General features: G+C 45.2%; 1 protein-coding gene across 3 annotated transcripts; it reads left to right on the forward strand.

Moving 5' to 3' along the window:
- Nucleotides 1-1,616: 1,616 nt before the first annotated feature.
- TNNT2 (troponin T2, cardiac type) lies at nucleotides 1,617-121,354 on the forward strand. Of its 3 annotated transcripts, XM_086923156.1 has the most exons (13): nucleotides 1,617-1,630; nucleotides 7,010-7,105; nucleotides 36,776-36,808; nucleotides 40,090-40,119; nucleotides 45,990-46,011; nucleotides 48,760-48,820; nucleotides 60,560-60,676; nucleotides 95,069-95,146; nucleotides 95,633-95,746; nucleotides 97,771-97,883; nucleotides 105,864-105,954; nucleotides 109,573-109,613; nucleotides 120,869-121,354. In XM_086923156.1, the coding sequence occupies exons 6-13, from the start codon at nucleotides 48,767-48,769 to the stop codon at nucleotides 120,918-120,920; spliced, it is 660 nt and encodes a 219-aa protein (XP_086779282.1). In that variant the 5' UTR covers nucleotides 1,617-1,630; nucleotides 7,010-7,105; nucleotides 36,776-36,808; nucleotides 40,090-40,119; nucleotides 45,990-46,011; nucleotides 48,760-48,766; the 3' UTR covers nucleotides 120,921-121,354. The 3 variants fall into 3 exon arrangements, with proteins under 3 accessions (XP_086779282.1, XP_086779283.1, XP_086779284.1); XM_086923157.1 differs by lacking the exons at nucleotides 1,617-1,630; nucleotides 40,090-40,119; XM_086923158.1 differs by lacking the exons at nucleotides 1,617-1,630; nucleotides 40,090-40,119 and having other exon boundaries at nucleotides 45,993-46,011.
- Nucleotides 121,355-144,179: the final 22,825 nt, after the last annotated feature.

Genomic DNA, 144,179 nt, shown 5'->3' on the forward strand with positions numbered 1-144,179 from the left:
GAGAAAGCATTCAGGGATCCTGCTAGGTTATTCTTTTAGACCTTCATCCACTCAGTTAGTGCCATGCTTCATCATCCGGTCTCACCCTGGTCCCTATAAACCAGGGTTGGCTTAACCATATTCCAGGGAGCCCTTATGATGTTTCCTACCAGGATCGTTAGGGATAAAAAGACCTTTCGGCCACTCAGGTATCCATTTATCTGTGATTGTCTGTGGTATATTAAAAACAAGGTAAAATTGGGGAGAGGATGTAGTCTTACGGCTAGAGCGCTCAACCTTGGTGCTCGGGTACTGGGTTCGAGTCTCGGCAATGACGCTCAACATCCTGTGATTCTGGGCAAATCACTTAATCTCCCTGTGCCTAACAAAAATGAACGTGTCCTTCTGTAAATAAACTGGTGCTATGTAAAGTGCTCTGATACCCCATGTCTCGGGTCTAGTTTGCGCCATATAAAACTAAAAAAAATAATAAAGTGGGGTGTTTCTGTAAAATGATGTCCTTATAAGTTGTTAGGACATAACTTTCCAGAAACTCCATTTCTACCACAAAATGGGGTCTAGGACTTATGTTGTAGGACACCGTTGGTGTTACTGTTTCCTTGCTGTTCTATACCTATGATTTTAAGGCCATGTCCCTTCTTAAATGACCAAATTAATATTTCTATGTGTTCTGTGTGCACCCAATACTTTGTCTCTCTCTGTCCTGTCATTCATTCCCACCTTCAATCTTTCGCTTTGTGTGCTTCCAAAGCAAACCACTCTCTACCACTGCCCCCCTCAGAGTCCGTTCTCTGTTTCCCGATTTCCTGGACAAATTCCTGCTGGTATTATTTCTGTCCACTTTTTCCTTTCTTCCTGTTTTCATGGATGCAAATTTTGATTACCTCAAAAATGTGCTCTGTTTTTTAATTAAGTACCCGCTCTAATGTCTTTATTTATCATTGATGTTGTCATCTATAAAGTGTTTTCAATAAACAAACGTACTAGAATGACATGCAGCCGTTTATTGAAAACAGTTTGTAAATGGCCTAACATTTATAATTAAAGAAACAGATTAGAATGGCAGCTTCATTTGCTTGAAAGGTGGGGAAGAGCTGACCAGATTTGGTTTACCCAATCAAGGAAAGGTGCCAAAAAGAGGGGGCTTCATGACCATACCTCTGGAATCATCTGGTGTTTGCCCAGGTTGAAAGTGACAGTGTCCTTGAACTGCTCTGGATAGTTGGGAGTCTGAGAAGCCCAGCCCTTGCCTGTGACTGCTCCACCTTGGGTGGGGGCTGTATCCTTCGGTACTCTAGTCTCCAGATCCAGGGTAAACCCCATTGAAGCTGTGAAGTACTGCATCAGCTTTAACCCTGCCATCTGTTGGTTAATGAGCCTGGGTGGTTGTTTGTCTGAGGGACATCAATGTTAAATTCGATTATATTGGCTAATCCTTACCTCCTGTCACCTTTGATCATTGATCTTGTTCTCAGGTCTGCCACATTAAGGCTTCCAGGGTACAATCAAAGAGAAATTAAAGAACTACTGTTCCATAACACGACAGCGGATCCTTCTATGTTGCCTCTGTCGCTAGTAACCTCTGTGTTGTTTCTCTCTTTTCATTGCAGGGAGGAGGAGGAGGAAGAAGGTAAGCAACAAATATTTGCTTCATGGATATGAAGTCTCGAATGCAAAGATTTCAGTGTTGCCGCCACTAACGTGGAGTTCAATGAGCAGAGGTGGGATGCGCCATCTTTTTCTTCAGAACCACCCGCCACATATAGCAAGGACACCCCGAATAATCCCACCCGGATTAACCTGAAATGATCAAGCTTTGGCTGAATATGTTTTGGTCAGCGGGAGCATCCTCCCACTGTAGCATCTTCTTATTAGGTTCTACAAAATCTTAAAATAAAATACTTGCGCCTGTCTTCAACAAAAGAAGCATATACAAGCCCAGCGTTCCTTCATATAGGACTGTATGCCCCTTTTTAAATTTTGCACTTTCTGTCTACAGCATTTTTAGGGCAGTTGCATATTTGCAATAAGAGATTAGGACCACCGACACATATAGCATTCAGAAAACTTTAATTTGTAGATCCTGGCCTTCTTACCCATGTCTTGGTCAAATCAATACCTGTTGAATTCACTGCCTCTCAGAAACAGTACTTTGCTCCTGTGCATCTAAATGAAAATGCCAAATCGGATTAGCATTTAAATTGTGGAGAGCTCAAGGTCGACAGGTCTAAACAACGCAAAACGACATAAAGTCTCGCAAAAATATTTACTCTCCTGTCAAAAGGTGTTCTACGCTGGCAAGGCGCACTTTCCTTAGCGCAAAAACACCTTTGAGGTGCTTTGCAATGGTTGGATCTTGAAAAAAAAACATCGTTTTTCAGGCAAAGCCCAATCTCTTAAAATAGCGAGAGCGCGATTTGTGTCAAAAACGAACTCCTCATTGCACAGGTGTTAATAATGGGAATTAATTTACTCTAAAAGCCCACACATTTCTTGTGAACTGCTCTGCACAGCACACATCCAGTGGACGATATCCAGGTGAGTTTATCTAGGCTTAGGACATTCTACCAGTAGGGTATGCTTCCTGCACAGATCCTATGCTAAACAGCACACACACATCTCTGCACCAAGGTTCGAGGCTGAACTTCTTGTACAGCAGCCTTTTTATACACCAGCACGGGGAATAACACCAGCAGCAGGGCACTCGTAGAGGATATGACCCTGCTCTGTCTCCCCCATGTGCAACATAACGCAGCAATTTGGTTGCTCCTCTGCACTGCGTGAACATATAGTAACCCTGGTCCCCTGTATATTGTAGCTGGTATAGCATGATTGCATTGGCTGCTGTTGCATCACCCACCCCTTGTGGATGGCACAGACACCTGCTGTACACTTGTCTCCAACATGGAAACAGCTGAAACACTACCATTGTTTCCACAAAAAACTTTTCCAATGTCTTCTACAACATGTCCAAAGTCTTGTAAGGGATGCGCCACTTAGGTTGGACTATTAGCATTGTGTGGAACCTTGTTTGATGACTTTAGCTGAAGTCCAGTTTATTCTTTCTGTCTTTGCTATGGTTTGGTGAGGGAAGGCAAGGCACGACAGAGGTTGCTCTGTAACCCAGTGACCGTAGCAGCAAAACACCCAGCGAGGTGTAGACCTAGCAGCGGGGAGGACCCGAGAAGGGGAAGCACCAGGAAGCTGCTATTGAGGGAGGTCCATTGGAGGCAGGAAGGCCATGTAAGCCCTCCTGGTTAGGTGGCCTCAGTACAGCCTCATGTGGGAGGCAGTCCCATGAAGTCGAAAAGAAGAGCTCGCAGCTGTATTTGGGGAAGTATCACTGATACCACATCCGCAGGCCCAGTGCTGACTTTCTTGCAGCATAGCCCAATGAGCTCATATTTGTCAATTAGCTCATTGAGCCCACATCAGCAGGAAGGTCCAAGCGCTGATGATTACTGGGTGCTTTGTGTGAGGAATGCACAGTGAATGAGGCCCTGTGAGGCCGCAGTAGAAGACAGAGTGTGGTGCAGCCATGGTAGTCCAGGCAGTGAGGGCTGTCAGTGGGATGGGTCATTAAGGAAGGATCAGAGGAAGTCAGACTGAGGATCCAGGACAGCGACAGCAGGATGGCGTGATGCACTAGTAAAATCATATAAGGAAGAGGCCTCAAAGAATGCGAAAGGGTGAGACCCCATGTCTGCGTCTACAGGATGGTTGAGCAAGAGTGGATCAGTAGGCGGTCTAGTTGGACTCTGAGTGCAAAGGTTCAGTGAGGCCACCTTAGCAGGAAGACACTTTTTGGCTAATTCCCCAGGAAGCTGAAATGAGGCCTTATCAGCCGGAATGCTTATTTAGGGCCTATGTACTGGAAGGCCCGTTGACAGAGTAGCAAGAGCCGCAGTTCAATAGAAAGGATCTCTGGGAAGGCCAAGTGATACTCTATCAACATACCTGAGGCTGAATCATATGAACACTCAGGGAGGTTGAATGAGGTAAAAAGCCGGGTGAAACAGTATCCAGTACAGATCTCAGTGTGGTTAAATGAGGGAAGGTACAGCCTGGTTGCATTAGCATTCAAGCTCCGAGAGGCTACAAGTGGTTGGAGACCAGAGAGGCTACATAAGCAGGCATGCACAGTGAGCTGGAGAAGCACCTGGACAGCAAGGTGAAATTGCACGACTGTGAAGACCAAATGAGGTTATTGCAGAAAGGTCGGGGGAACCCACATCAGAGGGATGGCCCCGTGTTGGTGCACTTGAAGAAGAGCCTAGTGACGTTGTATCAGCATGATGGACAGATGAGGCTAGGGTGACCAACCGTCCGTAAATTTCAAGGCCTGCCCATTATTTGGGCCCCTTGTCCTTTGTCCGTGAGCATTTCTTTCACGGAGGCCTTTTGTCGTAATTTTTGGGATGGCAGCAAGCTGTGCTGTTCCCCTCCCCTGTGACAATCGGAGCCAGCTCGCACTTCTCTGAGGCTGAGGAAGCCCCTCCCCGACCTCGCTCAGTCTTTGTACAGGCCCATTGTCATTCTGATGTGGCTGATTATCACCTGGTGAATTACAATGGGCCAAAGGTGTAGGGAAGCACCCAGGGTTAGATATGTGTCTCATGGCCCTTCCTAACTTTGATCTGTGACTCGCAGATCAGCACAGGACAGAATAACAACCAAATGAAATAAAGCAAGAATAATCACTCTGATGCAGCTGTGTGTGTGAGTGAGGGGGGTGCAGAAGTAGCGAAACGAGGGACAGAAAGAGAAATTATGATAATGGCAAATCAAAAGGAAGCAACATTCAAATGGAATGAGAAAGTGAAGGAAGAATAGAATGCAAATAATGAAAGAAAGCTGGAAAGAAAGAGAAAGATGTAGATTTAACAATGGAAGGAAGGATAAGATGATGATGAATTGTAAAATAAAGAACACAAAATGAATGTTAATTTGGAATATGGAAATATGAAAAGAAAATGAAATATGAATTTAAAGAATAGAGAGAGAATGAGAGACGAAATGAAAGGATGCACAGACAGAAAGATGGAAAAAAATGGAAGATGTAAAGAAGAAAGAAAACAAAGGTGGATAGAAAGGACATAAGGAAAGAAAGAAAATGAAAAGACGGAACCAATAAAAGACAAACTTCAATATAGGTAAATGCAGTTTTTGATCACGTTTCTTTCCTGCTGTAAAAAGCATAGCGTTGCATTCATTTTCAGATTTTCATCATGTGGAACAATTTTCACAGACTTCAAAAAAGGAAAGACCAGGATTGCTCACTTTGCTCCTTTATTTAGTGCCATAAAAAGCAGGGGTATTTTATTTTTCTGGCTACTCCCTTGCCATGGACCCTTGTGTAGTTCCGGCATGTGGCGTGACTGCCTCTGCATAGGCCTAGGGCACAGCATGCTGCCAACAGGATGAAAGGCAAAGACTTCTGAGGGCTTTGCTCGCCTGCAATTTTCAGGCCATAACAAAAATGTCTATTTTAACTCTGGTGATTAATGAATCTCTTGGAGAGATCTGAGTTTTCACTACTCCCGGTTTTGACTCATCACAAAGAAGCATGGAGGCATAATGCGCTTCTTGTAAAGCACAAAGTGTAACATGCAAAGCAAAGTATTAATTTGTATAATAATTGTAAAGACAACCCCTACCACTATGTTATGTGTTACATCCTCAGTTTGTATTTCGGGGTCACTGGAATGATGTGATTGTACGGCTTCAACAATTTTCGCATGACTATGAATTTTCTGCATGCGCCACATAATCCATCTTTAGCTGAATATATCTGAAGATTTTATTTTAAAAACTGTTTCTATCTCAAATGGTTAAAAAATAACTAAAAAGGCAGTGACGTGTTGCAAAGGCCCTTTGTAAAGGTTGACTGGTCACCTTCCTTTGCATATTACTATATTTGGGTGTTATACGGGTACTTAATAAGATGCAAACTATGACCAGAAAGTGGTAAAATGTGCATAAATTAGAAAATAATATGGTAATACTATGACAAAATTGCAGCATTACCCTGCATACATTCCCTTTTCTTGCCAAATAATTTAATCAACCCTGTAGCATAATTTGGCCCTCCCTGCTGCATAATTCCAGTGGCCCTATATATAGTACCTAACAGTATGGATGCCATGTGACTCCTACACCTTGTAGCCCTCCTTACCTTAAGTAACATTTCCTATACATTGACTTACATACTTATATTAGTCATTCTCTCTAAACAATAAGTGTGTGAGCTAAAGCGCTCAACACCCCACATTGGGCTGAGCAGCACTGTAAAATAAATGACACACACATGACCGAAGGTCTATATAGAAATGAGGGGCACGATTGGAGGTTGATAGTGCGGGAATCTGTGCAGAGGGAGGTTTTTGACAACACTACAAAGAAACCCCAAACTGTAAACAAACTATCATATGAAATACCACAAAAAGACCTGCACAGTTGCTCAAAGCTCTGCACATACCAAAACGTTGAGGTGCGCGATTGTCTCAACTTAATATAAACTTATTTTGACATGTACTTATGTTGGTTGTCTATTTACTTACTTATACATTATCGTACAACCTCCTCTGATGTGTCTGAAAACGTACCTTTTTTCCCAAATTTCTGTCCTGAACTTTGACCTTCTGTCCTGAATTTTGATCCTTTGTCCTGAATTTTTACACTCACTGTCCTGAGTTTGCACCTATGCCAGTTGGTCACCCTCGATGAGGCTGTTTCAAGCAGGCCATATGAAAACAGCAAAGACACGGAGGCTGCACCAGCCTTGAGACCCAAGCACACTGTATCAGCAGAAAGTCACAGGGGGAGGGGTACATCAACAGGTAGGACGAGAGAAGGTGGGTGAAGTGGAATGAGAGAGCAGGGCCAGTGCAGCTGTATCACTAGGGGCGAGGGTTGTGAAGTCTTATACATGAAAGGCCGGAGGGAGTCCGCTGTTTATGCACTCATACTAATAAAACACCTGTTTAATATATCATTGTTTCACCCCGAGGAGGAGAACAAGAAGAAGAAAAGACCCTAGAAGAAGAAGAAAAACTAGAAGAAACAGCAGCAGAGGAAGGAGAGACAGGGGAAGCTCACACACAAGGTATTTTATTCCTCGAATAATCCCTTTACTCAGATTTTGCACAGGGACAGTTGATGTCATATATCGAGTACCGAATCAGATTAGAAATCAAAAATGTAGTTATATATTTGGATGAAGTCTAGCTGCTGAGCGATCTTATTCATGTATTTACACGTTTTAAATCTAGCAATCCTTGCCTTCAAAGGTGTGGAGGTGTGCCTGCAATGAAACGGTTTTCAAAAATATGTTTAGACTTTAATTGAAAAAAAATAGGACAATTTGCAAAAATTAATGTAGATAATGAAAATGTACGGACTAATGGCCCGATGTAGGTGGCCATTTACCGACCGGTAAATGGTAATTTGCGATGTAGGGGCCCTATTTTACCGATTCGGTAAATTTACCAAATCAGTAAAATTACCGAATCGGTGAAATACCGAATCGGTAAAATACCGAATCAGTATTTTTACCAAATCAGTAACTTGGAGATGTAGGTGGGACTCTTCTGAGTCCCACAGGCCTTACAGTATCGGTATTTTACCACCCAAACCAATTGGCTGGTTAAATACCGAATCCAGGTGTGCATGCACATGTGTGCATGCACACCTGTGCCATGTGACAGACATGCCCTTAGGGCATGTCTGTGTGCCACATGTCACACGTGCCTGAATTCGGGGTGCTAGAGGGTGTCAAAGTGACACCCCCTGCACCCTTGCAGCATTCGGTATTTACCAAATCGGTAAATACCGATTTGGTAATGCCTATTGATTCCTATGGGCTTCAATGCCCATAGGAATCAATGGGCATTACCGATTCGGTATTTACAGAATCGGTAAATACCGAATCAGAACGATTCTGTATTTACCGAATCTGAAATACCTACATCACCCCCCCCCCCCTCCATTTTACCACTTATTAAATACCGAATCGGTATGATTCGGTATTTATGTATTTATGAAGTGGTAAAATGAATTTACCTACATCGGGCCCTTTATCACCTATTAAATACTTGAATGAGTTTCAATAGGTAACATCACTGTTTATATAGGGATATAATGATGCAAAAACATTGATATAAACAACTAAGGGCTAGATGTAGGTGGCCCAATACCGGTCTGTAACGGTGAAATGTGTTAAATTTCACCGTTACCAACCGGTATTTAGGCATTTGAGATGTAGGGAGGATTCGGTATTAAGGAATCGGTAAATTCCGATTCCGATTCCTTAATACCGATTCCTTATGACCTTGAATTTAAGGAATCGGTAATACCGATTCCTTAAATGCAATGTAGAAAGCACTCAAAACAGTGCACCTCAGCCTTAAGGAATCGCTATTTACCACCAACTCCAAGTTGGTGGTAAATAGCGATTTCCTTTCAAAAAGCACTTTTTTGCTTTTTGAATTGTGCCATGTGGCACACATCCATGTCCTTAGAGCATGCATGTGTGCCACATGTGCACACATGCACATTTCAGGGGTGTAACAGGGTGTCCTTTGGACACCCTGGCACCCTTGAAATACCTCCCGGTATTACTGATTCAGTAATACTGAATCGGTAATACAGAATGTCTTCACATTCATTTTATGGGCCTCCAAGCCAATAGGAATGAATGGGTAGGTATTCGTTATTACCGAATCTCAATTACCGATTTGGTAATAACGAATATTAAGAATTCGGTATTTTTACCGAATTCTTACCTACATCTGAAATACCGATTCCTAAATACCGAATCGGTAAAATTCGGTATTTAGGAATCGGTATTTCTAAGTTACCTAGATCTAGCCCTATATACTTTATACTGATACAACAGCAAACTTGAAACAGACAATATATATAGATAAATGATTTATAAGATGAGGGGTTGCGTGAATGAGGTAAAAGAAAAAGTGAACATAGAGATTCACATTAAGAAAAAAAAGATGAACAGTTTATACAATGGGATACACACATCTACATCATAGGAATTTATTGGCTTTGAAGATCTCCAGGTCTGGTGGTTTTGTGGAGTAATGCTAATCCACTAAACGGCCCTGTGCAAAACCTCATGGTCGCAGTTTCAAATCCAGGCAGGTCCACTCAGCCTTTCATCCGTTTGAGTCCGATACAATGAGCACAATTGAGTTGGGTAAAAATATACATCTGTTATTCAGGGCCAAGATGCCCACGGATGAACGTGCGCTGAAAACACGTGATGAACATGAGTTAAATGCACGTGACGTTATGTTATAAACAGTAAATTTTGAGTTGTCTTTTTAAAAAAAAATGAGAAGGGACGAGGCTGGTGTATGTCGAGTGGGCACAGGCGTTCCAGATTACGGATTGTTTACAGAGAAAGATGACTTGGGGCTAGGAGCGTTTTTGTTCTGAATTGAGAGGTTTCTATGCATAAAGGGGATTTACACCTCGGGTCCCACGTGCTACCAGAGAATTTTATGAGCTAATATGTCAGATAGCTTGGATGTTTCATGTGGGAAGTCATCTTTACATGGGATGCATGCTATTTTAAACGTGTGTCTAGATTTCAAAAGGAACCATTTCAGAGAAGCAAAACAGGAATGATGTGGTCATATTACTTGGAACTGGGAACACTCTGCTGTCTAGGGTCACTTTCTCTGCCTTTCCCTTGTAAGGACCACTAGCCTGTGACTGGTTCAGAAAGAACTCTGTCGGTGCACCAAGCCCTCTGATTGTCTCAGAATATAATACACGTGGTCACCCTTGATTTATAGACAAAATCTGGATTTTCGTTTCAAGTACATTATTGTCAACATTCATCTTTTACTCTGCAAATGCTAAACTGATAACTTATAAAATCACAGCGAAAGGCAAAATCCATACAGTTCTCCGACTTTTCACAGGTCACTGGGTGCTCATGGCCAGTTGGTACTTAAAAGGGAATATTAATCAAATATTTACTCATCTCGCATCAGAATCTACTGGTCCCAAATATCTGTGGAGAATAAAAAACCTGAGCTCCTGTGCGCGATGCTATGGTATGCCACACTATGTAATCATCACTTGTATAAAGACTACTTATGTTAAAATAGATACTTATTTTATTAAAAAGTATTAATGACGGTAATAACTTTCATTTTTCAAAGCACTTGTTAGTGCACATTGTAGTATTTTGTCGCGTTGTAAATACAACTGTTGCTAATGTCCTGTCTTTCTGTTTTTCTCTGACCGGGCCAGGATTAGTGTAAGGTTGGATTAGAATTTAGCCTAAAGGTCATACATGGTCTCTGCAAAAGCTACTTCTCCCAAATGATAATGGTGTGTAACATGATGTTCAACTGCAGAGTTTTGTGAAGCTGATGATGCTCATGCTTTGAGTCATTTCCTGCTTTAGTTTGGCCCAAGCTAAGTTTTATAGCCTGCGTTGGCTGTGCACATGCGCAGTCTGGCTGGCGAGATTTAATTTTTTTGAGAGCTTCAGTATCAGGCTTTAAGCCCCGCCCCTCTTTCACATTGGCTTGCGTCACCGTTTGTGCTTAACAGTGGCCAGCCATTGGAAAAGAGCTCACTGTGACGTGTTCTTGTCTCTTTTTGAGCCGTCCCACTTGGACAGGCTAGTCTGCCTTACTTCTGGCATAAAAGCGTACTTATCTTTATGGGGTCATGTGTTTCAGACACATGCCCCCATAAAGACAAGCTCCACCGCTTGTTTTTTTTTTTGCATCTCACTTTCACTTTTGAAAGTGGGATGCAAAAATAAACCGTGGCTGCCTGGCGAGCGCTTGTCTGTAAACGGTGCTCAGTCACTCCGGCGGCAGTCAGTGCCGTCAGAAGAGTACGAGAGAGCGGAGTTTCGGTGTCTGCGAATCTTGGAGCACGGCCAGCAATGACCCGTGAGTACATAGAATGGGGGTCTTGCTGAGAATGGAGTTCAATGTCTGGTATACGTGCACGGCTGCAACTGGGTTGCGAGATAAATGTGTGTGGGGTCGTAACGGGCTTCCGTTGTGTGCATCTTCTTCCTCCTTGCCTTCGCCACGTCACAGGTCTAGTGGGTTCCCAGGGAGCGGCTGTTGGGCCTAGCACTGATCATTTCCCACTAAGCCATGTGACATTTTAGCGTGCATGACACGATATTGCCCCCTTGCACTACCACCTATCTTCCACACTATCTTCATCCACTTCCCATCCTGTTTACTGTGCCCGGTGTCTAAGGCTTCATTGCAGAGTCCAAAAAGATCATCCGCCCAAGGGTATAGTTAGTGGCCCGTTCTCGTTACAGCCCCTCTAGACCAACTCATACCTGTTAATAAAAAATAAGGGTAAAACATTGTCCCTGAAAGCCCCTACATTCCTCAGTACGTCCCCAACACAATAGAGGCAGACCTGCTCTCCCCCTCACAGCACAGAACTCCAGAGTCTCGGTCTCACTCCCCCACGCCCCTCTGGACAAAACTGGCAACACGGCCGAGCGAGTTTAGTGTCTGAATCCGACATGTTTGTGACCTGGTGCGAACAGTTCCAATTATGGCGCATGTAACCAAAATTTTCACAATTCAAGGGTCGACATATTGAACGTATTCAATTGTCTGTGTGCAATGCATGTTTTGTGCAACTCTTAACTACGGTATACATTTGGTATCAAATCCCTTTGTTGATTCTTAGCTCTTCAACTACTTTAGAGGTAGCTTCTCGTCCTCGATGACAACCTGGATACCAGTCTTGTGCTCAGTCCCCTTCTAACACAACAGTAAATAAACGAAGGTCTTAGAAGCCATTAAATAGCAGCAGACAAGGAACAAAAGGGCTTGTGATTCGCATTTGGCATCGAGTCGATTTGTAGCAGGTGTAGGAGGCCAGCCCTTGGGGTTACTTGAAAAGCCAGGTCTCCAGTTCTTGTGAAAGTGAAGACGAGAGGAGGAGGCTCTGATGTGTTGTGGTGGGTCGTTCCATGCTTTAGAAAACATGCCAGGTGTAGTAGGCGTTTTGTGCCTCACCGGGGAGGGTGGGCGGGGGGTAGCTCTATCATCTGCACCCCGGGGGTTAAGACTTCTGGTCTGGCGGCACACTCTGCTGCTAAGGTATGCCACCCTCCCCCTTTCTTTAGTTATTTTGTACTCATTTTTGGTCATTACCAGGATTTCTGCTACTCCCACTTCCCGATGGCGGCAGATTGGCGGGTAAATACCCAACCATCACCCTGGGGGGAAGTGGCTGGGGTGGGGGAGGTACAGAAAGACTGCTGGGCTTGTTCTAGGTCAGATTTGTGGCCTCTCTGCTACCTCAATTTTTTATGCCTTTCCCCTGGTGTCTTATTAATTTTATTTATTTAATGCCATTTATAGAGCGCGTACAATTACCCTTAGGCGTCTCGGTGCTGAAATTGCATTGAAGTCTCACCCTAGACAGGAAGTGCGGAAATGTGGGTTACTGATTGAAAAGCCATGTCTTCAGTTTTTTTCTGAACTGAAGAAGAGTGGGACTGGTTCTTATGTGATTAGGTAGGGTGTTCCAGAGTCTAGGGGCCGCGATTGAGAAGCGGCGATCGCCCCAGGAAGCTGTTCGGCTGCGTAGAACCACTAGTTGGTTAAGAGAGGTGGATCTGAGCATTCTCGGGGGGGTGTAAGGAATCAGTTGCTTTTTGAGGAATCGGGGTCCTAGATCCTGAAGTGATTTAAAGACAGTGCACAGAGATTTAAATTTGACCCTGTTATGAATGGACAGCCAGTGGTATTTTTTAAGCGTGTCCGAGATGGGTGCAAATCTAGGTTTTTTTTAAAGTACGCGGGCGGCGGCATTCTGCACGGTCTGTAATTTTTTGATGACTCTGTTCTGGGCATTGAGCAACAGACCGTTGCAGTAGTCTAATGAGGACAGCACTAGCGAAGAGACTAGTGTTTTTGCTGCTGATTCTGGTAGGTAAGGTATGATTTTCCTAACCATTCGTAGCTTAAAGTGAGCATTGGCAGCCACCTTGTTCGCATGGGCCATGAAGTTGAGCTGGTCGCCAAAGGTGACACCTAAGTTTCTAACTTTGACCGTGGGGCAGGGAGGAGAGCCCATGGCCGCTGGCCACCAAGTTGCCGACCAGGCTGGGGAGAGATTGCCGAAGATAACCACCTCCGTTTTATCGGAGTTGAGTTTCAGGCAATTTCTTGCCATCCACCCACTGATAGCAGTCATCCCATCTTGGAATCTCTCTGCCATCTTCTGTCCATCGCCCTTTATGGCCAGAACCAACTGGGTGTCGTCAGCGTATGAGGTCAGGCCCATCCCGTAAGCTTTGATGACACTAGCAAGGTCCGACACGTATATATTAAATAGTGTCGGACTTAGGGATGAGCCTTGGGGGACCCCACACGGTAACGACAGGTCAGCCGACTGGAAGGGGCCCAGTGTAACCGCCTGGGTTCTGTTGGCCAGGAAGGAGGCCAGAAGATCTCTAGCAGTGAACTGAATGCCCATCCTCTCGACACGGTCGACCAAGATCTTGTGGTCGACCGTGTCGAAAGCAGCTGACAAGTCTAGGAGGACTAATAAGGCAGTACCTCCTTGGTCACGGATGACTCTTATGTCGTCGGCTGCTTTGATGAGAGCGGTTTCCGTGCCATGGTGTTTGCGGAAACCGAACTGCGTATCATCCAGCAGATGATTGTTCTCTATATAGGCTGATAACTGCTGGTTCATAGCCTTTTCTATGACCTTCGCTAGAAAAGGGAGACTTGCAATGGGACGGTAGTTTTTTAGTTCACTTTTATCTAGCCCAGGTTTTTTAAGCAAAGGTTTGATCAGAGTATTTTTCAGAGAGTCGGGGTAGGATCCGGATGCCAGAATAGTGTTACAGAGGGTAGTTATGATGGGGATGACTGTGTCTGGTACTGTAGCAAGTACAGAGGTAGGGCAAGGATCCAAAGCTGATCCAGCTTTAATCGTGTTAAAAATGCTCTTAACTTGATCAGTGGTGAGGGGACTGAAGGAGGTCATAGTGGTGCTAGTCGGCGTAGTCAAAGGAGTGATCAAAGGGGTAGTAGCACTGCTGTGGACCTGGTCAAGATTGAAAGCTTGATAAATATCGTTGACTTTAGTAAAGAAGAAGTCAGACAGGGCATCACATAATGTTTGCGATGGAGGTGGATTGAGATCCGGGGCATTTTCCGCGAGGGTTTTTGCAACGTGATAAAGCTTTTTGCTAGAATTTTTTGCAGATTCTATATTGCGAGTAAAATAATCTTTTTTTGCTGTTATTATCATCGCTTTGTATGTAGCCAGAGCTTTCTTATAATTGTCCTTGTTTTCAGTGTCATAGGTTCTTCGCCATTGTCGTTCCCTGTTCCTGGTAAATTGTTTTTGGTCTTTTAGTTCTTTCGTGTACCACTGAGCTTTGGGCGTATTTCTGTTTTTAGAGATTGATTTGGTGGGTGCCAACTGAGTTGAAGCTGCACCCAACCATTTTTGGAATTGATTAGTGGCAATCGTTGGGTCAGTGGATAGTTCCGGAGTTGTAGTGTTGAGAAGCATCATTAAATCATTGGGATTAATGTCCTTCCAAGCTTTAAACGTGCCCTTTATCGCAGGGGTAACTTTTTTCCTCTGCGGACCTTTGATGGTAAGTTTACTAAAGATGACTGAATGGTCTGTCCAGGTCATAGGGAGAACAGAAGTAATGGACAATCCTTCCACATTTGTAAAGATTCCATCCAACGTATGGCCTGCCTGGTGGGTAGGGGTCCTGACCAATTGTCTGAGGCCCATCGTGTCTAGATCTGATACGAGGGTTGTAGTGTCCCTGTCACTGTGAAGCTCTAGATGAAAATTGAAATCACCCAATATCATGGTGGATTCTTCTGCCGCTATGGATTCGGTGATATTGGGAAGATTTGCGAGGAAAGCAGATCTAGTACCAGGGGGTCTATATATCAATGTTCCCTTAAAATTATAAGTGGGGGACAGATTAATATCAAAGTGCATGGCTTCGCATGCATTGATAGGGATTGGCGAGCAGCGGGTATTGTATTGGTCTCTTGCTATGATGGCTATCCCACCTCCTTTCCCTATGGGCCTGTCCTGCCGATAGGCGCTGTATCCTGGGGGAACTGCCGTAACATAGTTGGGGGCAGATGCTTCTTCGAGGTTTTCTGTGCTCCTGAAGGGGCAGATTGGGGGTAAACCCTCCAATGGGCCCCCAGGGGGTCAGAAAGACTTATCATTTTAATGTGGGGGCGAATGCACAGGCTCCTGCATAGGTGGGGTGAGGGAATGGAGTACCTCCCTCAAGACCTATTACGTGGTGTCTAGTGTGGATTGTGGTCCAAGCAGAGATCCACTAGTAAAGTAAAATCAGTTGGTACCTAAAGGCGCAGAATGATTTCACGTTCATTATGTGAAATCAGCATGCTAGGTGCACTGCACGTCACAATGACAAAAACAAAAAAAAAATACATCGGAACATGAGGTAAGCTCTTTCCTGAGGCCTCAAGTTTGTGTTTTTGAACAACAAATCCTCCTGGTGCTTAAACAAAAAAGTATGCTGAATGCAGTGAACAGACTGTTCACATCCACTGTACTACAAAGATAATGCAATGGGTAGGAATGGTTAAGCACATTATAGGTCATATAGTATTAAACCCAAGGAGGGTATCCTTCAGAATTCAGAAAAGGTCTGCTATGCTTTGAATTTCTTTTAAAGAGATACAAATGATCACGTTACTTACCTTTAGAAACACTGTTTTTGTGGCTAATCTATATAACCACAGATTACTATCCTCTAGAATATCCATCCGCAGGGCCAGACAGCATTCTCAGAATTCTTCCAGCAAAGCTCCTGCACACCAGTAGGTGGTACAATATGGCTCATCGGTGACTCCATTCTGCTCCAGAAGCCACATTTAAGACCATTCCTGAGTACTGACATCCATTTCTTGTGTCTTTCTCATTCTGCGCTTGCAGATGGGGAGCTTAAAACAAATTGTCAAAAAGAATGTGCTGATTCCGAATTTCGGTCCTTTGCAAATGGTAAACTTGTCACAGCACATAATGGGGAGGTGGGAGGGCTGTAAGGAATCTGCAGTTAGAGTAATCCCCAGAAAAAGTTTTACCAAAGTTAAGTACTTGTCCTCCTGATGAATACGTCTAACCGAAGATTCCTCACCTTTACAATGGTTACAATAGGTACCCTTGCACTACATCACAAAGGTGGTGGGCCTGGGTTATGGACTTACACCCCAAGGTCCAGCAGAATGGAGCAGGCGGAGTGACCTTCCCAATGGACTGGACTGTTATGGCAGTAGTGTTTCATTAAATGACAAAAGAGAAAAGGGGACTGGGAGCGTAAAAAAGGTCCAGTGTCCGAGCTCCAACACAAAGCATTCTCCAAATAAAAGGGTCGCTGTTCTTAAAGGAGATTGAGGGAGACAATCTAGGTTGTGGATAGGAGAGTCAGCAAGAGTCTTACATATTGCCCTCACACATTCCAGGGGATGTCAAGCTTGATCATTGGGTGGTTGCTCCTCATCATGCCAGCTGTACAATGCCTTAGGGTCCCCCGAATGGTCATTTTAGCGGAGATCTTTAAAAAATCTTGGACGTATGATGCGTGTGAGGGAGTGTTCATAGGGAGATGAGTGAGTGTGGAATTGACTGGAGGGTGTAGATGCTGTGTCGGTTTGGTGGGTGGATTCCTCGGTCAAAGTTGGAAGAACTGATGGTCTAATCCTTGGTCCTCCGTTCACTGGCCCCTTTCTTTTGGCCCCCCTCCCTCCCCAGTTCTCTCTGTTCGGACTTTGGGCATCAAGATCAGCAATGACCTATCCATGCATGCCCAAATTAGTTCAGTTGTGTCTTCTTGTTTTTCTTCCCTCCGCCTTATCCGTAAGATCTCCCGGTTCTTTTCTGTTGACGCCCTCAAAACCATCATCACGGCCCTGATCACATCCCGCCTGGATTATGGAAACGGCTTGTACGTAGGCATTCCTGCCTACGAGACTCGCCGTCTCCAAGCTATCCAAAACCAGGCGGCCCACCTCATTCTTCGTCTTCCTAAATCCTCCCACATCTCCCCGGCCCTTAAGACCCTCCATTGGCTTCCTGTTCATCTTAGGTCTCAGTTTAAACTTGCCTGTTTTGCCTTTCGGGCGCACTCTCGTTCTGCCCCGCTTTTCATTAACTCTTTAATCTCTTCCCATGCCCCAGCCGCTCTCTTCGCTCTTCCTCTCTTTCCCTTCTTCACGTCCCACGCTTTCGCAAATCCCGCACTGGGGGCACCCGATTCTCTGTGCGGGCTCCCCAGATCTGGAACAATCTCCCTCTTTCTATTCGCTCTATCCCTATTTTTTCCCACTTTCGTAAAGCCCTTAAAACTTTTCTCTTTCTTCAGGCTTTCCCCGGCTAATTTCTTTGGGATCCTCTGTTGTTACTGATACGCCCCTAGCGCCAGGAAGCCGCTTGGCCGCAGTGTGCTTTAGAAATCTCTTTTTCATTTCATTTCATTTCATTTCATGGTTGGTGCTGCTGGTGGGTTGTGGTGACCCTTAGTGGTCGAATGTGAATGTGAGTGAAGGATGTTTTGTGGTTTTTGGGTCAACACGTTTCGCGCCCCTGTTCGTTTCGAATAGAGATACCTGGCGCTTTATCAGGAACAGAGAGGGGAGTTGTATGTGAGTGGAGGTGGGCAGGGGCTGTCCCTATAGAGTAGTGGTGCCGCCTATTGGATCATATCTTGAGTAATCCAACCTAGATAAATAAAGGAAATAAAAAATAGAGAGGAGAGAAAAAGGAGAAAGAAACGCACATCAGTGTTATATGTTTCTGTCGCAGGAGCTCTTTAGTGGCCAGAAGGTCCCAAGGAGTGGACTCTAAGTGTGACTGGAGAAGAACTGGCCACCACACATTCGCAGGTAGTTATGGGGAGAGGATGTAGCCTTACCGCTAGGGCGGTCGACCTTGAAGCTGGGGGACCGGGTCAGAGTCTCGGCAACGACGATCAATATCCTGTGATTCTCGGCAAATCACAGTATCTCCCCACACCTAACAAAAATGAATGTAATCTTCTGTAACAAAACTGGTGCTCATGTAAAGCGCTCTGATACCCGATTCGGGTCTAGTTCGCGCTATATACAACTCTATTTTTAAAAAAAAGGAGCCAGGTACTACAATGCCCTGTCCTCTACTCAGCTTTTATGTATGTTTGGGGTGTGTGGTAGTGAGACATCTGAAGAGATGTCTGGAAGTTCGGTGGAAATGAATGTGGTTCTTCTGATAGGCAGGTCCAATGTAAATGAAATAAAATACATTTTATAAAGTGCTTGAATGCCCAAGGGTGTCGTGGCGCTGGAAGCACAGCAGAGGTATGGTTATGGCAACTAGAGCAGAGGCTATAGATTAAAACATCAGATTTCAAGATTCCTCCTAAAAATGAACATGGAAGAGCTGGTCTTTCAGTTGAGGGGTAGGGCATTCCAACGTTTGGTTAGGTGTGGGTACAGAGTTTAAAGTGTGCACGGTTGTGTATTGTGAGACAGTGGATTTCCCTAATGTGTGCTGTGATGTAGGCTTGGCATGGGAGGTTAAGGACTAGCCTGGCACTTGCATTTTTCGAAGGTCTGCAGTCATCTTGTGAGAGGGTTTGTAATCCCTATGTCCAGAGTGTTTTCATTGTGTTGTCTGCTAGTGATGAGGTAACCTCCCCCTTCCCAGTCAAGTATCCTCCAACTGGCGTGATAATTTTGACCTTAACTTAAATCTTTGGATTGTTAACTCTCCTTTTCTTTAGATGCCCCACACTTTACTTTCCACCCTTTACATGCCTCCTCCCTCTAACCAGTAATGTTGGGCTCCTGAGCAGCAGGCTGCCCGGCGTAAATTGCTTGAACGGGAGTAGTAAGCGCTGTATAAATGTAAATACAATACAATGCAATACAATACAGACTGCAGGTTAGGGTCCAAATTCAAGGGTCCAAGGACCAGCACATTGTTGTAACAGACAGAAAAGGAAGGATAATACATAACTTTAGTGGCTCTTTCATGTATTACTCTTTATCAGGGGGTGGCTTCACCACAATTAACAGCTTAAACTGTTAGCAAAGTGTGGCATTGCTATGCACTGGTGAACCCCAATAAAAGCCTGGAAAGGCGCGGTCTCTAAATGGTGAGCGTCAGAAGAAGATGCTTCCAACACGAATAAGATTGAGGCATTCGTAAGCGCTGCATCTCCACGCAATGGGTGGCACTCTTGCACACCTTTAAGCGCACCTCAGAGCAAATCGGGTCCACCTCGCCATCGCCGAGATACTCGCACACACCGCCGAATGCGCTTACCCCTGAATCCGGCCATGGAAACCTCCCCACCCTTACTAGACTAACAGACAAGGCGTAAACAAAAAGGATGTGGTCCAACAGCTAGATTGCCGACTTTGGAGCTGGGAAACCAACGTTCCAGCCTCGGGGTTGCGTCCACATCCTGTGATTCTGGGCAAATCACTTAATCTCCCCGTGCCTACCAAAACAAGCATTTGCAATGTAATAGGTCTCGCCTTTACGAGAGTTTGAGCTATTGGCATTGTAAACGACAATGCCTTTTATTTATGTGGTTTGAATACATGGAAGCATTGCGTAAACACACACTTTATACTTATAGTCATTGCTTACGAGAAGCAAGGCTGACAGTAACTGCGCCTTCTTTATGGCGGCTATTAGTACAAAGTGCGTGTTTACGGACCACTTACAGGTTTTCAAAACACATAAATGAAAGGCATTGTCATTTACAATGACAAAAGCTCAAACTCTCACAAAGGCGAGACCTATTGCATTGCAAATGCTTGTTTTTTCTACATTGCAAGATCATTTTCATTGCATGTGAAACAATTTTCACTCTACTCAAATCCAACCAAATGCAAAATTAATGCAGCATTTTTCACTGCGAGTGCACATTTTTCAAATAATTTTTATGTGCAATAGCAAATGTTTGCCGAGATATTCTCTGCTACTTACTTTGCAGATAATTTATCTGCAAAGTGGCATTGCAGACAGGAACCTGTTTTCTGTCAAGATCTAATTTATCGATATTAAATAAGGATACATTGAACATAAATTACCATAAAAGAAACAGTTTTCAAGTAGAAGTGGCAAAACACTGCTCGACCTGCATGAACATTCAATTTCATGTAGATGTCCACACATTTTCCAAAAATAACTTTTCAGCTTTGCACACCAACAGTCTAGCCAGCTCAAGAGGAAGACAATTCTCTGACTGTGAATCATGAACTGTGGAAGAAGTAAAATGTTGGCACTTAACTAAAAATCCTTATTATAGCATACCTGGTAAACTGTAGCCATGCATTTTACTAGATGAAGAATATCCTGATCACTTCGATTACCCTTCCTCTTCCCTACATTTACTTTACTGAGGTGTTACCTCATCCTCAAAGCAGAACTTAACTAAGTTTAAACTTCTCATATCCATACACCATTTCCCAAGACGTCCCCCTTTTATTCTTAGACTCCGCCTAATCACCTGGAGTCAAAAGGGGATGGTGAAAGCATCATATCCTGTCAACCTAAAGTCAAAGGGAATCAATGTCGTGATAACGGGATGGAGGTGGGATGTGGGTACTTGAAAAAGGAAGAATAATCAGAGCAATGAAGATTAAGATTACTGGTAAGTAACCAGGACATCACCGCTTCAATTCTACATTGTCCCAGTCCTTACTTTAAAAAGGATATTTCGAAGGCAGTAATATTGTGACTGGAATAAAAATCCCAACCCCAAAGTAATTCTAGCACATCAATATGTAATCCGAATAGGCATGAGCGGATTTTGCGGATTGGCAATCCGCGAATTTGCGGATTTGCGAACTCGCAATCCGCAAAATCCGCGAATTCCCGCGAATTTGCGGATTTTTTTTTTTTTTTGTGTTCGCCCGTGTTTCTGCCAGTTCGCGAGGGTTTTTACAATTTCGCAATTTGTGAACTTACCTGTCGGGTCGCAAGTTTTGCGAACTTGTTGTTTCTACGTGTCCAACCTGTTTGGGACACTCTTCTTCATCACTGCCACTCTCTGTCACCACTGCCACTCTCTGACTACTCATGCCACCCTCTGGCCCACCCATGCCACCCTCTGTTTCATCACCACACCCTCTGGTTGTCCAGTGTACATTATTTTCGGCAAAGCAAAGCACACCTTCCCTGCCTCAAGTGACCTGAATTAATTTGGGGCTGATTAATGTGTCACAGAATATTTTTTTAGCTGGCACCTGCTTCCTTAGTGCGCCCTGATTAGTGATCTTTTGCACTTGCTAAGTGCTTTCATTGTTGCAAAATTAGTTACAACACCTGCCCTTCCCCAACTGACCATAATGAATTAGGGGCTGATTAATGGATTTTAACTTCCAGCCTGGCTCCTGCTTGTCTCCCTTAGCTGTAATTCAGGACCTTTGTGGCATATGTGTAACTATTCTGAGGTTCAGAGCAGGGTCACATAATAGTTTCAACTGGCAACTGAACTCTGGAGGGGCCCCTCAGGAAGCACTACAGGAAATGGCTACTAATGATGTGCCTGAACTTTTGAACCTGGTAAGTAGTTACTTTCAGTTTTGCTTAGATCGTATTTCTGCAATTTCGCACTTATTCGCGGGGCGCGAACTCACGCGAACAGTGCGAGCAGTGCGAGCAAAATCCGCTGCTCGCGGATTTGCGGATTTTGCAGGAAATTCGCAAATCTCGCGGATTGCGGATTTCCCGAAAATCCGCAAAATCCGCGAGCGGAACGGATTTTCCGCCCACGCCTAAATCCGAAGTAAGTCCTATAATTACAGCAGAAAAACAATTTTATAAAACAGTATTTAGAACAGTAGGCCCAAAGTACAAAGCTTTTTGATTCACTAACGATGGAACTTTACAAAGTAATAGGGACTGCCCACTTTACTCCAAGCAAATGTCTTAAATAAATGCACCTTCCACTTCTGCCACTTTCATCCCCTGCTTAAAGTGGAAGTAGATGCTTTAGGTTTACAACCCTGTTTAAAGGAACCAAAGTTAACAAATTCCCCTTAACAAGAAAGATAGACCTTAACTGCCAGGGTGACATCCTTATAAATAGAGGGGCATATTACCAAGGGTATTATCGCCGCTTTAGCGGGAATTTTTCCCGCTAAAGCGGCGATAATTGTATCGCCCTATTACCTAGCTGTCGCGAACACCAGTTAGCGACAGCTAGTAGGAGATAGCGGGCATTTAGGTGCCCACTTTGCATGTCAGCGATAATTATCGCTAATGACATGCAAAGTGGGCGTGCCAAGATGTTAGCGACTGCAAACAGTCGCTAACATCTTTATCTCCTATTACCAACTTTTGGAAATAATCGCGCTAAGCGCGATTATCTCCAAAAGCTAACACCTGGCCTGAGCTGTTCCTAGCCATGTTATCCAATGGTAGGTGGATATCATGACTAAGAGCATTTGCTCGGTAATGCATGAATATCACTGACTTTACAGCGATATTCATGCATTTCGGGCGATTTTTATCGCTTAGGAGATAAACCTTGATAATATCAAGGCTCCTAAGCGATAAAAATAGGCGAAGCTCGGCGATATTATTTTGCCCGCTAACCAAGCTTAGCGATAATTATCGCTATAGCTTGATACTAGGCCCCAGAATGTCTCTTCCTCAGCCAAAGAAGGATTAAGAAAAAAAGAAGGAATAAACTCCTTCAGAGGGGCAAGGCAGCAGTCTTTATCCAAGGAAATCTTCACTTAATTGGATAGACATTGAACTAGGTCATGGTGAAGCTGTAAATTCATGCCCATGGAAGTACTTGAGCTGGCTGGATACATTTTGGCACCTTCGTCCATTCAAGATTTTTAGGCATATTTCCAAGAAAATGGCCCAGTGCAGTGCTGAAAGCAGTTTTGCTGTGCTGAGTGGCATCGTTTTCTAAGTGCAGGAATGAGATGTATTTACAACAATAAAGCGCATTCCTGGGATGATTGTTTTTGCACAGGGAAGGGACACCTTCCTGCACAAAAACAATCATCAATGACATTTTGCTCCTTCTATGTGTGCTGCAGAATGGAGCACACATAGAAAGATCAAAAACAAGGAGAAATATTTGTATTACTCCTCATTGCACCACTCGTATGCCTTCCCTGGGGAGGCGTAAGGTTTTGATAATTCCAAAAGGCCCTAAAAAGAGGGTCCCAAATATTGCTCACAAACACCAGCACTGACAATTGCAAATATTCAATAGTACGACAGTCAGATTATTTTTTTAAAAATTATTTTTCATTTTTATTTTCATACTATCAAAACCAGATTATCAAACTTGTGCAGGATAAATACATAAAAGATATGATACTAGACAATAAATATTCATATACACAATGTCCCACACACCTCAATCAGAACTATCAATCATACTAACATGCATTCAGATAAGCACATACATCCATACCACAAGACAAACAATTTCACAACATCACAAATACATTAAAATGGTGAAACTGCCACATGAGATGACAAATTCTCGTGTATCATCCTGGTGGTGAGAGGAGTTACAATCCACAAACACGAGATAAGTTAAACGTCAACGCGCGTTTCGGTGTACAGACCCCACCGGGGCAACACCTTCATCAGGGCGAAGATGGAAAAGTGGTGTGGGACAAACAAACTCACCTATGAGGAATTGCTATAATATTTCCCACTAGCACAATCAGGAGAAACAATCAACAAATCCACTCAAATTTCATCCAAGATCCTCCAGGTTGCCACATATTAGGGTTCCAATGAAGCAGACACCGATAGAGAACTGCATAAGGATTGCTGTCGAGGTTCTACAGCGGATGTATCAAAGAGTTTGGATCAGCAGATATTTCAAAAAGGGTTCAGCATTTCGAGTTTAAAAGATAGCTCTTTCCTGGACAAATTCTTCGGGGATACGGCATGGTGGGAATCCCTGCGGTCCATGATGATGGATTAAACCCAGATCAGTTGACTGGGGGTGAGTGCTTGCATTGTTCAACACTCCGTCCATCATCCCCTTTGGTTTTGCTTAGTTCGCCCTGAGTTGGCAGGGTATGCCCAGACGTGGGTCCCTTGATCACTTTGCCACTGGATTCAAGCTAGCCTGACTTATGACGGCTGATTAGCCAGAAACCGGTCCCAGGATGCTTGTTTCCGGTCCGGGGAAGGCATGGCTTGGGAGTTCGACCTGGACTGTTCCCATGAGGCACAGAGTCAGACTGATTTGCATATGGCCATGTCTGAACTGGGGTGGCGGAGTGAGCTATAGAATGATGATGGATTAAACCCAGATCAGTTGACTGGGGGTGAGTGCTTGCATTGTTCAACACTCCGTTCATCATCCCTTTTGGTTTTGCTTTACCCATAGGTTAGTCAGGGAAGTGAGCAGCCCAATCTGTGGTGACTCTAAACCAGTTCTTGGGGCACCTTTTCCCCCACTGGGTTTGGTGCCTGTCTGTCTGGGAGGCCAAAGAAAGGCTTCTGCTCAGGAGTAATCTAGCATCTGTTTGTGACAGGGGAGGCCCCTTTGAAGTAAATTAGGTTCCTGGGCACATCCCAATTGGTATTTCTCTGAGAGTACCAAAAACACTCCTGCACACGCAGGCAATTGTCTCTGTTCTGGGAACAGCTGACACCTCATCAAGGCCATTCACCAGCTAGATGACAGTTTGAGGACTAATGCAAATTAGTCTCCAAGAGCTTCAGGTAAGGAAAAGGTAACTTTAGGAAAGTCCTGTTTCCTTCCTACTTATTGAAAACCTACCTTCACCATGAAGTTGGGCTTTTAGTATGTATTAAATGTAGATGTTTAATCATTTTTTCAAGTTGATCCCTAGCCTGAGATAACAATAAATATTACATTTTGCTTCCCATTGTTTTTCTATGGGCCAGCCACCCTTTCAAAGGAGAGGTTTTTTCTTGACAAAAATCGTGTTGACTGGTTAGGCTGTAGTTTTAAAACTGCAACAGCCAGGCAACAGTGGTAGGCCTGGAGTTATGTTTGTCTTGACACACTAGAGGGTGGCACAGTAGTGCTTGTAATTCATGGGTGACATGTAACATTGAGAGTCATGGGTATATTTTGTTGGAATATATATTATGACCTTTTTTCAGAAAGTTAAATAAGCCAAATTTAAATCAATTTCAACATGTTTTATGGGTCAGTGCATATGCATTGGGGACTACTTTGCAGTGTCCCAGTGCACAGAGTCGAAAAACTAGAAGCATCTGTCAACAAAAAGATGGGGGGACCACGCAAAAAGAGGCATTTTCCGACAGTGAGGATACAGCGAAACATCCATCTTCCTTTGACACACAAAACCCATATTTCGCCAAGAAAAATCCTGTATCCGCCTGTAATGCTTTTAGTATCATAACTCTCAATTGCTGAAAATTTCCATTGCAGACAAATAGCCTTTAAATTTTATTTCAAATCCCATTATTCCTCCTCAAGCCAAATATCACTCCAACACCCTCTGTGGATGCAAATCATCACTGCCTCTTTGATTACCTCTTGGAAGTGCTTGTCTATCGTCTACTTAAAAAGTCAAAAGCTGACCTGGATGTGCAAAACAACACAGTCCGTCTCTTCCTCTCAAATAATCTTTAAATATGTTTAGCCAGACTGCTAGAAGAATGCCCTAACAAACAATTGTCTCCTAGACGACTTGACATCTGGCATCCATGTCGGTCAAAGTACTGAAACATCCATTCTCCAAATTGTGGATGACTCTGTACCTCTGTTTGATGAAAGGAATATCTGCCTCCTGGTTGTCCTTGATCTACTGGCAAACTTTGGTTTTGTGAATCACGATAACCTATGCAAACACCTAAAAATCTGAATAGGTTTTCAAGGTACAGAGCTAGAAATTTCAGATAATACCTTTCTGACAGAATACAACTCCTCAAAAAAGTAAATTATTTCTGTACCCCTAAAAAATTCTAAGCAGAATTCCACAGGGCTACACCCTCTACCTCTGCTCTTCAATCTCTATGTGGAATCACTAGGCAACATCCAAACAAAATATAGTATCTCTTTTCTAATGCATGGTGATGATTGCCAACTATACATTACAAGTGAATTTTGCAGTACCCTAATGACTATTACCCCCTCCCTTCTAGAAAATGTAAACTGAATGGCAAATATGAATCCAAACCCTCAGAGCACTGAATTTCTCCCTCTCACTAAAGTAAATGACAGAAATTTCCTCTCTTCAAGTGGTCTACAATACACAAGAACATAGGCCTCACACCAAAAACCGTTGTTAAGTCTGTTGGCTTCAAATGTGATAAAATACCCCCATCTTGATTTAGACATAAAAGGGAAAGGCCAGGACTGCCAGATTGTGTCAAAAACGTCTCCAGAGCCTTGAGACTTTACACTCCAAAAAAATCATGGCGTCCAATTTAGAGTATGGCACAAGCAAAAGAAAACAAATGTTTAGTGAGAGGGAGCTTGAGGTGCTCACAGAGGAGGTAGTGAGGCAAAATGACCTCCTTTTTGGAAAGAACTCACTCTGTCTTCCAGAGGCAAGGAAAAGGAGAATCTGGAATGTGATCCAGGAGAAAGTGAACGCGGTTGGCGTAACCAACCGCACAGTTGAAGATCTACGAAAGCGGTGGTATGCCATGCGCCAAAGGCCCAAGGAGAGGGTGACCACCAGATTAGCTGAGGCAAAAGTGACTGGAGGTGGGACCCCAACAGCACCAGAGCCGATGCCCGTGGAGGAGTTGGTGGAGGGCACACTTATGCCTGAAAATGTGACTGGCGTGACTGACCTGGACAGCTCCGAAAATACAGAAACCAGACAAGGTAAGATGCATGCCAATTTCCCAAAACATACCCAGCCAACTTACAGCCCCAAACACCCATGCCTGCATGCAACTCTAGTACATGTCCACAGGCACACCCAGAATTGCATTATGGGAAATGTAGTCCCATGCACTGATACCTGGTCCTGTGACACAAAGCAAGGGGACATAGGGTAGAGTCATACTTGGAATGTGCAAAATACACAAATAGTAGTCATGTGAATAGTTTTAACGAACTTTAAACCATAACAAAATTATAACATGACACAAAGTAATGTGTGCATTTAATTTTACAGCACTACCGACAACACAGGAAACAGTGGCTGAAGGGGTGGAGACACCAGCAAATGTGGACGTGGCAGGGCAGGAGGAGCAGGGTGCAGCAAGAGACACAAAACCTGGGCCACCCAAACGGCGCAACAATGTCTCACCACTGCCACTGATGGAGGCAGAGTCCACAGATGCAGATGAGGAGGCACAGCCACGTCCAAGGCAACAAGCAAGGCAGCACACACCACAGTCCACTATACAAACATCAAATGGCAGTGGTTCAAGAAGCAGGGCAGGGGCCACCACCAGCAATTTGCCATCCGAAAGAGACAGTGTTTGCAGGGCTGGAGGGCAGCATGTTAACAGCACAGCGCCTGCAAGGTAAAGGCATTCGATCAATACAGCGCCAATTTGCCACACATAATCATCACATGTCTGAGTTGTGCCTCAGTGTGAATACCATGACTGGTGCAATGGAAGCACTGTGTAGGTAGATCAGGAGGGACAGGCTGGATTGGCGCAGGGAGAAACACCACCTAAACACCCGGACGGACCTCTACACTAAGGCTGTGAACCGCCAGTCCACCGCCATATCCCTGCTAGCTAGGAGATGTGTGAGCATGCAGCACGAAATGGCCCACTCCTGCCAGGATGTCGGTAGGGGCCTGGAGCAGGTCACACATGCGGTTGACCAAATGCGTGCTGTAGCCACAGGTGGCATAGGAACACTGGGCAGCTTGGACACTGATAAACAGTCAAGCAGGAGCAGCCTAACTCCTCCACTTCCTGCAGAAAGACGCTCAGAGAGGGCGTCAGGGTAGAGCAGGGGGAAGACACCAGTGAGGCCAGTGCGCAGGCCCAACGAGGGGCGACAGGGCGTGCATGCAGGAGATGAAGGGGCAGCATGTTCTCATGGCAAAGTGTGAGGCAACACATGCCATATGGACTAAGTGACTCTTGACAATGATAGCACTGTGACCTCAACATGTGCAACTAGCAACATTTCCGTCACGCTGTGTGACAGGTTTAATCCTGCTGTTAAGGAAATAAACATCTTATTTGAGCATCATTATTTGGCATTGTGTCCTCATTTCTCACCTAGAAGTAGTTCTGTGTGATGTCATCACGTCTCAGGCGCCCGGCAGCCGACCCAGCACCACCTGGACATCTGCGTTGTGGAGCTGGATCCTCCTCATCTGATGTGTCTGCATCTCTCAGATCCACTGGTGTGCCCTTCTTGGTAGCAATGTTGTGTAGCATTGGGCAGGCCACCACGATTTTACAACACTTCTCAGGGATGTACTGTAGGGCACCTCCACTCTTATGGAGGCTCCGGAAACGGCTTTTAAGGATTCCAAAGGTCCTCTCAATGGTGCATCTTGTGGCTCTGTGTGCACTGTTGTACCTCTGCTCTGCTGCTGTCGCTGGATTGAGGTACGGTGTGAGAATGTAGTTACGCACAGCATATGCAGTGTCACCTGCAGGGCAAAAGTAGGTTGATGTTAAGTACTGTCCAGCTAGTTCATACCTTTCCTGCTTGTGTGTGTTTGTTCCATGTGGAGAAGTGTGGCTCAATGGTTAGAGCGGCAGACCCTGATGCAGAGGTCAGGCCCGGGACCAGGGTTCAATTCCCGCCTCGGCGGTCTTGTATGGGTTTTGAGCTCTTAATTCCTCGGACCTGATTTCTCGCCTCGTGCCTATTCTAATCATGGGTCCCAAACTGCAACTCTGGGCAATAGCTTGCTTAATCTCCACAACGGTCCCCAACAGCGCTGGGATGCCTAGCTTCACCTTGGGGATGCCCAGGAGTGGACATTTCACAGGGAAAAGCCAGGAAGGGTTCCTTAGCGGTATGAGTACAAGCGCCGGGAGACCCGGTCCGGGTAGCTGTGCGCTATACAAGTCCCCAAATTTTTTTTTTTTAAATTACCCAGCAGGCAGCCCTCTCCAAACTCGCCATTTGTAAGTCTGCGATGTAAACCAAAGTGTCGAAAAATGAAGGAATTGTGTGTGCTTCCTGGAAATTTTGCAACAATATCTGTTATAACATGTTTAGCATTGCATACTACCTGGATGTTCAGGGAATGATAGGATTTTCTGTTTCTAAAAACATACTCATTCTGTGATGGGGGTGAAAGTGCGACATGGGTCCTGTCTACGCAGACAATCACATGGGGAAATTGGACTATTTGGTAAAAATCTTGCTGATCTGGTCTAGTGCCTGCTGTGTGTTTGGGAATTGGATGTGGTGATGCATCCTCTGAACCATAGCATCAAGGAAAGCGTGGAAAAAGCGCAAAAGTGCACTCTGGGAGACCCCTCCTACTGCGGCTATCACCCCCTGAAAACTCCCTGATGACTCCCTGATGCTAGGAGGTGCAGTGAGCACAAAACCTGTATGTGGGTGGGAATGGTGTGTGCCCTGTATGTGGGGTGTTCAAGTATGGGTGTCAGCTCCTCTATCAACTCCAGGACAGCCGCACCCGCAAAATGCGATGCAGCGCGCACCACGAAATTTGGTTTATTTATTAAATTGTTTACTTACTTTAATTATCCATATTCTATTTTTTACCACCCCCACCCTGTCCCTCCCCAGCCCCGCCTTCCTGCCCCCTCCCTCCACGGGCTGCGGTTGCTCCAGGATAATGTCTGGGTGCAGCCTGTAGTGCACATGGATGTTCTCCTGGGTCCGCTGGAAAGGGGTGGTGCGTGCTCTGTAGATCCTTTCCTGGCGTCTCCTCCTCTGTGCAGCCTCTCGCATACGCAGCCTCCTGGCTATCACATACAGGCCAGCCATTGTGGGAAGCCCCAGTGGCATTGTGGGCCTGTTTAAATAGGTTGCACCTGGTTACCACCTGTTCAGAGTTGGTGGTATTTGAGTAGTGCAAATTTGCGATTTTCGTAAAATCGCTTATAGCGATTTTTTTGCTACATCTCAAATTGTGAATTTGCATTTTGCGTGAACAGTATTTGCGATTTTCGCAAATACTGAGATGTACCTTGCGAATTCGCAGATTTATTCACAGAATCCTTGCCACGCAGGTTTGCTAATCGCTAAATTTGTGATTCTCATTTTTGCGTGACGCAATGCTTACCTACATCGGAACACTCTCTTTTGCGATCGCATTCACCCTGGATTCTGCAATCTCAGTGTTTGCGATCGCAAAATACGTACCTACATATGGCCCTAAATGCCCTCCCCCCTTCTCATTTAATGTATAAACTACAGACACATTCCACTGATCAAGCTGCATCTTTTCAACATGATGTTTGGTCTCCAAAGGAAAAAAATCTCATACCTGTCCTATTATTACCGGGTCGGCTTCCTACGGACTGCCCTGCACTGCTTTTAGGATGGCATGCATCACCTACAATATGAATCACATAATCAAACCTTAATAACTATCAACAATGTTAGTTTTTTGGCAGATACAGAACTTTAAAAAGTGATGCTGTGCTCAAACTGGCTACTTTCAGATTCAGAAAATCTTCCATCCTGAAGCAGCGCTACTCTAAAAACACTCCAAGGACCTGAATGCTATACTGACACCTATATAACATGCTACATTAAAGGAGACCCAAACATCGCTTCCTAGAAGACCTTTTAAAAATCTGCACCCATCTGTTGTATGTGATCTCCTTGAACTTTTATTTTAAAAAGAATACTATCTTTTAGAAAGCATACATTCAGATTTGTTTTCCCTAGGTTGTATGCTTGTTCATTGTTATTCTGTGACATTTTCTATACAGGATTTTGCCACGCCGTGCATAGCGTCTTCATGTACCCTAGCATGTGTATAAATAAGTAATTAAATCAGCCACTACCTTTGTTTGGAATTAATATTCCACTGGGGACTTGAATAATTACCCCCAGACACTCAAAGAATGTTAACGAAATAATTTCCCCAGCAACATTTTTGTTTAAAGAAAGTCAACCAGTTCCACTTGCAATTACTGCATCACCCTGTAGGCATTCAGATGGCTTTGTTCTCAATTATTGCCACTGGTGGACCAAATTCACATTGCATGATGTTGGGATGCTCTCAACTCTGAAACCAACATCATCGAGATGGCAAAGCGCCCAAGAACGTCACCATCGCCGAAGCCTTATTCCTTCAAGTTAGGTTTTTAAAGCTAGTGTGGATGTCATAGATCCACCCAAATTCACCCAGCTGCTTAACATGCCCAGAATGTATAGGCAGGCATTTTGCACAATGGCATACACTCAGTTTTGATTGCCCTTCATCGAGGGATTTCACCAGCGGCTGCCGCTCGATTAGAGCGGAGGCACACTGCCTCCCCTGCACCACCAGCAAATAACACGATAATAAAACGGGTTTCAATCCCGTTTTATTTTAATCCCGTGGATGACCCCCCATTACTCTGACAAGTCTTGGCTGTTTTCCAGGGGATGACACTGCTGGTGGGGAAGTGGTGGGCACTCTCTTCACTTGCCATGCGGTGTTTGTCTGGCCGTCTCAGGCCAGCCAAACCCTCTTGCGCAGTGAAGCTCACTCCAGCCTCCCTCAGCTTTGGTATTGGAGCTTGAGAGAGCCAGCATAGGCCCCTAGTCCGCCAGGGAGTGCAAGTTGCCGGCGCTCAGGCCAATCCTGACGCTGCTTTCATTCAGCATCAGGATTGGCTGCAGTGCATTCTGGGAGTGTGTACCCAGAATGAGGAAGATCGCAAGGCAGCGTGAGATGGCGGTGATGTTAAGGTAAGTTTATTTTTATTACTTTTTGTTTTTCTTTTGTCCCTAAACTCTCCCCACTTCTCATTCCCTCCTCCGGCCTGCACTTTGACAGGACAAGAGCCGCTACTGGATTTCACCCCAGAATAAAGATGCAAAAAAGTATGGGACATGAGCCTTCTTTGTCTGGTGTATTCCCTCAGTTTAGGGCAGCAAAGAGATTTGAGTTATGTAGCTGTCCATGGGGAACATACATGTCTAAGTGCATGTTACATGGTACTTTAATGCTCCAATTTCACTTTAATAGTTTACAAATTAATAATATTTGGGTATTACTTATCAATCAAGATTCAATACTGTCATAACACCTCCTCTACATGACCCAAAGAGATGAAGTAGGGATAATGACACTGTAATTGTTGGATATCTTCAACAGTTTTAGTTATAGTTACAAGACAAAGTCACATTAAAAAGTATAGTGTTTCTTGGATTATAAAATTAGTCCAAGCTTTGATTTCGAATTATAAGTGCCAGGGCCCTCATCAGGAGCCCAGTTTAACTTGCACTACCCATTGGCCCTGTCTGACCTTCCAATGGCAGGAACAACACAACTGCAAAGCATACCACTCCACCAAGTGTGATAATTCAGATTATTTCAGACCCCCAAAGCCATAAGAATGGCTTGGGCGGAAGGTATTAGCAATTTTTTATATATATTGATTTAATATACACCTGTTGCTCATTTATGAATTAGGCAAACAGCACCACTATGTGGCAGACTGTCATAAGTGCAGATGTTGACAATTAAGTGCCGTTGCTGCAATGGAAACCGCCAGTTCAAATTAAACACTAGTCCTGAGTGGTTCCAGTATCGTACTAGACCAACTCGATCAAGAGGTTGCATTGAAAGTTGTTGTAATTGGGGGTCACATTTTTCAAAAGTCTTTCAAAATAAAATATTTAAAACACAAAAAAATCTAAACTTTGTGAATCCCCAAACATAAAACATAGGGAATGGCGGCTGCAAACCGTAACTCTAAGTGCACCTTTTCCTGCCAAGGATATGGTTGAGCCAATTAGCATTACATATTAGAGGGCATGCAGGGCAAGTGTGAAAGAATAACCACCATTTATTGTATTACACTAAAGCAAAATAGCAGCTTCATGTTGCTGCTGTTCTTTGAGTATGTTTGAATCAAAGCTTATTTCATGAAATGATTAAACCTGTGTGTGAAGGTGCTCCCTGAAGGAGAGTGTGAACTCTTTTGCTATGTCAGAGGGAGTTGCCTGTGAAATTGGTGGTCCTAGACGGATTGTTTAGAGCAGATGTTATTCTGAGTTTTGGAACCTGGGCTGTAGAGAATTTCTTCTGTTTAGGCTTCTCTTGCTGAGCAAGTATAAGAGACTGCTCTTACATGGAGGATTATTGTTAAGTGTGACTTTATAAACTCTAGGTGTTTGTAAATTGTTATCTCGTAATTCAGCAAATTGACATTAGAATTACGCAATTTTTTGCAGAATTGTATAACCATGTATTTATTTATTGCTATTTGATTTTAGTGCAAAATGCATCCTTGCCTCTAAAATTGACCCAAAGAAAATAGAACTTAATGCAACAAAACAGTAGCAGCCAGCAGCCGCTCGTGCTCTGTTCCTGTGCTCTCAGCTGGGCATTGTTGCCCCAAATTACGCAAACAGAAGTAATCACGTAATTTGCTGTAATTTCACATCACGAGAATAACATGAAATTACTCCGATTATTCCGGTGTTAGTAATATTTCACTGAGAATTATTATCAACCAGACAGCAGAGTTTGAATTGACCTCTCGCCACCATGAGGAGCTAATGGCGATTTGTAGAGAATAATATTTGCTTGAGCCTGTTTGCTGAGTGCATCAAATCTTTGAGAGGTGTAATAGAGACTTTGGGAGTTTCTGCAGAAGGGCCCTATCAATATCTAGCCTCAACATAAGCGAGGCATTAACAGCGGTGTTTAGCTGGTCACTGAGAAAATATTTGGCATACTTTTATGAGAGCGTACACATCAACAGTTGCATCAACAGTTGCCACTTTTGCCTTCTTGTTCATGTGTGGGATTATACTGAGCCAAGGAAGTAACAAGAGCTCAAGGGATTTTAATAGTGGAGAATCTACCAAATGTTTGTCCGAGGGTGTGGAAAGGAGGATTTCTATTTTTACGAGTTTTATCATGAGGAAGTTCCTTTTCGTCCATAAGTTGGCTCCCAGGGTAGTGATTTCCTCAGTAGTTTAGTTTGTAGATACAGTTGCATATATTCTGCATATTGGTGAACAGTGACACCTGTATCCTGGTCCTGAGGCTACATGTTCAGAGTGAAAAGGGCTAATATTGAGCTATGTTAAAACACCACAAAACCATTAAGCTGTGTCCAATGTGTAGCCCCAATCCTTAGTTGGAGGGTGATTTTAGGGTGGTGCTATACCATCTTAATTCGAGCAGGGGTGCGCTATCTAAAAGAAGGAAACACACTTGTGAGATGCAGGAACAGAGTCAGAAAGGCACCGTTTATTCAAAAACAATTTACACAATAAAAAGAGACATATCTCTAGTCAAAGATAACTCTAAGCAATCTAGTAAGTAACAAGTGTCAAATACTCATTTTAGATGAAGAGCAAAAACAAGCAATCTAGTAAGTTCAAAAATCATGGTAATGCAAAGGAAAGTGAGAGGGAGAGAGAGAGAGAGGGGGAGGGAGAGAGAATGAATTTTAAAATATAATAAGCATTACAGTCTCAGCCAAAGATGCTAGATAAGATGGCTAAGGGGGAACACACACACTTCATGACCCATGGGTTCAGTTGTGTGAGGTGGTCCATCAAATGGACTGTGGGTAGCTCTTTTATATTATTTTAATGAGGAACTGCTTGACCGCAAGTCCCAGTTAGGATAGATGTTTGATCATCAATCATAACCAAATTTTTACATTTATCAAAAACTATTTGCGTCACTTCTCAGAAATTTTATAAGAAAGCAGAAGATTACAAAAGGGTATAGGTTATTGACTAGGTCAAATTGCTGTCTTAGATTTCTAAAGCAAGCAGAAAAACATCAGATGTGAAGAAATGGAATGTTCCAGCTATCCCTTACCTGATTCTTACCCCATCGTGTTTCTCTAACGGATGTTTTGCATTTGTGCTAGATCATCGTGATGTGCAGAACAGAAGTGCACATCGAGGCAGTGGTGGCCAGTGGGGGCTTGGGGACTTGTGTACCAAAAACACAGTGGCTGAGTTCATATCCTTGCAAGAGACATATCTGTAGTCTTATTAGGAAGGCAGAAGGCCTACCGTCGTCAATGAATGTTTTGGGGGCAGTATGGGCAATTTAACAAACTCCTACATGTTGTCTGGCAGGGCCATTTAAGACTCTTATGTTTCAGATGTGGGACAGAAATGGCTAAGGCATTATATGGTAAAACAAGAGCCCGCATTTGGGATCTTCTGGTGAGGAAAGAGGTAGACCATCCCAGATCTGTCCTTGAAATCCTATTCACAGTATCTGAAATAGTCTGGTGCCTCAACCATTTCAAAAGCCTTCGATAAGTCCAATAACCTAAATAAACAGGTGACACCTTGTTCTAACATGTAATGAATGTCATCCAGAATTGTTAGGTTGGGGGTTTCATTACAGAAACCTCGGCAAAGGCTGGATTTACAGTTTGCCAAGACAAAATACTGCTTTATGGTTTGCCAAAACATCAAATTTTTCAATTACACATTTACTTGGTTGACCGCAGTTTTTTCTAAGATGTTCACAAGCCTGCTGGATTTGAATTGGTTCGTGGTTCAGGGTGGTCTGGGTTAAGATTCAGGCTTTTCAAGTAAGTTTTGGTTGGACTAATCTTCAGCTAGTTTGGGAAGTGCCTTGCTTTGACAGACAGTGAAACAGCCACATCATGAAATGTAAGAAATGTAGAACTAATCTTTGGTTAAGTTTGCTAGTAGAATATTGGGGAAATCTTTTGTTAGCTTAAAATCTTTTGGATTACGGTTTATATGTGATAAGGTGATAAGTAAATGGAGTTCCAGACATTTTTATATTCTGGTCAGACTTTACCTTTGATTCTTTCAGAGTTGAAGTTATTTCTTATGGCTATAATTTTATCGATGAAGTGCTTGAGGAATCCATTTTATTTTAATGAAGGGGGTTTGGTCTTTCTCATGTCGTTTGGTGATGTTTTTGATGGTCCAGAAAAGAATATGAATGGAACAGTTAGATGAATTAACCTCTACTTGAATTTATTTGGATTTAACCTCTACTTGAATTTATTTGGATTTGGTAAAAGGAATAGTGTTTTGTGTACCTCTTTAGTTTTCTTAGCTGGTAAAATAGTAGGGGAGATATTAATGCGCTCCAATTAGGTTAATTCTTTTTTACTAGAAATGATTCTAATGTGTATGCTTTATTCTGAGATGGTGTTTTGTGGGCAAATCATATGACTAAACAACCATGTTTTCAGTGATGTATTTATTTTTGTCTAAAATTACTCAAAATTATGCTAACAGTATTAGTCACATAATTTTCTGTAATTTCACGTCGCAAGAATAACCAGCTGCCAGCTTTTTTGTGAATCCTGGTAATTTGGACACACAGGTGAGTGCCTGGGACACAAACCATCAGACCCTCTGAGACGCAATGCTTTCTCTTTTCTCTGCGGCTTTCTAGGTTGTTAGTTTCACTATTATTTTTTTACCTATTAATTTATAGAGTATCACAAAGCATTCTGAAGGAACAGGGAAGAGGCATGTTGTCTACACAAAATACCTAAATGAACGAGCATGCAAGTCCAATAAGTGAATAAAATACCCCACATCGCTGACACAACTGTCTATTGAGTACCTAGAGACAATTGACAAATTGATTCACATAAAAAAATTGAACTGAAATTTTCCAATTTTTGTTTTTAAACACAGAGCATGAAGGTGAGGGGCAAGATCGTGAAGAAGGTAAGAAAATTAAGTAAATGTGCAAAGACTAATTTAACACTTAACATTTACAAAATGTAGCAGCTTTATACATTGCAAATACGTTCTGTATCACTTCTTATCGACCTAACATAGACATTTTTTACTTTAAAGAATCCAATCATCACATATTATATGAAAATTAACTTTTTCCTAAGATCTTGAACCATCCTAAAAAACTAAAATGGCATGTGAATTGTGAAAACAAATACGTCCCAGAATTTAAAATTTGATGAAGACACAGGAAGATAGATAAAGTCACAAAAATGCAATAGATTCATCCAGTTAAAACTTTCTGACAAAAAATGTGTTCTTTTACGAACACACATAAATACAGGGTCATATTCAACCTTGAAAATGCATTCTGTAGTAATCCACATAAACCCAGACAACATTTTTTTTGTACCCCACTTCTTTTTTTGGTGAATCATCAGCGTACTCATTCCCTTAGTCCAGTTTTCATCAATTGCTCTATGCCATGATTTTCCAGGCCATCAATATGATCTTTTCAACTTTCAGTCAGGGGTCAATCACAAATCCTCAATAGTGGTGCAGCAAACTCACCTAGGACACATGTAGATATAATATTGTCAGAGTCTTTTTTTTTTTTATAAAATTAAAAAAAGTATCAAAATGTTAATTCATAGTTGATTAATGCACTCAAACTCTATATATACCAATACAAGAGAATATTTCAGCATCATACGTGCAACAAATTCACTGGCGCTAAAAATCTAAATTAATTTGTAACAGTGAAGAAAGGAATTATTTCAATGTAACTTGAAGAGTAATTACAAATTATTGTGACCAGCATTTCACTTAGAGGGGGGTCCATATTCTGTTTACCTTCATCGTCAATCGTTTTGTATAATAGAAATTTCCAGGCCGCAAAAGGAAACTATTTCCTTCTACCATACTTTGTAATCAGGGGGTTCCATTTGTAACCAGGCGCTACAAATACCCATTCTTGCCACCGTGATAACAAAAAGAGAATATCCTTGCCATGTGAGGTGGCATCCTGGGTGAATAACCCAGCATAATAATTTTGGGTTCACAAAGAATATTTGTCTTCATTAGATCATTGAGTTGATCAAACATCTTAGTCCATCCAGTAAGGTAAGATAATTGGACATGAGGCAAAGGTGTGAGTCATATCAGCTTCTGGGCCTTGACAGCGAAAGCAGAGACCCCCTTGGAGCAGCCTATATTGTGTATAATATAGATGATACAGCATTTTGAAAGAATGAACCTTAAAACAGCAGATATTAGGAATAGTTTGGGCACGCTGATTGCTCAATTTGATGTCTCGAAGGGAAACATCCATACCAACATTTCAGGCCCATTTACTGGCCAGATGGATGAAATTCTGTTCCTGTTTGTCAATTTTCTTAAGAATTTGATAAAAATGTGTGAATAGCGCATACTAGAGCTGTGCAATAATGCATTGTGGGCCATGTCCACCTCATTCATAGAGAGATGTTGAAGGGCATTCTTAAGTTGCGATAATTAAAAAAACTCCTCAAATTACCATATTGTGCCGTCCCTTTAAAGTTGGCCTAAAATCGGAAAATATAGGTCGCCCCAGTAATGTAGATAGCTAGCATGCACCAAAGGCATCGGAGTTATGGTAAAGTAAGGTGTACTAATTAGAGCTACAGATATGAGACAGTCTTCATAGCCTGCCGTATTTTGTAGCAAACCAGAAGGGTTTTGAATCTTGTTTGTTTGAAGTAAGAGGGGTGAATCAAACCTTTCTTGGGCAAATGACTTGACAGTAAACAGGATCATCTGGAAAGAATCCCCGCAGGTATCATTCGCATGAGCCATCGAGAGTCTGAAAATGAAGAAGAAATATATTATAACCCAAGGGAAGAAGGCAACATACTACCCAAGTTACGAAGAAGTTGTATAACTTATCGCACAGCATAATTTTTCATATTGCAATAAAACTTTTTCCCAGCTAAATTAAACCTTTTAACACTATGCGCGCTACGCGTTTTCCCGCTGTGCGCTGACTTTTGCGAAAACCCGCGGTTCATGACGAGCTCAGCTCGTCATGAGCGTACGACAGGCGTAACTCATTACGAGCTGAGCTCGTCATGAGCGTCGAAGGGGTTAAAGAATGTTATACAGAGTATATACCTGAATAGATAAAGATAACGAGACAATATGATCGTTTTGATAATAGTCTATCCCATTTTCTGAATATAGCCAGTGAATTCAAATATAATGCATCCTAATTGAGACTGATTATATCCATAATATGTAAACACCTAAATAAGTGGCAGACATAAAAAACGGGGACTGGAACTTCTGGAGATGAGCCCCTTATTATCTACATCTTTTTGATAATTAACTGATAATCTGATGCTTAACCATATTGTGAGGCTACGTATTCAGTTGCTGGGAGGGCGGCAGAAAGAGGGAAATATTAGAATAGCTATGCCAACCACATGTGCTAGTAGTTCCACTTTTTATTTATATACTATAAAAGAATATAAATATAACCGATATTATATACAATATGTGTTTAAATAAATATTTATGCATATATGTATGCATATATGTATATATATATCTGTATGTGTATATATATATTGTGCATACCAAAGTGCCCTGAAGCTTTCACACGACGCACACAGCAGCCAGCCTGCTCGAAAGCCTTTCCTGACAGCTCGCATTTCCTTTCAAGTTATAATTCTTTCGCCTGACGCGTTTCAAGACTTTCGTCCCTTCTTCAAAGGCAGCTTCTTTACAAGTGAGTTACAGATTACTCCCATTTATTCAAAATAACCACGTGACCCATGGTGGGCTGTGCTGGGTTCAAAACAATAGCGTGGTGCATCTTGGCGCTGGAAGTTCGAAAATGAGAGTCACATTGCATTTACCTTAGTAGGTTCTGTACTCACAAGAATGATTGAAAGCAATATATATATATATACAATATGTTATGTTGTTACATTAAATTCAGTGTACATTTTGGAAAATATTTTCTAGTATACCACTTCAGTCATCCTTTTCTAGACATCTCCCAGTTCTACTCACTTTGTCGGGGTTTTGAGGGGCTATTACGGATTGCTTTCAAGCATTTCTTCACTGCATTGTAGTATTAAAACTTGCTTTTTAGACATTCAGTCATTCTGTCACTTACTTTTTAACTCTTTCTTTCCTGAGAACTGTTAAAAAGACTCGTGATCATACTGCGGTGCGTTCACACGTATCTAAATCTGCCTCAACAGTGCATTGACGTTTGTTTCCTTCAGGTGGCGATGGAGAGCAGGAACATGGGGGAGGTAATTTTCCAACATCGTCACATTCGTTAAATTCAAAATGTACTGAAGCAGCCAGCCGCAGCCATACCTTTGTGTCATCTGTCACTCAAACAACAAAGCCCTGCTGGAATTCAATCCTCAGTCTGTGTACCATTGATTGGAAACTGTGATTTAAATTAATCTAATTCACACCGTCAAACTAATACATAATCTGATGGAAATGCAAAATAAATTGCTTTAGACTATGGCCCTCATTACGAGTGTGCCGCTTTTTGGTGCAGATGTACCGGGCACCTGAAACCCTGATTCAGGCACCAAAAACCGGGTGGTTACGTAATTTCTTTGTGGAATCAGAACTAAGCAAATGGACCTGTTGATATTGAATCCATTTCCCTGGCTTGTTTCTTGATTCTGGGGCATAAACCACTGACATTTTTAATCTGCTCAGAGCAAATGGAAACTTTCTGCAGAAAGAACAGTAGGGAGTAGATTGCTGGAATGCGGGGGTGGAAAGGGGGGTGGGGGTTGAGGGTTATTGTCGGATAAGAGCAGATTACATCCTGTCCAGGAGAAGTGCAGTCTGCTCAGACCGTGCAGGTGTTTGGTGGGGTCCAGCTGTACTGCTGCCAACCGCGCATGCAGTATATACAATTGTATGATGTCTGCAGACTGCAGTCCTGGAATTCTTCAGGCACAGAATATGTGGAGCCGATAATTCTAGGGCTAGAAACTGTTAGAATTGCAGGTGGTGAAATTCCACCCAGAAAATGTGTCTGTCAGTTATATTCTAAATCTTGTAATCAGGGCCTTAGTAACACATATTTGGCACAAATGTTTTTTGAACCATAGGCTAAAATCTTTGAGAGCACCTTATTCAGACAGGACATATGGTTTTGTGCTGCACAATAGTGGATTTTAACATGTATGGAGAATGGGGCTGGTGTCTTGAGAATTTCTACCATCCACTGCAGATCTACAGGGAGTCTTCAGATACCCGCAGGCACCGACTAGCCTATTTACAAACATTTACTATTTACAAACAAAATTTTGTGGTATTTTGAGTAGTTGAGTATGTTGAGTAGTTCTAAAATAGTACTACTCAACCTACAAAGAAATGATCAAAAATTATATTCACTGATGTAGTGTCGCGCACTAGATGTTGCACGTCACGCCGTGACGTGCGGGCGGCCATATTGGCGGCTGCGCGCGCATCTCAGTTAGAGGCGCGAAAGCCGACCCGAGAGCTATATCGGCTCGGCGCTCTTTAGGGAAAGAGTCTAAATAAATAATAGTTACAACCTCACACCGCTGCAGAGTCTTTATTGGGCAGAGTAGCCACGTTACAATGGCGACGAGGACAGGACCCTGAACCCCTGCACCCTGGAAAACATACTTGTTAGGAAAATACACCAAGGGAGACAGCAGCACACCGGTGAACCCAGATCTGTGCAGGGAACAGGACAGCAAGGCCACGCAGCCAGAGAAGCACGGTGTCGAGGAGGGGCAAACAAGCCACCGCATGAGGTACCAGACCCTAAAGAGCACGGCAGAGCCCAAACACACCCCGTGGGGAAGACAACCATGCAGGGGGGGGTAAAGGACCCAGGCGCAGTCTGGACTGAGCGCGCCGAATCCACACGGCTAACTTAAACAAGGGAAACCGCGCTGGCTACTGTAAAAGAAGGCGAGGGGGCGGACACAGATAGTCCCCAGGTACAAGCGGGAAAACAGGAGCCAGACAGCGCTCCAGGTAGTCCCAGAGGACAAGGAAACACACCGCCCACGGTCAAAGGGGAGAAAATGAGCGCGCAAGCGGAATACGCAATGGCGCCAGTTCAATTCCTGCCCAAACCGGGGGAACCACTTATGAAGTGGGAAGATTGGAGGGAGTATATAGACAACTTCATAGGAGTCCTAGAAGACGAGAATGAGGAACAATTTAACCCCAAGAGAAAAAAGCGCATTCTACTACTCAATTTAGGCACGGAAGGACTCAGAATTTACAAGAGCCTAGTACCCAAACCAAGAGGAAACGCAGACGACGACGTGTATTGCCATGCCATTGACGACTTGAACAAACACTACCGGCCGGCAGTGTGTGTATCAGTCGACAGATTTAATTTCCAACAAAGGAAACAACGCCCTGGAGAGTCTGTAGAGGAGTACGTGGCGGCCTTGAAGAAACTGGCAACCAAATGCAAATATGACGCATGAGAAGATGAGTTCATCAAAGATCAAATAGTGATGCACACTACAAGCACGAACGTACAGGACAAGCTGTGGGCCAGTGGGGAAACCACGCTGAAGGAGGTGATGGTCATTGTCAAAAGGCAGAATTGGCACGCAGGTGCGCAGACGCTGCGAAGAAGGAAACAACAGGAGTCAAGTGGTACTCCACCATCGATTTGACCTCGGCCTACCATCAAATCGTTTTGCATCCTGACAGCAGGAAATTAGCATCATTCATCACCCCATTCGGATGCTGTCAGTTCTGCCGCATGCTGTTTGGACTGGCCTCGGCGGCTGCAGTGTTCCAAAAACTGATGCACCAGCTGTTTAGGAATATGGACGGCATCCAGTACTTCCAGGACGACATCCTGGTAATGGGGCGTGACAAAATGGACCACGACTCGAAACTCAACAAGGTGCTGAACACCTTGGAGGTCAAGGGCCTCACAGCAGAATGGGCCAAGTGCCGATTGGGCATGGAGTCGGTAACCTACCTAGGCCACGAGATAAGGGTGCAAGGGATCACGCCTAAAACAGAAAACGTAAAGGCCATTTATGAGGCACTGCCACCCACCAACAAGGAGGAGGTCAGGGCATTCCTGGGCATGGCGGAGTATTACAGCAAATTTGTGATGCATTTTGCCTCAAAGACAAACCAAATGAGGATGCTTACAAGGGAGAGCACCGCATTCCAGTGGACAGCAGAGACTCAGAATGAATTTGAAACCATCAAGAAGGACGTCGCAGGAGCTGTACCACTCCAGGGGTATGACCCTCAGGGCATAACGGTGCTCACAACCGACGCGGACATGCCAGTGCCACGCCCAGGATCTCGAAGATGACCTTGAAATTGCTTGAATTCAGATACGACGTAGAGTACATTCCAGGAAATCGGAACAGGGTAGCAGACTTCCTAAGCAGAGCGGCAGCCATGGAGCCAGGAGAAGAAGACCAAGCAGGAAAGGAGGAGATGGTAGCACTCATGGAAGACCAAGAGAGAGTCATCTGCAATCAGGAGTGGACTGAAGCGTACGAAAAGGACTGCACGATACAGGAAGTGAAGTGAAGTTACACATTGTCAAGGGTGTGTCGGACAAAAGACAAATGAACGAGAACCTTAAACCATACTATACCATACTATGAGGTCAGGGAAGAGTTGTCGTTGGATGACCGAGGAGTATTCGTGTACAGAGGGGATAAAGTCATCCCCCCAGAAGGCATCATTCCCAAGCTATTGGACATACTACATGAGGGCCATTTGGGAATAGGAAAAATGAAATTAAGGACCAAACAAAACTACTGGTGGCCAGGTATGGACCTACGGGCAGAGAGACATGTCAGAGATTGTCTACAGTGCCAGGGAACAGACAAGACGCTCAAACCTTTGCGTCCAGCATTAGGGAAATTCGACCCTCCACAGAATCCATGGGAAGAACTGTCGGTAGACATTTTGGGCCCGATTCTCGATGGCCAAGGAATCCAAAAGTACGTATGTGTTCTTATAGACAGATACTCGAAATGGCCAGAGGTAAGAATAGACGAAGCAATGCATGCCGAGAACATTTTAAAGTTTCTGTTGGACACCTTCGTGAGAGAGGGCATCCCCAAGTCCATCCTGAGTGATAATGGCCCCCAATTCACTTCCGACAAATGGAACAACTTCATGCAGAAGAGTGGTATCATCCCCAAACGCACGTCGATCTACCATCCGGCTGGCAATGGTCTGGTAGAACGATTCAATAGAGTAGTGATGGGAGCTGTACAGGCAGAGATCTCCAGCAACAAGGACTGGGAAAAAGAAATATGGCACATGGTGTGGGCGTACAGAATTACCCCCACTGGGACTGGGTACAGCCCCTTCCAGATACTGAGAGGTCGCGAACCATTCACTCATGACAACCGCGCATGGAAGGAAAAAACCATAACGAGTGAGTGGTCCCCCGCAGTGGTTCAAGCCAACCTGGAAAGAGTACAGATCATATATGCCAACCACTACAACAAACGCAGGAATGTGAGAAGTACAGAACTGGAAAAAGGCGAGTGGGTACGAGTAAAGTTGGCAACGTTGCAGAGGAAGGGGGACTTTAAGTACAGTAAACCGATGCAGGTCAAGGAGGTGTGTGACCGAGCAGCCTTGCTTAGTGATGGGAATGTGTGGTCCCAAGACCGCATGGCAAGGTGCAACAAAGTTTTAAGATGGCATCAAGGCGGAACAGAATGGGAAGACATGGAGGAACCCAATGTGGTGCAGGAACAACCCACCTGAGAGTTGCAGGAGAGGAGCGGCGAACAGCACGAGGAGAGAAACCATGACAGCAACCAAGAAACGGCAATGAAAATGCAAGTGAGGAGAACTGATGGAAGCGCGGCGGTGCTGAGAGAGGGAAGGATAAGCACAGAGACCCAGGATAGGGGGGCGCTGGCCACCCCGGCAAGGGTAACCCGGGGGGAAGACCTGTGGTGAGACCTGCTAGGTTTCGAGACTTTGATATGGACAGCGAACTGTAAGTTACTTGTTCTTTGTTTGGAAAAAAGGGAGATATGTAGTGTCGCGCACTAGATGTTGCACGTCACGTGACGTGCGGGCGGCCATATTGGCGGGTGCGCGCGCATCTCAGTTAGAGGCGCAAAAGCCGACCCGAGAGCTATATCGGCTCGGCGCTCTTTAGGGAACGAGTCTAAATAAATATTAGTTACAACCTCACGTAGCTGCAGAGTCTTTATTGGACAGAGTAGCCATGTTACAACTGACCTACGTGTGGAGTTCTCTTTCTCCGCTTCCCCTATAATTGTTTGAGTAGACAATGCCACACAGCTACAGAGATCTCGGGCACACATCCACAACACTTTTTCAAAAAATGTGGGTTGGACAGGGGGTCACTGAAAAATTAGCAATACTTACTAAAAATTGTGGTTTGGAGAGAAGTAAGGCGAGGTTGGGGGAGTTATAGAAGGGGTATACAGATGGACATCGACCCACCCACAAAAGTGTAAGCACACTTCTATTTGTAAACTGCACTTCTAAAGTTACTGCAGACAACAAGGACCGAAAACCGTAGTAAATATACTCTAGCTCAGACTGGAGTAAGTACAGCACCACACAAGGCCAACCACTGGTACTGTAACACCCTTCCATAGAAATTATTGGAGGCAGGCACTTATAATAACACCCCATTTAACTAAGGGTAGGATTATTTAATTTATATTGATTTATCAAAAAAGTACATACATTTAATTAAATGTAAAGAAAGATAAATAAATAAAACATAATTAATATTTTAAAATTAATACACTGGTGAATAGGCCCTTAAGAATGCTACCCAGGTTTTGTGTAGTTTTACTGGATTATCCAGTTTTGTGCAGAAAGTCAATTACAATAGCAGATTATCTGTGTCTAAAATTGTGGTAAATGAGGGCTATAAGGATTCTGGGGAGCCAATTCCAGGAAATGCTCTGTTTAGTATTGAAAGAATACAAATGTGGATCCCAAAGACTCCCAGCTAATAAGGGAACTGAGTGAAATGACATAAAACTGCATATCAGATTATTTCTCTACCATTGCAGGGTGGTGTGTGTGCAGGGAGGGAGGTGGAAGATTTAAACATGTGCTCTGCTTTTAATTGCATCTTTTCTTTCCTTTCTTTGCATTACATGGACCAAAGAAGAATCAAAACCCAAACCAAAGTAGGTAACATAATATGTGTAATTGAATTATGATTGAATTTATCACGAATAAATTGAGTAGTGTGTATGTTCTAGGCAAGGAAGAGCGAGAAAGAGGGAAATAGAGAAAGACAGCGAGAATGACAGCGAGACGGACAAAAAATACGAAAAAGTAAAGGAGTTAAAGAGTGAAAGTAAAATAGAAAGAAAGAGGTGCAGAGAGAAAGAAATATATATATATATATATATAGAGAGAGAGAGAGAGAGAGAGAGAGAGAGAGAGAGAGAGAGAGAGAGAGAAAATAAGTACTGTGAATACCTATGTTTGGCGGTTGACTGATTATTTAAAAGGAAATGGAGAGGCGGATGGAGAGAGGAAAGGTAGGACAGATGGAAGTATAGGTAGAGGGACTGACGGATGACCTGTGCAAACGGATCTATGCATGAACATGTGGCTTGAGATATGAATGGTGAAGTGGAGAGGGTGTTTGAATGAATAACAGAATACCGTGATAGTTATTGCTGAATAGAGATTGGGTGTATGGTGGGACGTTGTAGTTTGTGACAATTGTAAATAAAGATACAGTGGAATCCCTAGTGAAAAGTGATGTATTTCTTGCACACAGCAACATCCTTTACTTATTAATGATCAGCTTTAGCAGTACACATATTTTGAAAGCTTTTAAAATTACAGTAGCAGGTGCCGAACACACCTTTTCTCTTTTGCATTCGCTGCAATCTGCTCACACCCTTCTACTTCCTGCTTGTGCATGCAGTGAGACACGCTGGTGAAGTTGGGCCCCACGCGGTGGAGCAGGACACCCTCATCATGCTAGGACATTGGGAAGGCAGAACGAAGATATGAAGGCATGCAACATCTGCAGCAGTTTCTCTATTGCATCACCCCCAAAGTGCGCATGTGCACCAGGGATTATTCAGTCCCTCAGCACGTACAAAATGGAGAGAGTAGCTGCAAGCAATGCTCCACCCACTGAAGAAGTGGTGGCCACCATAGCCTTACTAAGGGCAGCTGCTAGGCTTCTGCCGACTGTAGAGAAGAGCTCGCACACCAACTGAAGGAAGTGGACCAAAAAGAGTGGTCTCAGAGGTGATTGCTGTCCTGTGGAGACCGGTGGGCCCCATGGAGATAGTGAGGCACAATGTTTGGGACCCTTTATGAGGTGGTCGCAGGAAGTCATGAAGAGGAGATGGGGAGATTTGTGCAAAGCAAGTAGTGAAGAAAGCAGGCCGGGCCCTGGAAACAAAGGGCCAGGGTCTCGTAACGGGTTCCCACCGTTACACAGGCGATTACAGAGAGGGCCGCCAGTCACACAGTTTTACAATGCTGACTAAACACTGTGGAGCGGTGAAAAATGATGGCATTGAATGAAGGGACATGAAGCAATCAGGCCACACAGAGGTGGTTATGATACGAAACAGGTGGAAGAGCAAGCGTTGAGTGGAGTATTGTGGCGGCAGTAGGCCAAGGAGCTGGAGGAAGCGAGTTGATGATAAGGCGGGCCCATCACAAAGGAAGCATCATCTCTTGCATCCTGGATTCCCATTTGAAAGTGTGAGGTTATGGAAATGTATGTTCCCAATGTGGTGAGAACAGCGGCGAGGTATGAAGCAGCACAGAGAGAATGCCGGTTAACGGAACGTCCCTCACTTTAAGAAGATGCACAAAGGAAATACAAGGAGAAGAGAGGAAATTAGAAGTAGGAGCAGGCATGACAATTGAAGGAAGGCGTTGGCCAAGCCATTAGCAGTATGCGTGAGACTGAAACAGTGGAACAGCTCTGTTATAGGTCAGTCGAGGAGCTGAACAGAGGCCAATGTGGAAGGTATTGAGGATTTGGATGGGTCATCCACACAGGATGAGAGGCAGTCAGAGAACGATAGGGTTAAGCAGGACAAGGGTGGTAATGGAGAGCAGTGTCCAGAAGCATCAGTTGTGGTGGTGCCCCAGCAGTTGAGGTGACATGGTGAGAAGGTCAGGAGGATATGACCAATATGGTGGAATAGACATGTGGGCAAACTATAGCAGAGATAGAAAGACAACTATCACAAGCAAGGGCCATGGAGAGAAGAGAGATGGTAGAGAAGAGAGCGAGATGGAGCAATGATTGCTATATGCAAGGGGCGCCGGCAGACAGTGAGTGCGAGGATGACTGGTAAGAAGCAAGGGAGGATGGTGGACTTCGAGGGAGAGGTTCCAGTGTGACAGAGAAGGGGGGATTTGAGCCAAGCAAGTAAAAATGTCATGTTTGGGCATTACAAATGACCCGGCATGAGTTGTGGAACAGGTTTTTGGGGAATACGGACTGGACAGTGAAGATGGCGCTGCAGGGGATGACTGAGGAAAAGTACAGATGGCTGGACAAAACTGTAGCAGGGACAGTGAAAAGGTCACGTGTTGGGGCAGAGAATTGAGAGAAGTCTTCCTGGCCCTCAAATGTTTAGGCATTATTTAACTAAAATCAAGGATCAAAATCAGACAATTAATTTTGCTCCTTTAAAATATATATTTTTTTAAAGAAAAATTAAATCAGTAGTAATGTTATATTTACATGATTTGGGATAAACTATATATGTACTGCATGCTAATAACATGATAGCGTTGAATTAATAGAGGCCTCCAACATGACCAGGCAGATGATGCAAGGAGTAAACTATTCAGGAACCCTACCCCATGCATTCGTGACACACTCCTCCTGAGTGCTCTTGTAAACTTTGCCAAATAAATTGTCTGTTTCTTTCCTGCTGCAGGTTGTTTATGCCAAACCTGGTGCCCCTCAAAATCCCAGATGGTGAAAAAGTGGACTTTGATGTAAGTTTTGTGGTTCAAGTCATAGTTACGTTTACTTCTGCTTTCAAAATGTAGGGCCATAGGACCATTTAAAAAAGAGCAAGTGCTAGTCTAGTTCTTCAAATTCCTCTCTACCATGGCAGACTTTTAGCCCCTTGAGTTACATCTAATGAGGACCAGTTTCAAATGCGCAGTCTGAAGTAAGAGATTTCTAACCTTAAAACTGGAGCACCTTTTAAGCAGTTTTTGATAAAATGCTGCTCGTAGCCCAACAAGGCTATCTGTTTTTTCCCTGCGCTTGGAGATGGAGGCGAGCGACACTCCAAGGGAGAAGACAATCAGAATAAATTGTCAAAGAAGGGGACACAACTTTTAGGCAAGAATATAGGCAAACAATAAAAATAAAAAACTAATAAGACAACACACAAAATAATGTCTACACCTTGAAGACGTACACTTTCTCTCATCAGCTCAGTTGCTCTAAATCAACATGTTGCATGTGCTACTGGGGGCAGCTGTAATGTAGCAACACTAGATATTGTGACAATCAAGTGCACCTCCCAATCATCCATGTGCCTGTGCATCTTTCCTTGGCTCTTGCAGAGGCTACTACTGTGCTGGAGGCAAGAGAACCAAAGAAAGTTGGATCCTTGGATCCCTAGGGACACTCACATTACTCCCACCTCTAAGAAAGTAGGGTTGGTGCCCCAGGAAAGGAGTCAGAAATAAACTGTGATATGCTACCCACAGCCGCAGCTAGCACGCAGATTGACACAGACATTGCCCCCAACAGTATATATAAAGCCGTAGTGCCCTTGAAAAAGTAGTGATGCAATGGAATGGCTTCTCATTCCATCCCTGGTATTCCCTTAAGTATGACAAGCATGGAAGAAGTGGTGCCAAATGCCTCTGAGTTACAAGACATAATCATGGAATAGGGTGAAAGAGTGCGAGAGAAGATATTGAGATTATGGGGAAAGACAATCAGTTGGGGCTTAATAACTGGAGCCCCTCTGTTGCAGGGGGCCCCCGCCTTCAGCCTTCAGGTCACTCATCCTTCCACCTATTGCCTGTAAATTTATGTGCATTATAGGGGCCTCGGAAACCACTCACCAAATTCTGCAGAGGGGAAGGTACCTAAGTATTTGGTAGATGTTTGAGACCAAATGTTTCTTATGACACAAAGGAAATTGAAGAACTAAGAAGCATATTTACAAGGACTTATTGCCACAGGAACGTCACTTTTTGTAACGTTCCTGTGGCGATAAACCCTTTGTCTTATTTACAAGGCGGCATTAAGCCACTTAATGTGCCTTGTAAATAAGGCCCTCTTTCACTGTATGCTTAGAATGAAAGGGGTGGGCAATGGGCATTGCTTTTGATGCTGCCCCCTAGTTTCAAAAGTGGCATAAATATGGGGCAGCACAAGATTTAAGACAAAAAATAACCTGGTCTTAACATGGCAAAACAACGAGAAATTATTAATTTCTCTTCGTTTTTGCTGTTTCTATGTGTGTTGCATTGTGCTGCACATATAGAAATAGCAAATCGCCATGAATGAATGTTAATGTGCAGGAAGGTGTCCCTTCCTGCACATAAACAATGATTAGAAAAATGTCAATTTGCAACTTCTATGTGTGCTGTACAATGCAGCACACATAGGAGTTATAAATCACCATTAGTGATTGTTCATGTGCAGGAAGGGACATCTTCCTGCACATAAACAATCATTCCATCAACACAGGCACCCTAGCACTATAGTTCGAGAGTGCCTGCGTTGGCACTAGGCAGCTGGATTAAGCACCAGAGAAAACGCTGGGGTGCACCGTATCATTGTAAATAGGGCACATCCCTGCATTTTCAAAATGGCGGAGCGCAGTGTTGGCAATTTTAACTTAACGCCACGCTCCGCCATTCCATTGTAAATGTGCCCCTAAGTTCCTAGCAATGGTGGGACATAATTTCACCTTCTCTTTAAAAATCATTGTCTTGCAAGTACGACTGATCTTGAGTGCAAATTCCAGGAGTATCCCTCACTTCCCACCACCTCTGTACACCCACTGCATGCTAAATGATGAACCCCTAGTTAGGGCATTAAGTGGAATGAAAAAGATAGGTTCTCTATAAGTGACATGGTCCAAACTACGGAACTAGGAATCTTTTCCAAGAGGCATGGCCTAAGTAATTAAAAATGTGGCTTAAAACATGTGAAATAAAACCCTGAACTTCATAAAGCATGTCACCTGAACAGTAGCTGGTTGCCTCTCTGAGAATATTCTGTTATTGCATCAAGCTATATAACACAGCAATGGAGATATGGACTTTAGAGGAAAAATAACTTTAACGTTTAATCGTAATGTCTTAAATTTAGAAATTATCACCAAGCAGGTGGTCATTTCTAAAGCACTGTCAGGAACTGCCATCATGGCAGTTCCCATCATTTCTTTTTAGGTCTAGGCTAGCGTAGGGTGCGCACATGCGCAGTCTCGCTGGCAAGATTTTTTGTCTCTTAGTAGCGAGGTTAACCCCACCCCTCTTCTCCAATGGCTGGCCTCCTAAATGCTGGCCAGCCATTGGAGAAGAGGTCCCAGTGACGATCTAAGCCCTGTCTTTTTCGGACTGGGGGACGTGTTTTTTCGTTTCTTTCTCTCAGTGACGTCCTCAGTCAAAACCACGCCCCCCAGTCTGAAAAGGACGGGGCATACAGCTGATCTATGTTCACTTTTCTGACATAGTGGAGGACGTTTGCTTGACCCCTCAGACTTGTCTTTTATTCTTCTAGTTTCTCCTTCACTCTTTAATTTCTGATTTAGCACTCTGCCTTGTTTCTAACATCAAGCAGTGTTTTCCGTCAATCTGACCATCATTATACTGTGTCCCTGTCTTTATGGAGCATTTGTCCCACGTGTTTTTTTCATCACAGAATCTTGTGTGCCTTTTTCAAGGTCCCAAGCGCTTCTTTAGTGTTACATTATATTCCCGTTTCATGACCTGTTTTATATTTGAGTTGCTGTCCAGGATAGTTTTTTAGCTTCCTTTCAGATGGCCCCCATGGGTCCTCTATCTTTTTCCATTATTTGTATTTTTACAGAGCTTGCGACTGTCTCCGTATGTTCCAGTTCGCAGCTAGGAGCAGCTTGTTTATATTGTTTTCTCTGTCTGTACATTGGAAAAGCTATTCAAATGTATCTGTTTTAAAGACCATGTGAAAAGGAGGTTTATGCACATAGTTGGCCTTTCGCGTGAAGGCGGTTTTACGCCATGTCGCCTCCACACTGAACATTTCATTCCGTGGCAGCCAGTCCTGGCTCTTATAACATTGCGTAATTGTGCTCGAGCGCTACTCATTTGTCTTTAAAGGTGTCTTCGGTAGGCAGAGTAGCATGGGCACCAGATGTCTTAAACGCTTATAAGGTTTTAGTTATAAAAAAAATTAGACTAAAATGGATTATTGCCTGATATACAGCTCGCCCCCATATATTTCGTGTCTGTGTAATATATGTATAGGTATGTGCATGTTTAGTCAGGTACAGCATAGTGTTGTGGTATTTATGTTTGTGCACACACATATACGCACTCTCAAAACACGAGTACGTGCAGGCTTTTAAATGCATGCTGATATGCTTACGAAATACATACCTATACATTTTATCCAAATGTATGGGTACAGACGTATTTCATGTGGCTGTTCTATATCTATGTACTTTTAAAGAAACAGTGGTTCAAGGGTGGCCTGATAATGTCCTCAAAAGAATAGAGCGAATAATTAATTAATGCTAGGGAGCTAGGGATGTAGGTTCATACGAAATCTTTTATTTACTTACTTTTTTTTATATACAATTCTTTTAACGTTTTTCAGGTGCTCAAATAAGTGATAAGGTGCAGAACGTGACATAAGTGAACATAGTGAAAAAACGAAATGTCACACAACAACAAGGCTAAAAACCACAGAAATATATACAATGAAGTGGGGGTATTTCTTTGGGTAGGTCGACGACGTTTCGATCTGTATGAATTTTAGATCATCATCAGGACTGATGAGCCTCCTGAAACTTAGTGTAATTGAATACGCCAGAGAAAACTTTCTGAAACAGGGTAACTGGTTTATACGGTAATTTGCCTGAGGAAATTTTGAATATGTTGAAACCGTAGTTTTTCTAATGGTCCGAGTAGCGCTCAATCAGGTTGAATTTGAAGAGGGTCCTACTGGAACTAGGTATATTTAAAATCGTAGTTATCCTATTGGTCCGAGTAGCGCTCAATCAATTTGACTTAGAAGAGGGTCCTACTGGAACTGAATATATTAAAACAGAGTTTTTCTTTTGAAGTCCGAGTGGCGCTGTAATCACTATTGAAGATAACTTGTGGTATTATGGTTGCCTTGAATTAATCGCGGCGTTTGTGCGGCAGTAGGAGGGCGTGAATAATCACATATTTCTCTGAGGGAATTGCCTGCTTCTTGTGCCATAAATACCAGGGACTGGGCTTCTATTCTCTAAGAGTAGTGTTTTAGCATTACCAGATTGTTGGCGTGGATACTCCCTTCCAAATTAAAAACGTAGGGGCATATTATCAAGAACTGTGATAAAATGATCGCCGCTTTAGCGGCAGGAAACTGCTGATAAAACGCGATAATGGGCTTGATAATATGCCCTTGTGAATTCCCCTAGTAGCCCAGGTTAACACCAGAACCTGGGTTGCTATGGGAATTCACAAGGACATATTATCAAGCCCATTATCGCCGTTTTAGCGGCAGTTTCTTGCTGCTAAAGCGGCGATAATTTTATCGCAGTTCTTGATAATATGCCCCCAAATTTCTAGCACAGGCATTTCCCGAACCCTTAACGCATAGTCATATCTATTCACCAGGTAGCTGGATACCTAGCCTGCAATGGAGGGTTGGGACTCCAAAATTTCACTGGCTGTCTTTTGTAGACTGGTTGCACAGGTAAGACCCAACACATGTTTATTGTGAAAGATTCAATAATATAGACTATTACATAATAAATAAATAGTGGAGAAGTGTGGCTCACTGGTTAGAGGAGGCAGACCTGGAAGCAGAGGTTGGCCCGGGACCAGGGTTCAATTCCTGGCTCGGCGGGGTCTTGAGTCCTAAAATGTCCATGGACCCCTACAATTCTCGCTCCGGTGCCTACTCGATTCACGGGTTCACACTCTGCGACTCTGGGCAATAGCTTGCTTAATCTCCACAACGGCCCCTCGCAGTGAGATGCCTGGCTTTCACCTTGTGGATACCCTGCCGGGGTTATCTCACAAGGGAATACCAGGACGGGTTCCCTAAGCAAGCGCTTAGATACCGGGTCGGTGATTTGCGCTATATAAATACATGTACATTTACATTTACAAATATGAATTTTGAGTAAATGTTACAGAGACTTGCTATTGGGGGCCGAATGTGTTGGAACTACAATCCAACACCGTCCCTGCTGCTGCACAAACTGGAGTAGTAATAGTAAATTACACTATTCCAAAGTTCAGCGCACCCCCTACAGAAAGTCGTTGTAAGGACTTGCGAAGTAATGGTTTGCGTTGTAATGGCATGCGATCTAAAGCATGCATTGAAAAGACATATTTTAGAAATTGTAACCATTGTCAAGGGTAGTGCAGAGGGCATGCTCACCAGGTAGAATCCCCACACTAGGGTTAATGTCTGTGCACTTTATTGGTGAGATTGTTGAGGAGTTTGCAATGCCATTTGCATATTTACTTTTTTAGTTTCCTCTCGCTGCTTGTTGCTCTGAGACAGTGTGCCAGACTGGCTTAAATTTAAGCAGCTAGTACCTTGGTAGATTACATCTCAGTGGAGGAGGCCAGTAGAGAGTTACAGATTGCCTGGAAGCATTCACAGGTCCACACAGGTGTGCCAAGTCAATTTCTTTAAATTGGTTAAGCTAGATCCCAACTTATGACTTGATGTATAGTTTCCCCCAGAGGGATAAGCAAGGAAGGCGAGAATGGAATGGTGGTGGTGATTTTACTGTATGTACAGTCACACATTCAGTATTAAATGCATAAAAGCCTGCTCAGAAGGGCACAGTCTTTCATGATTGCCCATTACAACCACAGACCCAGTACAAGGAAGTAGAGGTATCAGTCACTGGAGTCTAATGGATTTTATACACTGTTGTTGGTAGATCCTGCAGGTTGTATCCCCAGGTTTTATACAACATCACCACCACTCCAGTTGCCTGTAAGGACTACTGCTTCAATGACAATATTAGTGGTGGACTTTCTTACTGTCATTCTTTTTCAAGCAACTCAGTAAGGCTGTTTCGTTGGCGTGCAGGTGTCAGTGTTCAAGCAATCCAAATGTTCAGAAGCTAACAGAGACCGCATTGAAGCCTGACTAACTCATTTATTGGGATAGGCCTTGTTGGAAATTGGGTTACTGGTTGCAGGGGGACCTACTCAAGCAGCAACGACGATCTCTTTTAGGGTGAGACTCAATCAAACCCCAAATTAACCTGTGCTTAATGCTCTGGTAGCTTGGCACAAGAGCAGTCAGGATTAACTTAGAGGCAATGTGTAAAGTATTTATGCAGCACTTCAAACCTTAATAAAGAGAAAATACAACACAAGACAAATACCACATCCATTTAGTAATATAGAGTAACATGTAATAAATGAGTTGACTCCAAAAGAACAAAAATCCAACGAGAAGAACCAGAGATGTACAATTTCAAAGTTTTCAGACTTAAAAAACCCAAGCGCTGCTCACAGTTATCTGGTCATGAGAGACTGGGTAAAAGTTACAAGTTGAGACCAACTGCGATGGAGCACAGGCCGTATACAGGGAGAAGGTTAGTCCAGCTGAAAGAGTTACCGAGTTCCATTCAAGGTGAAAGGTGAAAGGGGCAGCAAGAAGCAGTGAGGGTGTCATGGATTGTCATTGATGTAATACGAAGCGCAAGCTAGGCGTTGCGGATGGTCATTGTTATAGCATGAAAAACCCTGTTAGGCATCAAGGACAGTCGTTTTTGAAGCTTTGCATTGGAGTCACTGCAAAGCTGTCAATGCTGTAGCATGATGTACAGTTCTTGCTTTTCCCTGCATTGCTGGTGGTCGCTGTTGTGCGGGGAGTCGGGTTCACTGGAGCTTCCCATTGTCTGGTGATGCAGGTGGCAAGATCTTGATGCAAATTGACCTTTCCCATGTTCAAAGAGCCCAAACTTCAGGAGTTCTCCTTTTCTTTGGAGAGGAGTTCAACTGATGCCACACCAAATATCCATAACCTGTGAGGCACCTTTTGAGGCCAGGAACTCATTCCAGCAGAAGGCAGTAGGGCTCAGGAAGGTCCAGTTGCAGATCAAGGCAGCAGGTCAGCAGTTGCAGGGCACCTCTGGAGCTTGTTATGTCACTGTAGCTCAAAACAGGAGGAAAGTTAGCTGCCCCTTGGAGTCACTTCAGCCCGAGATAAAGGGTGCAGGTTCAATTTTCCTTCTCAGCAAGTAGGGCAGCAGGCAACAAAGCAGTAGAGTAGGAGGGCAGCAGAGTGGCAATCCCTCTGGCAGCAAAGCAAAACAGCAGACCTTCTTTTGTAGAATCCACTGGTTCAGGAGTGTATTGAAGAGTTGAGTATCAGGGTCCAATATTTATATCTGGTGCCCACTTTGAAGTAGGAGAAGGTCTGGGAGGTTGCCCTATGAAAGTTCTTGAAGTTTTCTGCCTCTCCTCCCCTGTCACCAAGCTGGTTGCATGAACAATGCAGTGTTACAAGTCCTTTATGTGAAGTCAGGGCAAAGTCCATTCCCCCACCCCACCATCCTGCCAGTTAATGTCCCATCTAGGCACAACAGATCCCTCTATTGTAAGACTGTCTGGGAGGAATAAACAAAATACAACTGCCAACCACACCCAGTCATGTGACCCAGAACACGCTGCAGGCATCAATGGTTGAGGCAAGAAAATGCCAACTTCCTAAAAGTTAACCCAATGAGTCGCTGGGACCTGGGTGAATAATTGTTACAAACAAAGTGGTCCCAGATACTAGAACGAATAAACCATAGCTAAACAACTAAAATAAATTCAAAGAAAATATAACAACATTGTTTTTATTCACAACGTGTACCATAAAAAATATTCATAAAATACATCCATAATTGATCTCATTTAATGACCCTAAAGAAATGGGAGGGGAGAGTAGTGTTGGGATAGCGAAGGTACTGAATGAGTAATAGAACAGTGGTCACTATGACCTCAATAAACCAGAAATAATGATTGATTAACAAACTGAAAATCAGAATTCATAAATTAATTGAAACAAAATCATGCCTCAGAAAAACAGAAATCACAAATGATAAATCAAGGAAGAGGCTGAAGATGGGAAGGAGTGTCGACGTTTCGACCCAAACTGATGCAGGCAAAGAGTGACACCTTGCTAGAGGGTCTTCATCAGGACAAGGGCACGAAAGGGGCAGTGAATCTGCATAAAAGTTAATAGATAAATATTAGTGATGGTCAAAATGATCCCTATTAATCATAAAATAATTATAAATGGCCGAGAAGGGAACAGTTATTTTGAACACACAATTGTTGAAAAAAGATTAAAAAGAGGAATACATTGAAGGAATGACCGGTGTTGGCCAAGAGATGGTTGAACACCACATGGGGGTGATATCATGACCCCATCCTACTTCAGTGGACAATACCCAATGTCATCTACGGTTAGCTAATCCATGTGATATCAGGCATAATGAAACCTTACCAAAATCAAGGTCTCTGAGATTTGGTAAGGAGCTTTCAGAAATGGTTTGTTACAGAATAACATGAAAGGCCAATTAATATCATGCAGTATGTCAAGGACATAACCGAATATGTAAAACAACGATAGGTGTAAGATAACAACCATTATGGGCACATTAGACTGATTACCTTGTCAAAGGGACGTAATCAGAGATGGGAAAGGAATCCGTCACGTAGATCAGGATCCTACAGAAAGTAAATGATCAGAGAAGGAATCATTGGCGAGTGGATTAAAGGAGTCTTGTCAAAATAAACAGCAATTGCCAATTCGCCTACCTGAAATTCTTAATAAGGCTGTAGGACCCAAGGGGTTCCCATGTGATTAATCTCTCCAATAGTGCAGTCGGTTTAGTTCTATTAAATGCAAAGAGTTGAGTACTTAATATTAATTGCACAAGTGTTGCCACAGTGGTGTATTTACTATAGTAAAATAGTGGTAGAGTCTTGCATACCTGACTCGTACAAAAACACTGAACTTTAATGAGGGGATCTGAATTGGAGGTTGATTGGGATCGGAGGTGACGGCAGCTGTCGAGAGGTATCCAGCTTCTAAAAAGTATAGAAGTGACTATGTAGAATTGTTTGCACAGATACTGCCCATTACCTACATCGCCGCATAGTAAAGTTATAGGTAGCCTACCTTTAAAGAGGATCTCGGGCTGTCTCAAGGATCTAAAGTATTGTAGTGAGATGGCCCCACACGTAGGTGTCATTTTCAAAAATTTTAACTTAAAATCTGACTTTACCATTAAAGAGGACTTTAAATATAATTCTTTAGACACCAAACTCGACATTCCCACCTGCCTCCAATTAAAAGTTGTCACTTACAAAATGTAACAAGTTAACTGAATGTTATTCTATGGGAGAGGTAGGCCTTGCACTGGTGAAAAATAAATTGTAAAGGTTTTTCACCACCAGAACATATAAAAGTTAAAAGTACATGTTCAACTTTTTAAATACACAGCACCCTGCTCTGTGGGCTGTTTAGGGCCTACCTTAAGGACAAAGTATATGTATTAAAAAGGAAGGTTTAGGGCAGGCAAAAGATTTATTTTGCCAGGTCAAAATGGCAGTTTAAAACTGCACACACAGACTGCATTGGCAGGCCTAAGACATGTATAAAAGGGCTAAATAGGTGGCATAATCAGTGCTGCAGGCCCACTAGTAACATTTAATTTCTAGGCCCTGGCTACATGTAGTACCACATTACTGGGGTTTTATGTACATTAAATGTGCCAATTGGGTGTAAGTCAATTTCTCCATGTCTAATGAAGAGAGCACAAGCCCTTTAGTACTGGTTAGCAGTGGTAAAGTGGGCAGAGTCCTAAAAGCAGACAAAAATGGGTTCATAAACAGGGCCGGACTGAATGTGGGTGCCAAAACCAAATATTGGACTTTGCCTTTTGATGCATTAAGGTTTAAACCCTTGTTGACTACATACGCAGTATTAATAAACCTCAAACTAGAAAGTCTCAAAATATAAGGGAAGGCTAAATTGACATATACAGATCTATTTGATTTGATAAATTAATGGCAAGGGGGAGAAATTGGGCTATGTCTACATTTATTCACTTAGCAGGTGCTACATTGCCAACTAAATGCTCCTTCAAGATACTGTCAACTGGCCAGCATATTTGAAAAATCACATCACACCCATGCGATACAAAAGCACAAAACACAAAATATTGGAACTGATTAAAAGACCAGTGAAATTTGGCAGCCACAACCAACAGTTAAATCAGGACTGCCAGCATGATTCCTTATCCAGAAGCCAGACTTCTGGTTGTAAGTAGCCTCACTGTTCTAATGAACTCTATTAGGTGGAGTTATTGGGACCTATTCAAAAAGGAATTTTAGATTAGGTAAAGTAGAACTCCTCTGGTACTCATGTGTTGCATGCCCTTGTGAAGAGGCTCAAAACATCTAAATTGGAATTGAATGGAAATAATCAGGGGATAAGATATCACAAAAAGATGTGATGGTCATTGAAAGTATTCCTAATTCAGGCCAAACCTTATTTTGCATTTAATGACTTAATGTCTCTTTTTGGGCTCCGCTAATATATAGAGGACATGCCAGTTATATTGGATGTGGAAGCCTCAACCACATTTGTGTAATGCTCCATCCTTGGGAACCTCATCGCACAGTGGTAGATGTTACCAACAGTGCAGTTTCTACCTCAATGCAATGGAGTGCTTGATATTATATATACTAGATAACCAGGAGACCCAGGTGAGTTAAAGTAAATAAAAACCCAATTATACCCTTCTTTTAGAGGGTACTTCAGGGACGTTAAATCTGAGATAGGTGGAGGGTGGATGCACGTTTGCCTGGCATGCTTCTGCCCTCTCTAGTGCCAATACCAGTCAGGGGCATTCATCAGGGGAAAATGAATTCCTATGTTTTATTCTGAATGCTTCTTTGTGCCTGAATTAGGCTTCCTGTTAATGACCATAGCATCTTTTTGTGATATCTGATTTTCGTGGAATTGATTAATGCTCAGGGAATATCCACATACATTTAGAAATAGAAGGGACTGTGCCTCTCTTTCCACTTTTATTAAAAAGAAGTTGAACGTTTCGGGTCCGATTCACAAAGGCATGTAAGATAATGTAAACAACTCTCCTGTTGTGCAACTTCCTGAACTCATAAATGAACCTTAAGTGTTGTCAGTTTTCCTGTGTCACATACTTCAGTGTTATGGCATATATATTAACGTACAGATTAGGATAATATCCAGTGCGGATCTCAAGAGTTATTATGAACTTGTGATGAGGCCGACTTTGAAGCTACCACATCATTTCGGTTCCAGAAGCTGCAGCTGCAGCTCAGCTGGAGGCAGCTAGAGAACATTCCGAGCTCTATATTGAAAGTTTGTCCAGCTTAAGTTGGATGTGTGTGTTTGTGCGATGGAGGGAAGGGACAGAGTCACTCAGGGACAGATATGCACCGTACTCATACTTGACGGTAACCGCTGCTCATGTCTTTACCCTGTAGGACATTCACCGCAAGCGCATGGAGAAAGACCTGAACGAGCTGCAGACACTGATCGAGGCGCACTTTGTAAACCGCAAGAAGGAAGAGGAGGAACTGATTGAGCTCACAGATAGGATTGTAAGAAAGAATGTTTCCTAAATAAGTACTTTTATAATGAAATTGCACTCTGTTCCTGCTTTCAGATGAGGTAACAAATCAAGTGTGCCAGAGCCAGCAACAGGCTCCAGTCGTGGCTGCTGCCAATATGCAGGGGGGGTGGGGGGGCGGCAAAGCAGCAGGAGCAGCAGTGGTGGCAGCAGAGGCTGGGGTAGTGGGGCGGAAGGGTTTTTGCAATTAATAAATAAATGTTACAAACCTTACCTCATCCTGCCACTCATGCTCTTCAGTTCTCCTGCTGGAAGTCCCTGGGACATACTCCCCATTCATTCCAGATGCTACTCTCAAACTATGAGATAAGCACCCATATTGGCCTGAGCAGGCTGGTTTGACACTCCTCTCAGACACAGGGAGTCTGTGACCTTTCTCCACCTGGCTATAAAATACCGCTGGATGGGGAAACCTAAAGTGGCATGTCTGTTTGGCTGGCCTAAGATGGCCCGCCAAACAGACATTATCACTAAGAAGTGCACATAACACTTCATTCCTTCTCCCTCCCATGGCCCGGCCTCACCCCTGCCCACATACGTGTGGCTGAGAAAGCATCTAAAAAACAAAATTATAATAAAATATAATTTTATTCTTTAGCTGCTGGCTCTGAGCCAGTGGGGTGACGCTCCTCCACCATTGCGGAGGAGCCACCGCTGATATGCTTCACCAGATGTACAGTGGGGAATAAAAGGCTACAGGCGCAGTAGTACTGTGGTTTAAACCTGGCATGGAGGGGTCCAAAACAGCCTGCAGTAATGTAAAGTTGCCAAAAAGAATCCTCGGACTGCATTCTGCAGACAGTGGGCGGTGATTACTGCGCCTGCTAAATACCATTCTGTGTTAGGTAGGTATTTACCTTTTGTAGTAAGTCCCACCTATTTAGAGTAATGCATGTTTGAATGAGGCATAAAATCTACTTCTGGTGTTTTTAACACCAATTAGAGGTTGTTTCTCATCTTAGTAATATTTTGATCCGGAAAATTTCACCAGGCTTTACCTGAAGAAAATGCCCTAGGAAAATTATGGGTTCAAAGTACATTTGCCTCATTCAGTAATTACTGCAGGGATCAGAATTTCAATTTGTGTCTGAGCTCCTGCTTGTGCATACGTCAGAATGTACTTCAGTCCCAGGAATGATGGCCTTCGTGTTTCCTTTGCTCAGGAACAAAGAACGGCCTTTGCAAAATGTGTGTAGTGTGTCCACATGACCCATTAGGGAATCCAATAGCTGATTAGCAGAAGCAGACCCGCCTTCACTCTATCATCTCAATCCAAATAACTGACTAACCTATCCACCACTCAAATTACTTTCATATTTTCACTATACTAATTCACCACTAATCCTGTATGGATTCCGAAGTATCAGCCTACTTACCAAAAAATAGCTTCAACACCCCATCAAGGGTAGCAAGCGCTATATAAATACAAACCTTTTTCCTTCTTCTATGCCTCCACTATCATTCTCTATCCAAGTTACTGACTAACATATCCCCCACTCAAATTACTTTCATATTTTCACTATAATAATTCATCACTAATCCTTTATGCGTTCCGGAGCAGCTTGCTATTCGCCGGAAAATTGCTTTCACGCCTTGTCAGGTGTAGTAAGCACTATATAAATGCTAATACAATACAATACAATAAGAAATCACTGAAGATTTGTTCAACCTGTGGGCAGAGGGAAAATACACTAGTGTAGTAGCAATGCAAGCAATATGAGTCCGGAATACGGATGGGTGTATTGATCCCCAGCAGGGAGTCTAAAGGGGACAATAGCACAGGCAGATACTACTGATCATATCGTTCAAAAACTACTTATTTGCTAGTGCCTATTTCCGCTGTGGGAGGGGTGACAGCCATGCAGTGATGACAGATAAACATAGTACGGAGGATGGTGACACCAGCTTACTTTCTAGAGAGCGCATGTAATCTGCTATTTAGTCACAGGAGGTCACTATTGTGCTATGGATGCAAGAAAATAACAGATTAACTGCAAATTAGAACGGGAAATTTGCTCCTCCGAACCGACACATTGTTCTTCTGGTTGGATTGGCATTAAAGTAAATTTGTATTGCTTTAGTGGTATTAATAACAAAAAGGATGGTGTTACGGCGCGGAGCTGAACAAGAGGATATATATAGTTGGTTTCTTTAAAAATCAACAGAAACCCCTGATGACAGAGGATGCAATAGAAAGAGGGATGTTCGAATCCATTGGTAAAGGCAGTCCTTTCTGGGTTAAATTCTGAAATTATGTTTGATTTCATGTAAATGAGAATCTCTCTTTGATGTGGTTACTGCAACCGGTTTCTTCTTAGAGACTGCAATTGTGAATCACTAAGGGCGATATTTAAATATTTGGCAGACAACCCGTCCTCTGCCATGGCGACAGATTAAAATACTCTGTCGCCATGACAGAGGTGCTGGTTACAAAGTTTTGAAATGTCTACTTGCCCAGTAGATACGTCAAACATTGACAAGAACGGTCGTCATGTCGGTTTCTGCCAATGAACTATAAGTTTGATGGACGGTGTAATGATGTTGTTCTTCCCCCCCAATAACTCTCGGAGTCTGGTATCGGCGTCACTCTCTTTATTCAAGTCGTAACACACAAGGAGCGCTTAGCATGTCCTTCGCCCAGCCTGCTCGCGCTCTAATGCCGCGCTACGCACCTCGCGCCCCTACGTCACCGTACGTCACGTGGCTACGTGACGTACCACGTTAGCACGCTCACTACATATCTCCCCTTTTTCCAACAAACTATATGTACAAGTCCTGACTCATGTCATAGTCTCTGAACCTCGCTGGTTGGATCACCGCCCTGCCCCTTCTCGTCAGTCTTACCGGGGATGTGGCGGTTGTCGCTGCTTCTCCTTGACCACCCCCTAGCGCAGCCGCGCTAGTCTCACTCTGACTTCTGTCCTCTTCAATCTGCTGCTCTCCACTCGCTTCTTGATCCTCTTGCCTTCTCTCACCAATGTCTAGATCCTCTCCCCCATACTCACAGGGGTCGTCACTGCTGTTCTCTCCTTCTCTTTCATTTCCATTGCCTCTCCAGCGGAGTATTTTGTTGCACCTGGCCATGCGGTCCTGCGACCACACATTGCCGTCGCTTAGCAAGGCCGCCCTGCCTTTGACTTCCACTACCTGTAGGGGCTTGCTGTATTTGCTTTCACCCTTTTAAGGTTTCGCTGGGGGACGGAGCCGTTAGGCTCCTCCTCCAGAGAAATCTATTGAGTACATTAAGCACTCTGGAACACGCCCCCCCGTCCCATTGGCTAGCTCCATAAATGGAGCCTAGCCATTGGACGAGGGGCCTGTCCATCAATGCCGGACCAGACACGGGGGCGTTCCCGAGATTCTTTGGCTTTTGCCGACGTCACGCGATGCCGGGAACGCCCCCGAGTCTCCTCCGGCCGGGCCGTGCTTGCTGCTGTCCTGGGCATTGTGAGTGTTTTTCCCCGGCACGTTTCCCGCCTCCCTCCCGCCGTTCGTGTTCTCTCCCGCCCCCCTCACGCCCCTGTGTCCTCTCCCGCCCCCTCCCGCCGTCCGTTCCTCTCCCGCCCCCCCCCCGTGTCCTCGTAGGTGCTGCTGCCATTTTTTTTTATTTTTTTTTAATCCGCGGCTGCCCACGCCGCACTTGTGCCAATTTTCGTGCCTCACGCCCCCTGTGTCCTCTCCCGCCCCCTCCCGCCGTCCGTTCCTCTGCCGCCCCCCCCCCCCGTGTCCTCGTAGGTGCTGCCGCCATTTTTTTAAATTTTTTTTTAATCCGCGGCTGCCCACGCCGCACTTGTGCCAATTTTCGTCCTCGTAGGTGCTGCCGCCATTTTTTAAATTTTTTTTTAATCCGCGGCTGCCCACGCCGCACTTGTGCCAATTTTCGTGCCACCCCGCCTTGCAGCGCAAGAAGAGAGAGAGAGAGGAGCCGGCGCCCGTGCCTGACGGTGGGCGGGGCCGGCTGTGACAAAGAAGAGCCTTGTGGGCTCCATTTCCTCTTCCCCAGGCGGGAGGAAGCTGTTCTCCAGCTCGTGGGCAGCGATGTGCAGCTCCGGAGGTGGGGGTCCTACTGCGACAGAGCGGCCCTCCCTCCATGTGAGCGGGCGGGATGACCTCGGAGCGGAGCGAGCCCCTGGGGTGGCTGGAGGAGAATGCCTCGGCGCTGCCCGCCGCCCGTCCCCGGGGCCCGGCTCCGGGCGGGGCTATTCGGCTTTCCTCTTCACCCCTATCCCGTTGGTGTAAAGACAGGGCCGGCACCTCGGACAACAGCTCTGCAGCGGCATAAAGTCTCGGCGCGCCCGCTGACCAACCCTGCCCGCCCGCTGACCACCCCTGCCCGTGCCTGCACCAGTCCCGCCGGCCATGGAGTGGAGAGACAGCCCCACGGAAAACTGCGAGCCGGCTTTCACCGAGGCGCAGCGATGGCTGGAGGTGAGAACCCTTGTTATAATTGAGGTAGTTATATAGCACACACTCAGCCCAGAGGGGCAATGGAGGACTTTCCTTACAACAAGGAATACTTGCTGACATATCCTGGTTACAAAAGTACAAGTGGGCATTCACATGAGCTGAGAAGAGGTAACATGAGTAAAAGTAAGCACAAAAGTATTAACAAAAACAAGAGATAGCTGGAGGGGAGAGCATTCCAGGAATAGAGGGAGGCAGGAGGTGGGACAAGAGGAAGGAGTGTTTTTAGTTTTTAAATAAATTTCAAGAGCGAAGCGACCAGTCTCAGATCGAGGGAGGTGAATTCCACAGGTTGGGTGCATAGGTGAAGAATGCAAGGCTTATTGTTTCTCTGCTTGACTCTGGGATCTCCAATTTCCACAGCTTCATGATGTTAGTGAGAATGAGCAGCTGCAGAAGAAGGGTCTTTTAGCTCAGTAGTATGGTTTTCAGTTGTGGATGGCCTTGGAAATGATGCTTAGAGATTTGAACTTGAAGTGAGCTGAAAGGAGGAGCTGATGAAGGTCTTGAATGGCCTTATGTGGTCGAATTAGGTTTGGATGTGATGAGACACACCATCGGAGTAAAATGGTGGATTTTGTGAGTATAGTGGGCTGTACGTTCAAAATCTAATGTATAAAAGGACACATGCTTGCACTGTGGAGTGGAAGATGTGAATGTATAGGAAATGGTTGATCCAACACACACTGGACAGTTATGTGATATAAGGCCGGTTGGGATTTATTCTTTACATGCGGTTTGTATGAGAGGCAAGGATTCATGTGGAACTTAGAGCTGGTATTGAGAGTGAAATAGTCAAGGCACATTTTGTGATGCTAGACTGCAAGTTGGAGGTGGTGCTTGCCACCACTGATGTGAATTAACTCTATTTTGGTGGGGCTTAGTTTTAGATAAATTGAGACATCGATACATTCATGATGTTCAAGAAGTATTTTAAATGCTTTATGTCAGCTGTCAACAATACCTTGAGGTGTAACTATGTCGCCCGCCTATTGGTGTAAGTCGATGGCTTGTCCACTGGTAGGAACCACAGAAGTTTCATTCAGAGATGTAAAATCGTTGTTGCAAGAGCAATACCTTGCAGGCCAAATATTTGATAGGTTGTGGTGAGATTTGATGAACCCATAATAGCAAATTGTGTATTTACAAAAAAATAATTAATCCCATTGAGGATAGCTTGGGTAATACTGTGCCGACAGAGAGGGCGTCGAGGAGGACATGGCGGTCAAAGTATTGAAGACTTTTCAAAATGGACTAGGAGCGATGTCTGGGTTGCGGCATGGACACTTATTGACAAACTTGAGACAGCTGATGAGACCTGTTGTGGTTGCCTGCCCAGCATCTACTGTTATGGCTTTCCTGTGACAGATAGATTTCAGTTCCTTGTTTCTCAGAGGTGATAGATGGTGTCAGTTTGTCCTCCAGGTACCTTGTCATGGACATTTTAGAGCTAGTGCATTGGGCTTTTGAGCTGTCTGCGGATGAGAAAAATTAACAGGGTTTTTGTTTTAGCGTTCCTATTAGGCCCTTGCTGATGTTGCAGTCTTGTATGTTGGGTTTCAGTTTGACCTTCTTAGTCTGGATAAATGAGTGCCAATGTGAGTCTGAGAGTGGAGTTGATGCTGTCTAACAATGTCCATGCCTAGTGAAGGCTTGGGAAAAGAGCAGTTAGGACTTTATTGAATGGGTGGGGAGAACATTTGTGAAAAATCTTAGGGTGATCTTGGAGGGCTTTTGTTGACTCTGCAACAGTGTAAGGAGAGTTATTAGCTGTACAGTGGGTCTGTTTACAAGTGCCCTAGCAGGACATTTTGTTATGTAATTCAGAAGTATGATGCTAACAAAGCTTTCAATAGTAGCAAAATCAACAGACCACGTTTCTTGGTAATGTGCCAATGGCAAATATTTGCAGAAACTTGATTTCCAAACACTATGTAGTTTTATGAGTCAAGCCCCGTGTTCTGATTGCAAATGACTGTGCTACCTACCCCTTCATGCTTTAGTTATGTATCTATTGAGAGGGATAGGTTTTAAACATGATTTGAGAAAAATGTTAGCCCCTTCCCTGCTGACAGTGCCGTTAATTAACTAGGAGGCAAGTCAGGGGTCATGTGAATGCTATGTGTGGCTAGATTTGTTTAAATCAGCCAGTGTTTTTTATACAGTAGAACTCACTTATTCGAAGGTGATCTCATATGCAATAATGAAGAAATTCTCAGCTCAGTGAATTAAAATATTTCCATAATTTGAAGCAAGTTTATGGGTCAAGAGCATTACAGTTGGGTCGAGTAGATTATTAAAGTCACTAGACCTTCAGGTCTGGTAACATTTTAATGATTTTTCAAGTCCTGCTGGGGCATGTGCTCTGGTTAAATCATGTTAGTTTGACCTTCTGAAATGAATGGAGGTTGCACGCTTTATTGTACCTGGTAATTACTTGGTCAACTATACATACACCTAATAACTTATAATTGAGATCAGTGTGCAAACAGGTGTTTGCGCAGGGATCATAAATTGCCAGGGCACTTGTAATCATTAACGCATAATCTTGGTAATCCATAATCATCCAAGCGCTCTGATATCCTTGTGGAGGCTAGTCATCCTTGGACTTGACTATCCAAACATCATATTGTTAGCATCTCTTCTTAACGATACACACGACGTAGACGTCATGTAAAGGGTGAGCTCCGGGTTCTTTTTAAGAAAGCATTTGATTCCTCTTTGTCGCCTGCTATACATTCCACCATACAGTTTAAGATTCTTTTTTGTATTTGTATTCATCCATTTACACCCTTTTACGTTAAAATAGCTGTAGCTTTACTGTATAGTTGCTATAAAAGCTTATAATATGGTATAGTGTGCACTTAAAAAAAAATCACTCCACTGCAAACAAAAAAGCATGAATAAAAAACATTGCCATTTACAATGCCAGTAGCTCCAACTCCAACAAATGTGAGACCTATTGCAATGTAAATAACAATGCCATTTATTTATAAGTAAAAAAAAAAAAAAGAAATGTCATGAGCAATGCCAATAGCTCTAACTTTTCCAAAGGCGAAACCATTGCATTGTAAATGCTTGTTCTGCAATGTGGCCAGTCTTACTCTCACCCATTCTCCTTTTTCTAACGCTGTGTCCTTTACATTCCTCCGTGCATCGTAATGTTTTGTGTACACCGCTTGTGCTCTCTCCAGATTGGCTTGCACAACTGCCGGTGACCACTCGCTCTTAATTACTCTTTCTTTCCATATTCTGTTGTCCTGAGTGAAGGGCTCCCGGCCTCTAAGGATCTGGAAGGGACTATAGCCAGTGTTCGTGGGTGTTATCCGGTACGCCCACACCATGTGCCAAATCTCTGCTTCCCAGTCTTTGTTGTCTGAAATCGCCGCCTGTATCGAGCCCATCACCACTCTATTGAAACGCTCCACCAAGCCATTTCCCGCTGGATGATATATGTACGTGTGTTTTGCCACAATTCCATTTCTCTGCATGAACTGAGACCATTTCTCAGAACGGAATTGGGGTCCATTGTCGCTGAGGACACACTTTGGGATGCCCTCTCTCACGAATGTTTCCGCCATGAAGCTCACTATCATTTCCGTGTCCATGGTTTCTTCGATCTTCAATTCCGGCCATTTGGAATAGCGATCCATCATTACGCATATGTACTTCTGTATTCCTTGTGCATTTAACACTGGACCTAGTATGTCTATGGACAGTTCCTCCCACGGATTTTGTGGAGGATCGATTTTTCCCAGGGCAGGGCGTAATGGTTTCAGTGTTTTGTCCGCGCCCTGGCACCTCGGACATTCTCTAACGTGTCTTTCCGCTCTTATGTCCATTCCTGGCCACCAATAATTCTCCTTGGCTCTTAGTTTCAACTTCCCCGCTCCCAGGTGGCCTTCGTGTAACATGTCCATTAACCGGGAGATCATTTTTGCCGGGGGTATGACCCTCTCTCCTCTGTATACAAATACGCCCTGGTCATCCATAGATAGTTCCTCTCTCACTTCAAAGTAGGGGATGAGGCCTCGTCCTGTCTTGCTTTTGTCTGGCCAACCCCTTACGATATGTGCCTTCACTTCTTCTAGGACGGGGTCCTCTTCATAGGCTGATTTCCATTCCTGCTTGCTTATGGACGTTTCTAGGTCCTCGGTGAGTGCGACCCACTCTTCCGCCGCCTCACTGCATTCCGTACTGGTTTCCATCGCTGCCGCCCGGCTCAGGTATTCCGCCACCTTGTTCTTATTCCCTGGGATGTGCTCCACGTCATATCGGAACTCCATCAATTTGAGCGACATTTTCGAGATCCTCGGCGTTGCATCTGCGTGTCCACTGGATGTGAGTACCTTGAGCAACGGCTTGTGGTCGGTCCTCAACCGGAACCTGGTGCCCCACAGGAACTGCCGAAAACGAGACATGGCCCACACCACTGCTAACATTTCTTTTTCGATCACACTGTACTTTTTTTCAGTGTCATTAAGGGTGCGGGACGCAAAACATATTGTTTCTACTCTCCCCTGGCCGCGGTCTTGCATGAGGACTGCTCCCAGTCCTTTATCACTGGCATCCGTCGTGAGTATTGTGCTTCCTTGGGGGTCAAACCCCTGCAGAGGAATCGCCCCTGCCACTTCTCTTTTTATTCCCTCAAATTCTTGCTGGGCTTCCTCTGACCACCGGAATTCACTGTTCTCTCTGGTTAGTAGCCTCATGTGATGGGTCTTTGAGGCGAAATGTTCTATGAACTTCCCCTAATATTCTGCCATGCCCAGGAAGGATCTGACCTCCTCTTTGTTGGCTGGTGAGGGAGCGTCGCAGATTGCCTTCACGTTTTCTCTCTTGGGGGTCACTCCTCGTGCACTTATCTCGTGGCCCAAGTATGTCACCTTTTCCATTCCTATGCGGCACTTAGCCTACTCTGCCGTGAGGCCCTTCCTTTCCAGGATACTCAATACCGCGTCCAATTTCTTGTCATGGTCGGCTCTGTCGCGACCCATCACCAAAATATCATCTTGAAAGTATTGAACTCCCCGAATGTCCTGGAACAACTGGTGCATTCGTTTTTGGAACACCGCAGCCGCCGAGGCTAGCCCGAACGGCATGCGGCGGAATCGATAGCACCCAAAGGGAGTTATGAATGATGTCAAACTGCGACTCTCCGGGTGTAATGCAATCTGGTGATACGCCGATGTTAAGTCTATGGTGGAGTACCACTGAATACCCCTTGTGCTGGCCAGCATTTCTTCTATCCGGGGAAGGGGGAACTTCTCTACCACTATGTTTTTGTTCAACTCACGCAGGTCCACGCATAGACGGACCTTGCCATTGGGTTTCTTCACCACCACCAATGGCGCCAGCCACTCGGCACAGGTAATCGGCTCGACAATTCCTCTTTTCTCTAGCTGCCGTAGCTCCTCCTTCACGTCGTCCCTCACTGCCAGCGGGATTTTCCTCACCTTGTGGGCCACCGGCACTGCTCCTTCTCTGAGTATGATCTTGTGCGCGAATTTGTCGAGCCTTCCTACTGAACCGCCAAAGACCGTTGGGAACTCCTTCCTCCATCTGTTCGTGTTCAGCTCTTCCTCCGGCTCCGTCATCAATATTTGCTCCTTGCCACCTGGGTCCAGTTTGATCCCCAAGTCTCCTTGGTCGAGCCACCCCAGGACAGAAGGGCCTTTCTCGGAGACGTACAGTTTACACCTGGCCGCCCTGCCTCTGAACTCGAAGTTCAGCTTTCTGCATCCGCCATGGGGATTCGATCTCCATTGTATGTGACGGGGCGTATGTCCAGCTTATCCAGCTCGGGGCCCAGTTGTGGAGCAAACTTCTCCTCCCATACGTTTCTTGGAATTATGGTGTAAGGTGACCCCGTGTCTGCCACCACCTGGACTTCCACACCCCCTATCGTCATGTCCATGATCGGCTTCATCGTTCTCCTTCCGTCGGTGCCTCGGCCTTGGTCGTTCACGCTCAAGATATCGTCGTAGATGCAGAGGACTGTGACCACCTCCTCTTCGGTCGCCTCGTTTGGCTCCTCCACTTCTTGGCCCACGTACTTCACTGCGTTTTTGGAGGCCTTCTTCCTGCACACTTTTTCATAATGGCCGACGATTCCACAAAACATGCATTTGGCGCAAAGCGCAGGGCACTTCCGGTCGTGCGCCTCGTGCGTCCAACTGCCGCATCTGTAGCAAGGCCGTTTGTTACTTCCGGTCGGTTTGCCGGAGTGGCCTGGGCTGCTTTGCCATTTGTTCGGGCCCTTTTCTGGCTGTTTCCGCGCCAGGTGATCTTTGTGGAGTTCTTCGTTGTCCACCTTGTTCACCACCCCGCTGGGCACATTCTCTTTCTTCGTGGCCGCTGCACACCTTCGCGCCAGTTCGGCTCTCTTGACTATCACCAGTACGTCCTTGAGTGAGGTGTCTCCTGCAGCCCATAGCTTGTCCTGTACGTTCGTGCACGTGGTGTGCATCACCACTTGGTCTTTTATGAATTCACTTTCCCAGTTAGCGTACTTGCATGGGGCCGCCAGTTTCCGTAACGCTGCTACGTACTCCTCCACCGTCTCCCCTGGTAGTTGTTTCCTTTGTTGGAAGTTAAACCTGTCCACTGAGACGCATACCGAGGGTTTGAAGTGTTCCTCTAGGTCTTCCATTGCGTGGGCGTACACATCGTCGTCGTCCACCTCTCTCTTCTTAGGTACCAAGCTTTTATAGATCCTCAGGCCTTCTGGGCCCAGGTTTAGCAGCAGCATGCGTTTATTTCTCGGCGGTTTGAATTTCTCCTCACTTTCATCTTCCATTACTTCTATGAAGTTATCTATGTACTCTTTCCAGTCCTCCCATTTCATGAGCGGCTCCCCTGGTCTGGGAAGGAACTGGACTGGCGCTATCGCATAACCTGCTTGTGTGTTCATCTTTTCGCCCCTGGATGTGGGCAGCGCACTTTCCAGGCTTCTCGGGCTCCCTGGTGCACTGTCTTGTTCCTCCTTGTTGAGTAAGGGTGGAGGGCTGCTCCTTTCAGCCCTTTCCTGTTCGGGTGGGGTAGCCAGTGCGGTTGCCTGCGGGCCTTGACCGTGGCTGGCCTCCTGCTTCGGTTGTGTGGCAGTTCACCGCCCTGTTGGTCACTGTGCGCCCGCGGTGCCCTGTTTCTTGTGCTGTCGGCTGCGTCGCGCTCCTTGTGGTGCCCGGTCAGGGTGTGGTCGCTGTGCGTTCCCTCGGGCCTTCCTTGCTCGCTCCGTGACTCCGCTCCGTTCCGCCGTTTTTTTGCGTAGTCTTCGTGGTGGGGGTCGTGGGTCGGTATCCCACCTTCGTCGCCACTGTAATGATGTTGTTCTTCCCCCCCAATAACTCTCGGAGTCTGGTATCGGCGTCACTCTCTTTATTCAAGTCGTAACACACAAGGAGCGCTTAGCATGTCCTTCGCCCAGCCTGCTCGCGCTCTAATGCCGCGCTACGCACCTCGCGCCCCTACGTCACCGTACGTCACGTGGCTACGTGACGTACCACGTTAGCGCGCTCACTACAGACGGCTATGGCAAATTTACAATTTTTTTTATCTTCAGAAAGAAACAAGTTTTTCTTTATGAAAATAAAAAAAACAATGTCCCCCTCACCTTTGGAGCTCCCTTCCGTGGCATAACTGCCAACATTGATAAATGGCTCTATGTCTGCCAATCTAAATTAAGTGGGCAGACATGTAACTAAATCCATGACGGCCCTTATTCTGTCGGGCTGTTTTAGGAATTTGACCGTGGTGGAGTCTCCTCCATCGGCAAACTAAGGTCTGTTCGAATTTAAATTGAGTGGGTGGACCTTTATGTTGGTGGGGAGGGAACTCCATTGCTGTTGTGAGGGAGTACCCTCTCTGCCAATATATAAATCAAGCCCTAAGTCAAGTCAAAGATATGTTTATTATGATCGTAATCTTTAAACAAGTGCAAGAGGCAGTACCACAAGTTTAAAATATTCATATAAAAGGTAATAAAAACATTGTACAAAATATTTCAATATCGGTTAAAACTCTTACACACCCTTATACGTTTCAAACCAACGCCAATAAAATTGCACTTACAATAAAACTTATTATCGCAATAAAACACTTTCATTTCCTTTAGTTTAAGTATATAATTCATTGGTCTAAGATAAATAAAATCCTACAGATTACTCCTGGGGCCTCATTTATGAGAAATGACGCATCGCTGCGTGAAAGCAGCGATGCGTCACTTCTCAGTGCGCACTCCTTGCGACATTCTTGGTGCGTCATATTTAATGTATGACGTATCATGTCGCAAGGAGTTATAGATATGTCAGTACTTCTGACGTATCTGTAAGCGCAAAAGTGACGCATTGCTGGAGTGTGTCACAAAAGTGACGCAACTCCAGCAATGTGCCCTTTCACATGGGGCAGGCCCCATGTGAAAGGGCCTGCGTTAATCTTACGCCTGCTGTGAGGCAGGCGCAAGATTTTGACGCAACGGCGTCCTAAAAGTGACGCAGTGAAATCTCATAGATTTCACTGCGTCCCTTCTACGACCCTTCCTTGCGTCAATACGCCCCCTTTGCATACATTATACCTGGCGCAGGTATAATGTGGCGCAGGGGTTTACAAAGTGACGCATCTACCTAGATGCGTCACTTTGTAAATATGACGCAACAAGGCGCATTTTTTACGCCACTGGTGCGTCACAAAAAGTGACGCACCGGCGGCGTAAAAGTGACGCACAGCCTTATAAATGAGGCCCCTGGCTTCTTAGTAAGCTCTGTACCACCTTTATGTATTTTCCTAGGGCAATTGCAATGTCAAAAGTGGGCATTTCAGTTAGGAGGTTGGCCACCTGTGCCCTAGTTCTTATATTGTGTTTTAAGAATACAGGACGCAACCACAGTTTCCGCTGGTCTAGTAATGTCAGACAATCAAGAAGGATATGTACCAGGTCTCATTTGGATCCCAAATTACACCTGCAGCACCCTTTCTGATTTAACATTTTTGATTTAAGGTCTTTGTTTGTTAACCATGGATTGATCCCAATCCGCAACCTTAATATCTCCTGCCTATAGCCGCGATTTGGTAGGATGTCTAAATAGGGAAACCAGTTATCGTTTGACCAAGAGTTCATCATAAATTCTACTGATTTTTTCTTTACTAGATATCCCATATCAGTCTTTCTGGATACTTCCTTCCCATTAAATTTCAGCTCACTCTTAGTACAGACTAATTGATGCGTTTCCTGGTTCACCTCTACCTTTAGCCTTTTACAAACCTGCATCAATCTTTCCCTACAAGCTTTTGCCCATTTTAGGTCACTATTTTGAATTTCTTCTCTGCACCATTGTGCCACTTTTTGACCCTCTGTATCTTCCAATCGTTTCCAAAGTCTGATTATTGCCATTTGTACATGTACGTCTCAAGACTTTGTGCCTATTTCTGTTCTTATAGCTTGGACCATAGATGATTGAGTGAGAGATAAAAGGCATTTTAGGCATTTCCCTTCCACCAAGTCCCAGGCTCCCTTACAGCTCAAATAAAGGACTTGTGGGGGTATCATTGCGTTAAAAGTTTTTAGCAGTGGGCGGTGCGACATATCACCATAATCCCGATTAAACATTTTTAGTCCACAGATTGAAGTATGCGCTTTTGCTTTTTGTGTTTCCAGATGAGTGCGCCAGTTTAGTGACTTATCGAACCATATCCTTAGGTAGCGATATTCTTTGACCGTCTCCAGTTTAAGCTCACCTAGATACCAATTAAACCTACTTGCCTTTTTACCAAAGCATAGGATTTTTATTTTATCTAAGTTTACTGTTAAAAATCTGCTAGCACAGTATGAATTAAAAGTGTTCAGCTTTCTTTGGAGGCCTATCTCGGTCTGGTCTACTATTACCAGATCGTCTACATAGAGTAAACAGGGCACCTTTTTTCCGTCCATTCGGGGACTTGCACTACCCTCAACCTCTAAATAGGCAGGAAGATCTGACAGGAATATGGAGAATAGCTGTGGGGCTAGAACGCAACCCTGTCTTAAGCCGTTGGCAATGGGTATTTTTTGCGTCAGTGACCCCACAGTATCCCTAATGACTTGAGCCTAGTTTCCTCGGTGTAATTCCATCATTATAGTCAGTAGGTCTTTGGGAATTTTTACCTTCATTAGTGTTTCCCATAGGCAGTCCCGGTCTACTGAGTCGAAGGCTGCTCGGAAGTCAACGAAACAACAGCATAACTTGCCATTTTGTTCCGTTGACTTCTTTGCCATTGCCCACAATGCAAAGCCGTGATCTATTGTGGAGTGCCCCTCCCTAAATCTTTCCTGTTCTATGGGTACGATTTGAAACTCCTTAACCCATGCGTTAAGTTGATTCAGCACAATTTTTGAGAAAACCTTCTCTCCTATATCTAGGAGGTTAATCAGTCTGTAGTTTTGTGGTGCATCCATGCTCCCTTTCTTATGGATTGGTCTGTTTATTGCGCCCTTCCAATTTGGTGGCATTATGCCTTCTGTTAGTATTATATGGAACATCTGGACGAAGAATCTTGCCCACCACTTTACTTCTGACTTCAGTATTATTGCAGGAAGGTTGTCAGGTCCTGCCGCACGAGTTAGCTTCAGTTCTCTTATTATATGCTCTGCTTGCTTTTCGTTAAACTCAGATTTAAGTTCTTCCGATATTTCCTGGCACTTTTGGATCTCTACATGATCTCGAGGAGCTCGTACCCCATACAGTTCCCTTATATACTCCTCCCAGGCTGCCTCACTGACGACACATTTTATTTCTCCGTCTGTTGGGCCAGCTGCTGCCTTTACCATTTTCCAGAATTGTCTTAAATTTTTTTCTTCAATTGCTTCTAGCAGGTTTAACCAGCAATTCTCTTTATTTAACCTTTTTGCATCATTTACCATTTTTTTAAATTCTCTTTTCAACTTGTTCATACGTTCCTGTCTCTAATGGGTGAAGTTCTTTTTTTGCCTTCTTTGTGCTGCTCGTATCTCCCTTTTTTTAGATTGGCACTCGACAGAAAACCATTTTACTCGACTGGCCGGGGGTTTTAAACTATTATTTTTATCCTTTTTTATTCTATTCTTAGACACTGAACCACTTGGTCTATCTTCTCTATGAACCTTTCCAAATTTTTATTCTTTAAATTTTCTGATTCAACTTTAATTTGCATAGCCTTCAGTTTTTCCTGGTATTCCTCCGTAAGTCGTGTCATTACACGTTTAGGGTACTCAACCTCCTGTAGGATCACTTTGTCTCTAGGCATCTTTCTTCCCCCAAATATCGTTAGATACAGTGGATTATGGTAGCTAACTTCTTTTTGTTCTATCTTGAAATCCCGTACTTGCGGGAAATTCCAGGCTGGCATAAACACGCCCTAAGTCAATCAATAAGGGTTTATAAAGCTCGGCTACTCACCCATGAGGGTCTCAAGGCAGATCAGACTAAATGCTGAGTTCATCCGTTGTGCCAGGGCTTCTTGAGGTCCTTCCAGAATTGCGTCAGCGAGGGTGATTTCCTGAGCTGGATTTGCAGGGTGTTACATGTCTTGGAGGCGGGGTAGGAGAAGGGCATTTGTCCGGATCGGGTTTGACTGACTCATGCGAAATTAGCCAGGGAAAGCTGGGTGGAGCAGAGGTGTCAGTTGCGTACGTGGAATGTGAGGCAGTGATTCATGTATGCGGGCCTGGGGTGTGATGGGCCTTACATGCATGGTTGAGTAATTTGAAGTTTACTCTTCTCTTGACTGGGAGCCAGTGGAGGTCGTGGGGGTATTGAGTGATGTGGTTGCAATGGGAGATGTTGGGAATTAGGTGTTCTGGACATTCTGGAGTCTTCGGAGGAGTTTCTGGGTGACACCGGGATAGAGTCTATTGCTGTAGTCAAGTCTGCTGCTGATCAGGGCATGGTTGACAGTCTTTCTGGATTGAGTGGGGATCCATCTAAAGGTCTTTTGGAGCAGGCGGAGTGTGTTGAAGCAGGCCAAGGAGACAGTGTTTATCTGGTGGTCCATTGTGAGCGAAGAGTCCACTACGATGCTGAGGTTTTGTGCATGGTTCGTAGAGGTAGGGGGCCAATAAGTGTCATTCCAAATGGGTGGGAGGCTCCCAAGATGAGAACCTCTGTCTTGCCTAAGTTGACCTTCAGGCAGCTGTCCTTCATCTAGGCGGCGATGGCTTTCATTCCTTCGAGGAAGTTGTTCCTGGCAATAGTGGGTTCTTTGGTGAGGACGAGGTTCACAAGGGTGTCGTCGGCATAGGAGACATTGTTGACCCTGTGGTTACTGACGATGGTTGCGAGGGGGGCCATGTAGAAGTTGAAGAGGGTGGGGCTGAGGGGGGAGCCCTGAGGTACTCCACAGCTGATCTCTGTTGACTTTGAGAGGTACAGTGGGAGTCTAACCCATTTTCTTATGCCGGTGATGAAGGAGCAGATCCAGTTGAGGGCCTTGTCTCAGATAGAAGCGTCATGGAGTCTTGTGGCCAGGGTGCTGTGGGAGACGGTGTTGAAGGCCGCTGAGAGGTCCAATAGGTCAAGAGCTGCAGTTTCACCATGGTTGAGGAGGGAGCAGATGTTGTCGGTGGCGCTGTGGAGGGCGGTTTCGGTGCTATGATTTCTTCAGAATCCAGATTGGGATATGTCCAGGACGTGGTTGGTTACAATAAAGTCAGCGACCTTGGCTTTGATGGTTTTTCCGATGATTATGGCTGGGAAAAGGAAGCAGGGAGATGAGCCTGAAGTACTTGAGATCTGTTGGGTCTGCAGAGAGTTTCTTCAGGAGGGGCTAAACTCGGCGTGTTTCCAGTTGTCGGGGAAGGTGCCTGTCTTGAGGAAGCAGTTGATGGTTCGACATAGCTCAGGTGCAATGGAGGAGGTGGCTCGGTGGAATATGCCGTGTGGGCAGGGGTCCGAAGGTTCTTCGGAGTGGATGCTTTTCATGGTCACTATGGTGTCATTCATGGTGAGTGGGGACCAGCTGAGTCAGTCGGTGTGGTTGCCGTTGGTTGTGGTGGTTGCTGGTATGGTGGGGTGGTCCTGGTTGTCGAAGTTGTCAGAGATAGGATTGATCTTGTGGTAGACTAAGGTGCCAAGTCGGTTTTAGAGGTCTTGGGAAGCTTTGCTGTTGGGTTCGGCAAACTCCTTGATGATCCTAAAGAGTTATTTGCTATTGTGTGCGTTGTTGATGATTCTGTCTTGGAGGGCCTTCTTCCTTGTGGTTTTGATGAGGTGGTGCTGTGTTGGCTGCTTTGAAGGTGGCGTGGGCTTCTGGCATTTTGCTGTTCCTCCTTGTCTTTTCGTGACATCTACAGGTTCATCTGGACTCTTGAAGTGCAGGGGTGAACCAGCTTTCTTTCTTGGCCTTGCTAGTGGCTTTCTTGAGGGGGGCTTAGGTGCAGTGAGGGTCGGTAGGTAGGGTGAGGGAGCCAGGGTACAGAGGTGGCTGAAGGCAGGAGAGTGGGCTATGGGTGTTGGTCGGCGTCGAAGGCTGGCAGTAGTTTCGTACGGTGTTGAGATCGTGGAGAATGCTGGCATCATAGTGGTGGCAGGTCTGCATGGTAAGGTCGCAGATGGGCACAGGTGGGATTGCTTTTGGTGCACCTTTGGTATGCGGGCGGCGAGCGGCTGCCATTAAGTAGTGTGAGGTGGAGGACTGGCCAGCTGGGAGGCGGGAAGCAAGTAGCGGGAAAAAGGGGGCGCTGGAGGGAGGTGGGCGGAGAGGTCACGGGAATCAGCTGTGGCAGGAAAATAGGAAAGCGTAGGACAAGAAAAAGAGGCAACAATAGTAAAGAAGCAGAAGGAAACAAGCTGAGAAAAAAGCAAGAAGAGAAAAAACGGCACAAAGAGTAGGAGAAACAAAAAAAAGAGAAAGAAAAGACAGAAGCAGCAGAAAGACAGAGGGCAGAACAGCAGAAGAGTAGAATGTTATCCCACTGCACCACCAGGGATGAGGCAGGAGGCGGCAGGTGGAGGAGGGCCTCGAACATCCGAACCCGAAGGATCAGAGCAGACTCAGGGGGCAGCTATTGAGTGGTAGAGCTGCATGGGGAGAGCAGTGGCACTGACCAGGTCCAAGTCACTACAGAGTGTATTGTGCAATATTACACACTTACCACTTACAACTGTGTGTTATGAAAAAGGCCACTTCATTAGGAGTGGTCTTCAGTAAAAAACTTAATTAACATATGATGTAAGTAGAAAAAAGCAATCCTCACTAATAAATAGTTAAACAACCTAACTAACCCCCCTCCATTAAAGTTCCCTCTCAATATACCAAATGTATCCACAAGAACTCTTGCACGCCTTCTTTCCTCTGTTTCGCATCTGAGGCCCATTCTTGCTGCTGCCACCTCACCCAAGCATCCCCCAAAATCTCTTCAACCTCTCAAGCTGAATATCCTGCAACAGTCCCCAAGATTGTCTCCCCAGGCCCTGCTCTGTGCTCCCCCACCAAGGGGGGAGTATGCCCGCTCCCGACTCACCATCCCCATAACTACTGCCTATGGAAAGACCATAATTGCACCTGTCCTAATGGGGCAAATGACCCATCCTCTTAAACATATCCAACTTGTGCCAAATAACACAAATACCATCCAATCCACTGACTCCTATAAAAAGTCATTTAGGACAAGGCGGGTGGGAGGATCAACCATATTTATCCCACAAAAAAACCCCAGCAAACACCTACTCTGTACTGCCCAATGGATCAAGGGTCAGCAAAAAAGGCTGGCCCTTTATCCCACACTTAATATATGGTAGCTGACAACCTCGCCCTCCTTGACCTAACAGGCCTATCCTAACATGGACTCAGCAAAGTCCACTTGCCCAAATCACCCCGGAGGGAGGGACAATCAGCCTACCGACCTAGACTCCACCCGGGTCTCCTATTGTACAAGAATACACATTTATCATACAGCCGTCATAGGCTAGTGTGTGTTGTGAGAAATGCCACTTTATTAGTACAGCTCTGCAGCAAATCAATGCCATTAATACATAATATGTACAACAACAAAAAATACTCACTAATACATAGAAAACAACCTAACCCCCTCCCTTAAAATTCCCTCCCAATATACCAAATTCCCTCCAAGATCTCCCACACTCCTTCCTTTCCTCTTCATTTCACGTTTCATGCCCAAACTTGCTATATCCATCTCACCCAAGCATGCCCCAAAACACTTCTATTTCTCAAGCTGATCATGCTGCAACGGTCCCCCAAGGATTAACCCCCTGCTCTGTGCCCCATCCCCTCTGAGGGGTGGATACACCAGCTCATGGCTTACCAACCCCGACTACTACTGCCACTTAGGAAAACCCTGCTAAGGAGTTTCCTGACTCCCCTTCCCCATCTTTCCTCACAACAGAAATAATCAAACACCAACCTTTGCAACCATAAAGTCATTAAAACCAAACTTTTCTCCCCAAACTTGGCCAGAAACTCCCACAAGTCCATCACATAATAAGCATTATCAAACAGTAATAAAGTATACCATCAGCACCAAATAAATTAGCATCCACTTCCGTGATGTGGTCATGGGTTAAAACCTTTTTACAACTTTCCCAGCAAAGAGCTTTGTCCACTATTGTGTGTTTTAGTGCACTATGCTAATGTTTTTTGGTTACAAATGCAGTCCACGCCACACACGTGCCTGCCCAAATCTGACACATTCATGTCAAGTCCTCCTTTATTGCTTTCAACAGTGTCAACCCCAACAGCTGGACCAGATTGTCTTCACCCAAAAGGACAATTAAAAGATCAGGACATCTCCTCCCTGCAAACAGCTCAGCCAGAAAGATCAATGACCACCCCATCGCATTCCGCTCTTACCCCAGCAACTGATTTAATGCCTACTACTCAGCAGTCCTAAGGAACGGCCACCAGAATGGCTTTCTGCAATTTTAGCTGCCTATCGAACTAGGGAATGTCTTACTATCCAAGTCACATTTTGTCAACAGCCAGACCTCACACAATCTGCAAAAAAATAGAACAATGTTAGGAAAGCAATGCAAACACCGTTAACTTATATCCCCATCCTCAACCTTATGTACCATTCAACACATCAGGAGCGCCATCTTTCAATCTGCCTAATATTCACATACTGCAAGCCCAAACCTCCTGCTGCTTCTGAAGCAGCCCCATTCTTAAACAAATGAGTTCCAACCAAATCTATTAGCATCCACACCCAAATAAACCAGAGCCTTCCTAAGAATGCCTAACAAATTATCTGTTGTAACTATCTGAACATTTGCACAACAGAAAATGGATCCCTTCTTCCGAGGGCAACCCTCCAAGTACCTGTGCCAAACCTCAACATGACAAATATCCTCTGCAATACATTTCTGAAGCATGATTAACTGCTCTATACCCTTCTGATCTGTTTTTGATCAACCCAACCATATTAAAAGACCACTCTCCATCACCACCTTATGAAACTGTAATCCATGCCTACCCTTAAAAACCAAAAGTTCAGAAAACGAAAAGGCACAGAAAACACATCCAAACCATGCTCAACCGAAACCCCTGGACTTCAAAATTATCATAGAATCAAACTACTAAAGCTTTCATTAGCCTAATCAGCAAGGAGAAGGAAACTGGCTCCCTCACAAACTCCCTTCGCCCCTGAAACTTGGACCAACCCAACAGGACTTCCTCACCAAGTCCCCCTCAGCAGGGTAAAACCCCAAAAAAGTTTACCATAAAAAGCCAGACTGGCCAACTTACTAGAAATGGTAGCTACTGGTAAACCTTTATCAATTAATAGCAACACAAAATTCATAACATCCTCCTGATGCTTTAGAACACTGTTCTCACCACACCATCTCGATCTGGTACCAATCGCAAGAAACTCCGTCCATGCTTGTAAATAGGACCTTCTAGAAATACTGGATACCGAATGCTCCACAAAACTCACACTCCTCATTCACCCAGAGCCAAGATGTCCAGAGGCAACTCTGTGTTCATGTCTTCTACTCCAGGGGTCAAATAGCGGAACCTACGCTACAGCAAACGAGATAAAGCAGCAGCTGTATCATGAATTACGTTTAACATGATGTTTTGGTGTAAACAACCCAGAATTTATCTCCTCAGGAGTCTGAGAACCATTAAATCATTGGCCTTCTGTTTGTTGACCAACTGAACCTCTGTTATGTTATCAACATTAAACAAAAACCTGTTTATTAGCCAACCTCTTGACCCACTCCTCCAACGCTACCAGCAATGGAGCAACTCTAGGAGAGCAATGCCACTGCTCTGTGTAATCCAATGCCTTGGTGTTTCTCTGCACACCACCTTCCTTCCCAGAACAGGCTGAAACCTGAAGTTCCTGCTACATCTGAAAATATATGAATATGCCAAGATGTCTTTAAATTAACAATTAATAATAGTTTTGGTTGCGCACAGGCTTCTGTGTATTAGGTTGAAAATTTGTTGCGTGCCACAGAGGTTTCACTTTCTTGACCATGAAGTGTCTCCTATAAATCCACTATAAGATGGTGCTTAAACTGATGCCTTGGCAAAAAATCACATGGTTGCGAAACCGTTGTTTATTTCCTTAAAAAGACGCCAGATTTCAATGGCGCCTAACACGAATCCTGCAACACACTGCCTAAGCGGGTGTACTTCTTTTGGGAGGTAAGACACCGTTTTTCAATTATGACGAGTAGCATTACTTTTTTCTGAGACACTGCTGTAGCGATACATTAATGCCTTTCACTGCATGCCAGTTCACTTCATTGAACTCGTTTTGTTCAATCACGCCGTCACCAAATAACTCGCAATACGCTAGCGCGTATATTCGAGTACTCGACCATTATAATGGTCTTCATCACTGCACGCACAGCCCGATACACACTGTCACCCCGTTCGTTTTTTGACTAATTACTGTTAGAGTAAAAACCTTTGTCTCGTGCAACACGTATGTTTCTAACAGCACCACGTCAGCAGCAGTTGTGAAGACTGATCAACAATTGCGTTTTACATAATATGTGCTTCTAGCACAGTCTGCTAGTCTACGGTTTTAATTTACACCTTTTTTGGTTCACCTGAAGCGAATAGCACGTTTACAGCATGAGACTATATTTGCACATAAGACACTGCCATCTGGTTTTAGAACATCTCAACATAGAGCTTGACATTGTACTGTTATGATAGAACCTTGTTGCTGAATATGACAACACACACTAATCTTGAAAGTGTGGATCCTCATTTAGTAAACTTTGTTTTCATTTAGATTCCCCTGATGAAGTGCCCAGGGTGGTACAAAATGCATTGGGAACACCAATGCATTTTCGAAGGAAAATGTGAAAAATAGCACGTACAGAAGGATATATTCATGTATTGAATAAATACAATTATTTTCAATTAAGAACTGTCAAAAAATATTTTTGGGATACACATGAAGAAAGAATATTGATCGCAGACGCAATTCATAAAGCTGCACCCGGAGAGTCGCCCTCTAAGAATAGAAGACGCATGTATTGATTTAAATTAACAATACAAACACAAGGAGATATTGGACGGAGAGCTGAAACTTTTCTGACACTCACCCCCAGTCACAGATCTGGGTTGAATCCATCATCGTTCTTAAGCTCACTTCGTCACCCCCAGTTCAACTCAGATCTGGTACTGAGTGTCTTAAACGTTTCAGCGCTCCATCCATCATCTACTTGTGTTTGCTTTGTTTGCCCTAACTTGGCAGGGTACACCCAGACATGGGTCCCTTGCTCACTTTGCCACTGGATTCAAGCTAGCCTGGCTGAGAGGGGGGTACCCCGAAACCGGTCCCTGGATGCTTGTTTCCGGTCTAGGGAAGATCTGGCTTTGCGGTTCAGGCTGGACTATTCCCATGAGAAACAGGGTCAAGAATGATTTGCATATGGCTGGATCTGAACTGGGGTGGCAGAGTGAGCTAAAGAACGGTGATGGATTCAACACAAAGTTTCAGTGCTCTGTCCATCATCTCATTGTGTTTGCTTTAAAGTAACAATAAACATGTTGATTCCATTAAAGCAATCTAAGAAATGCCACAATACTCTGCAATCCTCCCTTATAGCCAATGGAACCCTCACTTTGTGGTGTGGTAGTACTGCTCCTGACATGGTAACCCAATCCTCCTACAAAACGTTCTCACTGATCTCACACCCTATGTGCAAAATTAAGGTAACCCAATAGGCACTGCAATTCCAATTTGCGAGCCTCACTCACCTCTTTTAGGACAGCAATGATCTCTTTCACCTTATATGCCATTATTTGTGTATTCAGTTTAATGCCAAAGAATATCAAGCACTTGTAATTTTGTAATTTTGTGGTGGTATTTGTAGAGCGCAACGGTCGCTCCGGAAGGAGCATCTTGGCGCTGATTTCTTGGTAAGAGATCAAATTACTTCATAGAGGCTAAGAATTAGATGGCTGCCATGGTGTAGTCATCAGGAAGATTAAAGATCAAGGTTTTTAGTAATTTCCTGAAATGTTTTTCATGGGTTTGGGACCTAAGGTTTTTGGGCATCAAGTTCCAGGCTTTGGTGGCCAGATAATTTAAGGTTTTGCCAACTTTGGTTTTCAGATTAAACCTACCTGGAAGGATTTGATTGTCATTGGAGGAGCGCAGGGTTCTGCTAGGGTTGTAGTGAGGGAAACGCCTGATGAGATATTTCGGGCCGGAGTTATTGAATGCCCGGAATGCAACAATAGGAATCTTGAAGAATATTCTTTTATGAAGTGGGAGCCAGTGTAGAGTTTTTAAAGCTGCGGATATTGAAGATTTCCTGGGTAGCTTTAAAACTAATCTGGCTGCAGAGTGGAGTACACGTTGGAGTTTTTTAAGTGTAGATTTTTTTGCGCCTGCCAGAAGACCGTTGCAGTAGTCTAGGCGTGCGAGAATTAGAGCCACTGCTACGGTTTTTCTAGAGTCTATCGGTAAGAAGTCAAATAATTTTTTAAGAGACTTTATGATTCCGAAACAGCAGCCAGCCACAGTCCTAACGTGTTGGTCGAAGGACAAATCGGTGTCGAACAGGACTCCAAGATTCCTTGCTGTTGCTACGGTCTGGGGGGGAGCAACTGAGTCTTCAGGCCACCATAGGCCTGGGCAGAAGTTGGCATTTTTTCCCATTGGGAGGATTTCTGTCTTGCTGGAATTGCATTTTAGGTGGTTTATATCCATCCAATGAAAAACAGCCTTCAGACAGCTTTTGAGGTTTTGTTCAGCCTTAGTTGAGTGTTCCTCTAGGGGTACAATGAGTTGCGTATCATCGGCATAAGATGTTACAAGTATGCCGAATGACTCAATCAGAGATATGAGTGGAATTAGGTAAATATTGAAGAGCAGAGGGCTCAAAATGGAGCCCTGAGGAACTCCTGATGGGACCCTCTTCTCTTTGGAGAGGAAAGGACCTAGGGCGATCGTTTAGGATCTGTCGGTTAAAAAGGAAGTTATCCACGATAGAACCACCTCTGAGATACCGATATCTTTCAGTCTGCTAAGCAGAATGGAATGCGAAATGGTATCAAACGCCGCTGTGAGGTCTAGAAGAACGAGGACGGCGTTCTTCTTCTGATCCTGCAGCAGCTTTATAGAGTCTGTTAATTCAATCAGTGCCGTTTCTGTAGAGTGATGGGGGCGAAAGCCTGATTGTTGGGGATGGAGTACGTTGTGTACTTCAAGATGCCTTTTAAGTTCTCTATAAACCATTTGTTCGGTAATTTTTCCTAGAACAGGGAGGAGCGATATTGGGTGGAGATTAGTAAGGTCAGAAGGGGATTTATTAGGTTTTTTCATCAGGGGTTTTACTATTCCCTGTTTCCATTCGCGTGGCACGATCCCCGTGCTAAGGGAGGAGTTGACAATCTTGTTTATGATTGGGTTCACTACGTCAATGAGTTGATGGAGAATTCTGGGGGGGCAAGGGTCTGAGGGTGATCCAGATTTGCATGCCAGAATAACTTCTCTAGTTTGATCCAGATTGACCGGTGTGAAGTTTTTAAGACTTCCGACTGGGATTACTTTCTGAGCAGTTATGCTTGACATCTGGGCCGCTTGAGGTGGAGGGAAATTTTTTGGGATTGCGTTGATTTTCTCCTCAAAAAAGTCGGCTATTTGGTTACAAAACTCTTGAGATGGGGGAATTTCAGGTTGTAACGCTCTGGGCTGGGTGAAAGTCTTCACTATCGAAAACAATTTTTTTTGTTTCTGTTTGGACTCCTTAATGGCGTTAGTATAGAAGACTTTTTTATCTGTTTTAATGTTGGAATGATATATTTTCCTCAGTTGAATATATGAAAGTCTGCCTGCCGCGTCGTACGTTCTACGCCACTTGCGTTCGGCTTTTCTGCATAGTAGATGGGCTTTTGCTAGATCTGAAGTGAACCAGGGGGCATTTGTCTTAAGTTTTTTATCTGTTCTTCAGGGACGTTTGGGAGGTTCGCGTGCTCTGATCTCCTGATGAATCCAGCTATGGAAGAGATTAGAGTCATGTTCGGCGTCACCGGTGAGATTAGGGATCTGAGATTGGGTGATAGGATTAAGCTCGAAATTTTCCTCTATCTTTTTCCAGTTGACGAGGTTCTCCGAGTATGAGCTGGGTTTACTAGTAGTCTGCGGGCGTGAGGTTTTAATATGGAACGGAATCAGACTATGATCAGTCCATATTTGTGGGACAGGAGGTAGGGTTGTTAGAAGGGGAAGGTTTGTACATACCCCATCGAGTATATGCCCTAGTAGGTGAGTGGGCTGTGTAACTCTTTGTTGAAGGTTGAAAATTTCTAGGGTCTGTAGAAAGTTGTTGGCCTGTAAGTCAGTTTTGGACTCGAGGTGTAGATTAAAATCCCCCACAAGAGTGAAGTGTGGGTATCTAAGGAGAAGGTGTCCCAAAGAGTCACTAAGCGTGTCCAGGAATCTGGTGGCATTACCAGGGGGGCGGTAGATCAATCCTCCAGAGAAGGAGGAAGATTCGTTAAGTTTGATTGAGAAGCCAAGACCTTCAATGTCTTTTAGTGGGTCTAAGTTGAATGTGTGGCAGTTGAAACCGTTTCTGAGTACTACGGCAACTCCACCGCCTCTCCCCTTCAGTCTGTATTGCCTAAAGATGGAATAGCCCTGGGGGAGGGCAATGGCTAGGTCAGGGTTGCTATTGTCCGTTAGCCAGGTTTCTGTTATAAGGAGGCAATCGAGGTCTAAGTCTAGGATGAGGTCTTTTATATCTTGGCTGTGGCAACACATGGAGCGAGCGTTGATCAGCCCTCCTTTAAAGTGCGGTATGTTATCAATAGGGTTGGCTACGGGAGTAAGTGACTTGGCTGGGTCTCTATAGGAAGACCATCGACAGAGTTTACAGCTGAAGGGACCATTTAAGTTCTTCATATCGAGCTTGCAATTGCAGTTGTTTTTCCAGCGTAGACGGTGTAATTCGTTGGGCTGGTACCTTACTAAGGGGGGTGTTAGGCCAGAGTTTCCTGCGCCTGTCGCGTACTTGGCGTGGACGGGCGCAGACGGGCTTGCCTTAGGCGCTCCCGCTGCTCTATTTACCTAAGGGGGGTGTGGCCTCGAGGGGGCGTGGTCAGCGAGCACGCCGGTGATGGCGGCCGCTCAAGTAAACAGTAAGCGCAACAGCGTTCAAATCGGCTGTGCGCTGATAGAAGCGTTGGGCTGCTGCCCCAAATGAGGAATGAGGGCGGTAAGTTTTTGTTTAAGAGTCGATTAAAATCACAGCAGTATAAGTGACACAAAACAACTTTAAAACAATTAATAGGCAAAAGAAATCGTACCGCCAGCTCCCGGCTTCCGCCTCAGGTGTGGGTTTAGAAATCGAAGAGGACGCTAGTTTTCAGCGTCTTTATAGGCTGGGTGGGGGGCGTGGCCTCGAGGGGGCGTGGTCAGTGAGCACGCCGGTGATGGCGGCCGCTCAAGTAAACAGTAAGCGCAACAGCGTTAAAATCGGCTGTGCGCTGATAGAAGCGTTGGGCTGCTGCCCCAAATGAGGAATGAGGGCGGTAAGTTTTTGTTTAAGAGTCGATTAAAATCACAGCAGTATAAGTGACACAAAACAATTTTAAAACAGTTAATAGGCAAAAGAAATCGTACCGCCAGCTCCCGGCTTCCGCCTCAGGAGTGGGTTTAGAAATCATAGAGGACGCTAGTTTTCAGCGTCTTTATAGGCTGGGCGGGGGGCGTGGCCTCGAGGGGGCGTGGTCAGCGAGCATGCCGGTGATGGCGGCCGCTCAAGTAAACAGTAAGCGCAACAGCGTTCAAATCGGCTGTGCGCTGATAGAAGCGTTGGGCTCCTGCCCCAAATGAGGAATGAGGGCGGTAAGTTTTTGTTTAAGACAAGAGTCGATTAAAATCACAGCAGTATTAGTGACACAAAACAATTTTAAAACAATTAATAGGCAAAAGAAATCGCTAGGCCCCACAGTGTTTTCTGGGGCTAGGGGCCCTCCAACTTTATTTGCAACATCCTGAAAGATATGCAACATTCTTGCACATTAATCTGACCCACTCTTTCCCACAAACAGAAAATTATCTAGATAATGAGACATCGCCTTTGAAGCCTTCTTCATTGCCACTCATTGCACAAAAATACAAAAGCATTCAAACAGAGAACAGGAAATACCATGGCCCAAAGGCAACTCCGTTTCCACATATATTTCTCCTTCAAACTGCGTTCCCAAAATCTGGAAATAAATGGGATGATCAGGCAAAATATGAGATGTGGATTTCACATCACATTTTGCCAATTTTCCTCCCTGAACACCTCACTTCACCAACTTGATAGTATTATCCACTATGGCAAACTGCACAGACACATCCTCCTCTGCAATATAATCATCAACAGATGTTTCTGCCAGCCACGATATGTGAAGAATCAGCCTATTCCCCAGGCGTCTTAGGGACATCCCCAGCAGTCGTATCATCAAATGAGGTAGCGGCCTGCAATTCTGCCCTTTCATACTTTTTTGCTAAATTTTCTCTCATAACCTCAGGAAGGTCCTTAGCCAATTTCAAATTATCCGCCCAATGTTGATATTTAGGGCATTGGTAACTCAGTCTGAAACCAAACAAAAAAAATCTCTTTGCAGCATCTCTGTCAGGATATTGGCCCAACCACCAAAACTATTTTTTCACCTTAACTGGAATAGGTGCGCTTGTGTAAAGGTTGGGTTTGCTGCCCGACCCCTAAAATACCTCACCTGTTGGCATCTCCCCACAACATTGTTTAGGTGGGTGTCTACCCCCACACCCTGAGCACTGATGTCTGTACCAACACTGATTGTAACAGACTCCCCCCAGTTAGATTTCCAACAAGCTGCCTCTGGGTAGGCTAGATTGTTCTCGCCCACATAGCCTTCCCAACCCTGAAGACGCACCTAGGAAAGGGCCAAAAATGCAGGGCTAGCCCACTAGCCATATGTTCAGCTGGTGCTGCACACGTTGGTAACATCAGCTGCGGCTATAGGTCAGAATCCACCTCACCCCATTTTTTGTCAGAATTAATGTTCACTCAGGCCCGTAATTCTTCATTGTAACTGTACCATGCATACCCTCCAAAATCCATTTGTGCTTTGTGCACTATTTCGATATATTTGAACAATGCCATTTCCCTTTCTGGATAATTTTCAGAATAAACACTGGCAAAAATTAAAAGTGCTGGTGTCTAATTGTCAATGGTAATGGGCACTCTAGGGTGGCAAGCCAATTCCCACTGCTCTTCCTTCGAACCATCTTTTGATTCTATTTCTCAATGCTGTAATTTAAACACATCAACAAACTCCCCTTTGCAAAGCTTCTCAATTGTTCTCTCTTATGAATGATCCCCCAAAGGCAATGATAATCCAACATAGGGTAGCTTCTTATCCGTATCCAATGTTGCTACGCCATCTTTTTTCTTCTCACCATCTGTTGTACCCTTTGTGTCTTTCTGATGTTCTTTTGTATGTGATGATGCCATTTTCTATATTTCTAAAATGTCCCCAACCTTTCCCTTAGTCTCCTACTTGCTATGTTTCCCAGGAGAATAATCTCCAGCCTTCTGTGGGCCTCCTATGACCACATCACCAACCCCCACTAATTTTATTTCTCATCTATTTCATTCATACGCCCCTATATTTCCAAAATAACCACCAACTCCACACACCTCTTTGCAATTGTCACTCTTGTACTACTGTCCGTTGGCTACTGCACCTCAGAAAAACATCTCTCTATTCATGTCCTTTGAGTTGCCTGGTCAGCTCCAGACATCTGCAATTCACCAAACCTCCGACCATTGTTAGCCTCTTCCCCCCACTTTCCCGTTTACAAGCGTACCTGCTGTCACCCCACTCTCAACTACCTCGTCTTCTTCCATCTCATCCCATTCTTCATAAAAACTCAAGGACAAAACATTATCCCTACACCTCACATTCCTACCCGCACCTGGTTGCTCCCATCATCAGCCCTTCCCATCATACAATGTCTATTCAGCCATATTTTTTGGTGACATGATCATTGATGACATCCTCTCCCTTAGTTTCGGAGAGGCCTCCAATAACTGACTTCTCATTTCTGGCTGGATTCCCGGGCCGTGTAGGATCAACCATCAATGCCTGGAGGGCCCCTTGATCCATGGACCCCACGAGCTGCCAAAGCTCCTTCTCCACCCTTAACCTCTATCCTCCTGTCTATAACCCGAACCCACTGTCCAGGACGCCTGCTCTTATCCACGAAGATGAATCAGCATCCACTATACACTCCAATTCCCTACTCTTCTTCACACTTTTACCTACCCTTCCTTATACATAAGCTCTCACTGCTTTTAAATATTTCTGGTCAGTGTAGCATCAGGCCCCACCAAAAAAGTTCCATCCTGAATATTTTGGTGCTCTCTTAAATACGCCAAACCAACAACCATGATGCCAACACTGATAAAAACTCAAAACAATTGAATGAATGGTGCAAAGACACTCACACTGTGCAACCATGAGCTCTTTAGTAGCCTTTATTTAAATATCAAACATTAATTCTTTGTTTGCTTATATCATAAGGGAAACATGCTAATACATACAATACATCAAAGACATGTAAAAACATTTTTTACATAACATAACTTACTTCAATCTGCTTGCACACCACTTACAGTCAAACTTCCTCATTCACTCCATCTTCAATCAATCACCACACTCACCACACACCACAATAGTCCTTTGGGCCAAAATAACACAACCACAACCTGTGGAATGACCCTACCACCAACCAAACAAAACAATAATAATTACTATTTTTCGTGATGCACATTACAGAATATTCACGCTAATTAAAATTTTTAAATGGAAAATTATATTCAATGTGCACCAGAAAGGCCATAAGTGTGTAACAATTGTTTGGTGGTGAAAAACAACAAAGGTCTACGCGTTTCAAACCCCCTGGGTAACGGGGTTCGTATCAGGACCAAGCATCACTGTGGAGACAAAAAGAAAAAGAAAAAGACATCTACTTTAACCTTGATCCAACTAAGTTTGCCTGACACTCACTACCAAGTATCAACACAGCCTTCACTTACCTATTTCAGAAAAAAACATAACCGTGGAATTCCCACAGAACTAGACTATTTGTGTGATTCTAGAAAATAAAAAAGAAACCAACAAAAATATTGTTGTGTCTTAAACGTTAAATACGCCTTTACCAGAAATTTCCTTCTCAGTTAACTGTCCTGGAAAATACTTGAGGTGCTCTCTTGAACTACATCTCCTGGAGGTCTTCAGGGCGTGATGTCAGCACTGTTTGCGTGTGCACAATGCCTCTGTATCAGTGGTTCCCAAACTTTTTTGACTCGTGGCTCCCTTGACCTAATTGGCAGTTGGCCGTGGCTCCCCACCATGTTTCTACCCGCGCACCGGGGTGCCACGGCGTACCCTTTGGGAACCACTGACCTACACGAAGAATCAAGCCTAGACGTGATGAAGGATTCAGAGAGTAGCCATCACTATCATAAAACTTTATTTGCAATCACAAATATTTTATAAAGTAGATCTCAATGCATACAACACCATCATAGAGTAGTATAAAGTACTCCCACTAAAAGTAACTAGGCTAGAGAGACTCAAGGAGCGCTGTGGCATTACAAGAAGTTTACGTGGGGTGGGCTCTGATCATGGGCATTCGCAGAAATGTTTCGGGGGGCACATTTTTTACTTCATCACCATCCCCCTTGCACCCTTCTACCCACTGCCTTACACCCTTCTCGCCCCCCCTTGCACCCTTCTCCCCCGCCCCCTTGCAACGATCTACCCCTCCCCCTTATACCCTACTGCACCTTCGCCTTTCACCCTTTTCTACCTTGCACCATTTTCCCCTCTGCCTTGCACCCTTCTCCTCTCTGCCTTGCACCCTTCTCCTCTCTGCCTTGCACCCTTCTCCTCTCTGCCTTGCACCCTTCTCCCCTCTGCCTTGCATCCTTCTCCCCTCTGCCCCCTTCTCCTCTCTGCCTTGCACCCTTCTCCTCTCTGCCTTGCACCCTTCTCCCCTCTGCCTTGCACCATTCTCCCCTCTGCCTTGCACCTTTCTCCCCTCTGCCTTGCACCCTTCTCCCCTCTCCCTTGCACCCTTCTCCCCTCTGCCTTGCACCCTTCTACCCTCTGTACCCACCCACCCAACGCTCTCCACAGGCCCCTGAACCTGCACCCACCCAATGCTCTCCACCGGGCCCCTGATCCTGCACCCACCCAATGCTCTCCACCAGGCCCCTGACCCTGTACCCACCCACCCAACACCCTCCACTAGGCCACTGACCCTGCACCCACCCACCCAACACTTTCCACCAGGCTCTTGACCCTGCACCCACCCACCCAACGCTCTCCGCCAGGCCCCTGACCCTGCACCCACCCACCCAATGGTCTCCACAAGGCCTCTGACCCTGTACCCACCCAACGCCCCCCACCAGGCCTCTGATCCTGTACCCACCCAACACCCTCCACCAGGCCCCTGACCCTGCACCCACCCACTGAACACTTTCCACCAGGCTCTTGACCCTGCACCCACCCTCCCAACGCTCTCCACCAGGCCCCTGACCCTACACCCACCCACCCAATGGTCTCCACGAGGCCCCTGACCCTGTACCCGCCCACCCAACGCTCTCCACCAGGCTCCTGACAGGGCAGAGCCGACAGCTCATAGAGTGAAGACTGTCCGTGCCAGGGGGCAGGGCGCTGCACCTCAACCATAGGTAGAGTGCAAGTGGCTACATGGCCGTGGGACATTCTGCCTACTGTGGACACGGGGCTTTCAGACAGGACAGGCTCTCCTTGCAGAAAAATAGGGCAACAGCAGCCTCAGAGACTCGCAGAGTGACAAGACAGGAAGACATGCACTGGACTCATTCACGGAGAATCCGAACAGTCAGCTTAACCGGGCTCAAAGAAACAGGACAGGCAGCTCCACTGGGCACAGAAACGGGACAGGCAGCTTTACTGGACTCACTGAAAGAACTGCACTGGAGGCAGAGAAACGGGACAGGCAGCGCAATCGGGCTCACAGAAAAGGACAGGCTGCTCCACTGGGGTACAGAAAAGAACAGGCTGCTCCACAGGGTCCCAGAAGCAGGACAGTCAGCTATATAGGGGCTCAGAGAAACAGCACAGGCTGCTGCGCCAGGCTCAGAGACACAGTCCAGATAGGAGCGAGAAGAAAACACCGGGAGATCCGTGCCCTGGGGCAATGTCTGCCACGTGTGTGAATTAAAGGCTTTCTCCATCAATCACTAATTGAGATGCAGAGTGACCTGGCAGCACAAAGGAGGGAGAGGGCTGCATTTTCAATGACCCACATCCTGCGGCGCGCCGCGCCGCGGCGCCCCTAATCACGGCGACCAGGGCGCCGCGGCGCACACTTTGGGAACCACAGCTCTGTATAAACACCCCCTGCTGGCCAGTGCCCTTCATGGCAATCACCACGCGATCCGACCCAGCCAAGCCTATGCACACAGACAAGCCCAGGTCCCTCCAGCTACCACGCCCTGTCTGTAATGTGCGATGTGGCAACAGAGCTGCACTCACTCCAACTAACTTCGGGCCACTCCAGGCCGCAGACTTCATCCGCCTCGCACCGCAACACAGAGGCCGAGCCGCACTCACTGCAGAAAGCCCTCCCCACACACCTTTCCCCCAGTGGCATAACGAAAATTGAGCCCCCCTCCCCCCGGCAAAGTACATGGAGAGGCCCCCCTCTGGACTCACTCAGGAGGACTCAGGCCAGGGTACTGTGCTGAGAGGGCCCCCTAGAGCTTGGGGGTCACTCCGCACCGCCGGGGTTGCGGAGGTCTTTGTTACACCAGTGCTCCCCTGTGTTGCCCCACTTCACAGGGTGTGGGGTCTTGCAGCGCTGCCACCCACACAAGTGTGGCGACATCAACGCCCACACCCTCAACTACCTGCCTACGCAGACGAGCCATGCCCACCCAAGCCTGCTCCAATACCCTTGACACAGCTGTCTCGACCAGCCATACACAAAGTGCACAGAGCATCCCTGAGTGCTGAACTTAGCTCCATAACTGATAAAATATCAACGTTATTTATCCTACATTTCATGAATCAGCTACTCCAACAGCTTGATTAAAGTACAGAGTAAAGCACTTGCAGTAACACTTTCATAACTGAGCTCCTGTGTGTAAATCTTCTACCATTATAGATTTTCACATTGAACAAGACTTTCTTACACTTTAATGTCTTCTTTTAAATCCTGTCTCCAAAATGTAATTTCAATATTGTATTCATTTTTCAAGAAGTTGCATACTCACCATTGAGTAGGGCAGTGCTTTTGAGCCCCAATGAACCCTTCTTTTACAAAAAGTGTGGTGAGCATATCTGGTGGGCCGTGGTTCCCTCCTGGATCCTGGTCTGGTGCCTTGAACTGCTTTGACAGAGTTCTTCTGTACCTTGTTTCCTGCAGGAGAAGCGGCGATCAGAGCGGGCCGAGCAGCTGAGGATCCGGACTGAGAAGGAGAAGGAGCGCCAGGCACGGCTCGCGGTGAGTGACGGGCGCCCAACCACAAACTTAGGCTCACTCCTTGAGAGTGTGGGCTGCCAGGACCATGGGCCGGTCTCGTTCCTTCACACCAGTGGTATGGCTTACTCAGACCTCCACGGTATCTCCACACGCTACCAAACTCAGATGGGCCTGAAAGTCGTAACTTTGTATTATATGTTCCGGAGTAGTATGATAGCATCCGTAAATCACATAGATGCCTCGTCGGGGGTAGCAAATGCTATATAAATGCAATTTCAATACAGTCCAATATAGACAGTGAGTGGGTGCCCCCTGGAGACAGAGTTCAGACTGCAATAGCAAGGGCAGTCTAGATGAATACTGCACTTTTCCTTTCTATGATTCTTATCAGAACCCTCAATAATGATCCCACCGCAGTGAACGTGGGGATTCACACCTGCAGCTAATTTCAAATACTTCTTAACACGCATATCTAAGAATCCATGTGTGATGCTCCCCTGTCAACAGGAAGAAAAAGCAAGAAAAGAGGACGAAGAGAACCGAAAGCGAGCAGAGGACGATGCCAAGAAGATGAAGGCCTTCTCAAACATCTCTTTACATTTTGGTGGATACTTACAGAAGGTATGTCCTCACTTTGCGCCCCCATTTTCTTGACTTCGAGACCTTGCACATCTAGCACTTCCTGGGTGTAATATACTCACGCCTGCATGAACCAGCAGCTTGGATGAAGCTGCCCAGTAGGTCAGTCAGTGCTTGCTTCTGTGGTGGGGGTTGGATTTGTAATGCTGACATTAGGACATGGACTAACAGTGAGAGGACCATTCGGTAGGTTAAGACAGTGTATTTTCGTGGCATAGCAGGAAGCTAGGGAAGATGCAATAATATTTGTTTGTCGGAGAGCCCCACCACATTTTCAACCATTTGACAATGACCCTTCGAAAACCTCAAACAACACATAAATAAATGCCCCTTAGACAATCCTGCTTATCCTTCATAAAAAAACGAAAACAAAATCAGAAGAGAGCATAGACATAACCCAATTAATGTATTTTATATAATCAAAATTATTTACATGTCTAGATATCACATCAACCCTATGTACATCCAAAATGGGTCCTATTAAGCCCACCACACATCTCTTCCACAAAACACAAATCCAATACAAATAACACAATTTCATTACATTATTGTCCATTCCTTCGGCATTCAGGCGGCTATTTAAGACTATGCAGAAATCACCGAAGTATTACGCTTTTGTACTGAAAGAAACTGCAAACCATTCTCTTCACATATCGGTGACTTGGCAGTGTCTTGCTAATGATCCAGTTACCTGGATGTGTTAGAAGGCGGTGAAATAGTGGTACTTCTCGAAAAATCTAATCGTAATGTCAATGGGCTTTTGATGGGTATTTGTGTTGTCATTTCTGGTTACCATAGCATCTTGAGACATTAGGTAGCAGGGTACACCCTATTTTGTAGATTTGCACCTTCTAAACCTCATCATGGAAAAAGTTGCAATATGTTTTATTAATGTGCCGTACCACAGTGTAGTAGTTAGTCGAAGAGGCAGTCATTAACAGAGTTTTAATAAACTCTACTCTCCCTACTGACTAATCCGTTCGTTTTAACCCCTTCCATGCTTGTGACGGAACCACGCCGTCATGAGCCACGGGTGGCGTGTGCTCATAACGGCGTGGTTCAGTCATGCTGCAGCCGCTCCGCCCACGCGGCACTGATTCCCTGCCTGTGCTGGTGAATTAGAGACGGAACCACGCCGTCATAAGCACAGCCCGCCCATGGCTCATGACGGCGTGGTTCCGTCACAAGCATGGGGGCGCCGCGCTACTCCCTCTCCCCCCCAGCGCCGCGGCGGAATTACCGCCGCGGCCAAGGGGTTAAACTGTGCTGATGGCACCACAACTTCAGCCCGTAAATACAGATGAGTGCCACAAGAACCATAGTGTGGCCAAGACACATTGAAGCAAAACGTAACTAATGTATGGCAGCTTGACACATACACACACACACTGTTAGACCTGGCACCGTTTGCATGGTTTTCGCCAAACTATTTTGACGTCAGATCTCCTGTTTTTGCTGACTTTGTTTTTTCTGCCATTAGGACTCTGCACACTTTACAACTGCTGTCCAGTGCCAGGATCGTTATTGTGTGGTGTTTTCAATGTATTACTATTTGAAGTGTTGAACAACTACTTTACACACTGCCTCTAAGATAAGCCTGACTGCTCTGTGCTACGCTACCAGAGGGTGGAGCACATGTTAACTTAGGGTGTGTTGCACCTTGACTAGGATTGTGATTGCTGCTTGACCATGGCTCACACCCCAGTCAACCAACAATCCAATTTTCACACTTGCCATTACCTAATTGTGCCATGACACCTACAGGAGGTTCTTTCAAGTCATGGCATGGATTCATCAATGAAGCACATCCAATGAAGGGGACGGTAGGCCTGAAAGAAAAACAATACTAAAACTAGACAAACACTCAAAGAGAAATGCAAAGGTCCAATTCTTTCTAACATGTGTTGAACCCTGTAAAGATGAGTAGAGCAGTTGGGATTGGTTCCTCTTAGATCACTATATCACATGTCACCTGGCATGAAATAACCAAGCATTGTTTATTCCAGAGTGGCAGAGGTGGGGGTGGGAAGAAGCAGACTGAACGCGAGAAGAAGAAGAAGATCCTGTCTGAACGCCGGATGTCCATTGAAGTGGAGAGCCTAAGAGAGGACCAACTGAAGTAAGATCAGCTTTGAGTATCTCTTCCAGCTTTAAGGGAACCAGTAGAAGACAGAGTACCTGTGGGTCATGTTAAGTGCTGGATGGCTCAAGCAGGCCTCGCAAGCGGTGCACAAACAATATAGCAGGCCAAAGACCCCGATGGGTCTCTTGATCCTTTATTTATAGCCTCTGACCTTGCCCGGCCGTGAGGGTTGCATGAATCCATTTGGGGTCAGGATTCACCCGGCAGGTGCCTGGTAGCTCATTACATCTCCTCCAACCTTAGTTCACTTCAATTGTTTCTCTTCACAGGCCTGGGAGGCCCTACAAAGTCTCTGAGTCTTTGTCACAGCTGGTGGTTGGATCATAGGTTCTATTTTTGTCTCCTGGTGGGGCCGACATGATCATCAGCTCTCACTGGACCCATCTCTCTTGTTGCTTCCACCTGAGAGCTGTCATGCTGGGAGTCATACCTCAGTGGCGAGTCTCCATCACTGTTTGATCTGAGAGTATCCTCCGCTGTTGGTGTAGATGTCCCTTCTGCCCCTGCTTCATCATGAATTTTTCCCGTGTGGGCTCATTCTTTTAAACCAGGACACATTTTTGACTGCTGTTTCCTCCCCTTGTTGGGCTGTCACCATGATGCCATCTATTGCTGTTACATGCCCAGTGGCCGGGGTCGTATGGCATGTGAAATTTCCACCTGGAGCGATGATCATGCATCAGCACCGTATCCCCAGGTGTTAGATGGCAGTTGTGTGCTCTTCTTGCGTGGCTTTCCTATTGTTGTTCCGCTTCCTCTGTATTTGTGTGCTCTCTGGGTCATTTTCAGGTGGTATCCAACCCGGGTGAGAATAATGTTTCAGTGACGCATGCCTAGGTATAATAGGAAGTCACTATGCCCCTTGGTAGGGTAGTCAATTGGTAGTCCTGAATTCCTCAGGGAGGCCAAAATGTGTGAAGGTTTCTCAAGTGCTGGGATGACTTTGGAGAATGCAGTTCACTCCGTCAGTTCCACTACAAGGTATTTTGAGTGGCTGTCCATTACTACCATCATAATACACCTGAATGGGAAGCTGCCTAAGTCCAGACTGGCATTTGCCCATGGTGTCTTGCAGCATTTTGCAGTAAATACAGGTGCAGGAGCTTCAGGTCCTCCTGTCATCTGGCAGGCTAAGCATTGTCTTACCAGACTGTCTACAGCTTCATCAAGTCCGGTGAGCCGTAACTTTTCCCTTAGGTGGTTTTTCATCTTGGCTGCTCCCTGGTGCCCGTTGTGAGCCAGTTCTGTGACACTACTGAGTTACTTATGCTGGAATTACCAGCCAATGTCCTCTGAGTACTATTCCTTCCAGTGTGGCAATTCCGTCGTTCCTGACTATCCAGAACTGTGTCAACCTTTCTTTGCCCAGGTTTGTCCACTGGTTGATGTCACGTAGGAATGTTTTCCAAACTCCTTCACGTAGAGTGGTGATAATCATTTGGAGTTCTCCGCCCTCTGCTTTTGCTCGATGGATCTCCTGGTGACTGAGCTCCCTTGGGCATGCTCCTTAGCTTATTAGTCTCAAGTACTCTATTTGAACATTGTCGCCCTCTGAAGGCCTGTCGCTTGGCATGGGGTGCCTCGAGAGGAAATCTGCAGGGTTACTTGACACTTGCTGATATGTGATCTCAGAATAATACTGCTGTAATTGTCCGATCCAGCACTTAATTTTGGGAGGGGGATGTGGTGCGGTGCTCATATTGAATGGTCACCAGCATAGGTATAGGTGGAAGTGTCCACAGCCCCACTTGATGGCAAGGGCCTCTCTTTCAATTTGTGCATATTTTATTTCAGTGGGTGTATGGATTGCTGCTAAGTTCCTCCTGAGGCTTGAGCCGGGAGGCTGCTCTTTTTAATTGTGTTGCTGAATCTTCACTTTTTCCCGTGTGTCCGCTCCCTCCACCTCGCACTTTATTTTAAAATTGAAATTGAAAATAATTTCCTATTACATTAGCGCTGATCGCTTACTGCGCTAGGACCTATTTCTTCAGTTAGATTCCTCTCCTCCCTGTCCTGGGAAGCGGTCGACTGTTAGACCGGCCTCAGGGGGGACATCTGATTGGCAGGGAAGTCAGGCAGCGGCCATCTTAGTGAGGGCTCGCGCTGCACGTCGCGCTTGGAGCGCTTATAAACATACGTATATGGCTCCGCGCAGCGGACGCGCATTGCGTGCGCGCCGATCGCGCGCCGGAGTCAAGCCAGAGTCCTGCCCGTCTGCGCCCGTCCGCGACCAGACGGGACGCGGGGCAGGAGACTCTGGTCATATTGTCATCACGCAGGCATCCGAGATAGCGCTCCCTCATCAGCATTACCGCTACACTCGCGAGACGTTACTTGAAATCGGTAAGACCCCCACTAAATCATGCTATCACTCCATAGACCCCAATGCACTGTCATCACAATGCAATTCTTGTAACTTTCGTTTTGTTAATGTTCCCAACCTTAACCATCCTGCACCTAATCTTAAAGTGATGCTACTTAACTGCAGATCCATGGTCAAACACAAACTGGAACTTCACGACCTGTTATTAAATCATGACTTTGTAATGTTCCTAACAGAAACCTGGCTAGAAGAATCCTCATCCCCAGAAATACTTGAGACAGTCCCGCTGAATTACAGCTTACTGAGAATTGATAGGCCTATACAGCGCGGTGGAGGTCTTGCAATGATCTTTAAAAAAGAACTGGAATGCACCCTCACTAACAAGGGCATCACTAACAGTGAAAGCGGCACTTTCACCATTAAAGTGACACCTGGCATGACCATTACTGGGATTCTCATTTATCGGCCCCCTGGCAATGCCACTCCTTTTTGCAACCAGCTAATAGAAACGGCGACGCAACTAGCTATCAAATACAACAACTTTATGATACTAGGTGATCTTAATCTTCATTTTGAAGACTTACATGCTAAGGAAGCTCAACTACTGAAGACTGCCCTACATGCTCTGGGAATTACCTTGCTCTCCACTTCTCCCACACATAAACATGGCCATCTTCTCGATCCTATCTTTGCGACCTGGGAAGGTATTGATATACAACCTCCGGTCCCTATCATTTGGTCAGACCACCATATGATCATGTTCAACATACCCAAGACCAGGACTAAGAATAATGTCCTCAAACCCCTGTATGCCAAGCGGCGCAACTGGAAAAACTACACCCCAGAACGTCTGATTGACGAATTAAAAATCCACCCCCCTCCCCAAGGCCAGTCCCTTCAAGAAACCTGGAATTCTTACGAACTATGGCTAAGCAAGGCACTTGATAAAATTGCCCCTTGGACCTGCAAGCCCCCAGCTAGGAGAACAAAATCTGAACCGTGGTTCTCAGAAAAATTAAAGGTAGCCAAAGCCCGCTGCAAAGCGATTGAAAGGAAATGGAGAAAGAATTACTCCATGGAACTGAAGGAGACCTATAAACAAGAATTAAGGGCTTATCAGAGACTTATAAGAGAGGAAAAAAGCCACTTTTACCAAAACAGAATTGAAGAGGCTATAAATCCATCTGTTTCGGATCTACAAGGAACTAACAGACACGTCGTGCCTGGATACACAGGACACGTTTTCTAATGAGTTATACGAGAAAATTGCAGACTTCTTTGTCAACAAAGTAGAGAAAATTCATGCCACTTTCTCCACCCCCCCACATCTGGTAAGACAACTCCCCCTCTTCACAAAACCACTCTTACCCATTTTTACACTCCCGACAAAGAAAAACTGTCCAGCATAATCAACAGTATCCACTCTGGCTCCCCTAATGATGTGTGTCCGTTAGATAAATGCAAAGACATCATGGACACTACCCTCATGGATCAAATAAGCCAACTCATTACCCTCTCTTTTGAAGAATGCCATGTCCCGGAGGCGTGGAAAAACGCCCAAGTCATTCCCCTGAAAAAAAAACCTAATGTTCCGATTACCCAACTCCAAAATCTCAGGCCAATATCTCTACTGCCTCAATGCGCCAAAATAATAGAAAAAATAGTTAACATCCAACTTATGGCGTTTTTAGAGGAAGAAAACATCCTTCACCCCACTCAATCCGGTTTCAGACCAAATTACTCCACGGAGACAGCTGTCTTGTATTCCACGGAATATATCCGCAAGATGGTGGACGAGGGTGAAACAGCAGCGTTGGTCATGCTTGACTTAAGCGCAGCTTTCGATACTGTGCTACATGCCACGCTGCTGTCCCGTCTTTCAGATATTGGAGTAAAAGACTGTGCTTTGGCGTGGATTAAATCTTTCCTCACCAACAGAACTTTCCAGCTTCATTGCCCGCCCTTCAAATCATCCTCTCGGACCGTGAGCCATGGGGTTCCACAGGGCTCGAGTTTGAGCCCTACATTGTTCAACATCTATATGGAACCCCTGGCTCAGATCATAGAGAACTTTGGGGTTGGCATTGTTAGTTACGCCGATGACACTCAGCTTATGTTTAAGCTCACTCCTGATACCGAGGAGTACGCCTCAAACTTCTCGGAGTGCATGGCCGCTGTGGCCGTGTGGATGGACAGTAATTGCCTCCGGCTTAATGGAGACAAAACTGAGGTGCTTGTGATAGGGAACAAAACCTCCCTATGGTCTCAAGCGTGGTGGCCCACATCTCTCGGCGAATGCCCTCGACCTGTCGAGAAAGTCAAGAATCTCGGGATCATGATCGACTCGGATCTATCAGGAAAATCCCAAGTTAATAAGATCATTGGTAAATGCATCGGCACATTAAGTATTCTCAGAAAAATCATTGACCTGATACCTATCAAAGCCAGGAAAACCATCGTGCATGCTCTTATTACACCGCATCTGGACTACGGGAATGCCCTCCTTCTAGGCATCAACCAAAAACATCTACACCAGCTGCAATGTGTACAAAATGCAGCAGCCCGTTTGGTATTAGGCCTTCCTAAAAGAACTTCTGCCAAAACAGCATTGTCCAAACTGCACTGGCTCCCCGTAAAGGAGAGAATAAAATTCAAGAGCCTCTGCTATGCCCATAGGATAGCCCACAATAAAGGTCCCACCTACTTAAGGAGCCTCATGACCATTCACCGCCCTACCCGACACCTGAGGTCCTCAGGTATGTCCCTTTTCAAACTCCCCCGAGTCCACAGAGCAAAAATCGGTGGCCGCTCCTTTCGTTATCTAGGAGTGAAACACTGGAACGCTCTTCCGATTCATTTAAGAATGGAACCCTCTGAAACTCTTTTCAGAGCTAACTTGAAAACCCACCTCTTCCCTCAATAACTCTGCCACTCTCTTTTCCTTTGACTTGATTCTCGGGTGAGATTTTTCAGCAATTAGCGCGGAGATACACAGTTGTGCAGCCATGCGCTTAATAAATGTTTTATTATTATTATTATTATTATGGGCTCTGCTACCAAAAGCTAGAGGCGCCCACCTGCCAAGCTCCACCTCTTGGATCAGTACTGCCCCCAACCCTACAAGGCTTGCATCCATGATGAGTTTTGTCCTTTTGGCTGGGTCACAGTATGCCATGGTGGCCTTGTCTAATAGTGTGTTTTTAATGTGTTTGAATGATTTGGCTTCTTTGGTGCTGAAAGTCTACCTGTCTTCTGTTTCAGATGCTCTGCTATAGTCATGAAGTTAGGGTTGAACCGGCCACAATAGGTGGCCATTCTGAGGAAACTGCATACCTCTGTGGTGCATTTTGGTGCCGGGGCTTGTCAGATTGCTTGTGACTTGTGGGGGGTTCACCTGAATGCCATTATGTATAAAGACATATTCAAAAAAGTTAGTATCAAAGAGTGAGCGCTTACCTCAATGAAGAGTGAGGCCATGCTCACTGAGTCACTTTAGGTTGCTTGGAGTTGACGGTGGTGTTATCTGATGGTTGTCAGGTAAATTAGAAAGTTATCACTTATGTTCATGATACCTTGGGGGCCCAATAGTGTCTTGCTTTTTGTGTTTTGGAATACTTCTGCAGCTGTCGAGATCCCAAAATGTAGTCTCTTGTACTTCATCAGATTGAGGTGTGTTGAGAAAGTTGTTATATATCAGCTGCCCTCATCTAGTTGCAGTTCATGATAGCCTGCATTCAGGTTGAGCTTGGAATACCACTTGGCTTCACTGAGGTCGGTGATTAGATCATCCATGGTTGGTGTGCCTCTCCCTCATGATCACCTTTTTGGGGAAGTGCATGTCAATACACAGCCACATTTTTTGTGGCTGTCAGAGTTTTTCCACAATTACCATTGGGGATACCCATGGAGTGGACCTGGGGACTTTTCTGATAAGCTCTTATTTTTCAAACTTCTCCAGATTTTGTTCAACCAGTGGTTGCAGGTGGAAAGGTACCCTATGGTGTTGCAGGGAGATCACTTTAACAATCTTATCGATGTTTAGCTTCACTAGAGGAGCCCTTTGAGGCATCCCAAGCCCTGGAACTAGTTTGGGTGTTAGCGTACAATTTCTTCCAAGCAAAGAATACGAGCCAGAGATCTTCGACTGTGTGGCACCCAACTAAGATTTCTGAGTCTAGTTTCACAATGTGGAATCTGGCCAGCGTTCCCTTGTCTTGGTTCTGCATTGAGACATCAGTTGTCCCCACTATTAGGAGTGGTTCTTCACCTCCCTAGGGGCCTTATTTATGAAGGACTTGCGCCGCCGGTGCGTCACTTTTAACATGGGAAAAAGTGACGCACCGGCGGCGCAAGTCCTTCATAAATCAGGCCCTAGGTGTATATTGTGGTCCCAGATCGTGACAGAATTGGTATTGGTCTGAGGTGAACATACTGGTGCTGGCTCATAACTTCCACTGATGCCCCTGGGTCAATGAGTGCTTTGACAGTCATACCAGCTATGACTATTTCGCACATTGGTCGTGATCTTCAGCTCTTTTAGAGTTGTTCTGTGAAGGATATGAGGAAAATGTCTTCATCTTCTTATTGGTCAGTGCCCTGAATGTCTCCTGTCCACTTGCACCTTGACGTTTGGTTCTGTGGCTCAGTTTCATTGAGTGTGAGGTTACAGATCACTTTCATGGGGCAGCTCTACCTCTGGCCCACTGACTTCTCGTCCACATCTGCACAAACTTGCAAATGGTTTAGTTTCTTGCAGCTGGAGCATGTTCTTGCTTGGGTGGCAATTCTCTGCTGTGTGTTCTTCTCTCCCACAGTTCCTGTAGTGGGTGATGCGCACATGCCCTGGTGGCTTCACCTTCCTGACCTCAAGCTGTGTCCTGAGTGCATCGATGGTCTCCATCCTGATCATTGGTTGTTTACCTATGTGGGTACCACCTTGACTGGGGGAGAGTGCCGAGTCCATTTAAGGAGCCCATGCTGCAGAAAAGTTGTGGGATTGGGCAAGTGCCAAGATTTAATTTAGGCTGATGCGCAGTTGCCACAGGATCAGTCCTCTAAGGGCCATAGACCTGCATCTTTGCATGAGCTGCACATGCACAGTGTCCTCTTGCGCTGCGTGCGGTGCCATTTGCGTTGAGTTCATAGCACGGGATAAACACTCGCCGCTAAAAATCAGCACGAGAAGTATGACGTATCGCAGTCCGCTACTTACGGACCTCTGAGTAGTGCGGCAGAGTTCTTTGGCCACTTGCAAACTCTGATACAAGGCCTCAGAGGTTTATGTTTTGGTATTTTACTTCCATCTAGTGGTCGGAGCTGGTACTGTTTAATAAACCACAATGGCTGCATTCACATTTGATATTGATCTGTATTGAGATAGCTTCAATACCCCCTTACCTACTTGGGTTTAACTTACTGCCTATATATGAACTGCATTTCCTATGTGTCCAGTTTAAGATTATTATTCCATATCAGATTTGCTCAGAGGTGTATCCGAGTATAAAGTAGTCTTCAACTCTCTGCGTTTTTATTATTAGGTAAATCTTGTACAAGTTTGACATTTTACAGCCCTCTGCTGCTGCCTTTCTGATATGTTCAAGAAGGTGTTCATTGTTCTGTGTCTCTTCCCACAGGGAAAAAGCTAAAGAGATGTGGCAGTGGAAGAAGGAACTACAAGCAGAAAAGTTTGACTTGCAAGAAAAATTCAAGCGGCAGAAATACGAGGTAAGTGCTATTTTACAGTTCTGTAGCACCCTCAATCTCCAGGATGCTGTGGTCGATTACAGGTCTTGCCCAAGGTAGACTAGACACTAACAACAGGTTTTTACTTTTTTTAAATTTTATTTTATGCATTTGTATATAGCGCAGACTTTACCCCAAGGTGTCAGAGCGCTTCACAATAGAAACGCTAATGATACATGAGGAGAAAATTACAAGTGAACAAATTACAAAAGCAAACGTTAAGTTACATGAGGTAAAAGTGACAATTGTCAGCAAACAAAATACAAGAGGTAGCAAACGGTACATTACAGGAGGAAAAAAGTGACATGTGTGCAAGTTACAAAGGAGTACAAAGTATAAGTAGAGGTATAATACTGCAATAAATGGCAGACACTCAAACACAAGAACAAACGTTACGTAGGCAATGGTGGCACTTGTGGAAGTATCTAAAGCACACAAAATGTAGGAGGTAGCAAACAGTGTGTTACAAGAGAAAAGTGACGTGTGCATGTTACAAAAGAGTACCAAACACAGGTAGAAGGATAATACTTCAATAAATTGCAGACACTCAAACACAAGAACAAACGTGCATAGGCAATGGTGGCACTTGTGCAAGTATCTAAAGCAAACAAAGTGAAGGAGGTAGCAAACAGTGTGTTACAAGAGAAAAGTGACGTGTGCATGTTACAAAAGAGTACCAGATACAGGTAGAAGGATAATACTTCAATAAATGGCAGACCACTCAACACCACTCAAATCACAAGAACACACTGGGAAGGCACTTCCATAGTCATGGAGAATAGAATTTCCTATAATGGAAGGTCTTCCTTCAGATAATAGAGAGGGCGAGAATTATATTTGGAAGTGTCTTTGAAGGAGGAGAACTTTGAGGTCAGTTTTGAAGGCCTGGGAGGAGGTGGTGGTCTGGAGCTGAGGCGGAAGTGAGTTCCAGATTCTCACCGCGTTGCCTGAAAAGGATTGGGCCATCGATCTTTCCTTCTTGAAAGTGGGAGTTTCAAGCAGCAGATTTTCCGCATTACGTGATGTCTGGAGCCTCCAGAGAGTTTCAGTTTATTCACCAGGTAGCTAGGAGAGGAGGAGTGGCACTCTATTCCCCCAACAATCAGCAAAGACTGTCCCATTTGTTGGGTAAGCTGGTACAGTGTCAATCTCAATGCCAACAAAAACGTCTCCTGCCCAGGCACGGAGAAAGAGGAAACACATACGCTTACAAAGTTTAAGTTCAAAGAAAATCAGTACCTGTTTCTAGATGTGGCAAATTATTTATTTATTTGTCTCTTCTCTAACTAAATCATATCAAAGTCTTGCTTTATTTTCTAATAACCCTGAACCGCCAATCTGCTTTCTTGGTCAGTGTAATATCATCCTTATATTCCCTTAGCAGTTTTACCTCAACCCAGAAAATAAAAAAGCTTGGTAGCTTCTAGCTTACACAACAGAGTTAGGTCACAGTTTCTTTTCACTATTGGTAAGTGCATCAACTGATATTATTTCGAGCAGTACAGATACACAGCTTTATAAGCAGTGGAAAAAAGGAACTTTATGAACAATAAAGTAAGGTTTAAAAAATGAGACTTCAATGTGAACCCTTGAAAGATACAAATTTATTTTGCATGGTTTGCACCACCTGTAGTGTTTCCCTGAATCTCCTTAAACACTGAAAGGTCTTGAAGGTGGGATCATCTTTAGTGTCACGGATGTAACCTGCTTTTTACATTTTTTACATTTCAATGCATTGTAACATTATATTTGTAGTCCATCTGGTTTGGTTATTGAATAAAAGTGCAACTCCCAAAATAATTTGCAGTGTTACATGTTAGCCTAAAACTTAAAACATGGTATCACGGGCATTAAAAGCATATTAACTTTTTTTCATATGAATAAGGCAGGAGAATGACATTGTTTCATCCCATAATCCATTTCGCACTATTTGAAAAGTCTTTACTTGACTGTCACTAGAGTTCCTTATTGGTCTGTTTCTAGTGCGCACTTGGCTCCACTTTTAACCTGCAGCTTTAAGAGGGCAGGGTATTGTTCATTTAACAGCAAAATCACCCAATTCTTACAACTCGTGTGATCCATTATAGTTTGTGTGTATGGCTCTCAGGGACTTCAGTTCTCAGACACAGCTTGGAAACCAAGGGCTAGATGTAAGTGGCTAATTACCGGTCGGTAACGCCGAAATTCGGTAAATTTCAGCGTTACTGACCGGTATTTAGGCATTTGAGATGTAGGGGGGATTCGGTATTAAGGAATCGGTAAATACTGATTCCTTAATACTGATTCCTTAGGGCCTTGCATTTAAGGAATCGGTAATACCGATTCCTTAAATGCAATGTAGGTAGCTCTTAAAACAGTGCACCTCAACCTTAAGGAATCGCTATTTACCACCAAATCCAAGTTGGTGGTAAATAGCGATTTCCTTTCAAAAAGCATTTTTTTGCTTTTTGAAATGTGCCATGTGGCACACATCCATGCCCTTAGGGCATGCATGTGTGCCACATGTGCACACATGCACATTTCATGGGTGCAACTGGGTGTCCTTTGGACAACCTGGCACCCTTGAAATATCTCCCGGTATTACCGATTCGGTAATACCGAATCGGTAATACGGAATGTCCTCACATTCATTCCTATGGGCCTCCAGGCCCATAGGAATGAATTGGTAGGTATTCCTTATTATCGGTAATAAGGAATTTTAACGATTCAGTATTTTTTACCGAATCATTGCCTACATATGAAATACCAATTCCTAAATACCGAATCGGTAAAATTCGGTATTTAGGAATCGGCATTTCCAAGTTACCTACATCTAGCCCCTAATCTGATTTTCAAATCCACACCACAAGCCATTAAATAATTTGTAGTGAGAAACTGGTTGTCACAGAGAGCCTGTGCTACCAGGGTGTACCTCATATAGATGCTTACTGACCCCATGACATGGGAGTCACATTCACTCGGTCTGGGATTGTTAGCTAAGGACACTTGGGTTTCAGGGATCTGCACTTTTAGATCTCACTGTCTGCAGCAGGTCCAAACACACCGGGTGCTGTTGCCTAAAAAACATGGTTTTTGAGGGCGAGCCCCATGGCTTGTCGTCACTAAGAGAAACACAAACAGCACAAACACACAGTATCAGGAGAGTGCCTTCATCCACCTGCGGAAAGAGTCTTATGTTTTTGGAAGGGGTGGTCTACTGTATGATGCACTGCTTGGGTTAATTGGAAGCTTTTCCCTTATACTTGTAAGCTCGGACGCGTCTTCGCACCTTCACTGTTTTGCTGCTGATTGTTGTGCAGTAAGTCTGTGTCAAGTGTCCTAAAAAAAGGGAGATGATGTGGCCTAAGGGCTGGAGCGTTCGACCTCGAAGCTGTAGGACTGTGTTGGAGTCTCGGCAGGGACCTGCAACATCCTGTGACTATTCTCAAATCACGTAATCTCCCAGTGCCTACAAAAAAATGAATGTGTCCCTCTGTAACGCAACCAGTGCTCATGTAAAGCGCTCTGATAACTTCGGGTCGAGTTCGTGCTATATCAATCTTCAAATAAAACAAACCTTGGTACTGTCACTTGGACATTTACAATGATCTTCTCTTACAGATAAACGTCCTAAGGAACCGAGTCAGTGACCATCAGAAGGTGTAAGTATTCAAAGCCACATGACCTTACTATCCACACGCTCCACCGCCTTCCCTCAAAACATCACAGGGGAACAACTGGCCTGAGAACTGATAAATGGGGTCAGTGGTGAAGACAACGTGGTAGATGAGTGAAATTTCGGGGGGGGGGGGGCTAATAACAATTTTGAAGGGGGCTAATTATTCTAGCAATTGGCAGAGTGAAGATGCAGGGGCTCTAAGAAGGGGTGAAAAAACAAGAAGTTAACATGCAAATGGTCTTTTAACCACTTCGCCAAGGTGGACATTCCGCCGGAGTCCGGCCGAATCCGACACGTGCACAGATCGGACGGCCCCTGTCCATCCGATGCACACGCCCATGGTGACGGATGACGGCCAGGGGCCATCCGACACATCGCAAAGGTTGAAGACCTGTGAAGTACTCGGATGCGGCTGTGTGTGTACCCGGGAAGCTGTCTCAGCCCCAGCTGACACAAAGATACTGCTATGATAGACACGTTCCAATGTATTGTACATCTGTCAGGGAGCTGTATATCTTTCTGCAGGTGGCAACTAAAAAAAAAAAAAGTCAGCGAGACTTTGTCCTTTCCAGAAACCAAGCTTGTGTTTGGACTGCAATCAGCACACCATGGAGAGTGGGCAGGGCTTGTGGTGGGGTGCGGTGCCAAATAGGGAGTCGGGTATTGGAAGGTTCTCTAGTAAGTCTTGTCAGGAATAGTGATAGAGAGAACTGTGATGCATACGTCGGGCATATGAAACATAGCAGACGCGATTCATTCAGCAGAATGGAAACTATGAGAAAGAGGCAGTAAAAGAGAGATGTAACAAGGCGAAAATGACAGATCTTTAAAATACCGCACTAGAGGTAGGTTCGAGTCCGCGTGCTGGGCAGCGTCCCGTGAATGGTGAAGGCCAGCCCGACCACCATCTGTTTACAATTAACGTGAGCACGAGACACGGGCGCGATAATTGGAAACAGATGGCGCTGCTGCTCTCTCTCGCAAGCCGTAGGCCGTGGGCGGATACAAAGGTGGGACATGCACCCACCTTTGCCAATTGCGTGCTGTCTTTTTATAAAGACGCACGCAAAGCCCGATAGCGTGTGAGCACCACATGCACGAGCTTCAAGAAAAGCTGAGAAAAGCTGTAGCGATACCAAGAGGCTCTCTCCTAGAGCAACGTATGCGCGCTGCATTCTAGGCGAGACCTAAAAAGAACCTTACCAGCGAGATAGCAACATGGAGCCTGGGGAGAAGGACACAAGGGAGAGAAAACATGGAATGCAGAGGTTAGGGGAGAAGCACACAAGCAAGATAGAGCAACACGGAGTGCTGGGGAGAGAGAAGCACACAACGAAGACACCTGGGAAACACATGCACTCCTGTGAACTGTTTAACCAAAATGAAAAAAAAAGAATTCCCTAAAAATATGCAGTGGAAAGACAAAAGTCAACCAATCAAGTGAATGTGGCAATGGAGGGACAAACTCAAGATCGAACAAGATAGACAATGAAAGCAGTAGACTATGAAGCAAGGAAATGACAATGACAAAAAGCCAACCTGTAGAAAGCCCTGGGCAGGCTCTAAGCCCAATGTAAGTTCGCAAATAGGCCTTTTGCAACCAGACAGCTTGCCGTGTCTGGCAGGTGATATCTAATGAGAATTATTGTTTTTCTGTTCACTTTGTGATGGGGCCCGTTACAGGTTTTTTTTTAGTATATACTAGGTTTTACTAACTTTTCACATATGGTATTCACATAACTTTTCCCTCCTTTGTGATATTCTTAATTCTGTGCAGCACTAGCATTAACTAATCGAGCTACTGTAACATTAATTGGCACTAAAATTCTGGGTAAGAGTCAACCCTGGGTCCCTCAGTCCTGTGCTTAGGTCACATTCATTTTTAGTTATAAATAGAGTATCAGGAACATATTGATTACCAAACTAAGTATTACCATTATATACAAATAAATAAATGTAGCAATGTACCGATAATTGATAATATCACACATTAAAAATGAAGTGATCACAAGCTCCCAATGTAATACACACAAATAAATTATAGCTCCTCAAGTATAGATAATGCCATACAAAAAATTAAATCGAGTAAGTAATATACTTTTTTCAAAATTATTTTGGACATTTGGAAGTCTCGCTGACTTGGTTAGTGGGAGGCTGCCTTCATCTCACTTTCCCACAACAGTAGTCTGCACCTTCCTTTCCAACCCTCTTGCATAGGTGACAAGCTGGCTGGGGTACCTTCTAACCAAGTAGAGGAAGAAATTGATCAGCATGAACTCAGTTCTATAAAGCACCTAATCTAGTAGACTAGTAATCTAGCAACCCTAGCTAGTAAGGATGAGTTGGCAGAGGACACAAAACATCTTGCTTGGCACTGGCCTCTGAAACAATGTTTTGTATACTTCGTCATCCCTGACATTCAAAAAGCACAGTTATGTGACATACTGTTAAAGGGATATTACATTTCAGTGCTTCACTGTTATCATCCAGGATTCAATCTTGTCGAGACTGACTATGCCAGCTCTCTCTATTAAGGGACCAACAATGCAGAGGTCATGCGACTGCAGTGGGTCCAAAACGCGGCTGCCCGAACCTGCTCAGTCTCCCCAGAAGGTGCTCTACAACCAATCCTATCCGCCAGGTACACTGGTTGCCAGTGGTCAAGCGAATAAGTTTAAGGCCTTCTGCATAGCCTTTAAAAGTTTGAGTTTTCCTTCCCCAGGCATTCTGGCCAACCTGCTCTTGTCCTATGTTCCTGCAGGCCACCTTTGCTCTATGGGGAAGTGCTTGGTGACTGTCCCCCTGGTGAGGAGGTTGCGGCTGCGGGCGTTCTTTTTGCACCCCGGCAGCAAAGCTTTGGAACTACCTTTCCTTACAGATTCACTGTGTGACCAACTATCTGGCCTTCCAGAAGGCAATTAAAGCCTATCTCTTCCCTCCGCTGTAAACCCTAGCTCCTTTCTGTGGCTGTTCTTCGGCTGTCAGAGCTGGGACGCCCTGTTGCTGGGGCAGCTGCGCGCTTTCTAAGCTTATATAACATAACATAACACTGTGGAGAATTATTTCTCCAAAGTACACAGTCCTTCCTGTGGCAGAAGATATCTGGCAGAATAGGCTTGTTTTGTATTTTATTTTGTTATAACACCACCTTCTTAATGGTTATTACTTTCCCCGGCACCGTATGTACCATTGGTGGTACCTTTGCTATGGCTGAGCATTTAAAGAATGTGCGCGCAATAAATTACAGTATCTCATCAACGCACATTTTTGCAACATATATTGAAAATGCCATTGAAAAAGCAATTGTGGATAGCGACTCCTTCCTTAGACTCTCCGACCACTAGACATTGACTAATATGGAGCATTCAGTCTTTAAGTAGTTACAGGTCATCTACTCTCTTTCCCCTGACTCTCACTCTCCTTCCTCTTCCCTCTGTAAAGGACTGAGCAACATCGCAGCCTGGATGTTGGACAACAAATTGCAACTGAACGGGGGTAAAACAGAACTTCTTCTGTTTGGACATAACACCACCCTATAGGGACCCCAACACTGGCCCTCTCAAATGGGCACCTTACCCACTCCGTCTAAAACAGCACGCAACCTCGCGTCATTTTTGACGACCAACTATCCATGAAGAACCATGTGATCAAAACTTCCTTCACTTGCATCACTATCATTAAGTGGTTGCGTAAGATCATATGGATGCTTCCCCTGGACACTCAGAAAACCGTGGTCCAGGCCTTAATCACCTCTAGACTGGACAACGGGAACATCCTTCTCCTGGGAGCCTGTAAAGAGGTGATCCGTAAACTGCAGACTGTCCAGAACATGGCAGCGCGTCTACTCTGCAAATTACCCGCTACATCCCCTACCTCCAACTCCCTACGCACTTTGCATTGGCTTCGTATTGAAAACCGGACAAAATTCAAGGCCCTCTGTATTATGCACAGAATAAACACTGGCCTAGCTCCACCTTACCTTCATTTCTTGGTACAACAATACTGTCCCCCTCGCAATCTGCAATCATCGAGCCAACACTTATTTTCAGTTCCCAGAATTAAAAAAGCCAGAATGGGTGGCCGCTCTTTCGCCTGGCTTGCCCCCTCACTCTGGAATTCTCTTCCCCTCCAGTTACGAACTGAACCCAACTACCTTAGGTTTCGCAGACAGGTAAAAACTTGGTTATTTAACATCTAACAGTTTTCTTCTGCCTCTCCCCTCTCATCTTTTTGGTTTTAGCGCCGGGAAACCTACGGGTAGCTGAGCGCTTTACAAACTTAACAATAATAATAATAATAATAATAATAACTCCTATGTTAATAGAGAGGTGATGTTGCTGGCCAGCAATCTAACTCTGAAAAAGAGTTGTAGCACCTCTTAACTCATGCAGCATTGGTAGACTTGGACATCCAGCCCCTAATATTGAGGGGTTATCTGCACTTGAAGCTTATATCTCTTAGAGGTTATCTTACACCAGAGCATGAACGCCTCCGAGCCCAGGTAAATAAGGTTTTGGCTTGATGTGGTCTGGAAGTGTTCGGCACTTAACAAGCCTACCTGCCTTTTACAGAACTGTTTTTTCCCCTGTTAGAAATGGGGGTCTCTAGTTGACAGTGGTATGCACCCTGTCAAAGTAGGGACCCTTCCTTCTAGTCAGGGTAAGGGGGTTACACCCTAAAGATTACCCCTGATCTCCCCATTGGTATCTTGGCACGAACAGCCAGGCCTATCTCAGAGGCAAGGTCTTTGTATGAGGGAGGTAAGCATCCGAAAACACAAGCAATGTGTCAATTCTTGAGACCCAGGGGAATGGCGGCATCAGTTCTGCTGCACACCGGAGATGTGTTGTCTTAATTCCTTACTGCAAGGAGAAGCGATGCTTCAAATTCAGAGAGCAGCTCCTTACTGCCGGGCATTGCGCTGGAAACTTGGCACCCAGGTGTGATGCATGGGCAATCCGGACGCGCTGGAGTTGATATGGTAGCAGTGAAACAATCGATACGTCATTCTTCCTGCCTCGAGCAGGTGATACGTTGATTCCTTCAGCCTCACAGCAGAGCCTGCATCGGAGTTGTAGTGGGGGTCTTGAAGGTTACAGGCACAGTGCTCTGGACTAGGTCTGTAATGGTTCTTCCAGCCAAGAACAGGTGCTACCTCGTTTTTCAGCCATGGTGATGCGTTGTTTTTTTCATCTGCACAGCAAGCTTGCGGCATGAAAAATGGCGCTGAAGAGCGATGCGAGAGGTTTTGGATCTTGAAGCAGCAAAACCATTCCCAAGGGCCCAAAACAGGAGTTGGCACCACTTGGCAGGTCCGAACTCCCAGCAGCGGAGGTCAGAAGAGCTGCAGATGAAGTTTTTGTTGTCCCTGAGACTTCTAACAGGAGGCAAGCACAAACAAGCCCTTGGAGAACCTTGATAAGTTGGATAAGAAAGTACAGTCCAGTCTTTCTTCTGCCCAAGACAGAAGCAGCTAGCAGCATGTCAGAAAAACACAGCAACAGCAGAGTGGCAGTTCTCCTCCTACAGCTTTTCCAGCTATTCTTCATGGCAGAATCTCTTCTTGATCGAGAAGTGTTCTAAAAATGTGGGGTTACAGGTCCAATACTTATACTCCATTTCGCCTTTGAAGTAGGCATGCTTAAAAGGATACTCTTTGTAGTCCACAGATCCGGCCTTGCCCTGTCCTGGCTCCAGACACACTACAGGGGGTGGAGACAGCATTGTGAGAGGACAGGCACAGCCCTATTCAGGTGTCAGTGACAACTCCTCCCACCACTCTAGCTCAGGAAGGCCAATCAGCCTGGAAATGACAATCGGGCTAGGCAGGGCAAACCTCAGCTCTCTTTATGTAACTGTCTAGAGTGAATGCACAAACAGCCCGACTGCCATTCTAAACCAGACGTGGATTCCACAGGCAGGCAGAGGCAGAGGATGGTAAAGCAAGAAAATGCCAACTTTCTAAAAGTGGAATTTTTAAATACACAATTTAAAAACCACCTTCACAGAAAAAATGTGTTTTTAAGTTCTGAGTTCAGGGAACACAAACTCCAAATCTCCATATCTTCCCAATTGAAAGTTACACTCATGAAACAAGGCAACTCTAATGGCAACCTATGGGAGAATCCTTGCAAAAGTGAAAAAACAAAATTAGTAGTATTTCACTATTCAGGACATGTAAAACACACATGTGCATGCCCTACCTTTTACATACACTGCACCCTGCCCATAGGGCTACATTGGGCCGATCTTAGGGGTGCCTTACATGTAATAAAAGGGAAGGTTTTAGCTTGCCAGGTTGACATAGCAGTTTGAAACTGCACTTGCAAACACTGCAGTGGCAGGCCTGAGACATGTCTACAGGGCTACTCATGTGGTTGGTACAATCAGTACTGCAGGCCCACTAGTGGAATTAGATTTACAGGCCTTGGGCACACACCGTGCACTTTACTAAGGACTCACCAGTAAATCAAACATGCGAATCACGGATGTCGAAACATAATCACAATTTACACAGGGGGCATATGCACTTTAGCACTCATTAGCAGCAATATAGTGCTCAGAGTCCTAAAGCCAACAAAAACAGGTAAAACAAATAGGAGGAAGAAGACAAAAAGTTTGGGGATATTCCTGCAAAAAGGGCTAGGCCCAACACCCCCTCTCAGGAACCCTCTGCATTGGTATCAGGCAGGATAATCTTGTCAGAATTCCCAGTGAAAAACATTGCATTTACACAAGTCCGTGCTGTTCACCAGTCTCTGTTTTTTCTCTCTCTCCTCCTTCTCTCCCTGCCCCCTCCTGTACCGCTCCCGGTTTCAGGAAAAGGTGAGCCTGCTTCAAAGTTCTGGCATTTGTTACTCTTCATATTGTGTCTCAGAGATTTGACCTTGTCGTTAAAGAAGTTGTACTCCCCAAATCCCCTTCTCGACCCACTAATCACACTGATCTGTAATCGAGGTTCCTTTGTCACTATTGTTATATGTGCTTCCTAGTCTACTACTAAACTACTACCATTGCCGTAATAAAAGCTGAACATCTTTTATTATGCATTTATGCACAGCCACCTAGTATTTATAATATTGTGCTATTTGCTGATTCTCCATGTGTTTAGTATACTTGCAGTGCTCAGTACACACTCATCAGGTAAGTGCATTTCTTTCATCTAGTTGTGAGCCTGGCTGTGACCCAGCATCTTTGTACAGGACATTGCAGGTGTGAAATGCTGTTTGGGGAGCATATTTTGGGATACTACTATTTTTAAGGTCACAAATATACAAAAACAGTGAAGGGTGTAATGCCTGATTTAATCTCAGCCAATCATGATTGCTCTGAGCCACATCACAATCCATCATTGTTTTCCACACCATGCCACCTCGGTTTGGGCCTAGCGATATGGAATCCAGCTTTGACCCTGCTCCAATAGGAACAGTCCAGGCCAAACTTTGAAGCTCCAGGTTTGCAACACATAAAATGCTGGCTCCAATCCAACTTACCCCACTGACCCTTAGAGGAAGGATCAGTATTAGCGACCAGGAGTCCAAAAAAGTATTGATCTAGGGTGATGTGGCTGAATACTAGGGCTGTGTAAAATTTGGATACGTTGTGAAGTATCTTTAAAATGGCATAAAAAGTCACAAAGTTGGGGCCATTTACAAAAAAGCCAGTTCAAAAGTCCTTATGTTTTCTTGAAGGGAAAATGTTAGTCTCGTTTCCACCTGAAGAATCATCTTGCAAAGAAAGCCTTTGTAGTAGAAACCTCTTTCCAATGGGGTTTTTTGTCATTCTTTTTCAACCGCTGGTGTTTATGCAAAGGTAACACTCGGTAAGTTTGTGAAGTTCAGCAGTTTGTCTTCTTCAGAAACACAGCTGGTCAAATTATATTTTTTCAGAACTTTAATACCCATATCTGTTTGGGACAGTAGATAACCACAGCACAGACAGCTTGCCACCAGTTTGCCTCAGCAGAAACCTTCCTAAAGTTTACACCACCACAGACGTTTTCTCTTGAATTTAGTGTGGCATTACTCCTGCACATCTGTCCACCATGCCAGAGATATTCCTGGAAATGTACCACAGGCAGTCAAACACCGCACAAAGCACTTCCTCGCAATGATCCACGCAAATAAACCTTCCTAGAAACATGCCAAATGGCTGGCTTTCACTTATTTTAGTACAGAAATCAAGTCCCAGACCATACCTTCCCATCACATGCAGTGTTACCACCTCTCCTAATTTATTGGCGGCAGTGCAAGTCTGGCTTTCCCTTGCCCTCGAGGAGCTCACAGGACAGGTTACCTAGGAACTGCCTCTTCTGGTAGATGTCCTCTAAGGCATCAACCAGAAGTGCCAAACATGGCCACAGAAACACAAAATAAGAACAGTTGTTAAAAGGGTAGCTAATTGTGAGAGGTGGGATCAATAAGGGATAAAACAATTACAATTTGATCACATTTACACTTTTCTGGGTCAGTGAGGTGCAATTATCTGCAGTTCTTTAGGGGGTAAGGGGGTTCAGCTGGCTGTGTTTTCAAGTTTGCAAAAGATGACATTTCCCTACCCATGTGGTCTGTCTGAAGGAGTTCTCTCGGAGCTGACCCGGGCAGGCATCCAACACAAAGGGGCTGAAACGTTAGAAGAATCAACACCTTGACGATGCGCATGGTGGCTTTGGAATGGTTTAACAATGGTTTAACTAATTTCAAAATAAAGGACCCCCTGCTACTGTTAACTGTTCCTAGGGCGGGGAAAAAAATCTGAAAAATAACACCCCTAGGCAACAAATGGTCAAGCTTATGACAACTTTTATTAAAATACAATTTCATTTAGTGATATCATAGATAATGAATTCCACAAACATAAAAAACTGGACATTGACATTGAAAAATTCTTCCAACAAAGAATTAACACAAATATATACAGTAGACAAACATGTATAAAGTGCAATAGTTTTAAATATAATTATAACTTGACAGCAATCAAAAACATTTAAACACATCAAGATTTACACAAGTGGCTAAGTGATGAATTTTCTTTGGAATGGTTACAAGGTTTTGTATTGTGCATTAATAACGCATTTGTCTAATGCTTTATACCTTTGTTGAGGCTACGACGCACCTTTGGGTGGCTGCACAAGATTACCTCCTATGGTGACAGTGGCTGGTAGAGTGTGAGTTGTAACATGGTCTATGAGCGAAGAGATGTGTGTTGTGCATGAGGTTCAGAGAGGGATGCTCCTATAATTTTTCAGCACTTATGCATGGATTGAAGCAGAGTAGTGTAGATATAGTTTGATTCGAAGACGTGAGACCCAGGAAATGATGCGCCACAGCGCGAACTAGGACATGATGCTTGAGAAAGCAGAAGGAGGCAGGGTGATGTGCCATGCATGGGTCGAATAATAGGATGAGAAATTGCCATTGAACCTTAGGACTAGGGTGAACCAGCCTGCTTTGCTTTAGAAGTGCTAAGTGGCGGACGTGTCAGAGAAGCATGAACAGAAATGTGGTTGTGAAAATGTGTATAATATTGAGGGAGGAGAAGTAGTATTGGAGGCCACTGGAAATAGTCTACTTAGTTCTAACTAGAGTTTTGATTCATGACTTTGTGGTCTGGAAGGGGAGGTGGTGTCGTACTTTACTGAAGTTAAGTGGTAGGAAACAAACTGTAGTACCAGGCTCCTGGCTGTTTGGGAGGGAGTCGGGTGTCTGGTGGAACAGTAGAGAACCGGAGAGTGCCAGGTTGTGGAAGCAGTTGATTTAGGAAGGTATATATTTAAAGCATGGATGCATTAACCATGAAAGAGTAGAGGGTGGCCTCAGGGGTGGTGCCTATTAAGCAGCTGAAGATTTTAGTTTGGAAAAGGGTGTGAGACAAGGGAGAAAGAGATTATGTTAATTAGTGATAGAAGATCGAGGAAACCAAAGGATAAGAGACAATATCTCCGAGGCATGTGGTCTAGATGGAGCATCTCACGGGTCCCCTGACTAGGACCTGAGGGGCACTAACAGGTGGAGGGCGAGCGAAGAGATCAGGAACCCTAGGAAACCTGGAGAAATTACCCTGGAAACTAGGATGCAAACAAGGAGGAGACAGCTGTACGAATACAAATACAGCTAACAAATTGGGGTGTATGAGTATATATGTGGCTTTGGGGTTCATAGCCGTGTCAATGAAATAGAGTAGGCGAAGCCAGATAGTGTTGGGCTGTAGTGAGAGGAGATGTAACAGGTAAATCCATTAAATGGTGCAGTATTTTAGCAAAGGAGGGAACTTGAGATTGGGTTGGAGAGGAGGGGTTGATCTTTTTAGCATGTCTAGGACAACCAGTGAATTAAACAGTCATGGATGAGGCCACAAAAGAGCAGAAAATGAACAAGTGGTTTAAAAGTTAAGGCTCTAGATGAGAGTGCAGTTGTTTGATGATTTAAGTTCCTCAGGTGATTAAGTATATGGCAAGAAACGTTTGTTCTGTCAGGCAGTGGGTCCCTAAGAGATGGTAGATAGAAAGATGTATACTACTAAGAGAGCCTGTACCAGCCAGTTTAGCCGTGTCGCTTTCTCATATTTGTCTCACAGACCCAACTTTCCAAGTCTTTTTTTAACTGTAATATTTGTAAACCAATGCCATTAGACATCGTCAGTCCTCTAGCACCACTTTTAACAAGTGGTAGCCATTGTAATTGGTCAGGTTAAAGTGTCATGTGGTCCTAGTTTTTGATACAAAGAGCCTACTAGTGGCTTACTTTTGGACTAGCCGGAGAGGTCCCAGTGACTTCTTTGAGATGTTTAAGTAGAAAAGCTGAAGTCTGGGACCCACGACAGAATTACAGTTACTGTGAAAATGATCTCTGCAGAAGCTTACACCTCCGAGGGAGTGAATACAGGAATCTTGACCTACCTCGAAGCCTGATCAGTTTTGGCAGGTAATAGAACTGAAGCAGTAGAAAAAGCTGATCTGCACACGCTCACACATTTTGGTCAAATGAGGCTGGTAAGGTACGATTTCAGAGCTTCTGCTTCCAAATCTGTGAATTAAACCACCAAACCATGCCTCTGTGTCTTTTGTTAGTGGCAGACTGCATTTAGTGTCTTCTGATTCATTTGGAACAGAGATTTATTCTAAGCCGATAACCGTCTCAGTAAATGTAGGTGCATCAAAATGTGTTGTCACTAATCTATATGTGTTCTCTGGAAAGCTCAATTACCTGAACCACTCACTCTCCTTTCTCTTGCTTCTAGTTCAAAAACAGCCCGCGGCGGCAAGGGTATCGTTGGAGGTCGTTGGAAGTGAAGTACACCCCTTCACAAAGTTCAGGACCAGAGACCACCTACCTTTAGGAAGCATGGAAATTTATGGAAAGGCTGAAGTCTCTGAAAGCTCGTCATGCAGGGTGCAGAGTCGGTCGTATGTCAAGCTTCAGTTCTGCCCCTGCCAGGCCATCCTTTTGCAACGAATTGAGCTTGTTTGAGGTCAAGTTTATTGGCGATTTCGTCTCTGATAAAAAAAAAGACCAGCAATCATGTAGAGTGTTCCTCTATTCTAGCAGGAACATGCAGTCATCACCTTGCTGTTGTACATCTCCCCTGCCAAAATGTCCCCTATCCTCTGCCAGTGCCTGCATGTGACTCAATACACGTAATTTTCACATTCTTCATTTTTAAAAGAATCGGTTGTCAGAATACTATTTTTATTGTGATGTAAATAAAAACACGTTCGCATTCTGACAGTATGCATCAGAGGTTGTAATTTAAGGGAACCACCACAAAATAAATGTGTGCAGGATTTTGTTGTCTTTGTGCACAGCAGGACTCTAAGGGAGATGAAAAACTGGGGGGCCTCTAAATAGGGCATGGCCTCCATAATTCGGGGGGTGGTTTAAGCACTTAAATTAGATGTCAGACCGATCGTGTGCGGACGTTACAAGCTTATCCATGTACACATCTGTGAATGATAAAATCAACTTAGATTTGAGACAATCGGTAACCAGTGAAGCTTCCTAGTTTGGATTCGAGGTTTAACATTTATTGCTCAACAGGCAGATTTTTGCGAGTCAGAAAACGATAAAGCATTAATTTAATACAATACTGTTAGATTTGGGGGTCTCTGGTTGGCGCAGGTAGGTACTTGTGACAAACAGGGACCCTCTCCTCTAGTCAGGGAAAGGGGATTACACACCTAAAATAACCCCTGCTCACCCTCTAGGTTGTGTGGCGTGAGCAGGCAAGGCTTATTTCAGAGGCGTTGTAAGTTAAGCAGTTGTGACCACATACAGTAACCTAGTGACAACACTACAAATGGACACCACACAGGTTCTATATACAAAATAAGTAGACTTTACATAGGGTTACCACAAGACCACAAACGACAAAAATACACACTATGATTACTTAAAGATGGTAGATTTAAGCTTAGTTCAGTTCAGTTTTTAGATGCGACACTCTGCGTCAATGTACCTTAAGTTGCATTGCGCTTCCACGACAAGCAATGTCGCAGTGATGGGAAATGCAGAAAAGCCAGGTGCAAAGAAATGAAGACGTGAAGATCTTCCAGATGCGCCACGCTTCTCGGGGATGCGAGAAGCTCTCGGTTCGATGCATGGACTGCAGCGGCGACACCCTTTCGATGCGAGGGCAACAGCTCCCGCGGCGACGCTCTTCTCCACGATGCGTGAAGCTTCTGCTGGATGCGACAACTACAGCGGCGACATCCAAGATGCGATGGCAGCAGCTCCGACGGTGGCGCGCTTCTCGGGGATGTGAGGTGCTCTTGGTCGATGCGGTGCAATGCGACAGTTCCAGCGGCGACACCCTCCTTCTCTGGAGTTGCAACGGCAGGCAAAGCGACGGCGACATACTTCTCGTTGAGTCACACTTCCAGCTCCTTGCGACACGCAGTTGTGACGGCAGGCACAGCGATGGCGACACGCTCTGACCTCGTTGCGAGATTCTGCTCCTGTTGCGGTGCAGTGCGATAATCACAGCGGCGACACCCTCCTTCTTCGGAGTTATGACGGCAGCAGCAGCGATGGCGACACGCTTCCTCTTCGTTGGGCATGCTTCACTCTGATGCGGTCCAGTGCGACAGTTCTAGCGGCGACACCCTCCTTTCTCCGGAGTTGCAACGGCAGGCACAGCGACGGCGACACACTTCTCGTTGAATCGCTCTTCCAGCTCCTTGCGACACGCAGTTCCTCAGAAGGCCCAAAACAGCAGCAGGCACTTCCACAAGAACTCTGGAAAGCTGGGGGGTGAAGTCTGTTGTCCCTGAGACTGCAGCAGGAGGCAAGCTCTTTTCCATGCCCTTGGAGATCCTTCACAAGTGGAAAGCAAAGTTACAAAGTTCCTTTCTCCTTCCTTTGGCAGTAAGGCAACCACTGCAGGCCAATCCCCCAAGCAGCAGTTCAGCTTGGGAATAGTCTCTCCTAAGTTTCTTCAGGGTCCTCTCCTCAGTAAAGGTTTCTTCTTGCAAAAGTGATCTAATTTCTTGAGAGCAGGGTCCCAATATTTATATCCAGAAATCCTTTGTTCTCTGAGGGGAGAGGGGCCTTTGCTCAGTCCAAACCAATTCTGAAGCACTCTGTTTACCAGACCTCTCCTTTCCTTTCACAGTGCAGGGCAGAAGCATCAGACGCCCCATAGGAGGTCGAGCGAGCATTGGGGAAGGCAAGTACAGTCCTGGAGCACTTTGTTGACAGGACTCCTTCTCTTCTTTCAGTGTGCAGGGCAGAGACATCAGCCGCTCCCCAGGGGGTGGAGCCAGCATTGTGGAAGGCAGGCACAGCTCTATTCAGAGTTCAGGTGCACTCCTCCCTCCCATCAAGATGCAGATCTCTCTATTCACCACTGGGTGACTCAGCCTGTCTCCTGGAATTCCCAAGCCTTGTCACTCACAGAAACCAGACATAGGAATACACATCCTAGCAGAGGCAGGTTTGAATGGTTAAACAAGCAAATACCTACTTTCTAAAAGTGGTATTAGCACACACAGAATATTAAAATAAACTTTACTAAAATATGTATTTTATTATTCTAAGTTCAGGCATACTAAACTCGAATTTCTACCATGTTCTTTAAGCCTGTTAGGATTATAAAGTGTAACAATTCTAAAAGCCCATCTAGCCTATGGAGAACAGGTAGCCTTGCAATAGTGAAAAACGAAAATGGCTGTAATTCATTATTAGGACATGCCACACAAATCAGGGCTTGTCCTACCTTATACTTACAATGCACCCTGCCCTTGGGCCTACCATAGGGTTGACTGATATGAAGAAAAGGGAAGGTTTAGGGACTGGCAAGTGGGTGCACTTGCCCAGTCAGCATGACAGTACCATACTGCACGCAGGCTCTGCAATGGCAGACCTTAGACCCATTTTACAAGGCTGCTTCTGTGGGTGGCACAACCAGTGCTGCAGGCCCACCAGCAGTATTTGGATTACATGCCCTGGCACACTCAGTGCACTAGACAAGGGACTGACAAGTAAACCTAAATAGCCAAACATGGAATCACCAATCCATACATCAATTTACAATAGGGAGCACTTGCACTGTGGCACTGGATAGCAGTGGCACAGTGCCCAAAGCATCTAACACAGCAAAAACACATGAGGCAACAGCAAAAATGGAAGGGAGACCCACGCCAATGGTGCCAGGTCTAATACGTGTCCCCTCCAACTGAAAGGTGGGGAGAACTCCCCTAACTCCTGGGAGTTTCCTTCACTAAGGCGGAATAATCTGGCCAGACCATCAGCGTTGGCGTGTTCTGTACCAGGGCGGTGTTCCACCGTAAAGTCCATATCCTGTAGGGAGATGGACCATCTCAACAGCTTTGGATTCTCACCCCTCATCTGCATCAACCATCTGAGGGGTCTGTGGTCTGTCTGATCCCGGAAGTGAGTCCCAAACAGGTATGGTCTCAGCTTCTTCAGAGCCCAGACCACAGCAAATGCCTCACGCTCAATAGCACTCCACCTCTGTTCCCGTGGAAGTAACCTTCTACTGATAAAGGCTACAGGTTGATCTAGGCCCTCCTCATTCATCTGTAACAAAACAGCCCCCACACCATGCTCGGAAGCGTCTGTCTGGCCAATGAACTCTCTTGAGAAGTTGGGTGCCAGGAGCACAGGCGCCGTGCACATGGCAGCTTTCAGGGCCTCAAAGGCTTTCTGGCAGGTGACAGTCCAAATCACTTTCTTGGGCTGCTTCCTGAAAGTCAGCTCTGTCAAGGGTGCAACAATGTTGCCATATCCCTTGACAAACCTCCTGTAAAGGGTGCAACAATGTTGCCATATCCCTTGACAAACCTCCTGTAATACCCTGTGAGACCTACAAAGGCTCTCACCTCTGTCTGGCTTTTGGGTGGCTCCCAAGCCAGGATGGTTTCAATCTTGGGTTGTAGGGGCGCCACCTGGCCGCTCCCAACTTGGTGCCCCAAGTACACCACAGAACCCTGCCCGATCTGGCACTTACTCACCTTGATCACGAGGCCTGCTTTCCGCAGGGCCATCAACACTTCCCAGAGCTGGCGCATATGTTCCTCCCAACTGACACTGAACAATGCGATGTCATCCAGGTAGGCGGCACTGAGTTCCTCCAGTCCAACCACACCTGGTTGACCAACCTCTGAAAGGTGGCAGGGGCATTCTTCATCCCAAAGGGCATAACCCAGAACTGGAAATGCCCATCTGGTGTGGAGAATGCTGACCTCTCCTTTGCCCCATCAGTCAAGGTGATCTGCCAGTACCCAGACGTTGAATCAAACGTGCTGAGGTACCGTGCAGCCCCTAACCGATCAATGACCTCATCCGCTCTGGAGATGGGGTGCGCATCAGTCTTCGTGACTGAATTGAGCCCTCTGTAGTCCACACAGAACCGGAGTTCGGGTGTGGCACCCAGCACTGCAGCCTTCGGGACCAAGACCACTGGGCTGGCCCAAGGACTGCTAGATGACTCAATCACCCCATGTGCAAGCATCTTTGAGACCTCCTCTTTAATGCAAGCCCTCACCCTGTCAGTTACCCTGTAAGACTTGTGCTTCACAGGTAAGTTGTCTCCTGTGTCCACATCATGGACGCACCAATCTGTGACACCAGGAACCAGGGAAAACAGATCAGAAAACTGTCCCAGCAACTGGCGGCAGTCATTTTGTTGCTCAGGGGGCAGTGTGGGAGAGAGGTTAACACCATCCACTGACCCTCTGAGGCTGACAGGAGGTCAGGAAGAGGCTCAGTCTCCTCCTCCATCCCAGCATCTGTTGCCAAGAGCATGCCCACTTCACACCTCTCTAAGTGGGGCTTCAGGCGGTTGACATGTAGGACCCTCAAGGGGTTCCTAGGAGACCGCAAGTCCACCAAGTATTGTAACTGGACTCTTGCACTCCACAACCTCAAATGGTTCGGTCCACTTATTTTGGAGCGCACAGGGCTCCACTGGGGCCATGACCCACTCCTTCTGTCCAGGCTGAAGCTCTACCAGAGTGGCATTCTGGTCATACCAGCGCTTCATCTCCTCCTGGCTGGCCTCCAGATTTGCCTGAGCGAGTTCACTGAAGCGCCTGGTCTGGTTCCTGAAGGCCAGCATGTAGCTATATACATTCTGGGGAGGTTTCCTGGGAGATTGCTCCCAGCCTTCCTTGACCAGACTCTGAGGTTCTCTGACTGGGTGTCCATAGAGAATCTCAAAGGAACTAAACCCTAGAGATTTCTGTGGCACCTCACGGTATGCAAACAGCAGGCATGGTAAGGGGAAGTCCCACTTACGCCTCATGAGTTCCTCAAGACCCATTATCATGCCCTTCAGGGACCGGTTTACCCTTTCAACCAGCCCATTTACTTGGGGTTGGTAAGGAGTGGTGAACTTGTAAGTTACACCGCACTCCTGCCACAGGGACTTCATATACTTTGAAATGAAGTTGGTTCCCCGGTCAGACACTACCTCGCGAGGGAATCCCACTCGGGAGAAAATTCCCATCAGTGCTCATCCCAACACGGGGGCCGTCACTGTCCTCAGAGGTATGGCTTCCGGGTACCGGGTGGCATGGTCCACCAAGACCAGGATGAACCTGTTGCTCATGGCTGCCTTGGGGTCCAGTGGCCCCACAATGTCAATCCCCACCCGCTCAAAGGGGTTACTCACCACAGGGAATGGCTGGAGAGGAGCCTTGTGCTTCCTCCCGCTCTTTCCACTTGCCTGGCAAGTCTGACAAGTCCTGCAATGAGTATCAGAACTCTTGCACATTTGGGGCCAATGAAAGTGGGTGACAAGCCTCTCAAAGGTCTTGTCCTGCCCCAAATGTCCTGCTGATGGCACATCATGAGCCAGCCCCAGTAGGAAGGCTCTGAACTTCTGGGGTACCACCAGCACACGGGCTGACCCAGGTTCAGCAACCTTAGGCTCACTATACAGGAGACCATTCTCCCAGTAGATCCAATGTGATCCTGACTGATCACCTGCTGCCTGGATTACAGCCTGTTGCCGCAAGCCCACAAGAGAAGGGCACTCTCTCTGCTCCTTGCAGAAGTCTTCCCTGGAGGGACCTCCTTCTTGCTGCCAATGGGTCAGCTCAGGCAGGTCTCCCAGTTCAGCTATCTGTTCCCTGTTAGGCTCCAGGGCATCGCCCTCAGGGTCTACCTCCTCTTGGGCCGTGGGAACTTCAGTGGCCGGTTTTCCATGCCCCTCGCCACTTCTCTCTTCGGCAGGTTCCAGGGCCTCCCTCTCAGGTGCCAGGTCCTCCTGAGAATCCCTACTGGCTGACATTGACCGGGTGGTCACGCACGCCCAGTCAGGCAGTCTAACCATCTTCAAGTGAGTTGTCTTCTCCACTTTTCCCAAAGGGAGCTCTCCAAATCATTTCCTAACAAACAGTCAACAGGCATGGCGGGCCTCACAGCTACCTGAAGAGTACCATAGACCCCCCCACTGAAAGGGAACATGAGCCATTGGACAACGACTCTCTGTGTTGTCGGCATTAACAACTCGGCAAAATGCATGAGGGACAATCTGCTCTTGAGACACCAGGTGACACCTGACAGCTACGAAAAAATAACGTGGTGATGGTCCAAGGGCCAGATTAACGACCCCTAACAGACACGTGCCCTAATACTGCATATACATAACAAAATATGTCTGTGGGTCAGAAAAGAAAAGATAGGGTTCTATTGTGTAACCAAATATGTAGCACAACCAGGGCAGACCAACGAGTGACTAGTGCAAAAGTGTAACAGAACGCACTAAATTCCTTGAGTAGGAAAAAAGTACCCATCTGTTCCCGTCAGGAACTGATGGGTACTTTTTCCTACTCAATGCAATCCAAAACAAATTCAACAAGCATTGGAAATGCAATAGGTCTCGCACCATTAGAGTTAGTGCTTTTAGAATTGTTTATGGGTTTTTTTGTAAATGTTTAGCATTTTTGTTTCCTGTAGCCAATGCGAAAGTATTACAAATAAAAAAAGCCATAAACATTTCTAAAAGCTCTAACTGAAATGGTCTGAGAACTATTGCACTGTGTGAGGGTGAGGGTGAGTGAGGGTGAGGGTGAGTGAGGGTGAGGGTGAGTGAGGGTGAGTGAGGGTGAGGGGTTGAGGGTGAGTGAGGGTGAGTGAGGGTGAGTGAGGGTGAGTGAGGGTGAGGGGTTGAGGTTGAGGGTGAGGTGTTGAGGGTGAGTGAGGGTGAGGGTGAGTGAGGGTGAGGGTGAGTGAGGTGTTGAGGGTGAGTGAGGGTGAGTGAGGGTGAGGGATTTTGGGTGAGTGAGGGTGAGGGGGAGTAGTTGAGGCTGAGTGAGGGTGAGTGAGAGTGAGGGTGAGTGAGGGGTTGAGGGTGAGGGGTTGAGGGTGAGTGAGTGAGGGTGAGGGGTTGAGGGTGAGTGAGGGTGAGGGTGAGTGAGGGTGAGGGGTTGAGGGTGAGTGAGGATGAGTGAGAGTGAGGGTGAGTGAGGGGTTGAGGGTGAGGGGTTGAGGGTGAGTGAGGGTTTGAGGGTGAGGGGTTGAGGATGAGTGAGGGTGAGTGAGGGTGAGGGTGAGGGGTTGAGGGGGAGGGGTCGAGGGGGAGGGGTTGAGGGTGAGTGAGGGTGAGTGAGTGAGGGTGAGGGGTTGAGGGTGAGTGAGTGAGGGTGAGGGGTTGAGGGTGAGTGAGTGAGGGTGAGGGGTTGAGGGTGAGTGAGGGTGAGGGGTTGAGGGTGAGGGTGGTTGAGTGAGGATGAGTGAGAGTGAGGGTGAGTGAGGGGTTGAGGGTGAGGGGTTGAGGGTGAGTGAGTGAGGGTGAGGGGTTGAGGGTGAGTGAGGTGGTCAACATATGAGGTCTGAGCGTAGAGTACTCACTGAACTGAGAGGCATGAATAGGTACACTATGTTTACACTTACTGGACCATGGACTCCGCAAGCCTGCTAATGATATCGACGTGAAAAAACCCTTTTTACTAAACAAATTTGACCACAATTCGGTTGATTATCCTCATTGAAAGCCCACCTTAGCCTTTGTGTATCTGGAGAACGGTGGTCTCCATTTTACAACACGTACAAAACAGAGTGTTCGTGAGGTTTTCACCACACGAATATCATAGCGAGCTAACGCCAGATGGTGTGGAATAGGATCACAGCCAGAAGCCTTGGCCAAAACAGGGAGCGAGCGTGGATCAGGAGTAAAATGCCTTCATTTACAAACAATTACTATTGACTTCTCACTAACAACTCTGAAATGGGGGAAAGCCGAAAATGTAGACCTGACCAATATCTCTACAGTGAAAATACACGCTTAAGGGAATACTGAATCTGCTTACCGGCAAAAGTGCGAGCAAAGAAGTCGTGTATCGAAAATTCTGAACCTTCTCCATAAATCATTTACTTGCTCATTTTGTGAGCTACATAAGTACTTCAGGCTAATACTGTTGAGCACTAAGGGGATTACTAGAACAGACTCAGTGACAAATTACACACCCACCTCATGAAAAAATACGGAAAATGGACGACTCGCCTGGAGAAGCTACCGCTGTCACTAGCAGAGAGCGGCTTTCAAACACGCCACCATGGCCACTGCTTCTTCAGTGCTCCCCGACAACAGAGTCAGCTGACGTTCCCGCTCTATGGCTGCGGGTCGCATTAGCTCATGAATGAGGTGGTATGTAGGTCAGCGCGCGTATCCCTCTAAATGAACGTGCATTTTAGCCCGGGCTTCCATGCTCCAGATATCGGGATTCTAAGTAATTGGCACAACCGAAAACAAGATCAAGCCACAATTCCCCACACCAAACCAAAAAGGGGGGAAGTGGGGATTTAAAAAAAAATGCGACACGGCGGGCAGGGGAGGGGGCGGAGCGGGTAAAATAAACAAACAAGACGGAGGGAAGAGAGGGGAGGGGGGAGGAGAAATGCGACACGGCGGGAAGGGGAGGGGGCGGAGCGGGTAAAATAAACAAACAAGACGGAGGGAAGAGAGGGGAGGGGGAGGAGAAATGCGACACGGCGGGAACGGGAGGGGCCGGAGCGGGTAAAACAAGACGGACGTGCACGCGCTTTTAAGCTCAATGCGCATGCGCATTGAGCTTAAAAGTCACGGGCACTGCAAGGAATCTCCACGATTCCTTGCAGTGGATAAAGAGTGGATAAGCCCCCATAGTCTCGCTTGCTCGATGCGCATGCGCATCGACAGGCGAGACCTAAAAAGGAATCTACCAAAACGTTTGCAGTATCGTTATGGTCTGCACTCACGAAGTAGTGTTCACCAGTCACTGTACATAAGTCACAAATGCAAATCCAGAATCCCTTCCGCTGCCTACCAATGTTAGATTTGGGGGTCTCTGGTTGGCACAGGTAGGTACTTGTGACAAACAGGGACTCTCTCCTCTAGTCAGGGAAAGGGGATTACACACCTAAAATACCCGCTGCTCACCCTCTAGGTTGCGTGGCGCGTGCAGTCAAGGCTTTTTTCAGAGGTTTTGTAAGTTAAGCAGTTGTGACTACATACAGTAACCCAGTGACAACACGACAAATGGACAACACAACATTTTATATCACGAATAAGTAGACTTTATATAGGGTTACCACAAGACCATAAATGACAAAAATACACACTATTATTACTTTAAGATGGTAGATTTAAGCTTAGTTCAGTTCAGTTCTTAGATGCAACACTCTGCGTCAATGTACCTTAAGTTCCGCTGCGCTTCCACGACAAGCAATGTCGCAGGGATGAGAAATGCGGCAAAGTCAGGTGCAAAAAAATAAAGACGTGAAGATCTTCCAGATGCGCAACGCTTCTCGGGGATGCGAGAAGCTCTTGGTTCGATGCGTTGACTGCTGCATTGACACCCTTACGATGCAACGGCAACAGCTCCAGTGGCGACGCTCTTCTCCACGATGCGTGAAGCTTCCGCTGGATGTGACAACTACAGCAGCGACATCCAAGATGCGACGGCAGCAGCTCCGACGGCAGCGCGCTTCTCTGGGATGCGAGGTGCTCTTGGTCGATGCGGTGCAATGCGACAGTTCCAGCGGTGACACCCTCCTTCTCCAGAGTTGCGACGTCAGGCACAGTGATGGCGACACGCTCCGACCTCGTTGCGAGATTCTTCTCCTGATGCGGTGCAGTGTGACAACCACAGCGGCGACACCCTCCTTCTTCGGAGTTGCGACGGCAGCAGCAGCGATGGCGACACGCTTCCTCTTTGTTTCGGCACACTTCTCTCTGATGCGGTGCAGTGCGACAGTTCCAGCGGCCACACCCTCCTTTCTCCAGAGTTGAGACGGCAGGCACAGCGACGGCGACATGCTTCTTCTCGTTGAGTCATGCTTCCAGCTCCTTGCGACACGCCGTCCCTCAGAAGGCCCAAAACAGCAGCAGGCACTTCCACAAGAACTCTGGGGAGGTGGGGGGTGAAGTCTGTTGTCCCTGAGACTTCAGCAGGGGGCACACTCTTTTCCAAGCCCTTGGAGATCCTTCACAAGTGGAAAGCAAAGTTACAAAGTTACTTTCTCCTTCCTTTGGCAGTAAGACAACCACTGCAGGCCAATCCCCTAAGCAGCACTTCAGCTTGGGAATAGTCTTTCCTCGGTTTATTCAGGTTCCTCTCCTCAGTAAAGGTTTCTTATTGTAGTCCAAAAGTGATCTAATTTCTTGGGAGCAGGGTCCCAATATTTATACCCAGAAATCCTTTGTTCTCTGAGGGGAGAGGGTGCTTTTGCCCAGTCCAAACCAGTTCTGAAGCACTCTGTTTACCAGACCTCTCCTTTCCTTTCACAGTGCAGGGCAGTAGCATCAGACGCCCCACAGGAGGTGGAGCCAGCATTGTGGAAGGCATGTACAGTCCTGGAGCACTTTGTTGACAGGACTCCTTCTTTTCTTTCAGTGTGCAGGGCAGAGACATCATCTGCTCCCCAGGGGGTGGAGCCAGCATTGTGGAAGGCAGGCACAGCCCTATTCAGAGTTCAGGTGCACTCCTCCACCCTATCAATTTGCATATCTCTCTATTCACCACTGGGTGACTCAGCCTGTCTCCTGGAATTCCCAAGCTCTCTCACTCACAGACACCAGACATAGGAATACACATCCTAGCAGAGGCAGGTTTGAATGGTTAGACAAGCAAATACCTACTTTCTAAAAGTGGTATTTGCAAACATAGAATATTAAAATAAACTTGAGTAAAATATGTATTTTATTATTCTGAGTTCAAGCATACTAAACTCGAATTTCTACCATGTTCTCTGAGCCTGTTAGGATTATAAAGTGTAACAATTCTAACACCCCATTCTGGCCTATGGAGAACAGGTAAACTTGCAATAGTGAAAAACGAAAATGGCTGTAATTCACTATTAGGACATGCCACACACATCAGGGCTTGTCCTACCTTATACTTACAATGCACCCTGCCCTTGGGCCTACCATAGGGGTGACTGATATGAAGAAAAGGGAAGGTTTAGGGACTGGCAAGTGGGTGCACTTGCCCAGTCAGCATAACAGTACCAGACTGCACGCAGGCTCTGCAATGGCAGACCTTAGACACATTTTACAAGGCTGCTTCTGTGGGTGGCACAACCAGTGCTGCAGGCCCACCAGCAGTATTTGGATTACACGCCCTGGCACACTCAGTGCCCTAGACTAGGGACTGACAAGTAAACCAAAATAGCCAAACATGGAATCACTAATCCATACATCAATTTACAATAGGGAGCACTTGCACTGTGGCACTGGATAGCAGTGGCACGGTGCCCAAAGCATCTAACACAGCAAAAACATATGAGGCAACAGCAAAAATGGAAGGGAGACCCACCCAATGGTGCCAGATCTAACAAATACGTTGTAATATATCATATGAAATGCATTTATATAGACAGTATCAATACTCAAGATGGCTATCAATGATTGCACCTGCTGCTTTGTTCCTATTTTTAGCAGAATAAACGAGAAGATATTCTCGAGCTGTCTGCAAGGAACAGGATTTCACCAGATTAAAAATGCCATTCTCCAGTTTGCAGTGGGGTTGCCAGCAGGCCCGGTTTCAGGAATTTTGATCTGGATGGGCCAAGGGTTTGTTTGGGTGGGCCAATGTGCGTCCAATTTTGTCAATTCTGTAATCCCAAGTTTTACATCATATCTTCTTCCAAACCGGCATAAAGAGCATCTAGAGAGTTATTTTAGAGTAGGAGCCTATGCTCAACAACTCAACTTTTATAATTTCCTGCAGGCTAGGCTTTAGCACCGGCATCAAGTTTCCATAAAGATTGCAATAGCAGTTTAACACCTTAAAAGAGTCGAACGTTCAGCGCCCAGTGCTGAACGTTCGACCAAAGGAATGCTGGCCCTTCGGCCAACGGTCGTGCGCAGCACTGGCAAGGTAGTGCTCGCGATGACCGTTGGCCGACGGCAGCACTTAAGGGGTTAAGGTTAAGGAGGTACCTGTTACCACATCTGAGCCTTGACATTTCGCCACGGAAATACAGGCACTGAAAGCTTCATCCAGGCTCTAGCCTGAAGCCTGGCTCTGGCTCAGCTTGAAGTCCTGTTGGAAATTCGAGCCCATAATGAGCCGAGCTATTATGTACCTTTTGCATGCTACCCTCAATCTCATCAGGGGGTGGCGTTACAGGGAGAGCTTCCAACTTTGGAACTGAATAAGCTAGGTTTGAGTCATGGTGTTGGCTCAACATCCTGTGATTCTGGGCAAATCTCAAATGCCTAAAATAAATGAACGGGACCTTGTATAATGTAAATGGTGTTCATGTGAACGCTTCAATATCTCCAGGTAGCGTTCACACTAAATACAAATCTCAGAAAGCCTGGGTGGTAAAAACAAAACATTAACATGAGAAGGAGAGACAAATAGCCAATAAGCGGCTGATTTGTACAAAGTGAAAACATAAAACCTGGATAAATTACAGCATCTCCACTTAAATAGTGTGCGCTTGGGCAAATGTTTTATTTCACCTAAGCTCAATTTGTCTTCACATTTGCACATAAAAGCACATTCAAATACATGAATTAGAAAACCAACTATACAAAAGCTATTGTGTTTCATTTAATAGACTAATGTTGCTCTAAAATAATCAAGGCCACATACAGAGTTCACGTGACAACTGTCTTGCCTGTTGGTTCACTAATAGCATTGTCGCCAGTGTGAGGATGGGGCAGGAATGGCTGACTCTAAGCTCATGTTTTAAAATGTTCACGTTTAATAAGTGCTTCTTAGTGCAGCGCTATATTGTGACATATTTAAGTCAAAGCTTCCCTGTGTTATAAAGTAGTCTCATCAAATTTTTAAAAAGTGTATCATATTTTACGTGATGTTTGTTATATGTTTTACATAGCAAACATTTTTAGGGCTCGGATTGTGCATGGGCTCTGAGAGCCAAGCCAGAGCCTGAGCTCGGCTCTCCCTGTTAATTTGTTTCCTCACCCACCTCTAACCCCAAAACCCAATTTCAGTTTTAAAGACCATGAAACAACATTTCGACATTCTGACATTTAGATTGATGAAGCACTTACCAGGTGCCTTCTCTGTGGCATCTTCTGTCATGATTGGGTGGGCCAAAGGTCATGTTTGAGTGGACCTGCACACCTGGCCCCCCTGCTGGAACCAGGCCCCCCACCACCACCTGCCAAAGCTTGAACTGTGAAATACAGCAGTAATCAGGGACCAATGGGCCCCTCACGTCTCTGCTTCCTGGTGTCACTGCACCTATTGCACAAATGGAAACCTGCCAGTCTTAGGGCCATAAATCATGGAGATTACTTCAAAAGTTATTTTTTTTTTGCTTTGGGGGTAGAGGTACCAGAGCACTGAATAACGGAGGAACGTGTAAGTGATGGGAGACTCCGGAAGTGTGGGCCTCATTTCCTATATTTTGACACATGGAAGCGCAGCAAGCCTTCCTGCTGAGCTGCACTGCGCCAAAATAAAACGGGCAGGAATGGGCCATATCTACAAGACAAGGCTTGGTGAGGACAAGAATGCCTGTCCTCACCAGTGCTGATGTGCAAACAGCAGCAGTGTGCCAATGTTGACACCCTTGTGCCATGGTGCAAGGGTGTCTACGTTGCAGGAATAATTGTTGTTGTGCAGGAAGTGATACTTTCCTAAACATAAATAATCAATAATGATGTTTTCTACTTCTGTGTGTGCTGCATAATGCAGCATACATAGAAAGAGCAAAAAACTAGCAGAAATAAGCTATTTCTCCTTGTAGCGCCACTCCTACGCCTTGGGGAAGCATAGAATTCCAACGCATTCCCAGGATTATGACACTTTGTAAATTCGGGAATGTGTCAGGTTCCATGGATGTTGCGTGGGAACACCCACAGCAACACCCATTGAACACCCCTTTAAAGCAGAGTAATGTGTTAATGGGGTCCATATTTACAACGCCATAAAAACTCAAGCAGGATGACTTTACTTGGCCTTGTAAATATGTGCAGGCACACTACACCACTGGTGCGCCTAAAAAAGTGATGCACCAGTGGTTCAACAGGCTTGTAAATGATGCCCTTAGTGGTTTTTTGTTTTCAGGTTAATGATGGCACCTGAGTTGAGATCTGCTCAGCTGCTGGTCATTAGTGTTGCAGCTAGTCTGCTGCAACCTGCATATTGCTTTTGTGGTTTCCCGATTTAGTAGCGATCCACGGATCTGTCACTTATGAAAGAAGCTCAAGCTAAGACTGCAGTGTCAGTGATGGCAGGGGCCGGAATAAACTGCAGAGAGGAACACTGAGTGCAGAAGGTTGCTGGAAGCCTTTTAAAGCCTGGGGCAACATCAGGTGCATGTTCAGCACATTTTGCTGCTTGATGGCCGCTGGAAAGTTATGCTGTAAATCATTACCTGGCCAAACATTTACAGCAGATAAAAGATGAATAGGTGTCTATCAGCGAGGGGTGATTCACTGTAGTAAGAGCTGCCAAGGTATGGAGAAGAACAAGGAAAAGTAAATGCCATTTTCAGTGGAGGGTAACGGGTGACTCAGTCCGGCTAAGCTGCTCGACTTTGATTTATCAGGTGCTGCATAACATTACCCATGGAAAGAGAAAATTCAGACAGAGTGTAAATAGTTTACTACAGCATGTATTGTGTAAATGAAAAAGAAGAGCAAGCAATGTACAAGGCATGTGAATCATCAAGTCTATACTAAATCGACATAACAGGCGATGTAACTTTGAAATACTTCCAAAGGTTCAGAAGTGTTAACACACAGCCTAGACCTCTAGAAAAGCAAGAGCAGCATGTCTGCAAAAGATCCTCCTGAATATATAGGTTACCTAACTTTTCAAAGTTATTACGGACTTAGACTCAGAGGCACCACAGAAAGCCCAGAAAAGAGGTATACACGAAGAGCTGAATAATAATATCTCGTTTCTATCAAGCAACTTAGTCAGTGAGGGATTCCAAAGGCGGAAATGCTGCTTTAAAAAGTCAAATTTTATAGAAGGCTGTCCAAAATATCTAATTATTTTCCTACAGTGAAAGATACTGATTACAACAATAAATCTAAATGGAGACAATCCTAGTGATATGTCGGTCTTGTTCACTAAAAACACCGTACAGGCAGAAATGTCTGTCTACGCTTGCCGTACTTTACCTTTTTTTCCAATTTACAAGCATTTGCACACGTATGGCTAGAAAGTCGCACCAGAAACCGGTTTCCGAAGTACTTCTAACAATGTCACATGACCTTCTAGTGAAGGCATCATTCCCTCTGTGTGGAGTTCTTTGTAGCGCTCAGGAGGAATGGAGACTCAAGTACAAACGCACTTCTATTTTTTCTCCACATGGAGAAAGCTCTTTCCTTACTCCCACAGAATCTAGGAGTAATACGTTCCCATCCTTCAGCCTCGAGGTTTATGATGCCAACAGAACCCCTCTTGACAGCAATATAAGACCAAATTACTATTCCCACCACATACCCATTTGTACATACACCCAAAAATGCTCACACATGCACACACGCACATTTTCTAATCACCCATAGAATATTATTTTACAAATTACGTACTGACACACTCTCAGCTCCAACAGAACAGCCTTGTGCAGCTCTTGCAGCACCTACCACCCAGGCCAGCGCTGAGGACTCCGCACAGATCTGCACTTTAATACTGGCCTGCAGCACGTATGTGTGATTTTTCTGAGACTTAGAACCACAAATAGCTTCCGCCATGCACCTTAGCTTGAGATGCCAGTGGCGGTGCGTCCATTGGGGCGCTAGGGCGTTGCCCCACTAATACCATAGGCCGGCAGCACGCACGGCCCCATTTGTTTCAATTAAAATAAATTCTTCTTTCCCGGGCCGTTTGTAAAATAAATTCTTCGTGAATCGTTTGTGACGACACACTAATATCCAATCAGAACTCAGGAGGACGCTGAAGAGGGTGGGGCTGCAATAGCACAGAGGGTTTGATTGACAGGGCACTGCCACTAATGGTGCGCATGTTCGGGTTTGGGCTGGTCATTGTTATGACCAGCCCGAACATGCGCACTAGCCTTTCCCCCTTAGGAGAGCGAGGGTTGCCATGCTGAAGCCTCCGCTCTCCTAATGGGCGGGGAGTACCCCTTCTTATCCAATCCTGGCACTGCAGGAGCAGCACTAGGATTGGCTGAGAGGCAAACGCATTTCTAAGTTTCCGGCCAGCGTCTCAAAATGGCTCAAAGATTTCCCCCAAAGCAGTAGTAAGCACCCAACCCCTGCCGCATCCTGATTGCGTTTGTTTCCACGTGGCTGAAGAGTCAGTCAGTCCGACTCATTGCAGCTACCGTAGCATACGTAGAGCTGTGTGGCGATGTCAGTGTCGGCAAGGCAGTGGCTTATACGGTAAGGATTGAGGTACATTGAAGGAGCGGCAGCGCTAATCTGATAACACACTATTGCTTGCAGACTGGCGTGATGATTTGCAGACCAGCCTGGAGTGACGTTCTGCTACAACGGTGCTTAACTGCTATGCTTCGGGATTGAGGTACATTGAACGAGCAGCGGTGCTAATCTGACACAGCAGCATTGTTTGCAGACTGGTGTGAGTTGCAGGCAACAGTGTGAGTGGCGTGCTGCTTCTTCGGTGACTGGCTGCTTTGAGTAAAACTGTTCATGCAAGTAGGGTCACACCGTGAAGTCTCCAGGACCAGACTTATCACAATACTGTGAGAGTCGGCTATGTGGCTGGTTTAAAGGTTAGGCGACCCTAGGGTAAATCTGAAACCCTCACAGGCAGGGATAATATCCTGTTTCTTAGGGTATCTCCACTGATGTAATGAAGTATTGCCCATTTTCAGTGCATGGGGAGTACTCTAAGCATGTGCTGAATCTCCTTGCATCGCAGCCACGTCCCTGGGAGGACACCACTCTGGGCAGCTACGGGTTTCCCAGTGTCTGCAGGTCTGCAAATTCCGTGCTGGAAAATTCTGGTCCCAGAGACTTCAGACTTGGACCATTATGCAGATAGATGAGGAAAGGGTAGAGAAGAGGGGGGTGGCTTCTATATTTAGATAAATAACTAGCTAGTTAATGCAGATAGACGAACGGACGGATAGCCTCAAGGAGGGAGGACTGACTGAAGGACGTAATAAAGGATATGAAGTGAGTGACAAAAGAAAGAGTGTGACTACGGAGGACTGAGAGAGAACAAATAGAGTGCTAGAGACAGTAGAGAGAAATCAAGAGACAGACACAGAGAGTGAAAGAGGGTGCAAAGAAGAGAAAGATAGACCTAAAGAAATATGAATGTAGATAGAGATAAAACAACAGAAAGAGATACAGGCCTAGAAAGAGAGAAAACAGATTCTTGGAGATAAGTCAATGGGAAGCAAAGAGAAAAGAGACATAGAACGCACCTGTAAACCAAAATGTCATGCCTGGTGTGTAATGGAAATAAACTGGATGCAATTGATAACATAGGAGAGAATATATTGATAAAGCAAGAGAGTTGAAGCAAAATTGAAAGAAATATGAAGAGCCAGAATGAAAGAGAGGAGAGAGTCTGTGTGTGGGAGAGAGAAGGGATGGATTGTTAGAAAGAACGAGAGAGAGGAAGGGAAACAGAGAGAGATGGAGCTAAGCAGAGCCAAAATGAGAGAGTGTGGCAGAAAGAGAGAGGGGTATACGAGTATGTTGAGCTAGAGAGAGAAAAAGAGGGACATAAGAAATAAGACAGATATAGGTATGAGCATACGTACACAGTCATATCTACTATAATCAGACACTGGAACAGACCATTGAATGTTGGAATGTAAAATCTTGTCCCACTTTGGGGTAACTTAAAATTTTGTCTGCCACAGGAATTTTTAAATATGAGAGAATGTTAATTTGCTTTGGCAAGTCATGCATTGTAGACTGCACTTAGCCCACATGAAATGACATGTGGGAGGCCTTCTTTGGCAGTCAATTGGATCTGGAATTTCTGAGTTTGAGTTGCATGGTCAATATTTATGTGTCACTTTCATAGTTATTTAGACTGTGTTTCTGTTTCATACTGTTTCTGCCAATATGTAACCTTGAGCCACAGTTTTGGTTGATTTTGATTGCAGTGGCTCAGTTTACTTGGTGATTCACAATTCCAATCATGGGTAAAACATGGCTTGTTGAACATAGAGGAGATGTACTTGCAAATTGTTGGATTGCATATTGCATTTCAGATTTTCAATTTGACCAATCTTTTGACTTTTTACCAACGAAATATGAGTGTCTTCCTGGTTAAGGACCGCACTGCTTTTTCTCTTATCTGTCTTGGATCATGACCCTGCTGGACTATGGGGTGAAAGAAAGCTTGAATAAGCAGCTACCTATGTTATATGACATCTCTTTATTAATGTAATAACTGCTTTTTCACAATTGCTTTATTAACCTTCCTGCTGCCTCAAGTGTGGTTGAAAATGCACCATTTGTCCACTCTTTTTTCAAAATTTTATCAGGGGAAGAACTCCTCCGAACCCCCCTTAGGTTGTTCGGGCTCACTCGCTACGCTCGCTCGCTGCTGTGCAGTATGACAATCATTTTATGCCTCATCACTTTCAAATGTCACCAGCCGCCACTGTGAGATGCAGACCTCTCCTAATATTTCAGAACTGAAACCCACCCAGGTGAGGTTTGGCCATTGCACCCTATCCAGACTTTGAGGACCACCTGCAATTCAGACACTGACACCTCCACACAGCTCTGACCATAAACTGAGGTCCTCTTATGCACCGTAATTTAGTACTCAATTAATAAGAAGTACACAAAAAGCATGCATGCCAATCATGGCATGCATCCAGCCCTCCAACCACACCGCTCGAGAGGCCCACAAAGGGCTTTACAAAAGTGCACATGCCGTCTGTGAGTATTTCTGCTGCAAACCAACTTCCAATGCCTAGAGACAGCATGAAATGCTGTCCTCTACCCGCCCTCCGAGCTTCAGGATTGGCCCTCTGAACATCACATGCACTGCCAATACATTTCATCTACCAGGATGTTGGGATGTAGAAAGGTCTCCTGTATGACTTTAGGGCATGCTTTAAATGGAAAAAGAGAAGTGCTGGTACTCACTAATTAGACAGGGTGGGCTGTTAGGGGCGTGTCTGGGTGCGTGGCTATAAGCCAGGAATGTAACAATAGCCACATAAGTAAACTGTAATGCAAATGTTCTTGTAGTCATCTAAAGCACTTGGATGCCCATGGGCCAAACTCACGCAATATCAAACTGCCTCTTTACATATGAGACATGGTAAGCATCAGCTTCTATGTCATAGGTGCAGGGCCTAAGTTTTGGCAGTTTGAGATAGTGCGAATTTGGGCCATGTGCATTTAAGCACTCTACATGACAGTCGGAACATTTGCATTAAAGCCCACTTTTTTTTAAAGCACCACTGGTTAAGTGAGTTGCCCAGAATCACAGGGTGCTGAGCCGACATCGGGATTCGAACCTGGTTCCCCAGTTCTACTGTTGGCGTCTCTGGCCACATCCTCAATTCAATTCTTCATCTTTATTCGATCAAAAATATATTAGACCATAAAAGCACATTTGGCAATGACAAACACATATAGTAATAAAAAAGTACATTTTCAATCCAATTTCATTAATATTTCAATATCACAAAAATTTACACATATAATATTTAAAGGAATGCAAAAAAAATTAAATTAGGTATCATATATAGAAACAGTTCATTCTGACCACAGCCTCAAGCTTGTTGCAATGCCAATTAGAACCTATCACTGCAGGAGCACCCCAGCGCAGGAATACACTACCCATTGCCTGCCAGAGCACATATAAACACACTCCATCTGAAAGAGTCATTATCAGTCATTTTTACATTGCACGTACCCGTACTTCAGGGCATGAGCCCTGCTGGTTCTGGGATTACCGGTACTCTCCTTGTCCAAAAACATGTTCCGGTACTCAGGGGGGGAAAAACTGAGACGTGCCGGTAGTCAGTACCGGTGAGTACCAGCCCATTTAAAGCACTGCTCTAGGCAGCATGTGGCCCTGTTTCAAGTTGTTCATTGCAATAATAACTGTTGCTTCTGGAGCGAGCAGCTACGTCAGCAGAGGTGTCCCGGCGCTGTTAGCGGACTAGGTGGGGGGCCGAGCACGATATCATGACTGCTTAAAAAAACTGGATTTTAGCACTTTCCTAAAAGCCCGTTCAGATTCCAACAGGCCATGGTGGGCAGGGATAGTGTTCCATAGTTTTGTTGTTTTCACCGTGAAGGATCCGCCACCTTGCCTGGCTTTCTGAAATCGTGGGACCCGCAGAAGTCACAGGTGGCTTGATCGCAGGGCCCGATCCTGACGATATGTCTGTAGTCTCCGCCTGAGATAGATAGGGCCCAGGTTTCTGCTGGCTCTGTCTGTAGAGGTTTGACCCTGGTCTCAACACAATAGAAATGCTTGTTGTGGTAATGCTTTCTCATTACTTTGTATTGGTGTATTTCCCTACATGGAACTTGCTGCTTTAGCAATCTAGAATGTATCTACCTGAGTTGCCTAGGACTGGGTGCAGTTGCTGCTGGCTGCCCTGTGGCTAGGACGTTGTTATATCCTCTACTTGAAATAAAGAAGATCTGTTCATCTGTCATACTGCCTCCTTGTACTTCTTCACACTGGCGCCGATCGTGGGATGCCCAGCTTCTTTCAACAAACTACCATCTTTAACATTCAACATCTAACTTCAACAACAAGAACCCTGTGACACTAAGATTTTCACCTAATTTCTACTTCATCAAGGAGCTGCCTCATCTGTACTTTCTCAACAACGTCCTAACACAACTGAGCTGAAATACAAAGGTACTGTGTTTTATTTTACTAATTCTTACACATGGTCTACTTTGTGAATGTTATTGCTTCTGGACTCATCACATCTCACTCATTCTCATACAGCTTTCGTGATTTGTTAGCGCTTTGTACTTCAATCTTTCACACTACTTGCCTTTGTAGCTCGTGATTTGACAGAGCCTATTTCAAAGTATTACGTTAAAGATGCAGGAGAAGCCCTCGCGCTAGCATTCCCTGGCATTATTTAAATGCTTGCTCGAGTCATACCTGCGCGTGTTGAATATCACGAAGTCTGTGTTCCATTCTTCGTCAACCCACACGACTCTTCTCGACGTTCCCGACATCACGCTATCAAAGCACCTGAGTCGTTTCGTTGTCAGTCATTCCGCATTTACGCTACGCTTGGCTGACGCCCAGGCGCTCTTCAGCCATTGCTAAGTGATGTTTCAACTTCATCGCGCTGACGTGCACAGCTGTTAACCTTGACTGACGCATTAATGCCACGCTTGGTTAAAGACACATCTCAAAGCATGTTAAACAAAGAAGGGGGACCAAGGAGCTATAAAGGTCCAGTGTCCATGCTCCTAATATAAATCTATTTATCAAAAAGAGGACAAAAATCCTAGATCAGGGTGCAAATGTCACCCATAGTTAAAGGTGCAAACAGTCACCAACAAGGGTGCAAAAGTCACCCATGTATCAAGGTGCAAAAAGTCACTAACAAGGGTGCAAAAGTCACCCATGAATCGGGGTGCTAACAGTCACCCATATTTAAAAACACAGAGAGATTAAGAAAAAAGGTAGATTAAAGTAATCCTAGGTTTGGAAATGTCCTAATTTGAGAGGGAAAATAGTTCTACATCCTCTGCTGCCCTCACACACCTCGGGGGGTGTCATGCTTCATCATCGGGCGTTTGCTCCTCGTAGGGCCGGCGCTGCAATTCCCTACTGGTCCCCCGAAGGGTCACTTTATCGGAGATCTTTTTTGAGGATTGCCGGATGTTGCATGCGGGTGTGTGGGGATTGGGTAAAAGGAGGGTAAATCAATTTATGTGCACGTGATAGTGTAAAAAATGACTGACCCCAAAAGGGCCCATTAGGCCTAGGTGTCAAAAGTCAAGGCCAACATGTTTCGCGCCTCTGTTGCCCGTAGGTCATTGGCGCTTCTTCAGGACCACAATAATAAACAGTGTAGTGCACGTGCTATAATAAGTAAAGATTAAAATGAGAACCCTCTAAACTCAGCCAGTGCAGGTCTGTATACCCTAAAAGTGGTTACAGCTGCTACATGAAAGCCGCTCCTGGGTAACACCTAGGAAAAGGAAAAACATAGTAAACCACAAGTGCGCAGCAATGACATCTTAAGCTTCACAGAGTGCCATTTTTATGCACACGTCCTTCCAAACAGAAAATTTAAGCAGACACACGGGACCAGTCCAACGAGGGGCGGGGGCCGCTGTTCATAAAGGCCCTAAACTGGATTAACATTTTTAGTGGTAAAGTACGGCACCTAGACTGAGCTCAGGGTTTTGTATATCGATGGCAACAGTGTAACATTATGTAACGTACTCAAGTCGGCAGCACTATCTACATGTAGAATTGGTAGTTAACCATCAGCATGCTTACCAAGGACTCGTTACAAGTACTCCTCCGATCGTTAAGTCAAAAGGACACCAACGTATGGTTGGGCTATGGAAATAAGCCAGGACATATAACAGGATATAAAACACAAGGGCCCCATATAGTCAATAGGTAAAGGCTGTTGGCTTTAATCAAGTATGTAGAATGTACTTACAATTGTATTCGGGTGCTACCTCTTGTGCACCTACCCCTGAC

The sequence above is a fragment of the Lissotriton vulgaris genome, chromosome 5, assembly GCF_964263255.1.
Source record: "Lissotriton vulgaris chromosome 5, aLisVul1.2, whole genome shotgun sequence".
Taxonomy (NCBI): Eukaryota; Metazoa; Chordata; class Amphibia; order Caudata; family Salamandridae; genus Lissotriton; species Lissotriton vulgaris.

What these genes read in the sequence shown, in the direction of transcription:
- TNNT2 (XM_086923156.1), top strand. Translation starts at nt 48,767, where the DNA reads ATGCCAAACCTGGTGCCCCTCAAAATCCCAGATGGTGAAAAAGTGGAC. An exon ending in CTAAGAGAGGACCAACTGAA is followed by an intron (nt 97,884 to 105,863) that starts GTAAGATCAGCT and finishes CTCTTCCCACAG; the next exon opens with GGAAAAAGCTAAAGAGATGT. An exon ending in TCAAGCGGCAGAAATACGAG is followed by an intron (nt 105,955 to 109,572) that starts GTAAGTGCTATT and finishes CTTCTCTTACAG; the next exon opens with ATAAACGTCCTAAGGAACCG.